Raw genomic sequence first — 143,700 nt, 5'->3', positions numbered from 1 at the left:
CCTGAATCTGAGGAGAACTCCTAAAGAAGCAAGCACAATAATTGATTGGTTCTATTAATATGTCTGGAACTGATTTCCTACACTGACCACAGCTAAATGAATAATGTTCCCAGCAAAGTTTGAAGGTACAGGGTGGGAAAATGTTGTTGCTACAGATGTCCTCTGTGACACTAAATCCTCCTTTTCATCATGCTCCAGTGCTTTTGCATGGAAGCTCTGTATTGCACATGTCCTCACAGCTTTGACCAGCACTCACATATAATTTGCTGCTGATGATGCTAATGGAGCTCATATTCTGCTCATGATGAAAGCTGCATCAACAAGATCACTGCAGGAGCAGGTTTGAAAAGATGCTGCAGAGCTTGAGATAGCTGGTAGGGGAGGCTGGCTGTACAAGCTGGCCACTGCTTCTGACAGCTGACTGCTGCTCCGGGCAGCCGGAAATCAAGGCAGGTTTTGCCCAAGGGTGAGCTGAAGCACTAGGGACCCTTGTGCTCAGCTTTGGGCCAGCCCAGCTGTGATTCCAGGTGCTTTATCTCACAGAAAAGCCACCTGCCAGAAGTGGCCAGGTGACTGCCTTTTTTTCTTTCCTGCGGAGCTCCAAGCAATGATGGTCTTGTGCAGCACTGGCAGCAGTAAAACACACAACTGCTGGATGCCTGCCTCCCTCTTGGTGTCTCCCCTTCCCTGCATCCCAGTCTGAATGGGTCTCTGGGATGGTGAGTGGGACAAACAGGAGAAGCTATCGGTGAAAAATCTATTAAAATGATGTTCCTGATAGTTAGTGCATTTGCATGTGTAATGGCTGAGGTGCTTTCCCCAGATTATGCCATTGCCAGTTTGGGAATGGCCATAAGGCATGTCTGCTCAAAGCTACAGTGAGCAATACTGGAAAGTGCTGGGTGGAGCAGGGAGGGGGACAGCTATTATGTGCACATGGTCATTACACATGTAAACACGATATTAAAAATAGAGCTGGTTGAATACTGCCAAGCATTTCTCTGGCTACCCATTGGAATTAAAGGCAGACGTGGGTTTGGCTGGAATCCCTGCCATTTTGTTCATCATTCCTGTGACCATTTCAGTGTGATAGAAAAATGCCTGCAGAAAATGGATAACAAACTCCTGTGTGTCAGTATTTAAATGAGAAAGTTTTGTTCCATATGGGGTGGGACACTGTTCAACACAGCAGTGGCAGAACAGGATTTCTGAAACTTCCTGCCAAGGATGTGCATCCCTCCCTCGAGAAGCAGAGGCTGCTGAGATGCAGCAAGTGAACACAAATCACACTGGAGAGCACTCAGCAAATAGAGCTCATGGGAGACTCATTCACCCTGGGGGAAGAGCAAAGATCAGCACGGTCACTCCAAAGGAAAGCGATGCCCTGCATTTTCACCCATTGTCACAAGAAGCTCTTCATCGCAGAGATGACATGGAAAAGGTGGGAACCTTTGGACCGAGAATTAGCAAACAGGGACAGAATGTGAAAGAAAATCTGAAGCCAGAGACCCTCAGGCTGAAAGGATGAAATTGATCCTGAATATTCAGAAGAGGTGAAGAGCCAGTAAAATTATTTGAAAGCTTGGAAAAAAAGTCCTTACTCATGAACACTTCAGTCTGTTTAGTTTATGATAAAAAGGAAGATTGAGAGGTGATGTGATCAGAGTGCAAAGATACTTTCCTAGGGAGAAAGCAGTACATACTAAAAAGTAAGCACTACTGTAAGCAATACTGCTTCCTTGTTTCCTTATATTTTCCCATCTGTCTGTCAAGTATTATAGCAGAAAGAAAAAGAAGACAGAGCTGGGACAAACCTTCATAAGTTCAACTTCAATGTTTGACATGCAATTCCAGCCACCATATTTTGCATATAAGCTGCTATATACCAAGTAGGTGCCCTTCAATGCTAAAGAGGGGATTCCATTTTCACCATCCAAAATTTGGAACCAGGTGAGTATCCTGATCACATCCTCTCTTGCCTCCCATGTAAGGAGGGTCTGGACCAAATGTGATGTCTTCCCAGGGTTTGGACATAAGGGAAGGGTCCTGGCACATACCAGATCTCCTCCAGGTCTCCAGCAGACAAACTAAACCCGTGTTGCTCACAGTGCTGGTGGGAAGTACACTCTGGAGTGGTTAATGGGGTCATTCTCAGACTTCTGGAAACTTTAAGTGGTTTTTAAAAGTAATAACCTGTTCCAAGAACTAATTTGCTTTGAAGGAAATTAGAGAGGTAGAAAGAAAAAGCAATACAACCTCCAGCTGTCATCTCTGCTCCTTGTCTCTACCTGAGGGATTAAGCTGTTAAAACCTAATGTTAAACAAATACTTTTCAGGCAAGTGATGGCGAGATAAAAACTTACTTTTTTTTGCTAGAATTGACAAAACCAAAACCAAATCTAAGCCCTCCACACTTGCACACTGATAGAAGAGAAGTAACTTAGTCCTGGCATGAGATATAACCCACAAGGTGTTTCTGTCATTAGAAACACAGGCATCTACGCTGGGAATAACGGTGCGGATTGATAAAGCAGATAGCGGGTCAAATAACGGTGCGGATTGATAAAGCAGATAGCGGGTCAAATAACGGTGCGGATTGATAAAGCAGATAGCGGGTCAAATAACGGTGCGGATTGATAAAGCAGATAGCGGGTCAGCCAGGATGGCAGCGCAGAGGGAGGATGGTTCCCATGGCGATGGAGCACAGCCGCGATGGGCGGCGTGCTGCGGGGGCGGCAGGAGCAGCAGCCGCGCTCCCCGCAGAAGGGGGCAGTTGCTTTGGAGACAGGGGCGTGCTCCGGAAAAAGGGACAGAGACAAAAGGGACTGCAGGACAGCAGCCGTGCCGCGGGCTAGCCAGGAGGTGAGCACATGAGGCGGTAGCAGACGTGATGCTTTTCGGTCATTACAAATTCTCTTTTGTTCTTAAAAACCGCAGCCATGAGCACACGGTCTGGAAACAGCGCACGTCTGGAGGCACAGCATCCAGCTGACAGAGGAGAGAGCAGCGAAGGTGTCTACAAATTAAACAGTAAATAAAAGCACAACTGGTGGGAGGAATAAAAATGACATTTCAGAATGAGTGTGCATCCCTCACTGAAGCCACCACTGCAGCGGATCTGAGCACATGAGCTGATCAAGGCTCCAGGAGCTGCTTCTTGGCCTCCCACACCACCAGGAGAGGCCCACGGGAAGATACCAGCAGGGAGATAGTTGGTGGGATGGTCTCTCTCCTCTTCCCTACAGTCCAAGGCTGGGAAAACACACAATTGATTATTCAATCTAGAGTTTTGCCCTCTAGCCAAAGAGGGTAACTTCACATGGTGGAAATCATTAAAGGTGAACACAATGACATAGCTCATAAAGTGAAGGGGTCTTGCTTGGTGGACAGCACACATACAGGTGACATTTGGGTATGTGGTGGAGCCATCTCTCTTCAAGAGGATGCTCTAGTTTCCCCCCCAGTCTGTCCAAACCTGAAGAGATCCTGCCTTGTCTTTGTTCCTGGCTGGGTTGAGACTAAAGAAGAGACTTTGCCAGGTCCAGACCTGTAAGACACGCCTGAACTGCAGTGTATGGAGACTCACGTTTCTGGATCCTCTTATTAATCTCCGTATGTCCCTTGTGACAGCTTCAGGTGTTATAGTGTCCTCATGGCACTCACACAAAGTGACAACTCTTGCAGTTTGCAGAGGCACGGACATGGACAGGAGTGAGGAAGGAGGGCACCTCTGTGTTGGCATTGCCTGGCTGGCCATGGGTGCTGGGCTCACATCAGCCTGGTGTGAGGGACAGAGCCAGGGGCTGCTCCCTGCCAGCCAGGGTGGAGGACAACCTGAAGGTACCCAAGTGGAGCAGCGAGAGCAGACCCTGAGCTCCCTCCATGCTCCTCAGGGATGCAGGAAGGGAGAGTGGGAGCCGTTCACTGCCCATTCCCGGGCAATGAAGTACTGGCATCCGTCAGCAGTGACAATGCCAACGCTAATCCAAAGCTGCCCCCATTTCACATCAGTATCGTGTTGCACCCTACCACCATTAGCCCCACTGCATGAGTAACCTCAGCTCCTCCTCCCAACCCACAGGCCTGAGCAGCAAGACCAAAGATAAAGGATTATTAGCTACCACAATGGGACCAAAAGAAGTTCTTCATCCATACTGGAACATGGGATGCTGATCATTTATCTACACTAGCCCGTTAGTAGCAGGGCTTTAGGAAGCTGAAAATGGCTTCAAAAAGTAATTATGTTTTGAGAACTACAACCACAAAGTTTATTGTGCTAATGAGAATTTAATTCATATCCTTCCATATATTGACTAATATCATGTATTTTGCAGAGACAATTGATAATTTCTTACTGGAAAAGTAGCTGCTTAATAGAAAAATGCAGATATATATAGATTCTTGATTTAACAAATTTAAACTTCTTCGTAAATTTTTTACCAGTTCCTTGTATATGCAAAGTTATGCTCCCTTTTTTTGCTCCCAGAATCATACCCTTTTGCTGCTTAACACCATTTTTATTGGAAAGGATTTACCAACTGTGCAATAATGAGACTGAAATGGTGTGTTTGGTCCCCTCCCAGAGCTTCTTCCTGCCCCACAAAGGACATGGACTTCAGTGTGCCAGAGTGTCCTCCCTGGCAGGTCCTTGTCCTGAAGAGTTACAAGAAATAAAATCTTTGAGAATGAAGGTAAATCCTAAATATGTCTCCTTTCCCATCATTTCAGCTGCATCAACGTTATTTTGGAGCCATTTTCTCAGCAAAATTCCTCCCAGATGTGTTGTTGAAGATAGTGTATCTCTGTAAAGCTGCTGATGTTTGTTTTTCTCCTTCAGTTACGTTGTGATGGAAGAGGATTTTTAAAGTAGCTAGGCCCTCTGTTTTGACCATTTTCCTCAATTTTTTTTATGTAGCCATTGCGAATGAGCCCTTTCTCCAGCAAATTGTCTCAGGGAGCTGAAATGTAAACACCTGTCTGTGATACAATCCAGGTGAATTTGTTACAGCATTTACAGGGCAACTTCTTTCCCAACCCCAACAAGAAGCTTCCTTGGAAAATAAGCGTCAAATAATATTACTCATGCCCCTAAAGAAGTATTCACGGGGAAATTACAGATAAGTTCAGCGTTATCAACAGTCATGGCTATTAGTCATTAATCTCACTGTTTGTGAGTGAGAGTGACTACTATGTTTCTGCTTTGTGTTTTGTGTTCCCAACCCCTTTCCATTCTCCCTTACAGAAAAGCATGGATTTTTAAACTGAAAATGTGTCTTCGATGTTTCTGACTCTCAAGACTGAAGGTTGTTTTAAACTTCAGTTTAAAATGGAATTTAATGCTGTACAACCCTGCCTAACTCTCATTCCAAGTTACTTAAGCCATCCTTATTGTCATGAGCTACAGGACATGGCTGCAGGTGAAATAATGAGATCAGCCCTGGCTACATGCAATATAAATCCAGAGCTGGCCTTTTCTGGGGGGTAGCACAGCAGTAGCAGCAAATAATTACACCAAAGGAATTCTCAATAAGAAGAGAATAAGAAACAATAAGTTTCAGGGTTCAATAAGAAGCATTAAGTTTCAGGGTTTTACCCAAAGGAAGAGACTTGTCATTGCACTGGAATGGGATTAATTAAAGGCTATTTAAAAACTAATTTTCTCTGAGATTTATGGAAATTATTATCCATCAGGGCAAAATGTGCTTCATGAGCACCATAAACACATGAGCACCATAAACACATGAACACCCTAAACACGTGGTCTCCAGCTGACTTCATGTCAACTGGAGACCATGAGCTATTTGTGGAGGAGTGCAAACACTTGAGACAGTTCCAGGGTGGCAAAAGGTTCCCCACGGGAAAGAAAAAGAGAGATCCTCCTGCTGTGGAGCCCAGATGAACCCTCCTTCTCACTTCCAAGGCTTCCTTGAAAAGCTCCCAGCCACACACTGATGTCCATGCATCCTATTCTGCTCTTCTTCTCTGACATGTAACAGGGACACAGAGTGAAGTGATTGATACAAAGCTCCTTGTTGTGGCCCAGTAACGAGTCTATACTTGTTTAGAGCATGTTTCCACTTAGCTATGCTGAAGTCTTCTAAAAAGTGCACGTGCAGGGAGGTCAGCCTATAAATCCTATGGCAACTCTTTGCACCATGGATGGTTGGCTGAATTCAAATGTGCAAGGCATATACATTGAGAAACGTTATATTCAAATGGAGAAAACTTTCTAGAAATATTATTATTCACCCCCTGCTATCAGATCATAGCAATCCAACAAGACCTGACTGCTTTGAATTATTATTCATGTACCATAGAATATGTATTTTTAAAGTAGCATTATAAATTAATGTTAGCAAAACGTAATTTGTAATTTAAATGTAAATCAAAACTGACTAAGAATATAATTAAGCTTTGAATGCCTAGGTAGTATGTGCAGACTATTTTGTGGCAGGTTTTTTACTACAATTTTAAAGCATATTATTTGCTCTGAATACCTCAATGCATATTATCTGTACATGTGTGCTATAAAAAATGTAAATAGTAATAAGACATTAGGTTACACACTGTAGAAATCTAGATTGATAAGATTGATACATTTCTGTGAAACTGAAAACTGATTCATGCAGAGTTTTAAGGGATTCTTGACCAGTGCACAGAGGCTGACTCAGGCAGGGAATGTTAGGAAGAAACAGTCCCCTTGTAACTGGTGCTTCTGCTGCTTGAATTCAATATTTTAATAGAAGTAAAAACCACAATGTCTTCTATTTTGTCAAACAACAGAGTCACGCACCTCTAAGTAGTACATATACTTATATTAATATTTGCCTCAGTGCAAGGCAATTGTAAGAGTATAGAGAACATATCTATCAGTCTGTCCTCTTACTGAAAGCACTGTGTGGTTGCATTTTGGTACTGGCCAAGCTGGTGTGCAGAGCTGTCACCACTCGCCTGGCCCACTACCCCCCCAGCACAGGTATTTCCCCAATGATGCAAACACCTCTGGGCTGTGCTGTAATGTTGGACCACACATATTAGTGAAATTATCTCAGCTGACAAAAGACACAAACCCACATAACTGCACTAGCAGAGATAACTACCTGTGAGGTTGAAATGTAATTCAGATTTTAAAGTAATAAAAATATTTTCTTACAGAAACAAAGGCTTTGTAGCAATAAGTAATTGCAATTACTTATTGCTTTGTAGCAATAAGTAAGTGCTTGACCAATTCAGGACATTATCTTTAAAACAAAGTTGAAGGTCAGATCAAAATGAAATAAATTAGTTGAAAAAGGGCAGGATATGTCTAATTTTTTTAAAACAGATGAGACTATTTAAAAATGCCTTTCTTGATCTCTGCACTTGGGGCAGCTATCAAATTGCTGCCATTCTCTTCCAGAAGGCAATGGGACCTCTTTGTTTCCTGTTGGCACAAGCACCCAGTAATTGGTGTTCCTGAGGGTGTCCAGTATTGAATCTCAGATGTGCTTCCCCACACTGCCGTGGCATTGCTGTGGAAGGGTCTGGATCCCCAAGAGGCAGTGGCTGTTGGGCTGCTTGCTCCTGAATATCAAAAACATTGATCTCTTCTTGTTCTTCAGTGGCCAACTATACAGATTTTGAAAGGAGAAGAGCACAAAGAGAAGGTGCACAGGAAGGACGGGCAAAGGCTTTGAGGACCAAGTGTAGACTGCATGTGGCAGGTTGATCCCAGCTGGATGCCAGGTGCCCACAAAAGCTGCTCTATCACTGCCCTCCTCAGCTGGGCAGGAGGGCAAAAAGAAAACAAAACTCTCATGAGTCAAGGGAGGAAGAAATCACTTGCTAATGACCGTCATGGGCAAAAGAGACTCCACTTGGGGAAATTAGTTTAATTTACAATCAATCAAATTAGAGTAGAGTAATGAGAAATGAAAACAGGTCCTAAAAAACCTTCCCCTCTGCCCTTCCCTTCTTTCTGGGCTCAACTTTACTCCCTAACTCCCTCCTATCCTTCCCCCAGTGCTGCAGGGGATGGGGAATGGGCCTGCAATTAGTTCATCACACCTTGTCTCTGCTACTCCTTGTTCCTCGGAGGGAGGACTCTTCACTCTTCCCCTGCTCCAGTGTGGGGTCCAACCCTCTCTGACGGGCAGAAGTGAAATTATTACTGACAGCTAAAATTAAGATTTTAATAATTACCTGAGCTCTTCTTCACTTAGACCCAGCAGGAGAACATCCTACGATGTGCACTGTGTCAACCACTTACCTTGAAGTAAATGAAAGCTGAGGCTTTGAAGCATTGGAAAGATGTTCAGTAACTTTCAGCATTAGGCTCAAGAGTGTTTTTTTAGTATGAAGAGTTCAGCAGAAATTTCACCTTGTATGAGATGAGGACAGACAAATAGTATTCAGAGTGTAAATGATGTTTAAGACTGCCAAAATGGTAGAGGGGGCGAAGACAGAAAGGGAACAAAATATTATAGAAGATTAAGAGGTGAATAAAGATGATGGCTTCTCTCTTCCCACACATAGGTACTGATTTCACACCCTTTCAGAGTTTGTATTTGACTGCTCACAGAGCCCTTCAGCATCTCTTTGGTCTGTTCAGTAGAGAAATGGTCCAACCTTTGCACATGGATGAGCCCTGAGTATGGCTCTTGTGTTCTGTAAGGGCTGTCCAGGCACAATTGTGATTGTCTGATCCTTCATGTAAAGAAGGATCATCTCCTGTTCCAAGAAAAATGCCATCTGCTTTGACAATTACAAACCAATTCTTTTGTTAGAAAATTCTGATGCTGCAGGGGTGACCAAAGTTTGAGTGAGGATGTAGAGCCAAGGGACACTGGAGAGATGGTCTCACATGTTGACCACCATTTCTTCTTCCTTGAGCAAGGGTTGTGAGGTGTCTCTAGACCAAGACCCATCTGCCACTTCATGGCAGCTGCTTGTCTTGTCAGATATGCTGGCTGAGCAGCCATCTAACGTCGTCTGCCTCTGTGAGCTGACCTGGTGATTTGGGGTTATGAGCCTCAAACTTTAGTTTCTGCAGTTGCTTCAAGAAAACTTTGCTTGGACTGATGTGGGATTTCCTAAAGACGTCCTCTAAACTCCGTGATTTTGCAGAATCAGTGTCTTGTGGAAAGGTGGGTTAGTTGCAGAGAGAGAAAGAGAGAGAGAGAGAGAGAGTGCGCGAGCGCGTGTGCACGTGTGTGTCTACTCCACGATGCTGCTTAAAACAGTAAAGAAAGTCACCCATTGCCTTCCCTAGCTGATCTAGAAACCTCCATGGACAGACTCCTCCCTGAGAGATGCCTGTCCCAGCTCTATGCTACCCTCCTGAAAAAAAGAGGTTTCCTTTTGTCTAGTTTGAACCTCTCCAATAGTCTGTCTAACAAGGGGACAGCTGCCATGGCTTCAGGAAGATTTAATGCCACTGGCCTCTCTGAGATGGATGCCTGTTGCCTGGTGTGCAACTTGCTTCAGCCATCACTGAGGAAGAGGAGTTCTTAGAATTGCAGAATGGGTTGGGTTTGAAGGGACCTTAAAGATCATCCAGTTCCAACCCCCTTGCCACGGGCAGGGATACCTTCCAGAAGATCAGGTTGCTCAGAGCCCCACCCAGTCTGGCACTGAACACTTCCAGGCATGAGGCATCTACAGCTTCTCTGGGGAACCTGTTGCAGTGCCTCACCATCCTCACAGGGAAGAATTTCCTCCTAATTTGTAACCTAAATCTACACTCTTTCAGTTTAAAGGCATTCCCCCTCATCCTATCACTTCATGCTCTTGTAAACAGTCCCTCTACAGTTTTCTTTAGCCCTCCTTTAGGTAATGGAATGTCACTCTGGAGCCTTCCCTTCCCCTGGCTGGACAGCCCCAGGTCTTTGGACTGTCTTCATATGAGAGGTTCTCTGGCCCTCAGAGTGTCCTTGTGGCCTCCTCTGCACTCCCTCCAACAGGTCAATGTCCCTCTTACGCTGGGGATCCCAGAGCTGGATGAGGTATGCCAGGTGGGGTCCTACAAGAGTGGAGTAGAGGGGGAGAATCACCTCCCTTGACCTGTAGGTTGACCCTCCTGCAAGATAACCCATCTGTGGCCCCTCATCACCTCATCAGGTACAAGGTGTCTTCATCAAATCTGCTGGTTTTAAATTGCTTTCCCATAGGTTTCAGCTCGTTGCAGCACATCTTGTAATTTCTAAGAGGTTGTGGCTTTGTGATCTTCCCTGCTCAGAAAAACTGGTGATTAGTTACATTTCTCCAGATAACTTAGAGTGTAGGTGGATGCTCATCCAAATAGCAGAGGGTATTGAAGAAAGGGTAGCACACTATAAGCCTGATTTTTCTTTTCAGTGAAAATTTTAAAGAAACCTACATAGTACACAGTATCTAAATCTAGAAGAATTTTTGAATGCATAAAGTGTTGTTGTTTATATGCAGGAATGTTTATATGCAAATTTTAAATAATTCATCACCATAACAATCTCATCAGCTTATCTTAAACCCTTAATTTAGGCCTACATGCATTCAAATAGTTTGTTTTCCTGCTCAAACTATCCTCCACACTTTGCTACTCGTAGTCATCTAACAGCCCTGAATTTTTGAACATTAGAGCATTATCTTCCTGCAGGGAGTCAAAATGCTATTGCTGCTTTTCTGTAGCTTCAAGAAACACAGTGACTGAGAGGCACTGGCCACACCACTGACTCTGTCAGGTAACCCAGGCACATCCAGGCATTGGCTGAGATCAGGAAAAAGCTGGCAGCTTTGAGCTAACAGGGCAAGAGCAAGGAGAGGAGAGAAAACCGGAGCACTTCAAATGCTTTTCCAACTAAAACCTCTTCTTTCCCTTGGCTTGTGCTTGATTATTTTGTTTTCCCTTTCTAAGTGTCACTGACTTGAGGAAGATGAGGGAGGGGCAGAAAGAACAAATTATTTTCACTTCAGTGAAACATGTGACGAGAATTTTCCATCTCCATTCAACACCATCACCATGGTGCAGGTCCTTCCACAGCAAAAAAGGGTAGGGGGGTATTCCAAAGGTTTGCTCATACAGCAGACAGTGTCAGAACAAAACACGCCTTCAGTGTACCTCCTGAAACTCTTCTAGAGAAGAATCCAGCCCTGGAAGGGAGAGAGGCAGTGTGCTGTAAGGCAGTCTATTATATCTGTGCTTTATCACAGTCACTTATTTATTTGGAGACAAGCAGAAAGGATTCATCTTAACAAAACAGGCACAAAGCAGGAAGAGGGGAGTAGTTGGGATAAGTAAAATGACACTCAGCAACACCCACATATCTTTTTCTCTCTGATTCTTAAGGAGTTAAACTGTGGATGCACTGAACTATTTTGTGTCTCGAGGGTGAAAGTGCTCTTGTGCACTGGCCCCTTCTCCCAGAACATGGGCTATAGGCTGGAGATCATGGGCATCCTCATACGTGGCGCCTGTGGTTTGCAATGCACCAGCAAATTGGAGTATTTCAATTTTGTTAACTGGTTTCACTTGTGAATAGTATTTTTCTCACTGGCAATGTGGCCTGTCTGACCCATCCAGTCTTTTCAAGTTTGGGCACCACCTGGTGCAGAAACACAAGGAGAAGGAAAAAAGGCTGAATGGACAGGAAAAGCCATTCGCACACAGAGTTTTGGCACAGAAAAACATCTTCACTCAACTACAGCATCTTCCTTCTCTTTATTACCGTGTCATCTTTCACAGCCTTATTTCTGATGAAGTCATGGTTTCTGCTTTTCAGCTGGTCTGAGTTAGCAGCTCCTCAGTGTGGGCAGATGCCCAGCAAAACCCAGCCTTGAACCTATTTCTTTGCTGAAATGTGTTCCAGTCAGACACACCAGGGATGAGAAGGTGGAACAGGGTAACTCTGTTATCTGTGAGAGTTTCCCCGTTTGGGGCCACTCTTCTGGCAAGGAGAAACTGCCCAGAGGGAAAACCAGCCACTGTACTGCTATATCAGTCATCTCTAACTTAGTTATTAAGTGCTAAAAGTGTTCTGATGCAGCAGACGAACACAAACTGAGCCGTTCCACAAGTGAAAGAGAGGAAACAGAGAGGAGGAATCACAAGTAATTAAGAAATACAATTTATCCAAGTGGTGCACGTAACAATCCCATGGAAGGAATGGTTCTCAGCGAGGTCTGAGTGAAGGCAGAGATGCCCCACAGCTCTCTGAAGGACTCTGGCCCTATTGCTCTTAGTCTGCAGTGGGAGAGGATTCATGTGGAGCATCTTGGGATGAGCTCAGTAAGAGTGGGCTGACATCAGATTGGATGCTGTATAAACAAGATCAAAGACATCACAATGTGGGGGATAGAAAATCTTCAAGTTTTGTCTCTGCCAGAATGACATTAGATACAAAATTTATAATAACTTGAGACAATTTGCATTTACTCTGTTTATAACAGTCATAAATAAATTGCTAACAAATATTTGGTTCATAATCATAAATAATAATTCAAAAATACTGACAACAATATTTCACAATGATCACCAATCAGTTAACCTCTTTCATACACCATGTGAAAGAAGACTGAGGTATTCCACAGTGTACATTTTGGGAAACCTTTTTTTGGTCTGTTCTGCTTCATCTCTAAGTGGTGTTAGAAAAATAGTGAAAGGTGAAAATATTGAGGGGGAAGAGAATTTCTGCATCCAGAAAGAGACTGTACTGCTTAGGCTCAGTTTGCCTAAAAGCCAGAAGGAAGAGAGGGAGAGTTAAATGGATTTCAAAATTATGCTGATCAGAGAGAAAGGAAATTGCATGTTGCAATCACTACTGAAGGAGCCAGGTGACTTTAAAACAGACTGAAGCCACCAAACCCATTTTCTGCAAGTTTTATCCATAGTGGTGGTACTTTGTGAGCAAACCCATTTGGTTAATGATAACTGCACTTTTTTTTTTTAATCTCAAAGATGCTGTGAGTATAAGTATATTGAAATTCCAAACCCTGCACTGAGTCCTGAGCCGCTCTGGGATATATCTCTAGTTCATCCAGAGATTAGCACCTATGTGGCCCCACAGACAGCTGGATTAAGACACTAATACAGCTGGAAGTTAAAACGAACAGATTTTGGCTGAAACTTACTACTGTTTTAGCAGCTGCGGCCACAGTACTTATAAAGCCATAAAGCTAATGGAAATATTAAATTCTTAATTATACCTTTTCTTAGAAGTTTGCAAATGGATATTTGATATACAGCAAATCATTAGGGCCCTGAGAAAGGTATTTAAATGGAACATAACACTGAGATGGGCAAAGAACTGTGCTTAGAAGTACACATTGCTCAGGCTCCCTGAGGATGTTCCTGGTTTCTTTTTCCTCTCCAATTGCACAATATTAAATAGTCCCTAATCCTGCTGTGCATACAGTGTGCAATAATATACCTCCCTAACAAGCAGCATTTACAGTGCTTGACATCTTCAAAGGTCTCTACAAACCTTAGCTAATTAATCTGTTTCAACACCCCTGTGGGCAAAGCATAATTATCTGAAGAAGCTGAAACAGAGAGATTGAGTGAGTTCCTGCAGGCCACAGAAAAAGTGAGGGGCAGAGGAGGGCTGGGAGCGCTGCTGCTGGCGCACTCTGACCCCATGCCTCTCCTCCTCACACCCCTACATGCCACAGGCACTCAAATATGTGTAAGGCTGACAAAAAAATAAGCCAAATTCATATTGTTAAGGTTTCTATATAGCATTGATTTGGAACGACCTGCCACTAATGATAGCCTTGTCTCCTGGAAGCAAGGTGACCCTAAAGTCCCCCAAAGTCACCCACTGCAGAAAGTCACATCCCACTGCTCGATACCATCCTTAATATTGCACATGGCAAGCAGGAGATTATGCCTCAGAGTTAAAACCAGACTTAAAATCCAGCATCCTGATTTGGGGTTGGTGCATGAGTTTGCAGCATTAGATGAAGTCTGAGCCTATTTCCATAGCTTGCCAGGGGGAGTTTTGCAGCATCTCTCTTTCTGGAAGCATGTCCATGCCTTTACTGATACAGATCTGTTGTGTTTCTGAGAAGCTGGTGTTTGACGATTTTAGCCCAAATTTTTTGATGAATGTAGATATAAAAATTCAAGATCATATTCTGTAGCACATGCCTTTTTGTTTTGATGAATTTCTTATTTTAGAAGAATAAGATATAAGATTTATTACCCATATGTTTTTAACAGAATGTTTGGAATTTTCCAATCTGAATTATTTTATCCACATTTTCTCTTCATATTTAAGTTTAAATAAATTCTTCAAAGAACTACTTTGCACTGAGATTTTTTCACAGCCATGAATGTGTTTAGAGGGGCATTTCTGAACTGCCTGAAGCAACCCTCCCTTTGTAGAAGGCAGATCTGCCCTGGTGACCTCAGCAATGCAGATGAGATCCACATGTCACAGCTCAAGCATGTTTTCAAGCCCGTGCTTATACATCATCCAGTACCCTGATTTTCAAGAGTGCTTCATGCCTTGCCATCAGAAAGTCAAGGGTGCTCAGCTCCTGCAGCAAATAAGCACAAAACTATACAACAAAAGTGTAATTAGTGAATGAGTCATTAATTCTCATTATCCTGCAGCAGAGTCAGAGCTGTTCCATCAGGGGGGAGCAGGTAGCTCTAACTGACTGTTAGCAATGTTAAACACATCCATCACAGTCACTTCATTCCCTCGGGGGAGCATCAGGGAAAGAAAGACAAGGATGCTGGAGCAGATAAGCACTGTAAGACCCTCACTCTGCAAAGCACTGAAAACGGGCAGGTGGCCATGCTGACCTCAGCAGGCAGGGAAGAAGGCATGGCCTTAGACACTTAGCATCAGCAAAATGCCATTTTATTAAGATAACCAAGCCTAAGAGGAAAAAAAAAAAATCCAAATTTCTTTAACTTATACATGTACAATCCCCTGCTGCCTTTTGGTTGTGAGCGTGGTCCCACACCAGGCCCACAGTGTCATTATCCTGTGGGATTTTATGGAGCTGGTCCTCATCCACCAGGGTGAGGTCAGGGCTAGCCCATGAATGGAACTCTGTGCCAACACCAGAACTTTTGCATATGGTTTCATAATCAGCTCTTTATTAATTCCTTCTTCAAGCTGCCTAGTTTAAAATAAAATGATTTTTTACTTTCCAGCCCAGCACATTGCATATCAGAAGGACAAGGGGTGTTTTTCTGCTAATGCCTGGAACTAAGAGCTGATCCAGCCAACATGCTGGCTCTGGGTATCTGCAAAGGATTCAAAAATATTTAGAAAATATTGTATCAAAATCACTCCTGTTGGTTAGGATATACACTAACTGTGGGAAATCAAATTAATCCCTGAGCTTACTTTGGCCCTGTCAGTGGATTCATTCCCAGAATTACTTTAAACTGTTACCTTTGCTTTCATTTTCTATTTGTAAAAAAAAAGATCAATGGGGGAAAAATGATGCACAGATAAAGCAGACACAGAAGCAGAACTAAGAATAACCCAGTGAACTGCTCTCACTGGACAGTATAAATATTCCTTTCAGGTTAAAAATATTTCTTTGAGGATACAGAGCCCTTAAACACCAGAATAGATTTCGGACAATGACACTTCCTCACAACCAAGGGAGTAACATGTTTTTGCCAGTAAAGGATATGCTCTGCTTTGCAAAGGAAACTCCTGTTGGCTAATTTCACCATGGAAACTCCAGGTCTGACTATAAAAAGACCACCTTATCTCCTGATAAATATCCTTATGCTGGGAATAGCAAAAAACTAAGAGCAACTGCTGTGAACCCCAAGCACAGGGGTGGCAGCCAATGTGGAGCAACCATGGGGACATCCTGGATTAGGCTGGTCTGCCTGCAAACCAGCACTGAGCCCCCAGACGTCTCCAAGTCAGGAATAACCCCAGGCTAAAACCCACCTCAGTGTCCCTGTGCCCAAATCCCCCGTTCCAAAAGCCACCGATGCATTTCCCCTCCACTTCTGGGACAAACATGAATTGGCCAGATCTGGAGAAAGGCCCAGAGTTTTCAGCTTCAAAAGGACCTGTGACCAAGAGGTTTCTCACGTTGCTCCCTTGGACAGTGACTGTCTGAGGCTGCTTTTTGTGGGGTGGTGGCAGAGCAGTTGTGTGAGAGGATGAGCTGTGTGATGGAGGAGCTCTGATTCCCTTGGATCCATTTGCAGGGACTTTGAGGTTGCTGTTTGCCTCTGGCACAGCTGCCTGCTTTGATGCATCTTTAACAGAGACATTTTCAGTTCCCCCAGAGGAGCAAATATAGAATTATATAACATAAAGACTATAATATTAATTATAATATAATAATAACCAATAATAAATACATACATACATACATAAATTATCAAATACACTTGATGATGGTAGTTGAAGAGGACCAGTGTGGCCACTAGAATACTTAGAATGAATCCTTTTACAGATGTAATGGTTTCCAGGTTTAATTATGAGCTCTGCCCTGCTGTCTCTGTCAGACTGAGCACTATTGAGGCACTGTGGGTGACAGACTAATGGCTGAAATGAGTACAGGTTAGGGAAAGGCTGGTGCAAATAATCAGAAAGCAGACAAACTTGTTATAAGAGTAGCCAAAAATAATTTCCTATTTTTTCCTGTGTGATCACAACCACCACAGTGACTTACAGCAACCAGAGGCAGTTTTACACAGGTTTTGTCTTTCTTTTCTGCCAGTAGAGAATTTACATTGCAAATAGCCATGATTTTACTTTCTATTGCACTAGATGCTGCCACGACATCTTTGAATGACCTGAACAGTGCCAGGATGGCCAGCAGGACTACTTGGTCTCCACCACCCCTCAGTGAAAGAAGAGGAAGCATTTAGGAAGAAGGAGGCCTGCAGGCCACAGTACCCTGCCCTATTAAGCAGACAGATATATTGTACCTCTCGTGCTTATATTTCAAAAAATCCAGAAGAAAAGATGCTTTTTTTTTTTTCTCTAATTTAAAAACCCCAAACAATCCCAAACCAAAGAAAAAAAATGATCTGCAAGTGTTCAGGAGTGTTGAAAATTATTTTGGAAAGTGCTTTAGGCTAATTTTGTAAACCACAACAGAGCTATAGTGGTTAGAAACACACTTTCATCTTATTTATTTCTCTCCATCTTTAAATGCTGGGTTTGTTAGGGTAAGTTTCTCTTTCAAATCCGCTCAGCATGACATATACTTTCTTGGTTATGAAGTGTCTGGCCACACAAGTACAGACACAGACATGCCCAATGAGCTTATGAGCTTTCTGTCCCATATTAACATTGTGCCAAATTTGGCTTCACTTTTCCGCCAAGCTTTTCCCTTCCAGTGGTGCAAAATTCAACAGGGCTGATTTTCCCTACACCTGGGACTGAATTTTTCTGTGTGCCTGTAGCAAGACGAGTAAATTCTTGTCAAAATGAGGAGGGATGTGCTGCAGTGTGCTGTATCCAGCACAGAGGCTGCTGGGCAGATGGAGTGATACACCTGTGCTTGGCTGGGCTGAAGATCACATGGGTCATCAGCATCTTTGAAAGCAGGTGAAACCCCACTTCACGCGGCTGTGGGCTCTAATCTCAGCAACCCCCTCTGTTGTGATCACCTCCAATGTCCCCTGTGAGTCCTCCTATGCCAAAGAAGTACAAGCAGGGACTTGTACACCTCTGAGGTCTCAATCATTGCACTTTTTTTGGTGACAGAAAGTGGCCAGCAGGTTTAGAAACCTTTTCCCTCCTCTCCTGATGATCCTCCCGGCTTAGAGAATAGCTGGGAATGTCTAGTGGCTTCTGCCTGCAGCAGAGTGTGCATGCCCCGGGCTGCCTCTGTGCTCGCTGCAGAGATGAGCACCTCCAGAGGGAGCATTCGCCCCATCTTAAAACACCATCCACACTAGGGCAGGAATCTCCGCTCACAATTTTAGCTGGTGGAAAACACGTGAAATGCTCTCACCAGAGCTTATAATTGCCAGTGCTCTGCTTGACTTTTGCATGTCACAGCGTGTAGAACTGGGGGTGAGAAATTGCTTTTTCCATGCTGCCAGAAGGTAAAGCAGTCCAGGAGGGACTGCAGACACCTGGATGCATTTACAGGCGAGTGACAAGAGTCCAGTCCCTGCTCTCCAGTGTCAGATTTCTCACTGTATAACACATGAGGGGAGTTTTGAGCAGTAACCGAGTCCTGAGGCGGAGTGTGAAACACCTGATATTTGGTAGTGTTGAGTAGGTGCTGAAGCACATACAGATTTGAGAAGATTTGCAGGTCCAAGAGGCAAAGGAATCCCTCCACAGGAGTAACAGAGCTGCTCCACAGAATTTCTGGGCATTTTGGGGTGACCTGCAGCTGGATTGCAGATAACCAGAACCCTGAGAGGTACCAGCAGGAGAGCAGAGCAGTTCTGCCATATGTGAAATTAGTTCCTCCTCAGCTGGCAGGAACTTGTTGTGTGTGGTGCTCACTTAGTCCCTCATACCAGTGACACACTGTTATGTTTACAATGATGCTTTACCGTGCTGTAAAACATGAACTTCAGCTTCTCACTTTAGACTGATTTATGTTCCAGGCTTTTTGTACTTTATGGCAAGTACATCAGGAAACTGTGATTCATCATTTTGCTGTTTGATCTCCAGTTGATATAATATCTTATTTTTGTGCCTTTATATATGGGGAAAAAAAGGAATACAAGACTGAGATTGAGTTCTTCTGCAGCAGGGGAGCTGGAATTCTGCAATTGTCTTTGTAGCAAATTTCTTCTGTCAGCAAATTAAATAAAACTAGTGCAAGTGCAGGAGCATTCACTTCAAAAAGAGGAGAAAGTTCAACGTTATGCAGTAAATCATCCTTTGCTTTTAAATAATTGGGATAATAAGTCCAAAAGAACAAAAAAACCCCAAAACTTTTATTGGTTTTCCCAAATTCATAAAGAAATTGTGCTATGCTTTTAAATGTGACAGGGAAAATATGAGATTTTTGGACTGTTTTGTTTCAAAAAAAAGAGGAAGGACTTAATAAAACCTGAAGACCTACAATTTTGGTGATACACAACTAGTTCTACATCACTGAACTCCTTGATTAAACAAGACAGACAGCAGATCCAAATAAAGCCTTTTCCTGTGTGGCATTTATAGCTCTGCTCAGCATTCACTCTTCAGGGATGTCTACAAAATGTGAGACCATGTTACCTTTCAAAAAGGTATGAAACAAATGTGTAAAATCTTCTGGAAGTACATAGGCTAAAACTGAGTAACTGCAACCCTCTAGTGTTCCCCAACTTTGTCCCTTCCCTGTTGTCCATCACTCTTTGTGTCAGGCAAGAAGTTGCCCTGTGGTGGTTTCTCTGTCTGCTTGCTGAAGAATAGAATATTTCTGAATAGAAAAGGCTTGCTGAGATGCAGACCTGGGAATGTCAGATCTCTGGCTGCATTTATTTGCAAAGTAGCTAAAAGCAATGAACAAAGTAGCCAGATTCGGATGAATCCTTCTCCAACCCAACAAGAACTTTCAGGCTGGATCCTGCAGCCCCCATCCAGGGTCCAAAAACGAGAAATCCAAACACAAGATTTCACCAATAGTTTTCTTCTGGGGTAAGAAGTTGACTTCTTTCAAACTGAGGGGGATGGTGGCTGCTAAAGGTCTCATTTTGGACAGAAGTTTTTGGGGAAATGAGAGACAGAGGAGCTGGGCAGGGAGGGCTCAGGGGGTCCTTGATTCCTAGTAGGAAGAGAGAGCATGGAGGAGGGTGATGGGGGAAACAAAGCCCAGGACCCCCAGGGTGAGGGAGAAGGGAGAAGGGAGCAACCAAAACCAAAGATGTCTCCAGGCAGAGAAGAAAGAGGCAGGGCTGCAGGGCTGGGGTCTGCATGGTGAGCTCCAGCTCCCACAGGAGCAAAGGAGGAGTGGGACCTCACGAGGCATCCCTGTCACTCAAAGCTTCTACTGAGAAGGAGCCGGGGGCAGTGGGAGCATCTGGCTTGCTTGCTTGCTTGCTTTCCTTTGGGACCCATCTCTTCCCCTGTAAAAGACAGAGCCACAAGGTGCTTTACTGGGCTCAGTGCCTGCTCAGGAATCCTTGGAACATGAATCTCCTCTTTGTCAGACCACATTTGCTAAGAGACTTCCATGTGAGAGACAGGCACCTGCACAGGGCAGCATCACATCTCTCGTAAGAGCTCTGTGAAACTCCTCGGGAGAAATGCATTACAACATCCCTGGGGTACTGCCACAGAACTAACAGCACCCCCTCCCTTCTTTTTCCCATCATCTGCCCATCCACAAACCTTTCCTGATATTATTAAAAGAAGATAGGTCCTCCTTGGAGTTTCTGATTAGGTTTTATAATTTAATTGAAAGTAATATCCTTCTCCTAATAGAATTTGTAATAACAGCCTTGTCCAAAAATATCAACCCCAAAAATGTTGGGAATTTCTATAAAGGTTCTGAGGCTTCTTCAATTACTTTTTAAAGAAATCCTGAAGTTCTCGTGGAGTGGGCACTTCCAGAGAATTATGGAAAAATAATCACGATCTTGTAACTGAAAGTCAAAAAGCTCATAGATGCTCATGAAATGCCCAGTTCTGCCTCTGCAAATGGTGTGATTTCAGGGAATTTGGGTGGAAGCAGGTAGGATAGTCCTTATAGCAAGGGTGGGGGAGGAAATATGTAACTTTGGAAATTTATCAATTAACTTCCATTTTCACAGAAACTGGTCCTGATCATGTTGATAATCTTTAAATCCCATGCTACTGCATCAGATAATATTGATTTCCCCGCAGATTTGACCACATGTCCACTACACAGACATGTAAATAAATTACAACCTACTTTCCCATCAACTCTGCTTCTACTTAGATTACTTCCTTCTCACCCATGCTGCACACAATAATTTTCAAAACAAAGTGAATAAACTAGCATAAGCATTTAAGTGCATTTCCACTGATTCCCATACTTAAATTAAACATGCAAATGCAAACATTAAAAGGAATGACTTATTCATGTTCTTAGGCAAAGCATACATATTAAATTAATGTATGTGTATCAAAGAAGACACTAAGTGCTGACTCTTGGAAAGCCTGTGTAAAACCGTACTACAGACTGTTCATTTAATATTTTTTATTGCTTAATATGAAACTTAGAAAGACTAACTGTATTGATTCTATCTTAAATATTTGTCAATATTTTCTCATTTAGAGCAACCTCCTCATTTCCAAATATATATTTAATGAAGCATTATTATAGGCAACCATTTTAAGAGTATATTTCACATTAACATCTATACAAGGGAACAACTTTGCTCTAGTAGGTCAGATGGGAAGTTATCAGTAATACAAAGCAGCTAGGTAGGATTGCATGTACAAAGCTTCACCAATACAGAAAAACATATTTTTAAGAATGACAGAGATTGGTTTTAATTTTTTACTCTTTTTTTGAAACTTGTTTTTATTTGTTGCTCTGGGGAAAATTCCATGTACGTGCATTTTTAGATCTCTTTTTATGCCACAAGAGAAGACTGGGAGGGGAAATCATCTAGTGATGTTTTTTGTGAAGCTACTTCTTTTGTCTGCCAAAGAGGTGAAGGCTTAAGTGATCTGCAGTTTAAGTCTCAGAGTTCCTAGTTTCTAGCAAGAAAAAGGTAGTTTCTAGCAAGAAAAGGTGAAAGCTTTTCAAGCTTACAAAACCAACAAACAGCTCAAGGACAGAGCTGGAAAAGATGGTTTTGGCACATTAAATTACTGGAAAGCTTTCACAGGAGGAAAATTGTCTTCAGTGAACTGAACTGCGTTTGTACATGGAGAATTAAAGTGCCAAGGTTGAGGCTGGAACAGACTCAAGTTATCTCACCCAGGTTAATAGGTAGGAAACACAAAATGGAATAAGTGAAGAAGAAGGAAAAAACCAACAGAGCTAAGATAGGAATCTGCAAAGCAAGGAGAAAACTCAAAGCTGTATTCACAAGATGGGTGGCCAGGTAAGCAAAAGGCAGTGGATCAACTTCACTTGCAAGGAAATTGAGAGAAGTTGGGGTGCAAGAGCTGATTGCTTGGACACTGTGCAATGAGCCCATGCAGTGAGGTGCAGGAGCCCAATCTTCTGGTGCAGGACCAGAAACCAGGCATTTACAACATAGTAGGACGTTCCTTCTGGCTGGACTACAGTATTGAGAGCACGGCAGAACTCAGGTAGGGGTGACAGAAAAGCACTGTACATTACTGATGTGGTAGTGTGCAGGAGGAAAAGCATGATATAAGAAAATTAATCAAGGTCAATTGGCTTCTTGAAAAGCACTATAAATCTTCATGTGACTACAGCAGTAGCCCAGATCCACTAAACCCTGTAGATAAAATGTGACTGTGGTTATGGGACAGTGGAATAGTATTAGACAGTCAACAGACTGTGGGAGACCCCTTGCTCCTGGAGATATATCAGAGCAGAATGATATCAATAATAAAACTGAGGCTACAGGTGATGACAGCTCCCTTCTTCCTGATTCTGGACTGCTGGCAGACATTTTTAAAAACATATTTCTTGAGGCAGTGCTAATTCAAACACAGCGAGGATGTTATCGAAGAGGCGGCTGTAGAAAATAGCCCAGATCAAGCAGATCACAGCGCTTTCTGAACGGAAAGATAAAACCCCTCTGCTTTTCTGCCTTCTTGTGCTTGGCTTCTTTTAGTCTCAGAGGAGTGATGGAACTTTGAGACTTGGCTGCGAAGGAGATCCTTGAAGTCAAAGATATACAACTGTGTCTGCATTTTGGGAAGGAGAAAAAACTCATGAAGAACTCCAGACCCAACTGGTGACAATCCAACCAGAAAGGGATATGAGGAGCAGGCAAAGAGCCTACAAGAAATGGGAAAAAAAAAAAAGGGGTTGACTAACATGGAAAATTGTATCTTATAGGTCAGAAAGTGTGGGGAGAAAGTGAGACCTGTCAAAAGCAGGGCCGTGTTACACCTTGCAAAGGAAATTAAAAACACGTTGTAAAATATTCTTTAGTCATATAAACAAATAGAGAGCAAAAAGAGGAATTTGAGGCTGTTAAGCTGTAAAAATTGGGGGTTGGGGTAAAAGATAACCTAAGTATGGGCCAAAAAATGAAATTAAAGCTTTGCTTCTGTTTTTAGTCAGCACAGTGACATGCCAAGATGGTGTGACTTAGGTGAATGAGAGAGCATCTGGAGCAAAAAAAAAATCTAAGGGCTTAATATTTTCAGACAAAGAAATGCCGTCTCTATCCAAAACCCTGTCACAACCAACACAGGAACCTGCCCAAATAAGTAAATTGATATGTTACCTCAGGAAGAGATGTTGGGAGAAAAGCAAGAGTATCTTCTATATTTTACAGAGCATGATAAATTTTGATCTAGCTAAACACCAACTGTTAGTTTGATTTCAACAGCTGGCAGAGATAGACAAAAGCGTATAGTTTAGCACAGCTTAATCCAATGTAGCTCTCTAACCTGCTCTATCTCTAGTAAGCTTAATGGATTCTCAGCAGAGAAAATCCCCAATGTTTTTCTCATCCTAAGTAAAGTATTTCATACGATGTCGCCTTAGAAACAACTAAATGAGGAATATATCAATGGCAGGTGAAGAAATGGCTAATACGGAAATAGGAGCTAAAAAAACTATTGGGGTAGAAGACAACTATTTAGGGTGCTACTAAAAAACTGATCTTGGAATCAACTAGGTTTTTTTGTTAGTGAGCTCAACAAAAACATGACAATGCTAATCACAGTTGTCACTGACAAAGAAGAAGAAGAATCAAAATATAGCTCAGGAAAACCTGAAGGGCTTCCAGGATTATAAGAATAAGTAAATGATGGAGTTTCAAGGACAGAGCCATGCACTAAAATTTTTTCTGTTGTTCTGCTGTAAGCTTGGAATTAATCTATCAGTGGTCAAGAAACTTTAGTGGATTAGCTGACCCCTGGTGCCATTAAGCCAGGTAACTATGGTGAAGAAAAATGTGAACTTGGTGTTTTCAACCTTAAATTTCCCTAATAGCCAGTGACAAGAAATGAGACACCATGACTTCCCATTATAAAATGAGAATGACCTGTATAAGGAACTTACCTTAAACTTAGGTTACAAAGTTTGAATGTCTAAAGTTAGATTAGATTAACATCCCCAAAAATATTTGGCATGAAAGCCCTGCTTCATGCAGTGTTTCATCCTCTGTGGTGTTGCTGACTTTTTCTTGCAGCGATTCATTGGAGGTAAGCAAGGCTGTAAAAGCCAGACACCTGAAGTTTCAATTATTTTTAAAGGATTGAGTGTCTCAACCCTGTCTTTGAAACACTTCTCCTGTCTGCCTTTTGAAACCCGTGGTGGTGGTGGCGGTGGTGGTGGTGGTGAGCTCAGCCTCAGCGAAGTGCTGCTGTGGGTGGGGGCTCTCCTACAGTGACATTCCCTGGGTAAGAGTGATGGATTTGTGCCACGAATGGCAGCTGAATGCTCGGCAGAGACGTGGAGCCACACCACCAAGGCTGGGTCATGTTTTTATGCAGTTGGTGGCCCCTATCCCCATGCAATGGGGCCCACTGGGTGTTGGGAATTCAGTTCAGGTTGCAGGAAAAACTGGGGCACATCTCCCTCCTCTGCCATTAGAAAAGATTCTGGAACTACCAGAGGAAAGGTCTGGGCAGTATAGTATTCATAGAGAACCCCTGCCAAGGGGAGAGAATGATACATCTGACTCCTTCTTATCAGAAGGCTAATTAATTACTTTATTATACTATATTATTCTGTATTACATTACATTATGTTACATTACGTCTAAACTGAATCTGACAAGCACTCCACTCTGCAACAACTGCACAGAATCTCGTGACTGTCAGCCGACAGTCCCGACACAAACACATTCTTGGCGAAACAAAACACCATCACTTTGGGTAAACAATCTCCCTATTGCATTCTACTTTTGCACAAACACAGGCACAGCAAATGATAAGAATTGTTTTTCCTTTTTCTGAGGTTCAGAGAATGTGAAACCCAGAAATATTCTTGGGAAGAATTGTGCCTTGCTTTTCTCCGTGAAATGTGGCTACAGGGCACTACCGCAAAACAAAAGAAATAATTTCCAGGAGAAGGTTTGTGGATGAGGAGGAAACACCAAGGGTCTTCCAGTGGAAAGCGAGCATTTGGGACTGCAAGTCAGTCACAGCTACTAGACTGAGAAGATAGAAAAACTGTTTGGCATATACCACAGAGACTTGGGAATAAAGTCATCCTGCCCCAAATTCCCCTGGCACAGTGCAAATCCCTCCTGAAGATTGTTTTGGGGGAGCTTGGATCTCCACTGCGGTGGTGCGGTTGCTCTTGGAGCACCTGCCCTCGTGATTAGGCGCTAAATTCTGCCTGGAGATCTCTCATCAGGCCAACCACGACCAACAGGGGCAATTAAATGCTGGAGGAAAAGATAAGGATCACTAATCAACTTGCAAATCGTCTAATCAAACCACGCTGTTCACATCCCACTGTTCCAGTGGATTTATAACTATAATTATCCTATTTTAATTTTTTCCCAATCAATTTTACATGAGTATTTATTTTTGTGCACTAAACATATTGTCCTCCATAGACTCAAGGAGTTTTTTATAGTCATGCTTCTTCAACAGCCACCTTGCGTGACAACTCTTAACCTTGATGCATATATAGACAGAGACAAAAAACATTTCTAGGGTATGGCTTGCTGCTAAACTGAAGCATTTTTTGGTGTGTGTGTGTGTATATATATATATGTCTTGCTTACATATATATTTACTTTTCATAAGGGATTTGGGAAAAAAATCAGAATATTAGTAGATAATTTAGCTGCAGTATAAGATATGACAGATTAAAAGATATAAAATATTGCATTAATTTTTTTAGAATGCCTTGATTTTCAGAACATCTAAAACCCTCACATATTCAGTGTTTCAGTTGGATCTTGAGCAGGCCTTCCCTTTTCACATCAGCTAGACCTAATATATTACACATTGCAAGAACAGTGTTAATGAGGAGACTATTACCATATACTTAGGTTACCTAATATTTTATATTTGTAAGGTTTTTAAAAGAACTTTTGGAAGAGCTCTTTATATTTCATGTGGAACATCTCCAACAGCATTGTAGCAGTTATCATGAGGTCTCTCTTAGACCTCTGAAAAATCTCTTTTGACCTGAGAATGTTGAAAAAAATCAAGAACCTTTTTTTGTGTGCCCCAGGGCACAGCCCCTACAAGTCCCAGAGATGCCATTTCAGATAGATCCTGCCAGGTGGGGTAGTTAAAAATGGAGCTCCTTCCTTGTCGTTTCTGCTCTCCAGCTGTGGCAGCATCTTGGATATGCAGAGAAAGTGAGGCAGGTATAGGTTTGGGCCTATGTGTCTGCTAACTGACTCTTATCACAGCGTGGTTTAATGACTTTTGATAGGATCTTGCAGATTACATGAGCTGTTGAATTCTGGCATGAGTTTTCTTAGGTTAGCACTGAAATTCTTGGCAAGAAATTAAGAAGATTCAGTCAAAAATGGGATGGAAGCCAGTGAGTTTGTAAATTATCCTTGTAGGAAAATGTAGTCCTGTCCATTGTACTGAGCCAATGTGCTAAGGACAAAAATAGAATGAAAATTATTTCTATACTTACAGCTTGTCCAAAATAATATTAATGACAGAACATTTATCAGGCTTGCATTGTGTGTAAAGGCATGGAAAATTTTTGGAGCAAAGAAAGGGAACTATTTTCCACAGCTATAAATGAGTCTTCACCTTTACAGTGTACTACTCAACCTGCTCTGACAATTCCCCCATGAAAACCTTTGTAAAAACCTGACGGCCTCAACACCCAGCTAAGGCTTTCTTCATTGCAATAAGGAAAGCAAGGGCCATCACTACAAATATTTGACACTCAGGAAATTACAGAGCTTTAGTAAAAAGAAAATAAATCCCATCTTTGAAATCAAGAAGCTTTTGTGACCATTTGTGTTTCCACATGTGCTGATACTGTACACTGGGCCAAAAACCTCTTTACATCCCCAGTCTTAAAGCTGAAGAGGTAGCTGTAACACATCAAGCACAGCTCCATGTTGCTATTGGAATAAAAGCTTCACCAAGCTGCCAAAAATAAAAATAAAATGAACCCCACTCTAAAATACATTTCTGTATTCCAAACGGTAGTTAGAGATGACAAATAGCTGGCAAAGGCAGCAATTCATTCAATCAATAGATGAACTACACAAATTTCAGCAGAAGCCTGCAGAATGCCATTATGGAAAAATAAAGCACAGTCACTGAGGCACCTCCTGCAGTCAATCATACCACACATTTAAGGCAATTCTGCTCTTCATGGGTTCAGGGAAAGTTGACTAGAAATAAAAAAATGCATGGAAGACATACAAAACAGCAGCCTCTGCAAGCCAGATTTTAGGACTTGACTGAGGGTTAACCCAGATCAGTGCTTATGGAACAGGGCTTCATGGCTGGGCTCCTCTGCTGCAGCTTTACAAGCAGTAAATCCAGAAATACCAAATAAATGTGGAGACTGTGTAGCCCATAGCTCCCTATCTGACTCCCAGCCAGCAGAGTTGCCTGCTCCATGGGATTTACCATGTTTGAATTCAGCTGCCAGAGGAAGCTGAATATATATATGGGAGATGGGAGCAGGTAAGCCTCTCCAGAGAGGTAAGCCTCCCCAGGGACTCTGGGAACCCCCAGGACTGGCTGCCAGGGTGCTGGGCACAGTTGTGCTGGCAGCTAAATCATACCAAGCTGCCAGATGGGTAATGGGATTTTTAAATCTGCTCAAACAGTAACAGAATGTAGTCCGGAATAGATTTTAAAGAAATATTTGTTTCTCTCTCTGGACTCTGCTTAGAAAGGAGTCTTCCAAACTACCTAGTTTGGCAAAGATTTTTTTTTTCCCTAGGAGAATGATCATAGTCCCTCCCTGATGTTTGCCTCAAGAAAACTATGTGTAAACTGGAAACCATCAAAAGTCCTTACACTTCCAATATCATAAAGCAAATCAATGCATTAATAAAAAGTGGAAATCTCAGACTGATAAAAACACTGGGAAGCCAAATATATTAAAGAAGTGGCTGCTTATAGTCCAACATTGAAACAGCAGATACACACCCACAGTATTTAAAATGTGTGACGAATTATCTACTGTCAGTCACTGCAGTACAATCCCGATAAACCAGTGATGTGTTTAATGGACAGTGGTATGAAAGCAATATTGGATTTCAACTAAAGAAAAAACTCAAAATGACAGTAGAGGATTACATTTCCATCGATACTTCATTCATCAGTGATTGGGACAGCTACCTGCACCCCAGTAGGCCCCTGAGCTATTTATATGCCAGAAAGCTGAACCCTTAGAAACACATAATTTGAAACTCCTGTTCCTACAGAAAGGTCTTTGTTAAGGACAAGCTACGAGATTTTCCAGAGCAGGGATGTAATCTGTATGTACACCTCAAGAGAATTCTAAAATGCTTGGTAAAGTGCAAGTAACAAATTATCCGAGTACAACGAGATAAACAGTGTTCTGAAGACAGTGGCATTGCATCAGGTAGGAATTCAGCCCAGTCTTATTATTTAGAGTATGGCAAATAATTGATCACTGTAACCATTTGCTTAGGGGCTCAATTAATAAATATTTATGCAGCTGTTTCTGCTAAATGTGGTTTATCAGTAGAATGTCAGTAGGTATGAATGATGCAATTTAAAATCATTACATATTTAATGGTGTGTTCAAGGATAAATTAACCCGTATAATGCAATATATGTTACTAATGTGATTCGTTGATTTTTTTACTAGGAGGCATCCAGATACATACATTTATTGGAAATGCAAGAATTTGTTTATTTGATAGTTTAACTGACTCAGAATAAAAAGCAGAAGGCTTTGAAGAACACTTTAGTACTTTGTGATCTATTAGGTACACAATTTGACATGAAAAAAGTGTATTTCTAAAAACAATATGCCATAAGCATCATTATTTGCATTGCTTGGAAGTAACACAGTGTCATTTTATACTGAAGAGTGTGTTGGGAGACCTCAACTTGCATCTCTCTTGCCAGATGCAGCTTCCATCTCCAGAAGAGGTTCACTTAGAGAATAACCCCCATGTTACAGCCCCCACAAAGCCCTGGGATCTCTCTGAGGAGGTGACTCTAGCAGAAAGAAGGACATTGCCTTTGCCATTCCCATTGGCTAAGAGGCTGGAAAGGATTTTGGCAAGACCTGGAAAGGAACTGGACTCTGTTTCAAGCAGTCTGGTTCCCTTGCCATCCTTACTACCTGAACCAACCAAAGGCAGCTGTGAAGGGAAGAACTGAAGCTCACCTCCCGATTCAAATCTTGTGCATCTTCTCCAAATGCTGCTTCTGCTCATCGGCCTATATTCCCCTGCTGAATGCTGTAATCTTACCTTAATGACACAGCATGATTTCTTCTACCTAATTCACTCATAATACAAAGGTGCTTGTCTGCAGACTGGATCCAGATGAGGTGACACTGCTCCAAGCAGCAGTAAATGTAGGAGCTGCTGCATGCACATGGCTCAGTCACTCTATCAGTATTTCAGAAGGATGTACATTTCCCCACAGTGCTAAAATGCAAAGGTTCCACTATTGCTAATAGTCCTGGGGCTGCACCTTTTTTCCCAGCATGGAGAGAATAATTTATGCATCTTATACTGTTTGTGGGAGTGAAACTAGAAGTAGGTGCCCACATACAGACACTTCCTCACTGCTCCTCATTCTCTGAATTATTTTTTATTTTTCTTATTTTTTATAAGGCAAGTTCTCTGATATCTACTAAGCTTTTGCTTCAAGTGTCACCAGCCCTCCCACAGCTGTTATTTATTAAGGACACAGAAAACACTGGTTGTATTTACAGCTCTGATGGCCACCAGCCAGCCTTGCAGCTCCGCTCCAGGACTGCGCACAACTGCACAAGTTCTGCAAACCAGGGCTGCATTTGAAAGCTTGAAAACTCCTTTGAACTGTTTGTATTTGTTTCACCATATTTATTGTGTCTAACTTGGCAACCAACCATGTAAATGTGTAGAAGTATTGACTTTATTGGCAGGCAATCTGGCAAACAAGGCAACATAATGATACCAGCCTCGCTGCAATGCAGCAGCCAGACCTAACTTCTGTCACAGCATGGAGAGCTTCCTAGCTGCTTTATTCTTGAGAGACATTGAAAAGTAGTTTAAAAGTGTACACTGTGTATCCATATTGATGCTTTTTAAACTGTAATATGAGAAGAACAACTATCAGTGTAGGGGATGGGAAAGGGGAACAGGGTTTCCCTTGACAGCAGCCAGTGCAGCAAGTGAAGGTGCATCAGCAATACCCTGTGCTGTAGCAAACATCCACAGAATCTTCTAAGGGTGCTTAGAAAAGGAAAAGGGAACTGATATGACAATCTTTTCCACTTTTTCAGACAGGAAACTGCAAACTGTAGTAGTTTTTTGAACTATCGTAGGCCTTACACTATACACATGAATGCACATAATTATGGGAGTATGGGTATACTGTCTCAGTGGCTCCTATCACTTTGGGAGTAAGGCAGATTTGTTTATCACACTGCTCACTTCAGGCATGTAACCCAAATATGATCCAAATTACTGAAATTAGGAGCTTTATTATAGATGTTCCTAATAAGCTGAAATTAGAGGACTGGAATGTACTTCCTGAGTGTGGGTGCTATTGGCACTAAGAGCCTACACAGCAGAAGCCCAAGTACGAGTGAATTTGGATAGAGCTATATCACAGAACAATAGAATGTCCTAAGTTGGAAGGGATCCCCAAGGGCCATTGAAGTCCAGCTCCTGGTCCTGCAAAGGACAAACCCAAGAGTCCACCACATGCCCAAGTGCATTGTCCAAATACTTCTTGAGCTCTGGCAGGCTTGATGTTGTGACCACTTCCTTGGGGAGCCTGTTTCAGTGCCCTACCACCCTCTAGGTGAAGAACCTTCTCCTGATATTTAACCCAAGCCTCCCCTGACACAACTTCATGCTGCTAATCATGTGAGATCCTAAATGCACCGGACACCTCAACACAGCCAGACAGATGTGACAGATGTGACAGATGTGACAGATGTCTCCTGCCTCAGCAGCCTCCATGCCAGAGCACCCACCAGGTCATCCCCAGCACTGGGATACTGGTGGCTGTGCCTTTGCTTCTCAGCCACCAATAGCTTTTCCATTCAGCAGTACCTGAGATTAGATAAGAGATAAGAGTAAGAAGGAAACTGCAAAGGGCTGTCAGCTATTCCCAGAGGGTCCTATAGAAAAAATCCTCAGCTAAGATATTGGCTCCTTCAGGTGCTTCACTTTGTGTGTTTTGGATTAAAAGGCTACTGATAAGACTGACTAGGAGACAAAAGGAGTTAACGCTCCTGAGAAGGGCAGGGAAGGTGAATGGAAAAGAAGACCCAGCTTGTCATATACATTCTGTAAACAACAGTTTCCTGCCTGATTGCTGTGAACTGACCACAGCAACCACATCTCCAATGAACCTCATGCTCTCCGGATGATAAACATCCCAGACAGAAAGAATGTGACATACCCTGAGGTTCAGTGACAATCAAATTGTGATTCATAAATTGAGAGTTTCAAAAAGAAGTATCAAATGTGATTTTTTTCTATAGCTTTCTGCCTCAGAAAAAGACTGAGAAACATATTCTGTCTTTTCTGGTTCTAGTGGGAATGTTCTTCATGACACTATTCTGAGCTAGGCCCAGAGAATGTTTAAGCCATGTGTAAACCCATCCTCAAGGCCTGCTTCTAAATCCAAGACATTCCCTGAATATGATGTTTTAGTGGAGAGCTGTGACAATTGCAGCTACATATTAAATACTGAGATATATAAATACTTGGTTTTACTTCTTTTCAGTCTCCTCACGTGTTACTTTACCTTCCTTAACGATGAAGTCTTTGGAGCCAGGAGTGCACAGCAGCATTTGTATGGAAAGCGCTGGGCAAACCCAGGGAGAAGCAATGTATTGGCGTGCCAGCCTGGCACACGCCAGCAGCATCTCCCCAGACACTGGGGAGTGCTCTGCAGCAGCTGATCAGTACCTGCATGGGACACCCAGAGCAGTGACATCAGGGGGTGCTGTGAAGACCTGGATCATATTTTCCACCTTGTTTTTTTTCATAGCCAGAATGTGTATAAATTTTAGCTGTTCTTTCTCTGGGTGGTTACACCCTATTCAAGGAGTGATGGAGACATAAGGATGGAGAGTTCAAACATGAGTGCAAGTCTCTGATCTGTTTGCCAGGTTGGAAGCTCTGTGCTACCCAGCAGAGAGCACTTTTTCCTTCCCAAGGATAATTCTGGGCTAGACTGTTTTGTTTCCCTGTGTGCTACAGAGCTACTCCGCCATGTATGTTCTCCTGTGTGGGTGGAGATAATCTCTGTGCCATTGCCAGCACATTCTTAACTCTTTTGAAGCTAAGGGTCACATACGAGTACTTTCTGTCATTGTCAGCCTGTGCTTCAAAGTTATTTCAGACTTGCTTTGTGAATGGATTATTTTAACATACTTTACTATATAATTTTGTTGAAAGGACCTTCCTGCAAGTTTAGAAATAACAAAGCAAGCTAGTAAACCATGTGTCATTTTTTTCTCATGGGTTTGAGAATGAATAAGTGCGGAAAGTGGGCAGATTTTCACTTCAGATGTTATTTCTGCACCAGTCTCATGTATTCACCTTGCATATGCAGATCTTTTGTTTGACAGGAAAAAGGTTGCTCTGGGTTGCAGGAGAGAATAAAATATAGACAATTTCTCACAACCCTGGCAAAGTTGGAGGTATCTCAAAGACCATCACCCTGAAATTTCAAAGCTCATGTGCCAGGGAGTATCAGGGAACTATCTAACATTTCTTTGGAGAAGGTGATGTGGATTTTGAAGATGTTTCCAAGACCTTCTTGGGTGTAGATAGGGGAAAACTGGGTAGCCCCACATTTAGAATGTAGTTGCTGATACAGAAGTTCTCATCCTCTGTCTGTTTCCCTTTTCCATTCCCCTTCCATTTCCTTACCCCAGCACTGCCCCGCATACCCAGCCAGCCCCAGGTGTGTTCCTTGGCCTGATCAGGGCCACAAAACTCCAGAGAGGGAGGAAGAGAACACAGGCTCCTTATTCCATCCTGCCAGGTCTGTGTTCTCACCAAAAGACAAGAAGGAAGACAGTTAAGGGTAACCTGAAACAGATGGGCTCTTCTGATTGTGGTCCTCTACCTGGGAGGTTAACCAAGCTATGGCTCAGCAGGACTGACAGCCAGTGCAGCCTCCAGTATCCAGGCCAGCAGCACCACACAGGATGAGCCATCAACTAATACTGTGTGTTTTCACAGGAAACTGAAAAAGATTGAAATGTGTATGAGCTTGGGAAAAACATTTTGACAACTTGACATGTTTACGAATTTGTGCCAGACAACTATTTCACTGTGGATTAAAAAAAAAACCAAAAAAAACCAAACATTTCCCACAAAAGCTTTTCTTACCTTTTTTTGTTTTTTTGTCACCATTTCCATTGTCCGACAGAAGAAAATTTATGAAAAGGCAAAAAACATTTCCCTGTCACCATCCCCCAATATATTTTTTCAAACCTTTATGTATCTACTTTGGCCTTATCTCTCCTTCCCCCATTTTCCTGCCTCTCGAGACAGAAATGCTGATCAGATGGGGTTTCCCTTCCAGACTGAGCCTTGTAGGACTTCTCCCATTTCAAAGATCAGCTCTAGTCCCAGCTAAATGCTATGAGCTACAGGGAAAAAAAACCCAACCAGCTAACAAATGTTGGCGAGACCACAAAATACAGATTGTGTCTGTAGGAGGAATATATTCCCATGCTGGGGAAATACTGAATTTTCACAACATTGAACCAGATAATCTGGAGGAGGATGGAATTTTTTTCCCTAGCACTCCCTTATACAAATAAACACCGCAGAGAAAACAAACTTGTTTAGGTGAGAGAGGGTTGAATTAAACAGCGGTATCCATTTGTGGTCACCTAAAGCTGCTTCTATGCAGATTGCTTATCTGTGTTTACTGCTCTAAATTGCCTAAATGGTGTGAGCAATTCTGGGGATGGGTGGATGTTGTTTATGCAGTTGTTTAAGTTTGTTTGCCCTTGTCTTATGGACAGGGATAGACGAAAATAAGATTCCTGGTCTGACATTGAGATCTCCTTTTTCTTACTTTCTGATGATTGTGAATGATTCTTAGAGTACATTAGAATTTTAAAATCAGTAAATTATCCCTTCCCCATCTTGTGTATATTCTTGAATTAGCATGTAGTGCCTTATATGTGTGGCTAAAAAGTAGAAATAGAATAAAGATGGTGAAGGCACCAGTAATTTGGGCACGTGGCCTTTTTATCACACATTATACTCATGTGAGAAAGCAAACATCTCTTTAGCATTGAAAAAAAAAATCCCTGAGTAAAATCAAGACCCAAATCCCTACTCCATGAGGCCACATGACTCCCCACACTGCCTTCAGACTGTGATCAGACCACTAAGCAAAGGTGACTTTACTACACAGAAATGTGCTGGATTGTCCTCTGGGCAAGGGTGGGATTCCAGAGCACTCCCTATATTGGGGATTTGCATCCCACCTTCCTGTTTTCAAAGTATCTTCTGAGTAAAAATCATTTAAAGAGGTGCTTTAGGTAGGCAGCAAGGATGGGGAGAGAATTACTATTTTTTTTTAAGCTGTATAGCCAAAGTAAAACATTTCCTGTGTGCAGACTGAACCAAGAAGGGGAGGCTGTAAGGAAATTATTACTTAAAAGTTCTTTACCTGCCAGGAACAGAAAAGCAGGTATAAATAAATAAAAAATAAATAAGTAAACAAAACACAAAGACATGACAGGGAGCAAAATCCCTGATGCAATAGTAAGCTATCGCTCCAGAACAACGTGCCCCGGGATTATGCGCTGATCTGACTAAGACAACTCGTGGTGTGCAGATCTACAGATCCATCTGCAAGTGGTGACAGTGATACTTCTGTTTCCCAAGGGTGAGCTAAGGCTAAATGCAATCTTCTGGGATAATTGCTGCTGTATGCATTCATACACCTAACCTGGGTCAGTGTCCAAGTGGACATGATCAAAAATCCACTGAAATGGGTGAGAAAATTTCCACTGTCTTTTAACAAGTTTTGTGGGGGATCTTGAAGCTTATACTGTAATGAAGAGCCAAACAGCTTTATGAATAAAACCAGAAAAACAACCACTGCAGGAATACAATCAGTACTTTTAATGGCATTGAAAGGCCACCAGATGGACAACTTTCAATCATAATTAAATTACTGTCCTCAAGTAAAAACAACACTGTTAAAAAACCATTAAGTTTTAAGATGAAACATAAAAAGCTGAAAATAACATGACTCATCCCTAGCTTTCTTCTTATTGCACAAAAGCTTTTACAATTTGGCTTCAGCACTTTTCTCCTAATTATAATGCATGATCCCTCTGTCACTGTGAAATGCACCCGCTTAAGCTAAAAATTTCCTAGAACTGTACTGATAAAACAGGGCTGAAACACAATTTGCAGTACTCTAACAGGTCCTCACAGAGTCTCAGGTGCATCCTGACTTTTTGCACTTTGATGTCCCCATCATATAATTAATAATTAAGACAAAGATGTGCCGAAACAGGTTTAGATTAGAAATTAGGAAGAAATTCTTTCCTGTGAGGGTGTTGAGACACTGGAACAGGTTGCCCAGAGAGCCTGTGGATGCTGCATCACTAAAAGTGTTCAAGGCCAGGTTGGATGGGGCTCTGAGCAAACTGACTTAGTGAAAGGTGTCCCTGCCCATGGCAGGGGGTCGGAACTGGATGGCCTTTAAAGTCTGTTCCAACCCAAACCATTCTGTGATTCTGTAATGATTCTATGATTCATCATTGAAGGAGCAAAGCTTTCCTCTGTGACCTTTCTGTGTATCTACAGAAAAAAAAAAGTTCTTTAAAGTATATTATGTAGTGGTGAGACAAAGAAAAAGAACCATCACAGTTCTGTCCCTTAGTCATTAAGGTCTATTTAGTAACACCACCACGACAAATACCCCAATGCACCGGTGAGCTCAAAACAGCACTGAGCCTTGCTGAGGCACAATGTGTTCTAGGTCCCATAGCATGCTGTAACTTACAGACTTAATCAAGTTTTCAATAGGGATGGTGACCTTTTCTTTCTTCAGAAAGAAACAGACAGAAAAATAGATGGTGAGAAATAAAGGGCAAAAACCATTGGGGAAATGAGATTGTAAATCAAAGCATAGCTATGCCTCAACTTGACTATATTTTCATTTTTATTAATAGCACCCACTACTATGTTTTATAGCCTACCCTTTAAAAACAGTTCAGGAATTGCAGGGGGTCCTATAAATTTAATTTCAATTTTTTTTTAATATTGTAGTTAGAACAGAAAATTTATCTTTCTAAACTCTGCTCTTGAACTCCACAAACCTGCATATGTATTTACAATAAAAACTATCATAAGAGCTGTGTATTGTGGGTGGGGAATAGAAATTGAGAAACAATATTCTATTCTTTATTTTAAGGGTGTATTAAATACTATTCTTGGTTTAATTTTCTTCACAGAAAATTCACTTTGCCAGAACCATGTCTAGTTTAGAACAGCATTTATCAAACATCCTTTGTAACCTTGAACGTGCATGTCGGTTTTGAAGAGTACAGCACCCTGGCTAGGGTGATCCTACTGGTTCTTCTGGATTCTCCTGAATGCTGCTATGTTCCCTTCTTGACAGGGACAACTTGAAAAGTGCAGTCTTAAGACCAAAACTTGGGAACATTCTGAAAATAGAGGGTTGCATTCTACTTATTTCTATTTCTTCTAGATTTGGCTCCCCTTCACCTCTACTTATTATAATGTGGAATCATCTATCATAGTTTTTTTTGAACAAACACTGAAAATCTGCTCCTGGTGCTCCGTGCATCCATATACCATGGCCTCTTGGAAGGATGATGGAATGAAGTATGACAGGAAAAGTTGCAGACTTTTTTTGAGATTTCCATAGTTTTGAAACCACAAGTTGTTGACTCCTTGCCATAGCCTTGTGGTGTCTTTTTATGAATTTTCTCCTACTACCACATGTCATCTTATAAGTGGTTACATTTAAATTACTGGGGGAAAAATTAATCCTGTCTGAAGCAACCATTAATGATGCCCATAGATATCTCCTGTTTACCAAAACAACATTTGAACAAAGGGGAAAAGTGAACTCTATTAAGCATAAAGGATACGCTAGGTTTGTCTGTTAAGACTTGGTCTAAAAAGAATGACCTCTCAGGTTGCTTTCACATTCCACTTGCTTTGTACCATGCTTTGGGATCTTAGTGACTGTCTGGCTGACAGACTTTGAAAATAGTATCTGTTCTGAAATTTAACTTAACTTCAAGCTCTGCTTGTGTGTAACTAATTTTAAAAGCTTCTGGAACCTAAAATTCGCTCAGCAGAAAATGGGTAAAGCATGTAGGACAGTTGTATCATTATTCAATAACCAGACTGATTATCAGTGGACTACCAACCATTTGCCTCAGCACTGGCTTCTCTAGCACCTGGAGAATGACCTGAGCATCAGAGTCCTGTTTTGTTTTGGGTGGTTTGGTTTTTTTTGTTTGTTTGTTTTTGTTATTGTTTTGTTTTTAGTTTCTTCATATGCTTAAGGTCTACTGCTCAGAGAGACTTTTAAAAATTTGTCCTTACATAAAATACATTTTTAAGTTATCACCTAATGTGCTGAGGATAAAGTTGGTGCTGCATAAAGGTGTTGGAAAAGACCAAGAAAATTTGAAAAAAAGCAAATACCTTTTTCTTTGGCAAGATCATGTGCTGGTGTTCACATATCAGTACTGACAAGCAGCTCAGAGTCCATCATGAGAAGTGATGGGAAAGAAACGGTAAATGAAACATTTCACAGTCCCTGCAGCAGCCTCAGAGACTGAGAAGTAAAGACAGCTCTTTACTTCTGTGAAGAAACAAGTCTCACATGAGTTATCCCATTTTTGCTACTTCTCTGGTTATGGAGTATTTGAGCTCTGGCAATCCTAATTCTCTATGTTAATAAATGATTGCAGAAGAAAATAAACCTGTGACAGAAATCTACACATAACGATTCCAAAACTTACCAGCATTTTTGAGGGCTTAATTAATTATGTGGTGAAAAATGCCCTGTGAGCAACATCCCCCACACACCAAGGCTGTGTAGGTCATAGTGAGTACCTTACTTTGCTTCCCTGATTCTGCTACTTTCTGCATTTTTCTGACAGTTTCACATCCTACCTGCCACTGCCCACAAATACATTTCTTTGTCACTCAGTCAGCAGAGGAGTTCTATGATGCACTGTGCACTGAATATGCACAGACATGTGCATGGTGCATGTTCCCCAGACTGACAATCTCCAGCTTCACACTGGATCTGAATTTCTAGCAGGAGTAGCTGTTCCCAGCCATGTTATTTGGAACCCCTTTGTGAATCCCAGCTCCACAAGGTGGCTCTCGATTCCTTTAAAAGCACCACTGCTTCTGTAGATTAAATAGATCCCAGAATGATCTTGAGAACTATCATCATGGCTCTGTGGACACACAATGCCAAAGTGGAAGCCAAGATCCCCTCTAGTATGTGGCATATTTTTCTTTCAGTAAAGCTGAAGTATTAAAATTTGAAGGAAGGTTTCATATCAATTGCTCAATAAAGTCTGAAAAACAAGAAAATAAAGGCATTATAGATGCCTTTGTGAAATGGGACATTGAAATGCTCACTGCCTGCTCTGTTGCTGTGTGGCTTCTCTCCTACAAGTGTCCTTCTCCCCCTCCATACCTCTGCAGGATCAGGTTAACATAGTCACCAGGTACTGAAGGGTGCATCCTCTGAGAGCATGGACAGCAGGATGGCAGTGTAGTGCTCCTCAGGAAAGACATCTTGCCCTTGAAGGCCAGGCTCACTAGGAGGTATTTACTTGACTCTGGCCAGGACTTCAGCATCCCAGGCAGACCTCCCAAATCCCTCTGTGGCTGGCCATGCTCTAGCATGGCCTCCCTGAGTTTTGCCTGCTAGAGCACCTCATCTGAATGTGAGGTCCTGCCCTGAGGTGTGTGTCTCCAAACCCCCGGGCTGGGTGACCACACAGCCGATCACCAGCTCTCTGTGGCAGGGAGAGCCACAGCTGAAACTGGGGCGGGACTGTGGCACCACAGTGCAGCTCTGAGATGGGCTGGGCTGCAGCACACGTGCAAAGCCAAGGCTGATGGTGTGAACCCCAAACTTAGTGCCTAAGACTGGATCAGTTTGCTCTCCCTCTTGGGTCCAATACTGCTGCTTTTGGTAATCAAGAATTGAAATTCCTGTAGCTTACATCCTAGGAAAATGCTAAGAAAACCTGAGTAAACTTTGGGAAAAAAAGAGTATTTGCTTTCTGGTGGTTTGTATGTTTGAGATCATATTTTCAGGTTTTCCACAACAGGGATAGAAATTTATTTAACTAATAAAATTTGAAATCTGAAGCTGTATAACAAACAGTATCACAAAGCAATGCTGGGTGTGTCTGAGCTGTAACGTTAAATTCCTTCTTCTTGTCGCTTCCTTCAAAGCTGTGCTGAGCTCAGCCCCTCCCTGGTTATCCTTCCCTGCCGAGTGTGCTGTCACCCCCACGCCTTGCTGCTGTTCCCACCTTTGTCCTTGCACAACTTGCTGCACCTTTGCCTCCACTGTTGGCCCAGCTTCTCCCCCAACCCCTTCTACAGAGTGGTCTCCAAAGATCAGTTAGAGTGAAGCCATCTGCTTCTTGTTCTCCTAATTTCTCTTTTGTTTTCTGTCTGCCTTTAAACATATGTTCTTCCACGGAGAGATGGTGCAAAGATGAAATTTTGCGTGTTAATAACTGCGTGCATTTTCTATAAACTTGAATCTGGTAGATCTGCTCTGTGTTCATGTGCACAGTCTTTGGAGCAGCTGAGGGTGCTGTTCTGCTCTAACTCTTTGTAGTAGGTGTCTGTCAATGGGTAAAGACTCTGGGGAGAATCTCTGCTACAGAAGTTTGTATCCTGGAGCCAGCACAATTTCGTGAACAATAACCCAAAGGACAGGCCAAGGGACATGTCTTTCAGTCCTATATATATTTTTTATATTTTCACATGCAGAAAGTCTGCAGTCAAGAACCAGAAATGTGATATCAGCAATGGAACTCAGCTCATTAAAAATTCAAATCAATGGAAACAACAGGACGTGTTATTTATCTAAGCCTTGAATCAATCTGACTACTATGCATAATGATCTTAATTAGAAAAGTGAGCCGAAGCAGGAAGACAGTCTGTCTCCTGGCTTTGAAATTATCATACCCCTATCAGTATGCTTGGGTAACTTGTAATTAGGGACAAAGGTTACACATAATTTTATATGCTGAAAAACCGGTTTTATACATGTCAATTCAAAAAAATATTTAAGAAATAGTTATAAGACTTGGTAACCCTATTATACTTTGATTTTTTTTCTACCAGATTAGTAGTCTGCACTAATTAATTGATGGACTTCAGAAATACCAATAGAAACTTTGCATTTATAGGGAGCCTGGACACTGATAACTAACTAGCAATATCAGCATCAGTCTTGTAGAAGTTCCTTTCCAAAATTTGGTACCTTTTCACATCTGTTTCACCTGCATGGAAAATGCAGCTCAGAGAAGCAGTGTGGGCTGTCCAGTAGTGGAGAGTAAGGGCTTTCCTGTTCAAAAACTTTACTGGCATGTTGCACCAGTATGGCCACAATTACACCTACGCTGCTCCTTGTGCAGTCCCCCACATCTTTCTTCTTTTCTTGCTTATCTTCAACTACTGCTGTTAAATATGAAGTGATCAGGTTTTGACAAAATGGCAGTCCTGTGATTCCTTTAATATTTTATGGACCAACTGTAATTAGAAAGCAGAAGACCTAACTCGGAGGTCCTGCCTCATCAAAGCAGTCAGTTCCACACTTTATTTAAACAAATTCTTCAGTTTAGTTAGATCCACTGGGCAGGCCCACTGCCCGCTCACAGCATTGAGTCACACATGAGCACTGCTCTCAGCAGGAGCAGTGCCTTATCTTCTGCGTTGGAACACACCTCTTCCTCTCTTATCACAGGTACAGATGTGATTTTTTTTTCAAGGTAGTATTTAATCTTAGAAATACATTAGAAAAAGATCAAACCCTCTCTGTCACACAAAATGGCCTTGCTTTCCCAGAACATTATTTCCACAAACAAAAAATATGGAAATTAAAAACACAAGTAGGATCTGTTTCATCAAAGTATTAGCTACATTTCTGTGAGGTTGACAATCACCTTTTTAACATGGCAGGAATTACATGCGTAATTCTCTTTAATGGGTGTTACAAATGTTCAGCCCACACTGAAAAAAGATCACAGTTGGTATGAGTAATAACTTTTTTCTTAAACATAAACAGTTCCCCTCTAGCTCTGTACATATCCTCCAACATCAATGTAACCACAGCTGTCAAGGTAGCCTCACCTCTTTCTATGTATATTTTAATTTTAATTTTTTCCCATGCTTTTGCTTAGTGGACTCTTTTTTTTTTTTTCTTTCTTTCTTTTTTTTTTTTTTTTCTAAAGGGCCTAAACCTGTTCTCCAATTTTGTGGGCAAATTCACTGCAATAACAGATCTTGGTGTTTAGACATCCTTAAACATTATTATTAGCATGCAAGAAATTAGAGACCTACATCAAGATCTGGAGGTTTGGGTGTTGTTTTTTAATTGAAAGTGGATTTCAGATTGTAGTTTCCCTCATTCAAGGATCTCCAAACACTCTTACATAGTTAAATGAGGTTTTGTGGCCTTCTTTACAGGCTGCAGCAGCCCTCTTCCCACAGCTTTGGCACAGCCTTGGTGGTCACCAGCTGGGGCCACCGAGGCGATGTGAGGATGAGGATGCAGGAGCTCTGTGGAGAGGACAGCGATGGGCTGAGGCTCAGAGGGCATACATAGTCTTAATCTTAAGCTGAACATGTAGTCATAGTCCTAAAATGTGCCAGGGGAGGTTTAGGTTGGACATCAGGAAGAATTTATTCACGGAAGTGGTGATTAGGCTTTGGAACGGGCTGCTCGGGGATGCAGCAGTGTCACCACCCCTGGAGGTCTCTGAGGAAGGACTGGACGTGGCACTGAGTGCCATGGCCTAGCTGACATGGTGGTGGACTCGATGATCTCAGGAGGACTTTTCCAGCCCAACTGATTCTGTGATGAAAAGTACCCTCCAGTCCTTGGGACACCCTGTATCTCCTTGAAGCTGCCATGTCCCCTCCACGGCTGAAGCACAGAACTCCTAGAATCATAGGATATTAAAAGGTGGGAAGGGATCCCCCGATCACCGAGCCCCAGTCCCCCCGGCCATGGGCAGAGACACCTCCCACCAGACCAGGTTGCCCAGAGCCCTCTTTGATGCCCTAAGTTTTAGCTTTCATATTTTCCAGATTCTGTACTGCATCAGTGTGTAACTCTGAGCTTCATATAAAATGTCGACAAGTTGTCCTCATAGTCAGACAAAACAATCCTTTTCCAGCATGAGAACCAAGGACACAGTTGCAGCTTTGGGCCCAGAAAGTGTAAAAAAGAGAGAATTGAGGAGAGCAAACTGGGAGGATGGGACTTCATAACCGGAAGCTGTACTTGACAATTAACCCCAATATGTAAATGGACCAAAATTTGTAAAAGTGTGAAAACTCATGACTCGGAGTCCATCTGGGGTCCAGCTTGGGTGGGTCAGGCTCTTGTACTGTCCAGGGTGTATCCTTCGAAGGCCTTTTAATAAATCCCTACTTTATTCCTTTAACAGAGCCTCTGTTCGGGGAGCCTCTCAAGGCATCAATCCAAGCCGGCCTTGAACACTTCCAAAGCTGCGGCACCTACAGCCTCCCTGAACAACCTGCCGCAGTGTCTCACCACCCTCACAGGAAACCATTTCTTCCTCCTATCTGATGTCTAGCACCGGGACCTCTGTCCCCTCAGTGAAACACGCAATGACCCCTTGGAGCGCCCGTGTCCCCCGGGCGCCACGCTGCGCCCCCGCGGCGGCCCGGAACGCAATCGCCGGGGCCGCGGTTTCCAGGCGGGCCGCGGTGCCGCCCGGCGCGGTTGCCATGGTGCGTCCCCGGCGCGGCCGCCATGGACGAGGAGGACACGGTGGGGCCTGCGGGGCTCGCTGGGCCGGGGCCGCTTCCCCGCCAGGCGAGCAGCGGCTGCGGGCGGCGGGGGGAGAGGGGGAGGCGCCGGCGGGCGCTGCCTGCCCCGGCCCGGTCCTGCCCTGCCCACACCGGGGCCCGGAGGCAGCGGGCGAGGCCGTGCCCGGCCCCTCGGCGTTGGCCGGCGCTCGGTCCCGACCGGGGATGTGCCGCCCCTCCCGGGCCCGGCGGAGCTGCCTCTCCCCAGCACGCGTGTGGGCGTTTCTGGAACCGCTGGGTTTTAATCTGTCGGTTTCCCTCTTCTCTCTCCCTCTCCGGTTTCTCCGGGAAGCAGCGGCTCGTGCGGGCTTTTTCTCACCGCGTGTGTTTCTTTGCAGTTCTATAAATTTATTTTTCTTTTCGCCTCCCACTCGAGTTCGTTTCTCCTTTTTAAATTCTGATGGGTGGCTTTATTTAAAGCCCCGCCACGTGTGTGCGAGGCGTGGGTCACATTCCTCTTGTTCTGACGCTCGCACACGCGGGAGCTGGCGCTTTACAGCTACAATTGCGTGTCCAGAGGTACCTGCGGCTGATGGCAATTGCGATGATCACTTGCTACCAGCCAGAGCGAGCACAAAGGGTGTAAATCCTCTCCTCTATAAATAATCTAAAATAATAAGCTGTGCAGTAGCCTAGCAATAATGCCATTTGTTTTACTTAAGCAATTGTGAAAGTCTTCTGGCTTTTCTGTCTTTCAGAGAGATTTTAACGAGCGCTGTGCTCAGTGTTCAGAAGTGAACTGGGGTCTCACTGATGGAGGCAGATTTTATTGTAGATCTTGCCACAACGTTACTGAGGTAAAAAGATGAGTTACTGCCTTGGAAAAGGTTTATTCTGATCGCTTCTTGGCTTTATGTAATAAAATTACAGATTTTTCTTCTCGGCATTGAGGGCATTTCCTTTTTCATACTTCAGCTGACACTATTTAAAACTAATGTTCCTTGAGATCACAACATTTAGAATGAACCACCTTGGCCTGCTGTGTTGCTGTAGCTGTGGTGTCAGTGTGCTCTCTAGGTGCCTTAGAAGCATTGTCTGGGTGTTCCTGCCTTTTGTACAGTCCAAATTTAGGCAAACCCTGATGCATGTCACCTATGTGTCCATGATAGCAATTGTCTATTTTTGAAATTTCTGAGTCAAAAGTTCAGACTGCCTTGTCTTCTGTTTAGAAAATTTGAGTGAATTTCTCCATTATGTTTTATGATGGGGCAATCTGTGCAAGTTAGACCTGGCTCTTTTTCTTTCTAAGATGTATTCCTGTTTTGCAGAGAACTAGAGAAGTTGTAAACACTGATTTTATTACTAATTCAAGAGTCCAAACAATCTCCAAAGGTTTAAAAAAGCAGGAAAAAAACGGTATGTATGAGTTTCTCCCTGTATTTTGTGAAAGGGTGGCTGTTCAGCCATTCTTCACCTAGGCCATTATGTCTTTGGTGGAGAACAAAAGCAGATAGGCAAGAAAGACTGTAGGAGTGGGAGCAAAATGCACCTCCCTGATGCTGTCACAATCTTCAGAGATCTCATTTGCTGACTTCCTGAGCCACAGATGACCTCTGGTGGGCCCAGGGGTGGGGGTTTTTGATTGAATGGAGCTATGTGCTACTGCTGCTTTGACTTCTGGAAGCAAATACTCACTGAAGGTACTGGAGGCATGCATTCAGATGTGGTGATCCTTTGTTCCTTCCCTGTGATGGCTGTCACAAAACCAGAGAGGTTGTTTGTCTTGGCAGGCGAGATGCGATGGTGGTCCAGCTCCTGGTGTCAGTGTGGCCTGTGTGACAGGCACTTGGCCCTGCAGCTTGTGCACAAACTGCACGGAGGAGGTGTCATGCAGTTCCAGTAGCTGAACCGGTGCTGCATCTTTCATCCAGAGTCACTCTTTTACTTGTAATGTCATGAATATTCAGAAGAACAGTGGTCCTTACATAGGAGGATCTGGGCCATAAAGATGTAGTGGTAAAGCTGCTGCTAGAGCTGTGCGTATATTCTTCGTTGGCTGGATACATCTCTTACTTTTGTGGCCACTTTCAGAAAACAAAGTTGCATTAAAATGCCAAATAAAGTGAGGGGGTATCTTTCTCTCTGATGTGCTCATCTACCTTTGCTCTGCTGCAGAGGCAGTGGATTGCTGCATTGCTTCAAAAAGAGCAATTGTGTGGAAGTGAAGGGAGGTGTGAAAAGGACCCCTCCACTTTTCCTTATCCTGTATTGCTTCTAAAGTCTGGACCACTCATGCTTTTAATTTATGCTGTTGAGAAGGTCATTAGCTAGCCCCAGGCTACTTAAGAAAGAAATCCTTATCTTCACAGTGCAGTCATGTTACACTGTATTCCATGGATGTAGAGGAGTAAGCTGTGTCTGTAGCTCACTGTCTAGCAGCTAAGAGCAGCATCATTAAAGCAGGGCAGAAGCTTTGGGCAGATAATGTCCAAGATGGTGAGAATCAAGGTGTGTTTTGGAACAAAAGTAGTGAAGAACAGGTGTGGAGGGAATGAAAAGGGAGTTGAAAATTTCTAAAACCAAAAGCCTGTGGAAAAGATTAGTAGTGAATGTAGAGAGGTAAGGGCAAAAAGTAATTGTAGTGCAGCCTGAAGAAATAGTGAGTAGATTGGAGCAGGCCCACTCCCTATGAAATTCGTGTGGTGGTAGGATTTGCTAGAAGTTGGGATATTCTTTTATTTAAACATGTATGATTCTGTGGGAGGGAATGGTAAAGCTCCAAAGTGGTATTGGTTGTTTTTTTGCCTGACTCACTACTGTAATGTTCCAGTTTTCTGTGTCGGGGTGGAAAAGGAATGTTCATATTTCATTTTTAATGGCAGGTTCTCAGTTATTTTTAAACTAGTAATTTAACAATGCTCCACTCAATTACAAATGCCACACTAGACATTATAATGAATTATATTATTCTTGGGAAATGTGTGAAGTTCTTGTTCAGTAACTTTTCTTCTCGTTTAAGGCCGTGAATAAATGGAAGTTAATGGAGTGTTCAGTGTTGCTGGTTTATGCACTAGGGTCTGAAATTATTAAATAGAGATATGGGGATAAGTGTGCATAAGGAGAAAGAAACCCAAAACAGTATAAACAAACATAGCCCCCTTTTTTTTTCCTCAGATGGGGGCTGTGAATGGTATATTTGTGAAGGCTTTCAGCTTGTACTCAAGAAACAAGTGGAAGCTCTAGAAGCATTAGGAGTATGTCCACAAATGAAGGTATGTAGATGTCAGTGTGAGTTGTACACTCTTGTGTGTGTGTGTGTTACAGAAAGTGGGATTTTAAAAGATTTTCATTTTTCAAGTGAATCACTCAAGTGCCTGTTTAAAATCATTGCGCATATGAAACAAAAATTTGTTTCTCTGGTAATTTTAAAACATATTTTATAAATCACAGTTAATAAAATTGGAGATGAAATATTATTCAGATTCCTGAGTTAGAAATTACACTCTGTTCTCTCAGCAATTAATGATCTTGTAAACATTGTACCATTTACTATCCATTTGTGTTTATCAGGATGAAATTCTGTGCAATTTTTGGAGGCGTTACCTTCAGAAGACCAAACAGGCATATTGCAAGAGACCAGCTGGGGAAACTGTCAAAGCATTATCAGTAAGTGAAAGCTCAAATCCCATGAGATGTTTCGTATCTTTTCAAAAGCAACAACAGAAATCTTCTTTGTTTAGGCAACATACCTTGGTGGCAATAATGTCACCTCAGTATGAAGGAGATCATATAAACAGGCTTGCACATGTCCATTTTATTGGGTTTTGGAGTTTTGAGTCTATTTCAAGACATTAATATTTCTGTGACTATTTGAAACTGCTTATTTAAAAGCTTTGCTTTGTCTTGACATAGACAATCAGCAAATACAAATGACAATGCAAAATGTATCATCAGCTACCATCCTTTCCTGCCTGCTCTCTTGAAATTACTCATTTGATCAGGCTTTGATTCTGTGTGTTGCCAACTTTCTGGTCATTGTTGCAGATTAAAATGTAGTCACTAGAAGTTTTTTGATCTTGAGAAATCCTTGAAAAATACTTCCTTTTCTTTTTTTTTTTTTTTTTTTTTTTTCCACTTACTGGTGATTCCTGGAGTAAAAATGTGAACAGTTTGGGTTTTAACTTTTGCTGTTAATTTTGCATCTGTCATGCTTTATGTGGTTTGTTGAGATCACAATAGTAACTAAGAGTAGCTAATACAAACATTTATTGACAAACCCCAGGTATGTGAGAGCAGTACTGATGTGGACAGTGATCCAGAGAGACCCAGCCTTCTGCACTTGCTGTCTCTCTCTGAAAGTGAGGGGGATCTGCTGACCGACTGCAGCTTTGCCTCATCAGTGAGCAGGGTCTCAGGTAGGAGCAGTGAGCTGAACTTTCTGAAAACCAGTTTTTCTGTAGTTTTTGAATATAAATAGGTTTAAAGTGTATTTGTGTACAGTGAATTGGAGGAACTGGTTGGAAGTTGTAAAGTTTTCAGTCTTGTGTGACGCTGTACTACTTTATATTCTACCAGAAATAGATGACTTCCTCCTCCAACCCCCACCCAAGGAGATGAAAGTTGAACAGGACCTGGAAATACAGTGGGAAATGCAGGAGGAAGTTCTGGTTTATAGCAAGTTTGCTCCATGCCTCCTGTTTGGAGTAGGAAAAAAATTGCTGTTATATCTGCCAAGCTAGATGTTCACAAACACAGCAGCTTTGAAGAATAAGCACGTATTTAACCAATAGCAGAGCTGTTTGTCATGACTTTGATGTTAAAAACCATCTGTTTGTTCTTTAAGGGATGCATTTTTTTTTCATCCCATAGATATATTTAGCTTTTAATTTTTTTTTCTTTACATTATTTTGGTCTTTATTTTTTGTCACCACAGTCTTTTTACTGCTTTCCCAATGACCCTTTCTATGAAAAATCATATTTTACCATTCCATCAGTTTCTCTTTTCTGCTCACAATAGCAGCAGGAAAATACCTACAGAATGCTGAACTTCTTCATTAAAATGTCGTAGAGATTGGAGTGTGAGGTTCTGCTGGGCAAGTGTAACACAAGACAGTGCTGCAATGCCTGATACTGGAAATTCATTGCAAGGCACACTTTAAAGCTTTTGGTTGTGTTTTAAACTTTTCTTTCTTGCTTTATTCTTTGCTTACTTTTTCCTTCTTTATCTGTCTTCGTGTTTCTTATTCCCTGTTATGTAGTATCCTTATGGCATGTTTCTGTTCTTCTGTGATATTGCCTCTCTACCCTCAGAAGAATGCAATCTTGTTTTTTCAAGCTTTTCTCTTTATTTTGTGAAGTCCAGTAGTGGTAATAGAGTGAGAAATTTGATCAGCAGCAATTAGAAAACTCCAGACAGAATTGGGAGTGGAGGGGGGGGGGGAAAGGTATAAAAATAGTGATGCAAATTTTTTTAAATATTATGCTAGAACCTTTCATCCTTATATATTAAAATGACAACATTTTGAGGTAAAGAGTCACTGTCTGTTTGTGCATGTAGAATCTTGGGTGTTACACAAATATAATACAAAAAGGAAAGAATTGAGTGAAGAGTTTCTAGTGAAAGTATTCCCTTGAATTTTCTTCCCCTTTTCAATGTCTAGGGTAACTCCTTTCTTCCTTGGTACTTGTGCCTTTTATAGGTCTGCTGCTTAAAGTTTTAGAACAGCAAGGTAGTCCTAAGTAGGCCATAATTTATTGTCTTGGTTAGTTGTTTCAGAGATTGAATTCAGCTTCCAGTAGTCATCAATTTCACTAAAATCACTTGAAATGAGTTAAGAGTTCAGTGATACTTAAAGTAAATGTCAGTGAAATCAGACAAACATAGAAATAGTTTTGTCTGTTGAAATTTAACATAAGTAAGTGTGTTCTACTCTATTGTAAACTCTTGTGAAGATTCATAAGTATTTTCTTTGGGGTCGTTTCTGCTGAGCTGTTACTGCTGCAGACTAAAAATCTCAACACCCTTCTTTCCCGAAGAGGCTTGTCCAGATGGCATTTGGTTTTTTGGTTTGGTTTTTTTGGGGTTTTTTTGTTATTTTCGTGTAGGGTTAATAGCAAATTCCGCTGAGTATAGCACTGAGATATTGCTAGAGAAGCCTATAAAACTCTTAAATTATTAGCTGCGTGTAACTGTGTGTTGTCATGTCATGCATAAGCTGGAAGAAATAAAAGGAAATTGTGTGCCATCATTAAGGCCACAAATATAATGAGGATTATTTTAAATAAATTGAGTTGAATGTGAAATTAACAATGAAGCTTCAGTCACGAAGCTGCCTTTAAGCGCAAGTATCCATGTGAAAGGTGAAGCAGTTGACTCCAGGGATTAAACCGATGTTCCCGTGTTCCTGTCTTTGTTCCCTGCCGCACCTGTGCGTGCTGGGACACTCTGCTCTGCACCAGGCGTTCGGGCTGGTCTGAGAGCCTGTGCCGTGCCTGTGCCGGGGCCTGTGCCGGGGCCTGTGCCGGGGCCTGTGCCGGGGCCTGTGCCGTGGCTGTGCCGGGGCCTGTGCCGTGGCTGTGCCGGGGCCTGTGCCGGGGCCTGTGCCGGGGCTGTGCCGGGCCTGTGCCGTGCCTGTGCCGGGCCTGTGCCGTGCCTGTGCCGGGCCTGTGCCGGGCCTGTGCCGTGCCTGTGCCGTGCCTGTGCCGGGGCTTTGCCGTGCCTGTGCCGTGCCTGTGCCGTGCCTGTGCCGTGCCTGTGCCGTGCCCGCCCCGCCGGCTCCGGGGCCGGTAGGTGGCACCGCAGCCCGGCCTTGGAACGCGCTGTGCGCGGTGTCCCCGTCCTGCGGGCACGGTGGACCTGCCCCGCTGACCCTGCCACCTCGCAGGTGTGGCTGTCGCCCGCCCGCGGAGCTGCCAGGCTCTCGGAGGGTCCAGGTTGTTTCCAGCGGGCTCTTTGCCCGGGCCCTGCAGCTCCCAGCTGGGGAGCTGTGGATCCGGCTCTCGCCGTTCCTGTCTGAACGGGTGAACAGTTTGTGGGGAAGTGAAGTGAGGAAAAATCTCTGCAGAGTCAATGCTGACATTTGTGCCGGTGTGCTTTAAATGCATTTTCCTTCATCCTGGCTGGGTCATGATGTAGGGAAGAGAGGCTTACAGATTTTTTTTTAAATTTATTTTTTTTATCCTCTTTTCCTGAACTCACAGGTTTCACTGTTGAAAAAGTTCCAAACTCATAAATCACTCTACTAAACAAATTTTTCTCTTTTCTCTGTTCCTCTTAGTTTTTAGTGATTCACCTGAGTAGGAAGTAGAGAGGTTTGGATGTTAATTTATTTGGGTGTTTTTTCCCACCCTCTTCACCATTTCCTACATTCTTGTTCTAAAGTTATTTCTTTGACATAGAATTTAAATACATTTCTTAAAAGAATACATTTGTTTCCACAGTTAGAGATTATAGGACAGATGGATTCAGGGCAGACTTTTAACATCGGTAACATTTCTGCAATGTAAATGATTTTTTCATTGAAGTCCTGCCTGTGTTGAAGTTTAAAACTGTGTTTTAATCCCAAACTCAGAAGCATTGATCAAATTTTCCCTTGTTTCCTCACCGTTCCCTTATATCTCAAATGGAAAACAGTATTTCCAGCTGATAAGTACTAATAGTTATATGTTACGTAGGAGTTAATGTCCTAGTCAAGTGTAATAGCACTTTGTGAAACAGGTTCTCTTCTCATATTGTGGTAGATTAATAAATTGGGGTTAAACTGTTTCACAGAAAAGCACACAAACAAGCAAAAAATTCAAGGTAATGATTTCAAAATGTTACTAGTTGCTGAACAAGTCTTGTATGTTCCTTTATCTTGATTTTTTTACGCATGGTTCATGTGTCTCAATTGCTTTTTTTCTTTTCTTTTACCAAAACCCAAGAAAGCACCTCTGTGTACTCTGGATCAGTAGATGGCAGCTTGTATTTAATGAAGAACCAAAAGGAGAAACTGAGGATGACAATGCCAATGACACTTTCATTTTGTTACTTGGCATTACTCTGGGTGAGAGAACCAATTACATTGTCCGAGCTCTTAAGGTATGAATAGTCTCTAGTGAAGAATTATAAATAATAGTATTTTTTTCAAAAGTAGATCTGTACTATTGCCCTCATATGAATTTGCTCAGTAACAGTGAGAAGTTCTTTGTATTTACTTGTCATGTCTTTCCTTTGTCACAACCATTTGTGCAGCTGCTGTTGGAGGACATTCTCTGTTGATTGCAGTGAATTTCAAAGACCTGTAAGGAAGAAGGTTTTGAAGTTAGAGAAGTTTTTTATCCTTCTCCTTCAAAAATTCTTAAGACTTGCTGGAGGTGTGTATGGCCACACTTCTGTGATATTTGCTGTTGTCAGCATGTCAGAATGAAATGAGTAAACATTCTCCAGGACTTACATCAGTGTCATCATGCAAACAATACCAGCAGTGTACAGTGATCTGAAATGCAGCAAAGTAACTTCATGCAATGGAGTTGAAATTAATATAAGAAGATCATTTTGTCTTAATATCTTTGTATCTGTAATTATCAGAGTTCAGAATAATACCTTTTAATATGGTAGAAATAAATTGTTCTAATAATAGGGTTTGATGCTAAATGGAGACTGTCAGGCTACTGCTGACAATGCAGCTCCCTTCTCTCCCCTACAACGAGGCCATGAACACTTTCCTTTTGGACTTTACTTCAGGAATGAAAAGTAATTGATCAACTCTTCTTGTTGGCAATAAATATTTTAAATCAGGCCGGAATAAGTTCAGGAATTCCTAGATTTTCCTTGGAAAACCTTTTGTATTCTGATGCCCAACAACTGTTGAAATACTGGGTATTTCTAACCAGATGATGAAAAAATATTACTTGGCCAAAATATAAGGAATAGAAATACTCAAGTAAATACATTGGCAAATCAAATTGAAAACTCAGAAAAAGGAAGGGAAAAACTGATTCAGAATTCAGTGCTTTATTTTTTATTTTTCAAATGTGTAACCTGTGAGTTAAAAGGCAAGGCAGTGGGTACATTGTCCCCTACCTGTGGTGCTTACAACTGGTGTAGCTGCTGAAAGTGTGATGAATGCAAGGGCCTTTTTCCCCCAGAGCCTGATGTTCCATCTTAGCCTCTCTCCCCTGGTGTGCCAGGTTCCACCTGCACTTTTCTAGCTTTGTACAAGCTTTCCAAGAGGGATGGATATTCAGGGATCTTTTTTGCAAGTACTTTCCAAAAGAGGAGTTTTTTATGTCTTGAAGTACAGTAGTTACTACTAGATAATCAATTGCTATGCAGAACAATTTAACCCTTTGATTTTACTTTAGGGGTGGCTGTTGCCTTCATTGATCAGAATTGCACAAACCATTGCATATTTGCGTAACTGGATGTGCTATTGCATAGAAGATGCTTGTAAAATTTTCAGTAAAATGCTATAATAGTCAGAATTCAAACTAATACCCTGCAATACAGTAGAGTAGAGTAGATTAAGAAATAGTAGAACTCAAAAGTAGTGTTCATTAACAAGATTTTTACTGGCTACATTCTTCCTTAGGAAATTCTGTACGAGTCAGAACTACCGTAACATATTCTGTAGTTTTGTGAATGATTAGCAAATGGATAATGTAAAACCTGTCTGATAGTGTTTGATTATGGCAAAAATCCAGGTAGTAAATTACAATTTCTAGGACAGAGCAACTGGTTCACACTGAAGAATTATTAGTTACCCCATTCTGTTTGGAGAGAAAAATTAATAATTAAATATTTATTCTTTGGTTATTGTATCTTGGAAACTGTCTCTGGAAGCTCAGAGATATTGTTGGCTCATACCAGGCAAAGACATGTTCATATGTTTCTGTCTTGGAACAATGGTGTGGTTGGAAGAAAACCCAACCAAACAACAACTGTTGAAGTCAGCTGTCAAGAGGGAAGATAGATAGTTTTGTTTGCATATGAATGGTAAATTATTGTATTTGGCACTTTAAAAATTGGAGACTGCGGGAAAGATCCTGGAAAAAGAACCTGGAGATTATCCTTTGGACTAATATCTTTAAGAGATGAGCACAATTGAATGGATTCAGAGAAAACATGAAAGCAGTAAAAAGGTTGGAAAAAGATTTTAAAAAAATCAAGCAGTAAATATAGCACAGAAAGGCATAATCTAAAACTAATAATTGGAAATTGAAATAAGATCATTTGAATGAGAAGATACAATGTAATTAGATACAATTTATGTGTGTAAGACTGTGTAAATCACAATGATACAGTAACTTTAAATGCACTGAACATATGAACTGGATTAAGTACAGAAAGTGAAGTTTAAAAGAATGTTATTTGTATTGCAAAGTTTTACCATGATATGATAGTTATATAAGACTGTTATTATGTTATCATGCTTCCCTCCCTACCCTTAAGGTCTTTGCCTTTCAACAAGTTTGATGAACAAGTAGAAAGAATTTTAAATTGCATGAACTACCATAAAATACTTGTTTTCTGACTTCTGAATATTTAAGTTTAAAAAATCAGACAATGTTCACATTTTTGCATGCATTAAGATACAAAATAACGACAGACTGAAGATGAAAACTATGCAGAGAAAGCATTAGGTATTCAGCATTACCTTTTAAGTCTTTGTAGGCAAATTGTTTTATTTAAACCAGATGAATTAGAGTTCTTTTTAAAGTTCTGCCTTGTTTTTTCCTCAGTTTGGTTTTCTCTGTACCCTGAAGTCAGCTGACTACCACTCCTCCCTTGTGATACATGCTTAGGCACTACGGTCGGGCAATCTGCCAGCTTTTAAAGGATTTACAACACCAAAAATATACTCCTCCTTGCTACTTGACACACTTAGCAGAAAAACACTACAATTACCTCCTCTGACAGGAACATTTTGGTTTAAAAATAACACTTTCAACATCATTCTACTCATGTCTGTGCTACATATTAAATCCTTTTCCATTGTGAATAGTCTTACAATATTCCATATGATGTATATTATTCATCTAAATAATAGAATAGTTGGGTTTTGGAAAAAGTTTCAAGATGCTAGACTTCTGGGATTCTGAGAAATAATGCCTTTCAAATGAGGTTATACCTAGTTGTGCTGGCAACACTAAACTTATAATCAGTTTGTGGCATTACTGTGGCTTTAACAAATGCATCACTTCCTTCTAGCATGCTGAGGACCTAGGATTTTTTTCATACTTGGGCCTTATTAATGTATGTTGCTGCTGTAATTAAAAGAACATGGACTGTGTACTGCATCTGCCCGTCAAGTTTTCAAGCACCTCCCTGATGGAACATAGTCCTTCAGGTGTTTTGGCCATCTGTCTGTTAAATGAAAGGTTTGGAGGAACAGCTGACAAAAGAAACTGTTCTGAAGTGCTATTCCAAATCTGGATTTCTGGATTAAGTGTTAAAATTTGAATCATCAGCACATTCTATTCACAACAGGGTATTTGTGCTGTATTTTTATAGTGTAAAAAACTTTTTACCTGAGAGGAATGAGCATTGGTTTTTTTTTTCTGGAGACAATAATTTTAAGCTAGACAAGATACCATTTTAAACAGTTGCAGTGCTTTGATTTGGTACAGCCAAGTTAGTGAAAACCTTTTTAAAAAAAAAAAAAAGTTTTGGTGGACACTGCTTGTCTCTTGCAGTGTAAGGATGTGGTTCCAGCATCAGTTTAAGTTGCTCCCAATTTTTGTTGCTATGGTCTTGCATAAACATTCCTGTTCTTTCTCTTGCCATGGATACTAGCATTCATCCCGTTTATGGTTTATTAGGTAAAAGAAGTAGATCTATAGAAGATAAATTTTGTAAAAGAAAGGTTCACTGCACATTTCAGTACAGGTTAGTGTGCTTCACTGCTGTCCCTTTCTGCCTTGTGCTGGCAGTAATGCTCCTACAGTCACCTGAGTCTGTTGGAGTGAAACCCTGAAGAGACTAATTCCAAGTCTGATCCTCTGGGAAGTCACACAAGTGCTTTTGTCAGCAGGGAGGAGTGTGCGGCAGGGGACTGAAGGAGGGTGGGATTTCCCATTTCAGAGGCAGCAAGCTGTGATGGTGGTTTGGCTACCTCACCACTCTGCCACACCCGAAACAAGGTCCTGAGTCTGTCCTCTTCCAGCTGCTGCTCTGCTGGCTCAGGCGTTTGCTGCTCTCAGAGTCCTGGTTCCAGGCCTTCAGATCTGACAGCTAATGGTGTGATTGTGCCTTAACGTGTGTCAGCCAAAGCTTATCATCAGCTGAGCCAGTAATGCATCACTGTTGCTGAAAGGGGAAGGTCCTGCTTCCCTTTTTTCTCTACTCCTGTGTGATGCATCCCTGTGTGATGCATCCCTTTCCCTCTGGCAACTGTTCCCCTTGCAGAGCCACCTGTGAGCCTCTTCACAGTTTGTTAGATGATGAAAGCAACCTTGCTGGCAATAGGGTAACAGGTGGTTTTCTGCTGCTGTTGTGATTTAGGTTTTGGGGAGAGATGAGCAACAGCAGCTCATGGCTGGTTCACGAGGAGGGAGGTCCTGCTAGTTATGTTTTTAGCTTTTAGTTTGTGTCAATCAACTTTGTGAAACCATACCTGAAGCTAATGTTTCTCAGTGTAGTGGATGGCTAAAAGGAGCTCAGGAACAGATGTGCCAGCTGCTCAGCAGGTCAGGCAGGGTGGCAAGGACCAGCAATGGGAGCTGCTTTAGAGGGCAGCCTCGCGGGAGCCCAGTGCACATCTCCACTCAGGGTGGGGAAATGCTGGCTCTGCGGGTTGAGGAAAGCTACTGAAATTTCATTAGCAAAATGATCATTACACAATTTGATTAGAAAGAACTGTGCTCCACCTGTTACATCTTTACTTAAAAGACTAATAAGCAGAGCTTTGGAACAAAGGCTGTTGGCAATATGATTTTTCATATTGCTGTTATTTTTCAGGAATCATTATAAATTATTCTAACTGAGACAGTTTCAATTATGAAATGCACTTTTTATTTTAATCCTGAGTTTAACTATTTTTTTTCAATTAAACTGAACACTCAGGTAAGACTGCTTAAAGAAAAGTAGATTGTAACTGTACACTTTGCAGTAACTAGCTTTTAAACAGAATGTTAGTCAACTGCAGTTGATATGCACTATATAATATGGGACAAATAGTGATGAGGCACAGAACAGGGAGATAGCAGGTGAGCTTGTGAATTGCTGTAGGCTCAGAAGGGACGTTAAATATATGTAGATCAAGAAGTTACTAATCTATGTAGCAGGATCAGAGAGATAACACTCATCAGCAGGGGAGAAAATTGTTTTCAGTCCTGATAGTAGAGTCTTCTGTTTGTAATGCTAACTTATTCGGGTTTAATGTACTCTTTTAACAAAATTGGTTTGGAGAAGAGGAGACAGGAAGGCATTTCTAGCTTAGTCCTCTGGGAGACTACCTGTTTGCCTTAGTGTGGAATGGGTGTGTTGCCTTGTGAGGATGTGTGCTTGTTCAATTCTTGCTTGTCCTATTGTGGGTGTCTGCTGATGTGCTGGATAGAGGAGGGGTGTGATGTAGTGGTGGCTTTTTATTGGTATCTGTTGTTAAGTCTCATCTTTTACGTGTGTGTGTGTGTGTGTGTTCAAGCAAAATATCAAATAATACTGTCAACCACTTACCAAAACCAGTTTTTAACAACAAAGATGCATTACTTGTGTGCAAATAAGAATTAAACAATTTTTATTTATTAGTATACAAAACAATTTCTATTCATCCCTCAGTAAAACTGTTTTTGAAAAGTATCATCATAGAAATGTAAGTAATGTGGCTTCAGTTCTGTGTATCCGCCCTTCATTCTGGGATTTTCTTCCCTATCACATTACCTGATTCAAACTCCTCCAGCAGAAAGTTTGTGTTTTAAAAGCAAAATTTACTTAAAGCTTTAGAATTTTGAAAAAAAAAAAAAAAATCATGCCATTCAAAGGAGGTTTAAAGCCATTCGAGAAATGCAGTAGTTGAAGAATGTGCAGAACAAACTCCATGTAAGCTTGTTGATTGTATGCTTACTGCCATAATGTTATCATTTGTCAGTCCCATCTAAGCTTCAACTTAAAAGCCTGTTAAATGATTGAACTGGTTTTTGTTCTGTGGAGCGTTTCCAGTGTGTAACTTCAGGTTGAATTGCTTAGGTAGCATAATACTGATGTTGTTTCAAATCAGAAGTTGATTTGTATATCAATTTTATAATAAACATATGAATTTGTTATATATTATATTGATTTGGTCTTTATTTTTTTAATGCAGGTTTGTTGTTGAAGGGCATATTCCATATATGAATGTTTTCCAGCATTTTCCGGAGAAAATGAAGTTATGTGGACTTGATCTTAAGATCTTTTGTGTAGAGGTAATTTTTTTCTTAAAGGAAAAGTTAAAAAAAAAACAACCAAAACCTAGTTATTTAGTGGTATTTTAATTATTTTGGTCACTGTACTAATAAATTGATTAAATCTATTGTTATGTAATAGGGTTCATGTTTCACAGTATTGGAGCCTGGCAGAAACTAGTGCACTCTGTGACTTGGAGTGCTTTAATCTTTAACCAGTCTTATTAAACTGATTACTTAAGTTAGAATGAAATCAATAAGTACTTGTGGAGAAAAGGGTATTCAGAACTGCTCTCAAAACACTCAGAAATAGGGTTTAGCTTCAAGTGTAAGGGCCATATAATATCCCTTTTGGTGCTTATTTGAAATATATCTTGAATTTTTTTGTAATTCCATATTCTTTTAATAAAATATTATTTAGATTGCTATCCCTTGTTCTGTTCCTTGCTGTACTGATGAAATGTATCAAACCTAAAATCTAGATAAGGGGATACAGCTCTTCTAGGAACTGAATAGTAATGGACAGTTTTGAGTGAAATTTAATTTCCCTTATTTAAGATTCTTATGTGTTGTGATAACAATTGTCTAATGACATTTCTGTTGCAGATAAAAATTTATTACGGATTTTTGACGTGTGCAAATAAAACCTTAGCTTTTAAGAGCAGAAAGCAGCAATTCTGCTAAGCCCTCACTGATGATGTTGCAAGTAACATTAACATTCTCCAATATGTAGCTTATATTCAGCAGGTCATGAGTTGTTCAGGGGTTGTGCCTTCAGAAGTTTTAGCATTTTTGGTTTTATGTTACTGCTTTCCTGTCTGGATAAGTGAGAATTATGACCTCAACTACTAAAAATCAGGAGATAAATTTAATATAAAAGCTTTTGATTTCTTTGTCTTAGCTATTTCCTTAACAGAAAAGATGTTAGGTTGAAATATGAGTATAAACTTGGTTTTAAGTCTTTGTCCTTCTTTGCCTCCATCTTCTGCATGAATTTTTGTTTTGTGAATTGGAATTGTAAAACTTGTAAAGTGGGAGAACTAGTTTACTGAGAGGAGATGAGTTTCCTTTGGAGGATCCTACTGTTTCCTTTTGGGATAGGGCTGCTCCGTTCACTTCCAAAGCATAAGTAGATATGCACACTAACCAAGTAATCTCTTAACCGTGTTTTCACTGAGATATATAGGTACAGTTCTGTAAGCTTACTGTACCATTTGTTTTCCAGCCACTCCATTATTATTGTGGCTTCCTCTTTTTAGAAATATCTGTTCTTTACTCCACCTTCAATGTTACTTTAGTAAGGCATCCTCAGTTGCATTTAGTTTTAATGTTTTTTTACTACATCATGAGGCTGATAATTGCAAAATCTTTACTAGCTCTTTCCTACATCTCATGTTTCTCACTGCAGCACTGAGATTACCAATGCCTTAACTGTGTCTAGTTTTGGCATCTGAGTTTTGAGAAATTCGAAAGATGAGGTTATTGTCCTGGAGCAGGAAATGAGGTTGTGTAATACCCCATTCTGAAAATACAGCTTACTATCTTTCCTGCTTTGCTCTGTATTGAATATTTTGTAGACAATTATCTTAAAAACCTTTATGATATTATGGCTGTTATAACCAGGCATGTAAGTTGCTCTAATGCCATTATTTGTTATACTTCAAGTCTGGTGAATATAAGCTGCAAACATGTTCCAAAAGATTGATAACTGACAAGACTATTCCATATGTCTCCTTTCAAATTTTGAACAGATTTTTAGTGCATTTAGTTGTGTCCTATGCATCCCAAATTTGAATGAAGAAGTAATTTTGTTAAAGTAACCTGAAGGATTTGAAATCATACTAAATATCACTTTATCAGTTAAGTGCAGATGAAGCCTAACTTGATGAGGCTCATCTTGTATGTAAGTATTATCAGTGGCTTAAAGACTTTTTTTAGTAACCATTTCCCACATACCCAAAATATGCTGAATTTGTACAAGGTTGAAGTTGTTACAGGTGTTAAAAAAGTAAATGCAACATTATTATGAAGTGAGTCATCTACTTTCTGTGTAGTGGCATGTGAACATGTACCTGTGCAAAGGGTTTTTTATGACTTGTCACTTAGTAGTAGTTTTCCATGTGCAAGGAATGGGAGTAGTTTCAGGCTTTCCATCTGTGATAAACTTCTGTGTTGTGTAGTTTAGGAATGGAGTCTGTATCACTGACACTTTTTCCCTGTGTTGCACACTATTTAGCAGTTAGAGGTGATTGCAGTATGTGCTGTACAAGGAGAGGCTGAGAGCTGGGGGTTTATCACTGAGGAGGGAAGGCTGGGGGCGAAGTCAGTAATGTGTATAAATGTCTGTCAGGGAGGAGTGAGGATGGCATTGGGCTTCCTTCTTGGTGGTGTGCAGTGGAAGGACAGCAGACAACTGAAATACAGGGCACAAACTGAAAAACAGGAAATTCCATTTGAATATTAAACTTTTTCACTGCGTAAGGGTGATCAAGTGCTGCAACAGGCAACCCTGGACCACTGTGGAGTCCCTGTCTTGTGAGGTACACAAAACCTGATGGGACACGGTCCTGAGCAGCTTGTTGTAGTTGATCCTGCTTCAGCAGAAGTGTTGGACTCCATGTATGATCTCCAGAGGTCCCTTCCAACCTCAAGCATGCCTTGTATTCTCTTCCACCTTTTCAGTATAGGTGGCAGATAGGCCCTTCATATTTTGGTAGTGGAACAGCTAACAGGAAGGACAATTCTTCGTTCTGCTAAAACTGAACTTTTTTTAAAATACCTGCCACAAAGGTATGGTTGTATCTGTATTTGTCCAGAGGTCTGGGAGCTTTGGGCATGACTGTCTCATAAAGAGAAAAGGAGCCTCCAGCTCTCTGTATTATCTTTAATCATGATGTATAATTGTTAGACAGGTGCCAGGGCCTAGCTGGAGATAAGTACTACTAGAAATATTCTCTGAAGGATAAAAGTACTTTATAGAAGATCTTTAAGAAAAATGAGTTGTTTATCTTCCATATGTATTTATCGTTCCATTGCTCCAAGTCAGTTTTCTAAGCTTTTACTTAGTTAGTCATCTTATTTATCCCTTTCTCTATTAAATCGTGTATATTAGAAATTAGCCCTTGGAAAATAGGTTTTACCTAAAGGTACAGTGGAAGGGTTAAACAGCAGCAGCAGCAGCAAGATGCTCCTGTTTTTTTCAGAAGTTCTAACTTCCCAGTACAAGGAAGGAAAAGCAAACTTTCCTTTTTCTAAAACTAGTATTCTTATTCCATTTTATTAAATTTTTTTATGTATGAAGGAAGAATAATATATATAAGTTTTTTGTTTTGTTCTGTGCAGGAGGTCAAGAGTTTTTTTCCTTGTATTTGCACAATTGTTTAACTACAGTAAATCTCTGCTCATCCTAAGGCTTGTGCCAGTAGCCACAGTAGGTTGTGCCAGCCAGTACATCTTTGATAAGTGTAGTCATTTTTTCTCCTTTAGGTGGAAGTCACCTTTGTTCCCTTTTTAATGCACATAGGATATCTAGGATTTTAGGATATCTACTTCTTTTAAAGCCCATTAGTGTAGGAGTTAAAATATATTTGTAAATTATTAGTAGCATATATAAAGTTCACTGGATAATTTGTTTTCAGGTTGTATTATTTTATTGGTATAATCTGTCCTCCAGCTGCACACAAATTCCCTCTTATATCTCTGCATGAAGTAGGGATACATCTTTAAGATACACATCCTCCACTTTGCTTTTAGGGATTTATCTTTGTCCTTATACAAAATTGATTGAACCATCCCTTTTGCCTCAAACTGTCAACAGCTTGTCTTTGCCATAGGTCTGTCTCGCCATGCATTTTTGACTTGGGACTGTATACCCAATTATCTGTCAAGTATTATTTTCTTGGGCTTAAAAGTTGATTGTGCTTTGCTGCCTCAAATTTACCTTTAGCTTTCATTACTTTTATAGAACACACTATTTTTCTGTCTATTTTACCTTTAATACGTTGTAAGTGGATTTTTTTTAATGTCCAAAAGTAATGCTTCACTTTGATTCTCACATTCTTCATGCACGTACAAATTTAAATATATGTTTATATATAGGTAAGCAGGTCATTCCCATGGATGTTGGGCAACATGATTTACTAAAGTACTGAAGATAACAACCATGTCACTTTGGAGTATGTGCTGTGTGCAGCAGGATAGGTGTAGTCTCATAAGCATCTTTCAGATCCTGTTGTGCTAAAGAGCTTTGGAAATGATTGTGTCTGGATGCACAAGTATCTGGACTTGGCAAGGAGCATGATGTGTGACCTCAGAGAAGTTCCCTTTTCTCAATCTCTTCTCCAAATTTAAAAGAAAACTTTAGGAAGAAACGAGTTAAGAATCTCTTTTTTTTCCCCCAGGGATGGGGGGCCTGGAGAAAGTCGAGCTTGGTAGGTTAGCTGAATTCTGTTCAGACCTGTCTACCACTTAAAAATACTTCATTTTTTGTTCTGCAATTCAATTCCATCCTCTCTTTTTTCATGTTTGTTTGTTTGTTTTTTTGTTTTTCATAATCCATAGTATTGCTGCCTATAACAAGGAAAGTACTTATTTAAAAAGATTTGACCTTGCCACCATGATAAAATTACCATCTATACTACTTTTTGATTGTCCTAGTATAACTTTTTTTTTGTTTCTTTTTACACATCCAACTTCCAGCTTAGATTAACAGAAGCACTGTTTAGTTTGAATTCTGCTCTAATTTGACTATTTTGACATCCATCCCTGGGTGTCTTGATTCTTAAATTACTCCTAGTGTTACTCCTCAGAATTTTCCATGATACAGAAACACTTTCAAACATCCAGCTGAGAATGGTGTTAGCATTCTTCCTTACCTTTGTCTGTGGAAAATTCTTGAATGCACTGTTGTGGACAAGAGAGATGAATTGTGAAACTCAATATCACATGTCAAAATTTTTTCCCTTTTATCCCACCTAACTGGAAAGCTTATTGTTCTTACCTTCTTGCTGATAAGTTTTTTCTTTCAGGTTTAATGGCTTATCATTCTACATTAAAATTATGTTTCTTTTCTGTGTTGGATTAGGCCAGTAGCTCTGAGCAGCTCAGTTGTGTTCAGTTAAATAAGGACTTTTAATTAATGCTCCATTATGAACTAATGTTGGCTTTGATAGAAAATTGAACAGTTTGAAAACAAATGTTTGCTGCTCTATAATTCATCCAAGGCTTTCCTTTCCCTAAAGCTGTCCTATGATAGGTGTTGAAGTAGATGCTATAATGTATTTATAAAGTAGACTGGAAATCTTCAGCTCTTTTGAGAATATGTCAGTTGAGCGTGAAGTTTTTTATTCTTTATGATGCTTTTGCTTTATTTTATTTGTGTTGAAGGAGTACATATCTTGCTCTTATGCATTAACACACTCAGCCTCCCTAGCTTGCATTACTAAATTTCTATCCCCTTTTATTTAGGAGTGAAAGGTTTCTTTGAAAAATTTGAGAGATGATCATTCTTCTCTATTCTGCCTGGAAACTTTCCAACTCTTTTGTTTCTTCTTTTACAGTATTCTATAGTTTGAATTTTCTTTTTGTTCTTCTCTTCCATTTTTTAGAATGTTGCTTGGTTTTATTCTTGGCAGCACTTTGGTATCCATGTTTCTCTAGCACTAATCCTTCTGTCACCCATCTTTCTGTGTCAGCTTCAATCTCACTTCTGATGATGATGAGAGATCTGATTTCTGAGATTAATTTGCCAGGCTGCTCCTTTGCTAGCAAATCAAGCGTGCTTCTGTTTTGCAGCTTTGTTCTTCATGATGCTCTTTCCTGCAGAGCAGCTCTCAAGTTTTGATTAAAGTATGAGTTACATTCTTCCAGTGAGACTTAGTGGTAATTTTGATTTGGTTCTCCTTTACTGTTAAAAGGGAAAAAGCTTTTTCAGATCAGCTTCTTATGGGAGTTGGAGCTTCAGTCCACTCTCTCCTCTCTTCTCCTGACCTTACAAAGGTTGCTTGACTGACAGGATATTTTTAGCTTCTGTTTTTCCCATTGCCATATTATTAATTTGTTCAGGATCCATGCCAAGCTAATCATTCTACAGTTCCTGAATCTCCCCTTTTACATTTTTTTAAATACTGCATATTAAAGTGGAGAGCCCTTTGATGTTTAGAATTTCTTAAGATTATTTAAAAAACAACATTTGTGTTTCAGAGAACTCCTCAGTTATTTCCTTGAAGCTTCTTGTGTGTAAATTATCTGGGTCTCTCCTTTGTAAAATACTCCATTTTATCAGATAGTGGTTTACTTTTTTGCAGACATAATTTTTCTCTTCCTTACATGTGATTTTAATACAATGGATTCATATTCTTTTTCCAGTTATAGCATAGTCTTGCTTTTCTTCCTATTTCATGACTTACCTGTGCCATTGCAATTCAAGACTTTTGGGTTGTTTGGGTTTTAAGTTTCCCTGCTGCTTACAACTTAGCCACCTTTACATTGTGCTTTATTGCAGAATATCTATAGTTTCTTGTCTATTTTTTTTTCCATCTAGAGGATTGTCTCTGAGCACTGCAGTCAAATGTCCCCCCGTGCTTCAAAAGGAGCATCTTTTTTTGGTGGTTTTCCCTTTATCCAATTATCCCACAATAGAAAGAGGAATAAGGCAGATCTGCCTGGGAATGTAGTGACCTGCCAGGACTGTATTTGGAAAGGTCTGCTTGAGAACAAATTTTAAACTCAGGACTTGTATCCTTGTCTAGTACTACCCAGTGTGGGACTTGTCTTCCACATTATAAATGACATGTCATGTTAATCATTTATGTTACAATATGATTATATGTTCCAGAGTTTTACTATTGCAGATAGATTAGAGATATGGAACCTCACATTTATATCCTTTCTCTCATTCTCTTCATTACAGGCAATATTACAATCAGAATATGGTTGTTAATACTTGTACCATATAAACACTCTGTGCCTTGGAACCGTCCGACAACTCGGTAGCTCAGTAAAACTGCTTTGAATTACATGGGGATGTGCCACAGAAATGTATGTGAATCAATTCAGCTTTGTTCAAGCATAGTAAAAGCCATTTTGTTTTGTAAATTTAGCTGAAAAGTTTAAGTAATTTAAGACGCCTCCTGATTTTGATTTCCCTGTGAATGTTGGGGGCAGAAGAACTGTCAGGTAGCCTGGAGGAAAAGATAAAAATGGAGAGTTTCTCATGGATTAAGGAAAGACAGTTGCTCTGCGATTTCACAGTTACCTGTCGTGTACAGCCGAAAGCAGGAATTGGTTAGTCCTTAGCTTTCGAGCATAATGGCTCAATTTTAGAAAGAATTTGGCATTCAATCCTCAGTAATTTCTAATGATTTTGACCAGCTTGTTATAAAGTGTGAGGGGGTTCGTGTAAAATGTGCTGCTGGGATTGGTTGAATAATTTATCTATCTTCTGACCAGAAGTAGCATCAGTATTATGGGTTTATTGAAAACTAATTATTTGAATTTACAGTACCTAATAACGCAAGGGAACTATCACTCCTGTATCTAAGTGTATTGCTTGGCTTATTCACATTGGAAACACTTGTTTGCATTTTGGTTTAGATACATTGAGCTGCTTTTGTTTTGTTTTTTGCAGTGAGAAGCATATCACAGATATTTTACTGTGTTTGAAGTGTATAAACTTAGATAGGATCTTCCTGGGAAGCTTTGGAAAGTAGCTGCTCTCACTTACTGAGAGTATTTTCATTAGGTCACATAAATGTAGATAGCAAGGAAGGATAGAGATTAGCAGAGGGACTGCTATTGTTATTAGAGTGCTGATACTTCTCTCCTTTTGCCTACACTCAGCTCTTCTGGAGGTCTGTGCAAGCTTGCAAAGCTTGAAAACAAAGCCTAAGGACTTTTTCGTTATTCTTTTCAAACTGAAAGAATTAATAATCTTCTCACATAATAAAAGATCGCTGGTGACCCTCATTGCACCACAGGGAAGAACGAGTTCTGTCCTTGAACCATAAAGTGCTCCGGGTAAAGCACAGGGGATGGTGTTACTTAGGAATATCTGTAGAGTATTCTGCTCATAGGTCGTGCCATAAATTCATATGAAACTGTAATACTGACCACTGAAGATCCTTGGAAATCTCACTATGACTGTTTTTAGCATCACTAAAAATATAGGTACTTGTCTTGCCCTTCAGGCCAATGTGTCCCTTCAGTTTTCTCCTGTAATTCCTTGATTTGTACCCTGGATTGGATGGAATGTGGCTGAGTGCTTTCATACAGCAAATGATAGTTAATTCTTTGTGAATGTTTTATATCAAAGATGCTATTTATGGTACTGTAATTTCATCAACTTAAAAGCAAAGGATTAGAATTTGCTTCATTACAGAGTTTGAGTATGTGAATAGAAGTTCATAAACTTGAGAGTATTTCTTAAGTGCTGGTGTTTCTTTAGTTGAGGGTGTGGATTTAGTCTTCTAATTATAGTACTCTTCTAGGAGGGACAGGTGAAGTGAATCACTGTTCTAACGCTTTATGTTTCTTGTCCCACTGTCTAAGGAGTGAAATTCTCTGTATACTTTTGTATTGTGAATATTGTGTGAGGTCATAGCACTGAAATTGTTATTGTGGAAGTTATTTATGTTTGGTGACTGTTTTAGCGTTGCTAATTTGGTAGATGATAACAATGCTATGCTAGTAACATGTTAAATAATTTTCTAGTCTGAAGAAGATTTTTTAAATAAAATGGTCTGCTGACCATTTTTGATGAAGAAACCATGTAGGAAAAAGTAAAGTGCGTATTGTTGATATATGCAAAGATTACTTACACAGGCAGAAGGAATTTTTAAAGAATTTTTTTTTTTTAAATTCCAGTGTAAACAAAGGTATACCTGCATGTTCCTTAGTTTTCATCATTCTATTCCGTCTTTGTTTTTTTCACTTTCCCTCTCTTTTTTTTCCTTAATAAAATTCTGAATTCTTTGTGAGCAGTTTGGAATAAGTCAAACATTTCCCTTGTTGCATCTACTGAGATATGTAATCTTGGAGCTTCATAGTTATGAGAATAGAGATGGAGAGATACTGCTTGAAATTTCTCAGACTTCAGTCTTGTCCAACAGTTAACATGAATATCTTTATTCTAGGTGGAGAAAATAGTATTAAGTAAAGAAAAATTGGTTTGCAGTGTTCTCTGAAAGCTGGTGTTGTTATCAATGCTGCTGTGTTCACATACCAGCCTTAGTTTAAATACCTGTGTGATCTTGATAGAGGTGTCTGTAATCCCTGTACGATGCAGTTTTCGAACACGCAGTTGTTTTAGACCAGCTACATTGGAGTTATTTTCTAATAACTCCTGACATCTAATAAAGCATGGAGATGAAAAAATATTTATGTCAATATATGACTCTATAATGTACTGTATCTTAAATACTACATGGAGATTTGATTGAGTGTTTTGCTTTTCTTACCTTTCCTTTTGTTGCAGAAGAACTGAGAGGTACAGAGTCACAATAAGGATTATCAAACAGGGACAATTTTCTTACAAGAAACAATTAATATTATCTACTTATCTTTCAACCTAAAGAAGAGGTGACTAAGAGGAAGATGTGGTGATAGTTTGTAGAACATGTTCAGGAGGAAATTATTCAATGTCTCTTCCAATTCAAGGACTGGGAGGTGTCAGCAGAGGTTGCTGGTTTACAGGTTCAGAATCAAACAGCAGGAGATGTGGCTTCATACGTTTTGTGGGTAGCTGGTGAAACTCCTTGCCTTAAATGATGCTCTGGATGTTAAAAGGGCCAGATGCTGACTGTACAAATGTCATGGAGGAATAGAGATCTGGAACAAAAGAATAGGGAGATCTCACTGCTGAGTCAGCCACAGGAGGTATGAAGCTGGACAGATGTTTGGTAGTGTTGTGGCTTGCTTGGTTCTTAAATTTCTCCCTGCACATTTTGCTGGCTTGCTTCTGGGTGCAAGGCTAAATAGATTATTTTGATTGATGTGGTACAGTCACTTTTTTTTTTTGTTCTGGGGTTTCAGTTAGGCTTTCAGTTTGTGGGTTTTGTGTTCTGGGGAGACTTTTTTAAAGATCATAAAACTTCATTTTTCATTAACTAGTTATCTTAGAACAACTCTTTTAAAGTCATAGTTCAAGCCTTTAAGTTAAGTGAACTAAATATGGTCTGATGAAGTTTCACATTTCTCAGAGTGTTTCTTATTCAACTTGAAAAATTTTGAATAATGATTAAATGGTAAAAGTATACAAAATCATTGGACAAAAGGGGTATGTCCTACACCAAAGAATTCTAAGCAATAAATATTATACGTTTTTCTTAAACAAAACTTTGCTATTTGAAAAATAGCTTGTATTTTTCTAGTGACCTTTTGGTTTGTTTTGATGGAGAAACTAAAAAGGAATTGCTTGTTTAATAACTCACAATGTAAAATTCCTTACTGTTGAGTAGTAGTGATGATCCCAATGCCAGGAGGAAGCAGGAACACTTGCAAGAAGCCTGGCCTAGAAATGTAGCAAGAAGAGAAACATGAAAAGCCATGTAAGAATAAATAAATTCTAGGTCATGGGGGAGCTCCTGGGCTGACAGGGACTGCAGCTCAAGGGGTTTTGCACTTTACCCTTAATATTTTTGAACAGTCTTCAGTTCTGTGCAGTCCTCTTTTGGCCCTAACAGTAAGTACAGGTCTTGTTTTGTGAACAGATTAAGTTAATACTCTATCTTTTTTTCATTTTTTGAATGCTGATTAAAGTTTTACGATTGAGCATATGAAATTTAGGAATTGCTGAAGAGAACATGCATTTAGCTAAGACTCTGTAAGTGCTCTAGGGTGTAGTCATTACAATTTCATCTCATATTGTTTCTAAACCGAGATAGTGTCTTAGCATGCAGGAAGTAGGGACCTGCTCTGAATCTTTTCCTTTTCCTCATTTAATATGGAGTTCAAGCCTGCATTAGCACAAGCCATGTGAAACCAGTTCAGTTGCAGAAAATTTGGTCCTTTCTCCTTTGATGCTGGTCATTCCCCTTGGTCACAAGACTGCTGCTCCTGCTGGGCTGAGCTCTCAGGGCTGGTGTTGTGCTGCTCTGTCCCAAGGTGGAAAACTGGGACAAAGACACCTGCCTGAGGGACTGGGGTGGGTTTGTGCCACAGTCATGAAGAAACCTGAAGATTTTCTAAATGCTGTGAAATGGTGCCTGTATTTTTTTTCCACACTGGCTTTTTGAAAGGATTTTGTATCCCTTAATAATCTGCTACTGGCTAAAGCACATGTCTTCAAGTCATCACACAGCTCTTAGGAAACTGCTGACATATGGATTGTCTAACACTGTTCAGTTTTGGTGGATTGCACATATATATTTTTGTTTGGGTCTGATTCAGACAGAGTAATTCCTGACTAAATCTGTTCATGAACTCATAAATGCAGGTCAAAATATTTGCTGTTTTCTCTTGGAGAGTTTGGATTGGAATGTTGACAGCTTTCTGCTTCCCTGGAAAGCTTATCCATCAGACTGGCTTTCAGACATGCTCCTCTGTTTGCTGAAGTCTTCTTCCCAAAATATTCCAGGTCTAATGTATAAGAGCCTCTTTTCCTGACTGAAATTTAAATTGCCTTAATTGCCAATTTTTTTTTTATTTCTTGTTTTCAGTGGCAACTATTTAAAAAATTCAAATTCAGACAGAAGGTGGTTATTCTTGTTTATTAAAAAAATAATTTGAGAAGGCTAAAATTCTATCTATACAAAGTCTGCTAATCAACTCTGCTGCATTTACTTTCCCAAGACAAGGAGGGATTCCTGCTTTGGTCTGCTGGTGTTTTGAGATACCTTGTAATCTTAAGGGTTTTTGGGGTGGGTGTGTGTCTATCAGAGGAGCTTTTTTTCTCTGCCTAACTCTGTATTTTTGTGCATTTTAGCAGGTGCATGCAGTACTTGTTCAGGGTAGAAAGTAGTGCGGAATGAAAAGAAGCAAGGGTGAGGCTTTTATTTGAAAGAAAAAAGCTGAAGAGGAAGTTCACTGCTGAAAGGGTTATTGTAATCAAGTTTATCATGAGAGCTTGCTGTTGTGTAACAGAAACTCCAGCTTGTCCATACCTGTCTTTAAGCATTACTTAATGAAGAAAGAAAACAAACCTACCGAAGTATTTATGAAATTCAATAAAATTTGTTTCCAAACTCTTGGATTTTAATACATTATGACAGTTCAGTTCCTTACTGGAATCCTCTGTGTGTTTTTAGAAAGATAATATTTTTTAGAAAACTGATATTTGACAGAGTTTGCTTGTGAGCATGAACAAGGTAATGCTCAAGCATGTGTCTCTCGTGGTTTAATAATATTGAAACTCATTTATTCAAAAACCACTTTAACCAGGAATCATGTAATGAAAAATTTGTCTTCCTCTGAAAGTAGCCCATTAAAAAGACTGTTAGGCACCCAAATTTTTTAATTTTTTTTCCCTAGTAAAGGAGTACATCTGTATTGGACATTCAGTTGGCTTTTTTCTTTGTATGTAGGTTGCTGGCTCATCCTCATGCCATCAGTAAAGACTGCCTGGATCAGTTTAATGCAGTCTAATACCCCAGCACCTATTTTTTTTCCTCTCAAAAGGCATAAGCTTTGTTTATTGAGTCATTTTCTAAAATTAATCTTTTTGCTATATAAAGGCCCTTCTCACTTGTTCTACAGCAATGACCAGGAGTAATTTAGGATTTTAGGATGTAGTAGTTGTTGCAGCTCAAACAATTATTAAAAGGAGAGAGGAAGTGAGAGCCTGCCAGTGTGATTTCTGTGATTTTCAAATGATATCTTTTTTCTTCCCTTCTGCCCAATTGTTACCTGACAGATAACTTGGGCAACCTGTCTGCCTGTCTCTCAGGTGGACAAATTGATTTCCTTTTAGTTCTTCCTTCTGCCTGATAGCAGGCTTGTAAAGGAGCAGCTTTACTTGTGTGCTTGGTCTCTTCCTCTTTTCTAATGGAAGAAGTTTCACGAGATGCATGTTTCTTTGCAGTTACCTAAATGGAGTTATAGCAGTTTCACCTGTCTTCTTCTTGTCATTTGGTTCCCTTTTAATAATTCCAGGCACGCCCTCTCACTGTTACATCAGCATCTGTGTGTGATTCATGGATATCAGGGTTTGGAGAAACCTATCCATTCATTTAAATACTATCCACTCATTTAAATGATATCCACTCATTTTAAATACTAATTTGGGTGTAAATTTCACAGTTAATACAGTCCACGTAAAAATGAGTACACCGAGTCAGACGTGGGGCTCATGGAGTCTGTTCTCCTGTTTCAGATGTGACTGAGGAAAGGAGGCAGGAGCAGGGTTCGGGGGTTCCTCCCTGTCCACTTTCACCCTCACCAGCAAATCACAAGCCTAGGGAGTTTCTATACAGCAGTGGTGGCAGTGCTGACAATGCCATGGAATCTCAAGATGGTTTGGGTTTGGGTTGGAAGGGATTTTTAAAAAGAGTCTCTTCAAACATTGCCTATGTCTTTTCTGTATACCTTTTGCTCTGACAAAGAAGGCTTTCCTGAAGATTGCTCAGAATCTAACCATGTTACAAAGTTGCCTACATTAAGTTTTTTCCAGCTAGGTTAAACGGCAAAAAAAGTTTCAGTATTTTGTTGTTTTTTGGTTTTTGTTTTTTTTAAGTTTGTATTCATCACAATACACCATGTTAAAGTACCTTTAATTTGTGTTTGATGGCCATTACATTCATTTGTGGCTGTTCAGGTGTGATGGTGGTTGTGCCTGAGAGGTAGACAGAGGTCAAGCAAGGGGGAAAACCAATGTTGTTTAAAAATGAACTGGCAGTATTTGTTGCTGTAGGTTTATATGGGAATTAGCTAGATTAGAATTACTGTAAGAATATACAAAAAACATGAAAAAAATCATTAGTGGCTGTGTTAATGATCTAGTGTGTAATGACTGGTCCACAAGCTAATTTCATTCAGTTTTAAATACTAATTTGAGTGTAAATTTCACAGTTAATACAGTTATTGTCTCTACTGTCAAGTCTTTTGTGCAATCTGCATGCGCTGTGGCTGCTGTCATCCCACATCAGGCTCATGCTGCAGATGACCAGATATATCTGAACCAGTTGAGCAGCAGAAGCAAAGTAAGGTGAGCCAGGTGCCATAGAGAACTTGACTGCTCTGCTCATTATTGGTACCTGATTTTACCTTATGTAAATGTAAAGCCAGCTTAGGTTCCTGGGAATGTGTGTTTCAATCCTGGCAGCATTCAAAGATCTTTACATGCACTAGGGCAGCCTTTTGTTTTATTATTTTTACAATAAATATATATTATTTTATGGGCATGCCCTGCTTTACACAAGGTTTGAAGCAGAATTCTGGATTGTGTTGCAAAAACCCATTCCTCAACCCTCATAACTTGTTTTCCAAACCTACAAGTTAAATGGCTTTATTAAGCCATTTCCTGGTAAGTTTAGCACACTCTTTTTCAAACTCGGTCTAAGTTGAATTTGTCATCTTGAAAATGATGAAGCCTTGAATATCCAACTCTAAACATTAGAAGATTCCCTAAGATTTACAAAAAGCTGCTAATGAAAAAAATGAGTCAGACCTTATTAGGTTCCAGTATTAAATAGTCATTAAAGAAATCCCTTGGGAAAAATGTCCATTGTGGAATACAAGCAGCACAAAGTAGGTAGAACTTGAGAGAATGTGCAGGCATGGGGAAAAAAGGGTCCCAGGATGGAAATGCACAGGTAGAAGAATAGGGAAGGGAATTGTGCTGCAAAAAAAGTACTGAACAGGAAAGAAAGATGGAAGGGAAAAATATAAAATTAAGAATTTAGAATAACTGTATAATTATTTATTTTCAGAAATAATAGAACATTATCATTATAACATAAGCTGAGTTGTGAATATTGTGAATATGTAAGTAATGGGATATTGTCCTGACAAGGGTGAAGGAAATGGCTTACACAGTGATCCAAGAAGAGAGTCATACCACATTTAAAACAAGAAACTATGGAGCCTGCAAATTGTTCTAGAAAGCCAGCCAGTGTATACTGTTTCTGCTTGTTGATCAGCAATATTCTGATATTGTCCAAACAAGTAGGAGAGGCTGCAATCTTGGCTTACTCAAAACAATTACCTGTTACTTGATCTGATTATCATGCTAATAGTTTGGCTTCTCTGCTCCTGAAAATCAGGTTGTTGTTTTCTAATACAGGTGAAAAACGCCATGTAACTCTGAAAGACAAAGACAACTGATTTAAATAGTTTAATGAATATTTATAATTATGAAAATATTGTTATAGACACTTTTCCACCGACTCAACAGTGTGTATTTTGTTCTCCTGTGCTCAGGGGAAAGTACTCTCAAGTAGTACTAATCTTCTATACTGCTTTCTGGAGTGACCTTATTTGTCATGTGTGGGAATAAGAGACAAAGATTTTAAAAACAAAGCTTAAGAAAAGGTCTTGGCAACCTCTGTAGCCCATCTGGACAAGTTACAGACTCTGTCAGCATTGTTGATCAGTCTTGAAGGAATCCCAGCTTGCGAAACACCTGAAAAGGCTAGCAGGTGGAATAGCTTTAAAAGGGATTTTTGTCAGTCTTCCTGGAATTATTAGGTGCCCTTAAGGGTTTGTAACTTGAGTTTTATATGTGGTTTTTATTGTGTTTCCCAGGTTCCCAAAACAAGGTGAGAGCTTAGTAACTTCATGTGGTGATGGACAGGGGAGTTGTCCTAATATATAGCACAGAAATACATCTTGAATTTTTTAATTTATGATTGGATAAGTGAAAGTTATACTTGGAGGGTGTGTAGCATATGATCTAACCCTGTCCTCTATTGTCCGAATACTCCTCCCTTGGGGTTTAATCATGGGTTGCTGGAGGCAGAGTTTTTTAACTGAAGGAAGGAGGCCCTGGCTCTGGGTCTTGCTTTCCTAGTGGATTTGCTGGTTGGCTTCCAGGGCAACTTGTTTTATCAGGGATTTTTTGGGGTGGTTTTGTTTTTGGTTGTTTTTTGGGGTTTTTTTCCCCAACATACATAGCTGGGTAGAAGGTGGCAACTTTTATTTATTTTGAGGCTGCTTGTTTGCTGCATCTTTACTTCATATTGTTAGACTTTGGATAGCTCTGTTGGTGATAGTTTAATGCTTGAGAACGGGAATGCTTCCAATTACTAAGTTCCCAGTGTCTTAATTTATTTTCACCTGTGATATATTATTAAGAAGCTACTAATTCAACTGCTTTTCATTAGGGGAAAGCATATTTCCTTGCTATCTAATTATGAATAGTATTCATGTAATGTTCTTATTTGAATTATGTGGGACTTTAATTTTTCTCGCAGTACACTCAAGAGAAGTTACATATGATTCAGGTTTTGTTCCAAGATGGGTTTGGTATTCAATTTAGCACTGCTTTTTAGAAGGAATGGGAAGTACTGTAAGCCTGGTCTTCTGCAGAGCTCTGGTATTGCGAGTTTTTCTTGTTTCTCAAGGTAGTCCTGGAGCAGTCTAAGCCAATTTCAACACTGTTTAGAAACTATAATGAACATTATACAACTTCCTAACTGTTACAAAAAGTTACATGTGTAATAGTAGGTGACAGCAGAATTATTTATTTGCCTTATCATGTGTTCATGCAAGTCTGAACTGCAGTCTGAGGGGAGATTATTTTAAAAAGACAGTGTAATGTTGGTAATCACTCAAAACAAAATTTGAGCATTGGCTACAGAGCTTATATTTAAATAGATGAAGGCAAATTATTGAATAAAACTATATTAGGTCACATCATGTCTTGTTGTAAACACAGTTACTCTGTTTGTAATCTGAACCAAAAAAAGAGCAGAAGCCTGCATTCACTGTTGTTCAGAAAAGTTTTGAAGCTGTGCACAAAGTGTAAAGCCCTGCTAAGTTTAAAGGACGGTTCCATATGTACAAATTGACTTTATAATATAGGAATACATGATGAAGTGCTCTGCTGAATTGGAAAAATCCCTGGCTAAGGCAGAAAAATCATTGCTTTTTATTCATTTAAAATGGTAAAGTAGCCTGGACAACTGAAACTATTGCTTTTAGAGGTGAATTCAAGTAATCATTTTAACTACAGAAAATTAAGAATATTTAATGAAACAGCTCAGGTATTGTGAAATGAGGGTCAAACCTTAGATCCGTACTTACGCAAACTTCAGGTCCTGCTGAGTTCATTATGAATAAACATGACAAAATCTTTCTGTAAGTTATATTCTCCTATAGCAGCAAACCTCGAAACAAATTGTGAGAACTTTCTCATGCAGCCAATGGTTTCAAAAAGAGAATTTCAGATTTATAGTCACTAATAAATATGCAAATATGGATTTATTTTTTTAACTAAATAACATGAAAGATTCTGTGTAAGGGTTCTAGGGAATGTGGCCCTGGTGCTGAAAGGGAATATGGTCACAAAGACCAAGGAGAAGGCTTAAGTGATGATTGGGGTTTTTTTGCCTCAGTTTTTAAGCAATTTAGGGAATATGTGAATGAAGTGGACATATGAAGGTTCATGGGCTATGATGAGATGCTGCACAAGCGTTGAGGCAGCTGGCTGGTGTCACTGCAAGGTCACTGTCACTAAGTTTTGAGCAGTTCTGGTGGCTGCACAAGTCCTCAAGGGAGGCAGGGCATCCTTCCTCTCTACTTGGCACTGGCGAGATGCATCAGGAGTGCTGGGTGCTGTTCTGGGCTACCCAGTACAAGGGAGACATGAATGCAGTGGAGTGAGTCCAGTGAAGGGCTGTGGAGATGGCGGAGTGGGGCCTGACAAATGAGAGGAGCTGAGAGTGCTGTGACTGTTCATCCTGGAGCTGGAGGATATTCAGGGCAGGTATGATGTGGTACCTGCAGGAGGCTGCAAAGGAGGAAAACCAGATCCTCCTAAGTGGTACCCAGTGACCAGATGAGAAGAAATGGGCACAAATTGAAATGCAAGAAATTCCATTTAAGCATAAGGGAAAACAAAATCTTTTTTCCTTTCTACATTGGAGTTGGTGAAACACTGGAGCAGATTTCCCACAACCCTTGGAAGCTGCCATCTGTGGAGATGTTCAGTATCTGACTGGATGTGGTCCTGGGCAGCCTGATTGAGCTGACCTAAGCAGGGGCTTGGACCCAGTGGTCTCAAGCAGTCCCTGCCAGCCTCCACCTTCTGTGCTTCTCTGACCTCTTAGCTATTTAGATAGTTCACCCTCAATTGCATCTCTATTGTTTTTTTCCCAAAGCTCTCAGTTTTGGAGCATCTGGATGCATAATGAGCATTTCACAAGAAAGGTGGTGGGAGATGTGAAGCAACTTTCTGTTTGTTCCTTATGTATTTCCTGGTATTTAAAGCTAGCAGTTTCTCTTTGCAGTCCTGCAGTCTGGCTCCATTCTGGCACATGTGTTTAGTCATAGTGTGCTAAAAGAATTTGTATAAATAATTCTGTATTAAAAAATTCAGAATTTAACATCAATAATTTTAAATAGTTAACAAATACGGTAATAGAGCAAATGTATAACTCCTCTAATCCTGTCTTTCAGTCGTGGCCTGTATATGAAGAAGTATTCAACAAAATGCATGAGCTTGCAGCATTTTTAGACCTGCCTCGTTTTCCAGATATAACAGAAAGCTGCTTTCTTCATCCAGACATGCTGTGCATGAAGTACTTGATGGAAGCTAATTTACCTGGTAAATATTTTCCCTAGCCTGAACTGATAAAATTTTTCTGTGGTTTATTAAACTCTAGCAAAAAGGCTTAAATTGCTACTTCAAAAATGCCTGTTCTTTTCCTTCTAATTTATTCCCATTTCTGTTTGAACTGAAAGATATTCTTTCTATAGAAAGCACCTTCCTCAAACATTTAGAGTATGTGTTATGGGCCCAGATATGCAGGGGCACTCTGATGTTGGCTCTGTAAGGCTGTGGAGTGGATACTTCATTTTAAATCTTTCAGTATTCATGTGAACTAAGAGGCACCTGTTGAGTTAATGTGAGATATTAACTCTAGCTAAATGATTAATGTAGTTGGGACCTGATTGCTTAGCTCTGAAATTCTGATAGGTAATAACAGCTGTATATTCTTTAACAAAGAGTGTATTTTGTGTATTATGTAATATTGTATATTACTATTTATTTTAATATTAATTGATGGTGTGTGACAGATCAGCTTCTGTCTCACTTGATTTATATTTTAGTTCTGAAATCATATATAGCATAAGTATTGACTTTTTTTGTCTATCCTACAATGAAGTCTTGAACATTGACTTGGCAAAGAAAGACCAGTATGTCCTAGTATGTGAACTCTTGCTAGGTTATCATATTTGCTGTCAAATACCATGTGACTGAAGATGAGTTACACAGACAAGTGGCCTGTAAATTTTTGTTCTCAAAACATTCCAACAGTTCATAGTAGGGGAGGGAGTTATTGTATTATTTTGCAGTTAGTTACAATGAATAAAAGTGGTTGGTTTTTCTATTTAGTCACAATTGAATGAAGAGAAGATAACCAACAGGTTTAGGGATTTAAAATTCTGGAGTAGTAATTCTGATTTTGTAGTTTTATGCCAGTGTTGTGATCCCATAGAGGATTACATTATTTTACAGATTATGAAGTATCAATTGAATCAAAAAAAGGCTGCAAATTTGTCATTTTCAGATCTTTTACAGAGAAATGCAAAGCTAAGTACTCTTTGAAAATTACTGCAGAACAGGAATATATTGTCCTTTTCCGTGCAACTAAGATTTTTATCATGTATAGGCATTTTTTTAAAAATTGAAAAGGGCTGCTGCTGTTGCCAAACAACTCCTAAAAAAAGGCAATGAATTGGGAGCGTTAAAGGACACTAAATAACAACTAAGCGTCTGTTTTATGTATCTGAAACAAAACTAAGTATGCTTCTAGTATTTATAAGAAAATTTAGTTTACACATTTTTTTAACTTTTACTGTTATGTGCGAGAGGATTGAAAACGAGTTCCTTCTGAGCTCTTTGTAAGCAGCAAGAGGGTATAAATACAGCTGGATTAAGGTTGTACTTAGTCATACATTGCTAACCTTTGTGGAATCTGATGGTGATGTAATCAACTCCTGTATTTCTTGCTGAACAGGAAAGGTGAGAAATTTGGGGGATTTGTATCTGTGAAAAATAAGCAGAGTAATAAGAGCCTGTATAGATAGCCTGCTGTGGATCTTGTGGAGCTGCAGCTGGCAGAGCCTGCGCGTGAAGAGCTCAGCAGCTTCTGCTGGGGAGCAGCCAGTGCTGCCCTGCCACCACCAAGCTGCTCTCCATGCCCAACCAGCTTCTTTACAGCCAGCCCTGCTCCCTCTCTGTGCAGGGCTGATTCCTGCCATGGGGGTTCAGTTACCGTGCAGGAAAAAAGTTTGTGACAAGTTTTTTGCTTTTGAGGATTTTTTGAAAATATATTTATCTGGATTTGCAATAGGCTTTCCTGCAAGAATATTCAGGATGATCTCACTACATTATTCAAGTAACATCAAAGCACTATTAAATATGTGATGTATTTATTCTCCATATGAATATATAATAAGTCACAAGTGTTTTCCATGTAAGCACAGTGAACGTTGCTTAGTATTTTTAAAAGTATCCAAAAATACTCCTCAGCCTGAAAAATACACCTGTCAAATGGCCCTAAAAGACCTAAGTGGTGTTTTCCTCAATCCCAACATATTTGCACTGTAAAAATATTTCTAGCTTGTCTTAACATTTTATATTTTTATTTATGTTAATCAGATGAATTGCATAATTGGACTTGTCGAGTGGTGAAAAAGATTGGTATTGGAGAAGTGGATTTCCTGACTCTAATGCCTGGAAATAAGTCAACAAGAAAAGTGAAATATGATGTTCTTGCTGCAGCAGTTATTGTAGTTGTGCTCAAATTATTGTTTTTACTAGATGATCGCTATGAATGGTAAGTGTACAGACAAATCTGTAGCAACCCTCAAATTTCAAATAGTGCAAATGCTTGTCTCCAATCGTTCTTTCTTTAGAGTTAAATGTATACTACTGGAATTTCATTAAGTTCAGTAGCTTAAACCATACACTTGAAGGCATTTTAGACATGAAATATTAGTTACTTTTAAGATTTGTTGGGTTTTATCTGATACTTGGAATAAAATTGGCATGTCATTTTTGTCCGTTGTATTTGAACTTCATGTGAAAAGTGCAGTATTTGGATCTACAAAACAGCCTGATTTCTGAAATTTTTTTACAGGTTACTTTCACAGTTTGCTGAAGAAAGAAATAAAAATAACACAGAAGGTATATAAATACTCAAGTAGAAGCGTTGTTACGATTTTGTAAATGAAACAGTTTTGCAATCAGGGTTAGAAAGACTTTTCTTATTGATCATGAAAATGTGTTTTTGTCATCCATTAAGGGCAAATTTTATTCAGAGAAAAGAGTAGATCCTGTTCATATAAAATGGCCTCAGTGTACCTGCACAATTCTTGTTGTTTGGGGTAGGGGAGTTTGGTACACATTTTGCTGGGCGCCTCTCTACTTCTGCTTGGGCATGTTTGCCTCTTGGTTTAGAGTTTTATGTGTGGTAGGTGGAGATGAATGGATATGCCGTGAAAAGGGAGCACACTTTGATCGTAAATAGCAGATACTTACTAGGGGCATCAAACCACATTTATGATAAAATCCAAACTTGTTTAGTCTTGTTAAATAAAATGTCTTAGTGTGTAACATATTTCAGATGTAATCGAGTTTCTTAGTCCAAATAATCCTGAGAGAGTGTGGAAAAGCTAGCAGCAATTAAGATGGAAAAGATAATGGTGTGAACATGGTTCTTTGAGGGCAGAAAGACCAAATTAAAGATTAGAAATCTTCAGGAAGATGTTCCATGGCCCGATCCAAATCACAGTTGAAGATAAGATCCAAGATGTGTTGCAGTGGTGATCTGTTAGGCCTTTTATCCAGTTTTGGGTCATTTTGACCCTTCTGATTCTTTGTTTAAAATTTAGGTCCATAATAAAATTATGGTGTTAGTCGTGTGTGAGCTCAATTACTGCTGTAACTAGAGACAGTCATCCCTGTTAACTAAAACTGGTAATTTTCACATTCAGGTGAAAATGGTGGATTTATGGTGGATTTTTTATTTTCTTTTTTACTTCCCTTGAAAACTTGAAGTACATGATAGTGACAGGAGTGGGGAGTTGTGCAACTGCTTAACAAGCTGAGGCTCATTAATGTCTTAATGGGGTTTCTCCCTTATTAACAAGTCTCATTGCCCTTGGGAATTAACAGCTCATTCTTTGCCCACTTTTTTACTTTAAAATCTGCTGGTGCAAATGATCCATGTGCTCTGTTTTGTTGTCCCTATGCTTAAGATGTCGGGGTGATGGTGAGCAGCTGCACAGAGGAGCTGATGTGAGAATTTCTGTTAGATGACTGATCAGTGCCAGAGCTCAAAACTGCCTCTGGCATTTTCCCAAAGTTAGAGTGCTTAAATGAATAATGGTTAATACTGAGTTTTAAAGATTCAATTTATGTTGACTCCATTCTCAACTTAACTATCCATTCTCTAGTCAATTTTTTTTAATTAAAAATAATAATTCAGCTCCTACATTTCTTCAAATCACACTGGAAGCAGTACAATGGATAGTTATAGTTACCTACTGTGTTTGTTCTCTAAACTGCACACATCCACAATACGGGTTTTGTTCCAATAAAAGGTGACTGAGATGTATATAGATGTATACGTATGTGTATATCAGAGCTGTGTATTTTCCAGTCAGCTCAGCTACATGCATGTCAGACCAGCAGTACTAGCCAGATAAAGGGTTCTTGCAGTGTAGCATCCTGTCTCTGACAATGGCTTTACATGTGACAGATGCTTAATAATTCATATAAAGTTTAACACAAATTTCTACCACCTCCCACACTGCTCTCCCAGCAATTTAGGAGTATTTACTTAAATACTTAAATTACTCGGGGTTTAAGGAACTGATAAAAGAAGTTGTATCCAGACCTTTGAATTTCAAGGACTGCAGAGGGGTCTTTGTTCCTTTCATGTGTTTCTTGCTTTTTGAGGCCATCTATGTTTTTAGAATCTAGACGTTCTGAGGCAGGATAACACAAACAGCAGAAATGCAAATAACACAAAAGGTATAGAAGTTTGATTGTAAGAACAGTGTATTCATCTTCAGGAGAGCTTGAGCAGCTGGCTGGCAAAGCTGAGCATGACGCAAGCATCGCACGCAGTGCAGCTCGGGCCATGGGGAAATGCAAAGTCTGGTTAATTCACAATGCAGATATTCCACCCACGGGGAATAAGAGTTGATTATTTTTAAATATATAAATCTACGCCATATTTCTGTTTGGAATTCTTATCATTACTGTAGTTGGTCTGCTTCAGTCTTGTGCCTCTTTGGAGGATCAGTGATAAAGGTGCTGCTAAATGTCCTATGTCTTCATGTTTTTGCATGCACTGGTAAATGCTTGTTCACATATCAACAAGTGAAATTCCTGTGCTCCAAACTGTGAGAGGCTGATATGAAGTGAAGACCATTGTCTAGTTTGTCTTTCCAACCTTGTAAGATTTCATAAGTAATGGGATAGACAGTGGGGAGCTGATGAAACTGTGTGAAATTTTCCATCTGATCTTCTTTAGGTTTTATTTGTTTAAACTTAAGCTTGATGCATAGTTTCAGTAATCCCTTGAAATCAACTTTGAAACAGTTGAAGGCCACTCCACACAGTGGAGAACTAGTTGATTTGGTAGAGAGGAGGTAGTTTCTAGGCTTATCTTTCCAGAAAAGAGGGAAAAGGTTTGACTTGTGCTAAATCAATGAAATCTAAGATACGGGGCTTCTTTGCACTTCCTATGCCATGCTGTTCTTTCACTCCATTTCTGCGTTTCTCTTTCTTACAGAATTATTAGATCAAGTGTGTTGTCTTTAAGCACATAGCACTTGGGGTAGTTTGGATACAGGTGCAAGATGCAGGGTCTAACTGCTTGGAGACTTTCTCTGTCATTTCTTTCATTTCTTCCCAAACTAAAGTGTGTATGTTTTATTCAGGGGGCCCATATTTTGAGTTCAAGAAATGGTATGAGGTGGTAAAACATTCCTTGGATGTGGAGCAAAAGAAACTGGATGAAGAAAAAGCCAAGTAAGAGATTTATAAGTACTTCTTTATTAAGGTAGACAGTTCTGCATGAACTCCTGATCCCTACAGAAATAAAAAAAAAAAGTTAGAAATTTGTTCCACATATCCATTCACCAAGCTTGAGTGAATAGAATGACTAAATCGCTGTCTTAATTTTCTGTTTATACTCAGAAGCTTTATCCAGGTTATTTTTTAAATGCTCACTTAGTGTGAAAAATAGCTTATACAGCTGAACAATTAACTGATTACAGTAGATCTAGGCTAACATGCCTTGGTTTGCCTGCTCAGAAAAAGATTTCCTTTATATGTTGCAGGGGCAGTGGCTTTTAATAGCACTAAACATTAGATTATTTTGATTTTAATTTAAAACTTTAGCAGTATTTGTAATAAGTTATTATTCATTTATTCATTTGGTCCAGCTAACAATTCTTATGTCTCTTGTAGGTATCTTTGGAGATGTGAAAAGCCATTGTTTTATTCAGTCAAGAATAAATGTAAAGTTCTAAAGAGAAGACGTGAGTAAACTTTGCTTCTTCCCAGCAACACAGAAATCTGCTCCAACTTTTCCCATCATAGATCTTCAGCTGTGACTGATAACATTTACATCTTAAAATATTTTGTCTCCTCTCTTTCATCTCTGGGTACAATTAATGTAGTACTGCTTTACAACCTGTGGCTGGAATTTTTCAAACATGCACAGCTGAAACTGCCTTTGCCAGTCTTCCCAACAACCTACTGAGCCATGTCTCAGAATGAGTGCTCTTGTCCTCATCTTCTCCAGTTTGCCTTTATATCGCTGTCCTTGGGAGTTGTTGGTCTGCCATAGCTTTCCTGTCTGTTTCCTCCTTTAGTTTCTTGAGTACTTTGGTATGAATATCCCAGTATGTCCTTTAGTAGATCATGCACGTCCTTCTTCTCTCCCACTCCTTCTTGCAATCCTCTACAGAAAGCAAGGAAGGCTTTATTTGTGTAGCCAGCTACATGTGGTCAGAATGCAGGTACAGCTGCTGAATTTTAGTAGCTCTGGAAGTACTTGTGAGAAGTTTCTGGGGTTTGTGTTGATGTAAAAGAAAAGAAACAAAACCACAAAACCCCAGTTGTCTGCAGAAATAAGGAAAACCAGAATTTTATTCAGCCAAATTAGATCTGGAATTCTTCATTCTACATTTTATGTTATCCAGAAAGCAGCATGCATTTGGAGAGAGATATTAAGTATGGCAAGTGGTATGTTTCCTTTTATATCTTTTCAGTTCCTGGAAGCGACTGGTTCAGGGACTTCTAAACAAGTTGTATAATCCTATTTGGTTTGAATTACACATGTTGGATTTCTCCTTCAAGAATGCAGTGGGGTTCTTTTTTAAGTACTTAGTCTTCAAAATCCTGTTGGGGTGATCCTGCAGTCAAGTAATGTTCCATGGAAAACCATGTATAGATGTATTCATTTCAAGCTGATTATTTACTCAGATGTCCTTTAATTCCTGCATTTATAGGAAAAGAGATTCCTCTTCTGGCTCCGCTTCTCTTGGAGCTAGAAGTGGACCACTTAGATTACAGAGCTTTATCATAATGTTGTCAGCAGGAATATCACATAATTGCAACTGGGCAGGATTGATCTCAAAACAAATGTACCATAATAGAGACAGTGCTCTAGAACAATTATGTGCCAGGTACAGATTTTCAGAAATCTTCCTAAACCTTTGATTTTGATCATAGATTTTAGTGTCATCTTGAAAGATAAACTTCCCAGTCCTTGGATTATTTTAGGAGGTTTTTTCCTGTGTTTTTTTTTTTTTTTCAATACATGAATGAGTTTATTTAAACAGAGCTCGTAAAACGAAGTTAAAGCTTTTAACCTGCTTTTTATCCTGGAGAAACAAGGCATAGGCAGTCATACAATGTGTGCTGATCTATCATGATACCCTCTTTCCCTTCTCGGCCTCAGTAACCTAGGAAAGCGTGTCGTTCATCTACTAGCAGCAGGCAAACATGGAATGGGGTTTTTTTGTTGTTGGGGTTTTTTACCAGTTGAAATTTGCAACATGAAAAGCTTAACCTTCAATCCATATGTGTATGAATGTGCTTTCTATCAGCATAAAAATCCCAGCAGTATCAAATGGATTTTACAGGTTTTACTTGCAGCAATGTTTTAGAGCGCCCGACTACTAATATCATTAGGTATAAAAGACATGGCATTTTGAATTATGTTTCAAAATGTTTCACTAAAACCTGTAAAGAAGGTGGCAGAGATAACCTAGAGACATCCGGGATTTCTCAGTCTTTCATGCAGAAGTTTTAAAAAAGAAAAAAGTTAAACAGCACAAATACCCCATTTTCTTCTTGTATTAATCACCTCTAAACGGTGTTCTGGTACTTAGTACTTTTGCATTTGTTTCTTTTGTTTCTCTTTGCATAGAAATGGTTGTGAACTTACAGAATCAGTTTGGCAAGCTGTCTGGTTCAGTGCAACGTGCTGAAAAGCCAAATCCTTCAAGTTTTCAGTTAAGTTGGTCTGAAGAAAACACAGATGGGAGTTGTTTTCACGGGCATAGCCTGAAGGGAATTTTGCAAGAAAAATGTGGTTTACTGAGAGCCATGAACCCTGACTATTGGCTGTGTACAGTTAAACTATGCAATGAGAAGTAAGTATTCACATTTTTGCTAAATACATTTTGGAAAGTTCTCCTGAAAGTAAAGTCCTGTACATATATTTTTGCAAATGACAAATACAGGGTGTGTGCGCAGCTATGTGCTCACACACAGTTACAGTAATTTCTAAAAGGGGTGTGTGAGGAATGGATAGTCTTGGACTGTGAGTAGACAAACTGTAACATGGAGAGTGATCAAAGTGAGCTTTTGAGAAGAGAGGAGATGAGACAAAATCAACAACTAGAGTCACATGGCAAGAGTAGCAGCTAGGTGCAAATACTCACTTTGTTTCTTTGCAGTGTTTTATAAAAATATTTGTAATGCAACTCTCCAGAGAATGGAAAAACAGTCCCATTCCTCTCCTCCCTGGCCTCTAAAGAAGCACAGAAAAATAATTTTCAAAATCACTATACTGATTTTTGATGGCCTTAATCACAGTGACTTCTGGATCATATACCAAACTTTGGTTATTCTGTTGGTTGTATTATGAAACCCTAATCCAGAAGAAGAATGTCCTGGTGAATGTCAGTGAAGATCAACTCTGTAGCTGGCTTGGTGTCTCCTGAATTTCTCGTGTATGCTATTCAAAAGTGGTTTTTTATGAAAGGAGGTTTGGTTACATTCATGTGAAATGAGATTTCATTTGTCTGTTGAGTAACATGTGAAATTTTTATCTGGCATATAATTTGAAATGGTATTCAGAGATCAATAGCCCCTAGTCTTAGCGATACGGTCCTGATTTTAAAGCATTACATTCCCTTTGAAAATAGCTGGGTTTTACGAGTGTGCTGTCTTTTCTGTCCTTTGGTGCATTTATTTGCTTATCTTTATTTTCCTTTTCACGTTACTTCTCACATACCCACAGTGACATAAATGGGTTGGAATAATGTAAGCACAGTGTTACATTACAAGAGGTTTGGTTATATGGATTCATTCTTTTGTCTGAATAAGAACTTTTTTTTTTTTTAAAGGGAGTAGAGGTAATAATCCTTTTACCACAGATTTGCGTAAATCTTATGTACACATTGAATGAGTGGATATTTCGGTGTATGTTTGTGTGAATAATCTTCCATGCAAAGTCTGTTTTTAAACCTACATTTTCATATGTAATATATTAAAATGTTAATGGCAAACTGTCATAGCCTTCATGAAACAAGATTTGAATTTAAATTCTTACCGGTTAAATTTCCCATTATATCATTTGCAATGCAAGTAGTTAAGTATACATCTGACACTTACTTAACATTGGAAAACAACATCTACTCCCTCAGATATGAGGGTTTATCCTCTGTGTATGTAGAATAGAACTAAAAAAAAAAACTTACAAATTCTCTTCACCTAAAAATCAGCATGGCCTAACAGGACTGCTATAATGCTTTATTCCTGGGACTAAAGTATGATTACAGTGTCAGCAAAGCTGAGATCAGTCAAATGATTGGTGAAATGCTTTTACATTTTAAAACTTTGTTTTAAACTGGATTCTAAACTGATTTGCTATTCTATTTATTATTTTCTATTATTCTATTTATTATATTCTATCTAAACTATTTGCTATTACACCTAAGTCTTCAGGTGACAGGAGTTGTACTCAATGTTCATAAAGATCTTTTCCAGGCTAAAGGACTGTATAATTCTATATGTGATGAGGTACTACAGTGTATGAAAAATGTTGTAATGGTTTTGGGGGGTGTGAGGTAGGGCAGAGGATGGGATGTATGTCATGAGAGACCCAGTTCCAGGTTTCCAGTACTTTGGGAGGCTTTGAACAGACTGTGCTCCCTGAAGTGCAGCTTGCCTGCACTCAGGACAGGTCTGGCTGTTCCTCCAGTTTGAGCTAAAATGTAAATGTTTGCTGGGCCAGAGGGAGCGAGCAAATGACTTTATAGTCTAGTAATTAGCACACTTACCTGTAAATTGGGACAGACAGATCCCAGTCGTTGTTCTAGTGAATATTTAAGACAGCTGCTCTGAATCAGACACAGGGAACGTTTTAAACTGCTTCTCCACATCCCAAGGCAATACCTAGTAAGTTAAAAGATGTATAGGGTTTATAGGTGAAAATAGCACCTGAACCCCCATATTTAGTGTTTTTATTTAAAAATTGAATGTTTGTAGTATTTTAAACTAAATTTGAGCTTTATCCAGTTTGGTGTTTTTCCAACCTAAGTTGGTGAACTTGATGTTTACAGAGCTATCTCTGCAGCTTTTCCTCTGTGTCATCTTTTGTTCGGTCTGACACTTGTTACCAGCAAGTCTGGTCTGCTATTTTCATTATATACTGCATCAATAAAATCACCTCATCATTTTCATTAACATTTTGACCACAAAAGCTACAAAATAATGAAGCAGAAGGCTGCTACAGCACTAATTACTTTTTGTTGAACTCATCAGTGTTTGCTCCAGTGTTCCCTATGTTACTCTTTTACTCCATTGACTTAATTTAGCTTTTCTCTCTTGTTTCTAGACATGTAATTTGTATTTAGCACACAAAGGCAATGGACAATAAATGAATGGCTTATTATCCCATGACATAGTGTCAGGAAGATGAGAGGGGTATCCTATGGAGAGAGAAGAACTGAGTAAAGAGCCTAAGGTGTCTGAATTGGATAGTCTTAGAAATGTTAAAGATAGGGTGAGGTAGTCATTCTAATACTTTACTACATTTGCTAAAAGCTGGAAGAACACACAATGATTCCGTTTAGTCCTGAAAGGCAAGAAATGTATGCTTTACCTGGCTGAGTAAGATCCTGATTCATAGTGCAAGAAGCTATAGTGGCTTTTTCTTAGTGTGTTTGCACCAGCTCTGAGGATATCTTGGTTCAGTCCTATACTTCATGGTTTTGCAGGAGTGGATCACTTCACAGGAATCAACACTGTAAACTAGAATGGTGATTTGTGCTGTTGGTAAAGTGTAAAGTTTGTCTCCAATTACAGTTTAATATATAAATGCTAGCTAAATACTAAATGTGCTTGTAATTTAGGGCTTTTATTTTCTCCCCATTTCTTTTCAGATTGTGTGGTCATCTGGCTCATTACAGAGAAGTGGAGTTTCCCCAGAGTTACCATTTTGTACTAGGGTTGTTCTCTTTTCTTCTGAGGATTCAACCCTCTTATATCCATGATGAGGTGTGTATGATAGAACACAAACTTTTTAATAAAAAACTCTGTAAAAAACTAAAATACAACACAGTGCTAAGGAAGTAAAAAAGGCCTAAAACCTCCAGTATTAAACCCATGCAAATTAGTTGGTTGGATCCCAAACCATGGTATTACATCTAAACTTACACTGATTCTTTTGTCTCATGGACATTTTTTGTAAAGATAGTAGTGCTGAGATCTACTACTGTACTTCAGTTTTTATGTCATTTTATCTATAATTTAAGTCACTGATATTGGGAAAGAAAACTGCCAAGGAAACTGTTAATGACCATTTATTTCATTAATTTACATCAGAGCCAACAGGAGGCTGTGAAATTACCATTTTTTGGGGCATTATTGTACAAATTTTGAGTGTACATGACATTAGCACCTAATTACATTGTGATTAAAATACCTATTTTTTTATCTACCATTGTATGACAGTAAATATATTTCTAGAAAATAATGTTTATTTTGTTTTTCAATGCTATGTTGACAAATAAAAGAAGCAGTTGGTTAAACAAATAAAAGAAGCAGTTGGTTAATGGTGTCATTGCAGTGAGTTTTTTCTTTATTATTTCTAAGCAGCATTCCAGTTGTTATGGAACAACTCTGGCACTGTTTTCTACATTTCCTTGCATATTGTGTATTTCCCAGTCTCGTGTTGTGCCTGAGACTCTCATTTAGGTTAACACCTTTCAGGTCCAAGTTCCACTTCAGGCTTCACAGATTTTGCAGATACTTTTGTACCTAGTATAAAATCTGATCCTATTTCTTGTGCAGCGGTAACTGCCAGGTCCTCCTGTCATTTTTCTTTTGCAAGGATACTTGTTAAAGCCTTGAAATTCTTCTGACCACTTTATAATGCAGCATCTTCAGCAGCTTGTGCCCTAGCCATTCCACCAGTTTCTCATGCTGGATCTTATTTATGCACCATGTTTTTATACTGTCCCAGATGACATGTAAATGAAGTTGGGTGCTGCCACTACATGAAAGACACCGTAACAATATACATACATATGTTGAACCTAGGTGCTGTGTAGATACCCAGGTGAATAATGCTGCTTTCAGCTGAATGAAATTAAATCATTTCCAGCCATCAGTACAGAGTACAGAACGTACCAAATCTGTTTGATCAAAACCAACAGCTATTTCTAAGCATTATTATAACTAAGAAAAATGGTGCCTGCAGACTTGACAAAGAGTAATGACTTCCTCCCTGAGCAAGGGCTTCAGTGAGATGTAATCTGGGAGGGTGATCGATTCAGTGAGTAGATTGTGAAGGATTTAAACCATGAAGTTATTTTAAAATTGGGAACATGTGAATGATAGGAGAGGTGATGTGCCCTGCCTGTCTGGAGCAAGCGATGAAGTGGTATTTCACATACAAGCAGGGCAGACAGGACTATTAAAAGTAAGTTTTAATAGTTACATGGAAATACTGGCAAACCAGGAGGCTTTGCTGGCTCAGTAGAGGCAGGAGACAATATGGTGTCCTGATTTGGGGTGGCACAAAAGACACAGTTTGGGTGAAAGTTTTTTCTTTTTCAGGTAATTAGTTATTGCAGCACGGGATTTAAAGCAATGGTCCTGTAAAGTGACTAACAGGCAGATGAGAAGGCATAGTTTTAGCCATACAGCACTGAACTGTGCTTGATGTGGGAAGAGGAAAGAGACTGAATTATGACTTGGTTGTATGTGTTAAGAGATTTCGTAAGTGGGCACAGGGTAGTATGTCTAAATCTATTGCCGTGCTGTGCTAGATACCTCAGACTTCTGGCGAGGTGTGTCTGAACTGATGTTTACATTAGTGGACTTGGAACATACCAGTTTAAATCTCCTCTTGTGTCTGGTGTTTGTGTTTTAAAATTAGCCATTACCTATTATGTTTGACCTCACCTGAGTGAATTACTAATATTTGTAGGTATTTGGTGAAGTTAGTGTTTGTACTTTTCTAGATGAGTATTTGTATCAGTTAAAAATCTACAGAAGTGTAATACACATTGTCACTCTTTTCAGCAGTGCTGGCTCAAATGACTGAAAGCATCTCATTCTTTTTACTGTAATACCTGTTAAAGTTTTGAATTAACTATCTAAAAGACACCTCAGTATACATAAAGGATTAATTTAATTCAGAAGTCTTTATTTGAAGGACTTACGTACTTAATTATAGGTAGAGCTTTCTTCTAAAACTACTGTAGCAGTAAAATCTGAGCTTCACAAATTAAAAATACTGTGCTCATTGTTACAAACGCAAGAAAGCTCCCTTAGATGTTAGACTAAATTAAGGCTGTACTTTAATAAACTGGCATAAAGCTTGCAGTTAATCATCAAGAGCCCTGTGCCTTCTGGACACATAGGCTAAGAGTCAGACTTAAAATAAAGGGTGTGCCCCAAAAATGCTTTTTGTTCGTTCTATGCAGTTTAATCAATCAACACTTGTGTTGGAGTAATGGTGTTTAAGAAGCTGACGAGCCCCAGGAGTGCCTTATCCTCAGTGAAGAGTAGCTGAGCTCCCCGGGCCAGCTGCTCCCGGCGCTGTTGGTACCAGCCGCAGGCGGGGCCGAGCAGACGGCTGCGGGCGTAGCCGAAGGGCAGGGTGTCTGCGCAGCCCAGCACTTCCAGTCTCCTCCTCTCTCGCCTTGGAAATTACAGCTCCTTTCTGTAACTAGTTGCTGAAAGTGTCCAGGTAAAGCTCAGATACTTTTTTTGTACTTAATCCCATGTAAATTTTGAGTAAAAGAGGCTCCCCTTGTTTAGTTTCTTACTCTAAAATTTGGATGACAGTTCTTAAGTGTATAGATAAAGGCAAGTGGGGGTTTTAGAATAAACTTTTTAAGCAGTATATACTGAGAAGAATTAATTAATTATTAACTTAGACAATAGCAAATCAGTTATTCTAAGATCTTTATGTGCCTTCTAAAGTGAATTTTCACTTTTACTTACTTTATGTGTTAGAAAAAAAAAGGTGTGTTTAAATGGGCAAAAGTAACTTGGCTTTATGAGTTCTCCTAAATGCAAGCTTTCTGTTGTTTCGCTGGAGAAATACAACAGATGTTTCATTTTCTTGTGAGAGGCACAGCCTTCAGCAGAATTGGTATTTTACCCTTACTAGTTTTTCACTATATCAGTGTGTCTGTATTCTCAGTATTAACTTAATCTCAGTCAAATACATTTTTCTTTTCAAAATTTTGCTGTTGTCCAGACATGAAGGGGAGGTGTTTGACTTACACAGTGTGAAGGGCTTGCACCTGATTTAATCAGAGAATGAGAATCAGCAAAGCCCAATGCCTGTGAGCAATGCTAGTCTAATTTATTCGCCATAGTGTATTGCATGGGCTCCACTGCAATTTCATCTTTTCTAACCCATTTTTAGCACAATCCCTAAAACAATAATGTGTACACGATTTAAGAAAATTTAATACAGTATTGCAGGCAAGGCAATGAGTATCTTGCTTTCTGATAACGTCTTGGAAGTCTCAAAAGTCCCTTCCTCAAATGGCTTTTCTCCTGTTTTGGACAAATAAGACTTCTGCTTGTTCTGAGTAAAAAATTCAGGATATTGTAATAAGTTGTCAAGAGGATAGTCTTGCAGGGCTGGGAGCAAAAGAGCCAGGACTCACAGGGCCTTGAGGACAGGTAAAGTCTGGATATGTTAAATTCCCAAAGGTGTCGGCCCCCTAGATCATCTGTTCTTTCCCCATGTCAGGTTAAGTTTTATTCTTCACAGGTGGAGAAAATTCAGGATGACTCTGTGTAATGAATCTTCTATTTTGATCCAAAATGGAATGGGCTTCCCAGCACATATGGTTGTGGATACTTCCTGGCTGAGCATGTTCATGTGTGGGTTGGTCACAGCAGTGTCTCTCGCTGCATTTGTCCTTGTGTGCTAAATGCAGGATGCTTTCCAGCATCTCCTCCACAATTACTGGTCCTGTAGCTCCTTATGTGTGAAGCTTTTTGTTCCTGGCTAGGTTAGATGAGGGAGAGCATAAAGGGGATGCCAGGATGTGGAAGCAGGCATAGGTGAAAGATCTTTCACTGCTCCTTTTGCTAGGATGCTGCTGAAATGATGAACAAGAGTAAGGATTACCAGAACAGGAGATGGAAGCTGGTGTCCTCACGTGAGGTTACTGCTGCCCTTGTACAACTGCTCATGGCAGCATTTCTAGAGCCAGAACACGCCTCCCCCGCCCTCAGCATCTACATTCTGCCTCCAGCAGTACATCAGGTGGTTTTGGAAGAAAATACAAGCACTTTCCTCTGGTAATCTCATACGGCTGCTCTCTGTTGTAGAAGTACTCTGTGTCAGCTCACAGACCATCCCATTGTCCCAGCAGTGGCTTTGCTCACCAGCTGCAGACCCTGCCGTAGCTTTGTGACAATGCCACCAAGCATGTTCAGTGCCTGTGCTGCGATCTTGGGGTGCTTCTGTCGTGCTGTGTTGATATAAAATTGTGGCAAACCATTGTTTCCTGAACTGAGACCCGGAGTGTTCGTAACTCCTAACTGGGCAGCTGCATGGCTTCTGTGCTGCGGAGCAAAGTGGGTTGGGCAGGGAACAGTGGGCAGCAAAGGAGCTGCACCCGCTGTCCTCTCACAGCACCAGTGTGGGTCCGTGTGGCAGGACCCGGGGACGCAGCACTCAGCCCCAGAGGAAGCACAAAGTCGACCAAAGGTGCTAAGTGCTCAGTGAAACCGCATGACGTGCTAAAGATTTTATCCTCAATACAATTTTCGGTTTTAGGCTGAGTTTTTGTAATATATAGGCTGCTGCAAAATTGGTGAATTTATATTGTAGTAAATTCAGTGTTCTCAGTCTGGCTGATGGAACTGCATCTCTTGACCCTGAGTAGTTTGTAACTAATTTTAACAATGTTTACATTATCTTTAGGGACAAATACAGAATCAAAAGGGGAATCTTTAAGGAATGTTTTCAAGATTGCATATAGGGATATGACTGAAGGGGAAAGCAAACTGTTTCTTTGTTCCATATTCCACACATTGTGCTTTCATTTATTCTCTACCTTTTTTCTGTCTCTTTCTTACAAGGCATTTCCAGCTTCCTTTCGCCTCAGTTTCCACTGAGTTTGTGGAAACTCTCTTTTCTTTTTTTTTGCCTTTTTTTTTTTTGCCTTTTTTTTTGTTTCGTTTTGTTTTGTTTTTGTTTTTAATCCCATTGATGACTTCAGGCTTATTCTGCAAGGCTCAGTGATCAGCTTTGGGCTCACTTTTCCAGGTCTGTCCTTAGCAACTACAGGCCTGTTGGCAGAGAAGGAAACCTTGCCTGGTGTGCTGGGTAATGGAAAGCATAGGAGCTTCCCTGCTCTTTACATCCAGCTCTGCAGCCCAGCTATTGTATCTTAGGGTTTCAGATTAAGCAAAAAGTATCTTGTTTTGACTCCCTGCTGTGTTTTGTGAAATCAAAAGTACTGCCACAAACCTGATGCAACTTGTTTGTTTATTACACAGGTGTGAATGACCAGAGCATGTAGATGATAATTATCAGGTATGAGATTTTAAACCCATATTTGTTAGGTAAGTCATAACAGTAGCTAATTCTTGTCCAGAATAAACCCCAGTTTCTCTACACAGCAGTGTCCAAAGACAGACTGGGAAGAGGGGACAGTGAAGGGACAGTGAAGCATGAAGGGACAGTGCTCAGCCTGATGGCTGCCAGTGATGCGTGAGTGTGGTGGGGTTCCTTCCATGTTTTGAGTGGGATTCATTTAAAGGAAACAAATGTGTGAAGAGGGGAAGGAGAATGCTGAAGGAAGGACTGAGGCAGAGGGGAAGGTTAAGGGAAGGGCATGAGAGGTGGAGGAGAGCAGTGAATTTGAGGTGAAAGGGTTGAGAGAAGGAAGAAGTGTGAGGGAAGGCCAGTCAGCACAGGGCAAGGGAAGTCCTGCCAGAGCACTGCCCCGCCAGGCTGGCATGGCTTTGTGCCCCAGCCAAAGCTCTGCTAAATCCCTTTGTGCTTCTTGCCTGATTTTACTCGGTGGTGATGCAACCCAGTTAGTGACATCACATAAATACACCTACAAGTGGTGTTGCAGAGTCTAGATTGTGACCGGCAGATTAGTCAGTGGTGTCACAATCCGGTGTTTATATCATTGTCTCCTGAATGGGGAAGCGATTGCTATGGTGATAACCAAGTTTTCATCAGTGGATCGGGCTGTTAAGAAAAGGCATCCCTTTTGCAGAGACAAACAGCTTTGAGTTATTTGGAATAAAATCATGGTAAACTCAAGTTAAGTAGAAATATCAAGTGTTGGCACATCACTAAGATTTTAGCTGTTGGGGTGCAATATAAACATGTGACTGAACTCCAGCACGTCCTGCATCTGGGTCACCTAGGGCTACAGGGCAGTATTATATTTTATTGTTAATGAAAAGTGTGCCCCTGTGCCAAAAAGCAGCCGTTGTGTCTGCGCATCCCAGAATTCTATGAACAGAAGAAGAAGGGAGCATGAGGAGTGAATGGCACCCAAGAAAGTCAGCAGTCCTTCCCAGTACTTGCGATTTTGAGCTGGTTTTGTAATTTGTATCGGAAACAAAGCAAGTTATACTTGTTTGGAAAAATGTAACTTTCCAACCTCTTAATCAGATGACAGTATTTTTTTCATATGTGAGATCAGATAAGAAATTTCTTCTATGTAATCTTGAATTAGATTTTAGAGATGGGTTCAAAATATAGAATACTTTTTATTGCATGTCATAAAGAACAATTTACATCAGTTCATTTCACTTTATAGAGCAAGATCCTACTTCAGTATTGGTGTTTATCTTTTGCTATCCTAATGGCAGTGTTTGCAGATCCAAACAAAGCATTTTGTTTTTAGAACACTAACTGTAATCCAGTCAGAGAATATTAAGCAACTTCCAGGATTAGACCCTTAGTTAAAGTTTGTCTTCAGTTTCATATTTCCTTCAGTTGACTGTTTGAATTGTTCTTCTATAATTTTGCATTGGAGTATATCCTGTACAAATAGGGAAGAGATTTTGACCTAGAAGGAGAGACCTCTTATTAGTGAGCATACTTTTAAATTACAGTAGCTATCTGAAGCATCTTGACACATGATAGATAGCGCTGTTGCTATATGGGTTTGATTCAACTTGTTACTTAGACAAGCAACCTCCCACCCCTATTTCTCAAGGAGAAACTCAAGATCTTTCTGATTTAACTTCATGCATGCCAGTTTGGGTAAATCAGCTGTTTGTGATGCTGTTGGTGGTGTTACACTGGAGAACTTTGATGCAGTTTCAGCACTGACCACACTGTAAGTGTCCCTTGCTCCCCAAACCAGGGGTCATCTGAGAGGCAACGAATAACACATGGATCTGCTGCCCTTTAGCAGCTGGTGCAGTGCTTGTGCAAATTCACAGCATCAATTAGGTTGGAAAAGATATCTGAGATAATCGAGTCCAAACGATGACCAAACACCATCCTGTCAGCTAGACCAGAGCACTGAGTGCCACATCCTGTCTTTCTTTAAAAGCTGCCAGGACAAGGAGGCCACCACCTCCCGGGGCACCCCATCTCAATGTCTAATCGCTCCTTCTGCAAAGAAATTCCTCCTAATATCCAATGTAAACCTTCCGTGGCACAGCTTAAGACTGCAGTAAAGATTATTCATATGATTGTGGCGAGTTTCGATTTTCATAAAAGTGCGTGTAGTACGTGAAAAAGAAATAAAATTACGTGGGACGGGAGAGAGGGAGAAGGGAATCCCATTATTAGCGCGGGAAGGACACCAGGCTGCTCCCGGCCTGTCCTCTCGCTCGGGGCTCTGTCCCGGGCTCTGTCCCTCCGCCGCCCCGGCCCGCGGAGCCCTCACGCCGCCGGCCCCGCCCCCGAGCGAGCCCGACCAATGGGGGCGCGGCGGCCCCGCCCCGCGGGCCGCGGCAGCCAATGGGAGGCGCGGCGCGGCGCGCGTCCACCTGCGGCTGCGGGAGCACCTGAGCGGGCGAGAGGAGCCGACAAAACCCGTCGGAGCGGCGGGTGCGCGGCGCTGCTCCTCCCGACCCGCCCGGCCAGTCCTGCCGCCCGTGCCTCCGCCAGACATGACACAGGACTACGACAAGTGAGTGAGCCGGGCGGGGGAAGAAGTACCGCGTCCGGTCCGACCGGTGCCGCCGCCCCGCCGGGGGGCTGCGGCGAGAGGGGCTCGCCGCCCGGGGGCCGGGCCGGAGAAGCCGCTCTGGCGGGGTCCGCCCCCCTCGCTCCTCTCTCTCGGGGGAGTACCCGGAGGCTGCGGCGGGGCGGCGCGGAACGGCGGCGGGAGCGGGGGCTGAGCCTCGGGGGGGAGCCGGCGGCGCGGCGGGGCGACCCCGGCGGCCACCCCGCCCCGCGGGGCGAGCGCCGGGGCCGGGCCGGCTTTGAAACCCGACACCCGCAGCGGGGCGTGGGGCCGCCCCCCGCCCCGCCGGGCCGCGCCTTAAATGCGGGCGGCGGCGGCGGCGGCCGCGCCGTCGGGAGGAGCTGCCGGGCCGAGGGAGCCGGGCTGAGCCCCCGCGCCGCTGCCCGGCGGCCGCAGCGGCCCCCATGGATTTCTACGAGGCGCATCCCTCCGGCAAGGTGGACTTCGGCAGGTAAGGGCGGCTCCCGGCCAGCTCGGCTGCGGCGACCCCGGAGTAGCTGAAGTTGGGTCCTGAAAGAGTTAAAGTGAGCTCGAGGTGTGTGTATTCTGTAACTTCGTGGTGTTGAATACGAGACGTCGCCTTCAAGCGGATCCCAGGCTGTGTTGAAGGACTCGAGTCTGTTGCTGCACTTGTCACCGTGTCCATCTGCTGACAGTGGCTGTGGACACCCAAGTGCCAGAAAACGGGGTGGCTCTGAAGTGCTTTGCTTTCAAGAACCGATTTTAAAATTTCTGTACTTTGAATGGTTGGTGACTCAAATGCATTCCTTTCCCAGGGAACGTGTAGGATTTTAAACTCAACTTTTTGTTTCAACATGCTACTTTCTAGGAAGAGGACTCCAGTGCAGCAGCTCACTGAACTCATGTCTCTGACTAGGATGTTTCATAGGTGTTTTTATTTCCAGTGACACTTATTAGATAAGGTCGTAGCAATTTGGGTACGTGCACTTTGCTTTTCTGGCGCGCAGATGCCAGTGACAGAAATCCTCGGTAGTGCCTCAGCGTTAGAGGTGTGCCCTGTGCAGGAGCAGGCACAGCATGGCTGCGCAGCTCTGGATGTCACAGGGTAAGTTGCAGGGTGAGGGACAGGACGGCTGGTCCTGGATCAGTGAAGGAAGGAGGAATAGTTTCTGTGGTCTGAACACAGAACATCCCAGGCTGGGGAAGCCTCACGGGCAAAGAGTCTCTGTTTTTTGTAGTATTTCTCTGCTTGCACTGTGGTCAAGTGTAAAGTATAATTGGGTAATTATTAGAACTGCTGTATGAAGCTTCAATTTTCTGCCTCTGCTGGACTTCTACTACTGTGGGAGCAGATCAGCATGCCAGTTATCTTCTGAAACTTAGGGAAAAAGTTGTGTTTGCCTTCTCTTATCAATATGTTCTCATTTTCTTGAAAGAAGCTGTGGTTCTCCTGAAGTAGGGAGTTCCTGCCAGACACTGTGCTTTTCTCGATAATTTTGCAGATAACTTTTTCTGTGCTTTTTTAGGTGGGTGGGTTACCTTTAGGGCAATGTGCATTGAATTTCGGTGTTTTGATGACAAAAAAATCACACTAAAATACTTAGGCCTTGCATTCGCTAGGCTTCTGGTTAGTTGAGCTTTTGTTCTCAGCATTTTTGGTTTTCTGATGATTCTCCCTTCTCATGTGAGTATCCTGTTGCTGGAGGGAATCAACGTCGTGGTCTTGTGAGTTCAGCAAGGCTGACTTAGCCCTTCAGCTTGGTGGGGATGGATCAAGGGAATTGCACCCAGGTTGCTTCAGTTGCCTTTTTCTCTGTGAGTTTTCCCTTTTGCTATGGATATTTGAGGATTCCTTTATCCTGTTGTATAAGAAAAGGAGCTTGTACCATGTTCCTAAAGAAAATTCTGCTTTGTCTTCTGTGGGTCATCTCCCTTTGATGGAAAATCGCTGTCCTCTGCGTTCGGGTGTCTGTGTCAGTGTGTACACAAATACGTATGAAGACCTAAAGAAAGGGCTTGGTTCAAGAACTTGTCTCTTTTGTCATTTTTGTTTGCTCTTCTTTCAGCTACATAATACTGATTTATAGCCACAAAGTGCTCTTACAAGTCCTGGAAACTCCCACTTGCTGTCAGTGCCTTCAGCGCAGCCAAGCTGTCCGATGGCAGCTCGGCAGGGTGACTTGTGTAACTGATAAAGCGTCGAATGCTTAATTTGCTTTGCAATCTTTTTGGTAGAAGGTGGTGATAAATGTAGGATACTGCTAAGCTGATTATAGTGATTAGAGTATTTCACAACTTTCTATTTCACAACTTTTTGTATTTGTGGTATATTTCAGTCTCTGAATCTGGGTAAATAGATGAAAAGAAGGATTCCCTCCTAGGAAAAGGATGTGAAGGTGGTAGGGGTTTTTTTTTTTGTGGGGTTAGTTGTTTTTAAATAACTACTTTTCTATTTTAACTCTGGCCAATTCCCTGAAAATGTCAAGTTTGGGATTATTAAGGAAAGTAAGAAAACCCTCCCCTTCTCCCTCCCCTCATCATGGAGTAAACTAATGTTAAACTCGCACTGGAAAGAAAACTGAATGGGTTTAAAAGTCAGATTTAAAAATTAGCTTGAGCTGACTTAAAAGATGAAGCATATGTTTTACTAATGGAACCTAAAAAATATTGTCTAGGCTGGCAGGACAGCATTTTCTACACATCTTGCTTTTGTCTGTGGACAGAATGTCCAAGTCATTTTGGAGTTTGTTGGTTCCTAGCAATCTCCAAATGTTCAGAATAAATACAATTTTTTATATATATACTGTAGCACAAAGGGAATAACTCATCTTTTTCCTTTTTCTTCACTTATCTGAGTGTGTTTCAAACTAGTGTGTTGGATTATTTCAACAGCAACCAGGCAGTAAGTTGTTTTTTTTTTTTCCCCCTTGTCAGAAAAAAGCATGGCCAAATTGATTTGCACTCCCCTTAACCAATTTTCCTATGTCAACTGTAACTTATCAGTAGCTTCTGATAGGTGGTGGTTTTAGATTTATTCTGAGAGTGAAGGCACTTGAAACCACTGGAGAAAAGAGATGTTTCATTAATGCACATTTTCTAGTTCCACTTGGGAACTGGAGCAGGTTGTAGCTTGGAAATTTTACATGGGATGTGCTGGAGGCTTGGTAGGTTGTTGGCCAGAAAGTGTGTAGCTCTTTCTGGGTTGGATTCAGGGCATGAGCAGGTCAGTTGTGCTCCTACGTGGCTTTGTCTTTTTGTAGAGGCTGGTGTAATCCATCTGAGTTTGGTCAAATTAATCCTGATTTACTCTGAGCATGAGTGAGATCAGAATTAAGTTGCTGGGCTTTTTGTGTTGACTAATCCTTGCAGTACACTGAATCAGAATATGAACCCCATGAAACTGGGGCAGCTAATTTTGAAGAACTTTTGGAATGATTCTCATGTGTTCTAACAGGTGGCTTTTTTTTATTTCTTTTTTTTTTTTCTATGATTCAAGTAAAAGACCCGTGTTGGTTCTTCAGAATGACTCTCTCTACTCTCAGAGACGTCCTTACACCAATGAAGATGAGGCCTGGAAAACTTTTCTTGAAAATCCCCTCACAGCAGCTACCAAAGCTATGATGAGCATCAATGGGGATGAAGACAGTGCGGCTGCCCTCGGACTGCTCTATGATTATTACAAGGTAGATTGCCCTGGGTTCGCTCTGGGAGCCAGCAGAGCTCGTGTTCCACCTGTGGAAAAGGTGTTGTTTGCTAGAGGATTTTACAGAAGCTGTGAACAGATCACAAGGACTTTAAACAGCGTGGGTTTTTAATTGAAAAGAACCTATGTCTCTCTTTCTGAAAATTTGTTTGATTTTTAGCTCTGTAAAATAAGATCCCCTAGATCTTGGTGTAAAAGTTAAGTAGCACTTCACTACTTTTCAACTTGAGTAGCACTTTTGCTGTTGACCCCAGGTTCTGCGAGAGGCAATGCGTTATAGAAACAGTCATTAAGAGTGACACTTTAGGACCATATCCTGTCTGAATATAAATGTACATGGAGAAAGAAACTCCTTTTACTCACATGATCCCTATTCTGGTGGACCTTTGACTTTTGCTGGGGCTTTGTTGTGTTACTTTAGGCTCAGCTGATACTAAGATACAGTTACAGGTTTTTGGTGGTATGTGGGGCTGAAGTGTCCACCTGAAAGAGTTGCTGTCTGCATCCCTGTAACCCTCAGTGAGCTTCAACTGCTGTAATCTGTTAATCCCTTGATAGCAGCGATTGTCTTCCCCGGTGTTCATGGTCTTCTCGGAGGCCTGTGCCTTCCTAGATGCTCGCAGCTGAACTGAGCAGTCAGAGAACATTCTGCTCTGCATGGGGTGCATTTTGCTGAGTTTTGTTTCCTGAATATCGAAAGTATAAGCTGTGGAGTTATCTCTAGCCAGGTCAGTGGAGACCAGCAGGCATTTCCAGGCAGGGAGGGGTCCTGCTTGTGTTGAGACGCCTGTGTTATGGTGGCCTGGCTCACCGGGTGGAGATGCCTGTTTTTTCTTTGCTGAGCATGCAGTAAGGCCAGGAGGCTGACTTGGCTCTCCTGCCTGGCACTTTGTCTTGTGTCTTTTAAGAGTAATGAGTGCAGTTGCCAGCCTCAGTTATGTTCTTCAAGCACTGGAAGAGATTGCCTGGTGCAGACAAAACCCTTGTCTGCCCTTTTAAGAGTTGAATATGTCTTACATACTGAAATATTCTTGTAATGCTTAATATGGAGATTAACACTTCACACACACATGACAAAATGCCACAGACTCACTGATGTGGATGTTATTCAGCTAGTTTTGTGAGAAAACTGCCTTTCTGCTTTGTGCTTGTGCTTACTATGCTTTTGGAAAAAAAAAACCCAAACAACAACATGCTTTCATGAGAACAATTTTAATCCACAAGATCAATTTTGATTTCTAAACCTGTAGATTACAAAAAGAATGTTGATGTTGATCCGTCATGCTTGGCAAAGCAGAAGGGATTTGCTGTACATTAATGCCTAATTCAGGGTTTCCTCTTATGTTTGGGTATCAGTGGGTGTACAGAAAAAATTGGTCGAAGAACAGGTAGGCTGCACACTCAGGTAAAGCAGAATGGCTGGAGGTTGAAAGATTTATTGAGGGCTGTTATGGAGTAATGTTATAGAGGGATGACGTTGAGGCATTTCTCACACGCCCCCTCTGCATATTTAAGGCAGCTGATGAGATCACCTTCCTATAAAAAAACAAAACCGTAAAACCAAAAAACTTTTATTTCCTTCCATTTACCTACTGAGTTTGCTCAACTGTGGTTAATAAGGCCTTATAGGAAACAAATTTTGGATAAAAATTCTTTCAGGAGTATTGGCCAATGCAGCTTGGAAAACTCTTCTTTTTTGGTGGCTAGTTAGTGTTGGCCTCCCAGCAGTCTCCATCTAGAGGTTCTCCAAATTTTGCCGGTTACTGTGGGAAATCAAACAGTTCTGGTGTTTCTGGGGATTCCAGGTTATGTGTAAGAATGAGGACATAGTTTTCAGTTGGGGCTGTGTAGAGAAGAATGCTGTTGGTGCTGGTGTGCCCTCAGCCTTCGCCTTTGCACTGAAGTGGTTCCCCACCCTGGACGCAGGCTGGCAGATAGAGGCAGGATCTGAACAGGCTTTGGTGAAGGAGAGTGGTGGGAGTTCACTCCTCTGTACATACACCAGAAGATGTTTGCTTTGCTCATTCAGGAGGCATGATGAGGGTGACAAAAGTCCTAGGCCTTACGTGTGGGTTGGTAGGAGAGCTTGTGTGGACTTGCAGTGTGGCTGAGGGGACCTGAGCACCACAGGCTTGTGCCAGCAGCTGCAAGAGCTGTTTGGGCTGCTGGTTTTGTGCTCCATGCAAGGAACTGAGCCACCACAGCTCCAAGAGTTCACCTTCTCCTGTGTGCCTTGGCCTTGCAGTGCAGCCAGGAAAATGGCACGTGTGTGGGCAAGGTGACTTGTTTGATTGATGTTGTGTTTTCAGGGCAAATCATGTCTGTGGCATAAAATACAAAAAGCAATACTGAGCTGTCTTAAATCCAGAATGCTGGTTGCATTTTGTTTATGAAAGGTTTAATATAGTTTTGGCCAGTGTGTTTTGTGTGGCCATGCACAAATATGAGCTGTAGTATCTCAATATGTTTATTGGACATGGTGCTCCCCAAATTCCCTGATCAGAGGAGAAAGGAGAGCCTCAACTGGTCTTAGAGGGAATGGCCTAGAGAGCACGTGTCCTTGGGGAAGTGGCTGTAGAACAGCATCCTTTCACAAGCTTTGAGCTCATCCAGCAAGCTGAACTCTGCCAGCCTGCAGAGGAGAGAACCTGCACTGCCAGCAAACCTTGGGGAATCCCTTGGTCCTGCTCACACAGGTGACTGAGTTGGCTACATAGAGATCCATGGGGCATCTCCTGGGCTTGGCCTGGCATCCAAAGCAAGGCTTCCTTAATTTGACCAAATTTTAAGGAGCTAATTTTTTTGTATGGGAGGAAGAATTGCATTATAGTATGTCTTAAATTTCTCAGGTTCCAAGGGAGAGGAGATCTTCAACAGCCAAGCCTGAGGTAGAACATCCTGAACAAGACCATAGTAAAAGGTATTATTTTTTATTACTGCTTCTCTGTTTCCTCCCTTCCCTCCTCGACCATCAAAGCTGCTGAAGGAAAGTAACTTGCTGCACTGTGGTGATGAGCTGGAAGAGAGAAATTGTTAGCTTTTACTCTGTGCCTCAGATTCCTGTGTCGCCCCAGGAACTGGATGGGGATTGAACCATGGTGTGGAGAACTGAGGCTCAAACTGCTGCTCAATGCCATCTATCTGCTTTTGGTGTGCTGATGTCATATAGTCAGCCTAGCAAAAGCTGCTCTCTGACATTAGGTGCCCTGGTAGCAGAGGCATCCCCCGAAGCTGCAGTCACTGGTGACACTTTTCATTTTTCATGCAGCTACTTCAGTTGCTCTCTGCTGATTTTTGTTCTCAGGTACCAGCAGCATTGCTGTCATGCATGGGCCAGTTGGGAAGCTCTTCAAAGTGATGTTGATTTGGTTTTGTATTGTCTGGGGACTTCCTTTGTATCCTCTGGAACTTGTATCTCACTTCCCCTCCCTGCCTTCCCTCTCTTGTGCCTCCCAAGCAGATTATACTGATTAGGTGAATATAACAAATGGGAGGTTCACTCAAGTCAGTTTCCACTCCTACCATCCTCTTCCTTTGGACAGACTAGAATGCTTTAAGGACCTGAGGTGAGGCTTTGTGGTCTGGCTGAGCTGATTGAGTGACTTGTTGTTGAGAAGAGCAGGCTGGTTCCCAGCCATGTGTTCCCACTGCTCCTCTTGAACCAGATTGGGTCTCACACTGATCCGTCACCAAACAGGAAAAGAAAAGGTGGCTAGTTTTCTGCCAGCCAGGCAAGCTGAAGTGGCTCACCAAGGAGGCAGGGGAATGTCTGAATTGGTGTAAAGGAGGGGGCAGGACCACTTGGTGGGGAGGGAGAAAGAGAGGGCAGGCTGACTTAGTGATTACTAGCTATGAGGTCAGCTCAGCCACAGATCTCAGTGTTGTCCTGGCAGAAATGAGTGTGGTGGGGTGGAGAGTGGCAAGTTATGCAAACCACTCCCAGGAGTCTTGGTGCGGATTTTCTGGGGGGTTGTGCATGAAACAAGGGGTGTAATTTCCCTATTAGTGCTTCCCGGGTGGTGCACAGTCCTGGGGCAGAGGAGCAGCAACCTTGCTGTCAGTCCTTCTCCCTCTGCCAAAGAGCAGCTTTGTGGAGCCTGTGTGTGCCAGTGTGTGGTGGGAAGTGTTTAGTTTTGGTCTGCTCTTTTCCAGGCAGTGAGGATCTGGGCTGTGAACCCTCACCCTTTGCTCCAGGGTAATTACGCTCCAAGGTGGGATGATTAACAGTGGGAGAGGAGTTATGGGGTTTTTTTAATGAGTTTCTCAGCTTTTCAAGTTAGGATTGAGCTGTTGTGCACAAGCAGGAGAGTTTGTGTCAGCTGTCCTTGTCTGAAAGGTTGAAAAGCTTTTCTAGCTCTTGTTTAATGAGAAAATAAGCTGTATAATTTATGCCTGATTTCTTTTTGCCCTTTTAAGGAACAGCATCCCAAACGTGACAGAACAGTCGCTCATTTCTGCTGGAGAAAACAGGGTCCAGGTTCTGAAAAATGTGCCTTTCAATATTGTACTTCCACACACCCCCCAGATGGGCATGGACAAGCGAGGCCACCTCACGACCCCTGACACGACGGTCACCGTTTCGATTGCCACGATGCCCACGCATTCCATCAAAACGGAGACGCAGCCCCACGGCTTTGCCGTGGGCATCCCACCGAGCGTGTACCACCCCGAGCCGCCCGAGCGCGTGGTGGTCTTCGACAGGAACCTCAATCCCGACCAGTTCAACTCCAACACCCAGCCTCAGAACTCCCAGAGGCGAACACCAGACTCCACCTTCTCGGAGACTTTTAAGGAGGGTGTGCAAGAGGTACCGGGAGAGGCAGCTGCTCTGTGTGTGTGTGTGTGTGTCTTGATTTCGATGGAGAGATCCAGTTACATGAGCCAGAAATCTGTCCAGTGGCTTAGAAATAGAAGGCTTTCCCAGAAAAGTGCATAATTAGAACTTAGTAAATAAAACCTTCACAACATGAAATCATTATCAAAAGTGAATGACTAATCTGACAGAGGCTTTGGCTTGCAGAGTGTGGAAATAGTTATCTCGATCCGTAGAGCCAGGTTTTGCAAGAGTTCGGCACTCTGTGGTGCCTTTGCAGGTACCAAAGTGAAGTGACTGTATGTAAGTTTCCTTACTGCCAGTTTCTAGGTGTGGTGTGTGTCCATAGAAAACAGTTGGATTATGTAGGGCCCTTGAGTGAGAAAATCTGTGGGTTTTGTTTTATGATACCAACTGAAAATAGCAGTGTAACCATCTTTTGATTTTTAAGCCAAACCATAAGGAGCTGTGTAGCTATGCCCTTTGAGATTTGGGAAAGCATTAAAATTTTGCCTTAAGCTGACTTGGAAGGCTTATGAGATGTTGTGCTTAGTTGACACCCAAAATTTTGGATTAAAACGCTGTTCAGGTGTCCTGTTTGTTAAATAAAAAACAAAAATCATGTGTTATCTGGTGAACAATTTGCCTGGCAGAAGTTCTGTGGTAAGGAGTATCTATTTAATGTTGACTTTTCTTTTTGCTGCAGTGTTAATTGTTGTTTTGTCTACTCCAGGTTTTCTTTCCTACTGAACTGAACCTCCGAATGGCCAACATGAATTCAGAAGATTATGTTTTTGACAGCATTTCTGGGTAATGATTTAAGGCTTTCATTTGCCCATATCCTCCTATTCTCTTAGTTGTCCATGGGCAAGCAGTACAACTAATGCCAATTTGCACCGAGTCACAGTTGGATTTTGAAGGGCCCTCTGGATCTCAGACCCACAATTATGTCTGCTTATTTGAATTTTACAGTTGAAAATTGTAGCTGTAAAGATACAACTGTATCTTTAAAGAAAACAAATACTTTAAGGAAAACTACCTGGAGGACTGGAAATACCACCCATCTTCAGTTATGGTCCTTGCACCAAATCTGTATCCCACGGGAAGGGGCAGTACTGTCTGGGAATGGTCTGGGAGTTTGCTTCCAACTGTGCCCCCCTCCCTGGTGTGCTTGTCTTGCTCTCAATCTGCTGGAAATCTACAGCAAAAACAGGAGAAATAAAACTCAACTGAACTCCAGAGGAGGGGAGCAACTTGTTTGATAGTTGCAGTTGAGCAAGAGGGCAATGGCCACTGAGTAGTTTATTAGCTTGTGAATTTAATTAAATTGCTAATAGATACTTTTCTGTTGGTTGAGGGCAGCTTGCTGCTCTCAGCCTGAATAGGGACCTTCCAGTCTTGCCTGCTGATGTGTCTTAGGATTTAGCTTGCCAAGAACTTCTCTTAAATGTTCATTCATGAAGGAAATGGTTGAAAAAGGGGCTCATCCTGTTTTCCAACTTCTTTGCCTGTTGATGGCTTAATGAGTCAGCTAACGACTTTGGAATTTCTCCAAATTAAATGTGGAACGTTTAATCAGCTTTCCAGGAAAATGCCTTAGCAATCACTACCCTCTTCACTCTATAGGAATAACTTTGAATACACTCTGGAAGCCTCCAAGTCCCTCCGACAGAAGCCTGGGGACAGCACAATGACTTACCTGAATAAAGGTCAATTCTACCCAATCACGCTGAAAGAAGTCAGCAGCACTGAAGGAATCCATCACCCCATCAGTAAAGTCCGAGTGAGTGGCAGCACTTGTGGTTTCTTGGGAAGGAGGGTGTGCACGATGGTAACCTTAAAGTGCAGCAATCTAGACCAGAGCATCAGCACAAAGGCCAGCTTAGCTGTGCTCTTACGTCAGTGTTCGTTCCTTTGCTGTCCACCTACTGCCAGGCCAACCCATCCTGGCTCAGACTGTTAAGAAGTGGTGTCAGCACTTGTGTAAAGGTGATGCAACAGCTGGAATGAGATCCTTGAATTCTAGTTGGTAGAGCAGTTCTGCTCATCTCTGTTTATGACCCAGAAAGTGCTGTTGTCTGCCTTCCTGTTTGGCCATGGTGTGCCAGGTATACTGTAGTGCCTCAAGTGGAAAAGCCTAAAGCTCCAAATCAAATGTACTCTCTGACCTTTTCTCTATTTCTCTTTCATGTTTTTGTTTGGTTTTTTTTTTTTAATCTTTCCCTCTCTCCTTTCAGAGTGTCATTATGGTTGTGTTTGCTGAGGACAAAACAAGGGAAGATCAGCTCAGGCACTGGAAATACTGGCACTCAAGACAGCACACAGCCAAACAAAGATGCATTGACATAGGTAAGGAACACTCTCGTTGTTGATGTCAAACTTAAGACCTAATTCCTTGGCAAGGTTCCGTTTTCTGCTAAGCTTTGTTATTTTAAGGAACTTCTGGATCCCTCTCTCTGCCCTCCATAGCTTTGCTGAAAGCCTAGAGATGGTTTGGGATTGGAGCTAATGCTGTAGTTTTTAGAACTCATTAGAGAAGCTGATTTTTTTGAGCAGTTCGATTGGTGGGGTTTAGGGTTTTGTATTGGGAAATCCAACAGTCCCCTCCAGACAACAGGTTTTCTTAGAATATCCTGGTGCTTGTACCTAAGTCACAGCTTGTAGTCCCAGTGGCTGTCCTAAATATTGTGTTTCTTCAAAGGACAAGATCCTTGTAGAAATACCTCAAGACTAATGATCCTCCTTCCCACAGCTTTGCTCACAACTCGTCTTTAATACATGTAAAAAAAGAAAACACTGCAAATTTCCACTTGCCTCCAGACAAGGCTGGGGCTGGCTGGGTTCCAGCCTTCTCTGGCTGAAGGCTGGGCTGTACTCCTCGTCCCTTCCTTCTGTGAATCAAAGCAGGGATTAATCACTTGGCACTTAAAGCAGACGCGCATGCAAATCCTTGTTTGTTATTGAAGGAGTTTTATTGAGAGCTTATGTCCTTGCCATACCAGGGTAGAGTTTCCCGCACATAGCACAGAACACCTCATATTTGGGATTTGCCTTTGTCACTGGAGTTTCTAGTTGAGAATTTTTCCAAGTCCCATTTTGCTCCTTCCTCCTGTTTGTTGAGGGCTTCTTGTGTGTGAGAACCATTTCCAGCATCTTTAAAGATCCATTCCTAAGGTACAGTTCAGCTTTTTTTTTTGCCCCCAAGGGGCTGCTGAAGAGTTACAGGTTTCTGGCTGCTTCATGTGATTAAGGACTCGGGTAATATCTCTTCTTCCTCTCCCTCATGAACCCTTCTGTCTAACAGCTGACTACAAGGAGAGCTTCAACACCATCAGCAACATCGAGGAGATCGCATACAATGCCATATCCTTCACCTGGGACATCAACGAGGAAGCAAAGGTATGTGACCACGATTGTATTTCCTGTCCTTTTAGCAGATTCAGGGGCTGGGGGAAGGGAAGGGTGTGTGGCCTACCTGGTGATTAGCGTGTAACAAGTTTGTTTACGCTCTTACATTAGGCAAAACCTTCTGGCTATTTCTTAAGAGGGTTTGCATGTGCAACTGGGAGAGCTTTGCAACTGCTTTAGGGTTCTTGGCAGGAGCGCCTGCCTGAGAGACAAGTACTGACAGAAGGAAGCACGGAGCGCTTCCCGAGCAGATGAGGTGGCGCGAGAGGTGTGAGGGAGCGTAGCCGGGCTTGGCACCGAGCGCGGCCTCCCGGGAGAGGCGGGGGAGCTGCAGGGGAGCTGAGGCTCCAGCCGTGGGCTTGCCTTCCACCAAACAGGGAGCAGCTGCGGCCTCTGAGCTCCCAAAGCACGCCTTGCTTAAACCGCAGATCCCAACACCCAGTGACCTATTTCAAACTAGAACAGCCTCCTGGTGAACTCTGGTTTGATCTTTCCTCAGAACTGCGGGTGCTTTTGTAGGTTTGTAGGTACAGGAAGCTTCCCTAGCTAGTAGCTAACTGCAGGTGTTTGAGCCACTTTGGCTTCTGGAAAAGGCTTGTGTATCTTCCAGGTTCAAGGAAGCAGGTCAAAGCGTGGAGCCAACTCCGTTCTAAAGGCATTTCTCACTGGTTAGTTGCTGGAGTCAAAGTGAAGGAATTTTCTTTTTGAGAATTTCATTACTGCTTGGGTTTTCTTTAAAAATTGGGAATGGTTTCAGTTCATTTTTGGAGACTGGCTGTTTCCTTGGCAGTACTAGTAAGTGGTACTAGCAAGCAATACCAGTAGTCACCAGCATCATGGGGAAAAACACTGATGGCTCAGAGTGCCATGTCTAGGGAGAGTCTGGCTTGGGGGAACCTGGGAACTCTCAGCAAAGTACACAGCTTCTTCTCTGGAGCTGTGTGTGCTCCTGCTCTGCAGGAGGAGCAAGGGCTGCTGTCACTGCGCAGAGCTTGCTGTCACCCCAAACTGCTCGCTGTCCTGCACAAGGGCTGTGGAGAAAACGTTGTATGGGGACTGCTGTTAGGTTTCAGCTCTCTGGGGGAAGTTTGGGATGCTTAGCAGACAGCAGTGAGGAGCTGTGTGTGTGCCGCTGCTGAAAGTGCTGCTTTGCAATGTGTGGGACATTACTTTTGAGGCTGGTGTTGGGTGCCCGGATTCCCTTTTCACCAGATTTGGCTGCAGTCAGGTTGAGAGGGTTGGCAGGGAGGGCCTTATCTGCTGGAGGATGCGAAAAGGCTGACATGATTTCTAAAACATAAAGCACCTCACTTTGTGAACAACCAGAAGAGCTTTCAAAAGGAGTCAGCAAGTATTATCCTGCTGCCATAGCCAGTCAAACATTTAACGTAGTCGGTGTCTACGAGGTATGCAAAGGCTTAGGATTTGCACACAGGGGTGGATCATGCAGACAGAACAATGCAAGTCCTCAAGGAGCTGGAAGCACTTTCTGCATCTGCCTCTCTGCTGGCTGAGCCACTCTGCAGCAGCAGGGATGGATGGGCCATTAACTCAGGAGCAGGGCTCACAGCTGGTGCTGAGAACTTTGTGGCTGCCCCAAGGAAAGCCATCCCTTCCTACCAGGTGGCTCTTGCCAAGTTACTCTACAGGCCCCTGAATCAATAGTTTGTCTATCATGAAATTGCCAATAGCATCTTGAAAAGATCTAAGGACCCTCATGGTGATATTTCACCTCAGGGCTGAACTTCATGGGATGAAGTGTGGGGAGCTGTGAGAAAGACTTTTTTAGCTACAGAGGCAAATTTGCCTCCAGATTCACAGTCTTTGTGTGTGAGAGTCTTGGTTTACATGAACTTTCAGAGGGGACTGTTGATACCACATGCGCAAGCCTTGACTCTTAGGATCAGAATCATATTAAGAAAAAATTACCCTTGATTTCAGTATTTCAAGAATTGTCATTTTTAGCAAGGGCTCCATGTGCTTAAATATCTGTTTAACTTCATTTTTTCCCTGAGTGGATGTGTTTTTTCAGTGACTGAATTTCTCACCATAAGAACTGCAGTTCTTTCTCTACTTCTGTGATCTTATCAGGAGATGTCTGAGCCAATTTCAACAATTTTTATTGCATGGTTCATTTACCTTGTATGCTCTTGCTCTCTCTTTTCCTTTCCCTCCCTTCCCCCCAACCCCTAACAGCAGTCTTAAAGTATATGAAGAAAGCAAGGAATAGATAGAGCTCAGTTTCTGATGTTACAGAAATTCCTTCACAGTAATAAATACAGTGTTTATATTTAATAACAGCAGAAGTGCTGCATAGACAGTATGTTTAAGCAGCCAGCAAGCCTTGATCATTAGAAATTTGCTTCCTGAGCCCTGGAGTTACCTGGACCAGAGCCAGGTGATTCTTCTGGGCTTGCTGCTTCTCCCGTTTCCCTCTTGCTTTTGCTTCCAGTTTGCTGTGGAAATGATTTGATCCTGTGCAGCCATGCCAAATGGGAGGTGATGAGGCTCTGTGTCTGGGCTTTCTGATGTAGTTACTCATTTGGACACGCAAGGTGTGTGTCAGATTTAAGGCAGAAATAGCATATTATCACAAGGAGTTGCCCTTAGCAGCTCTGGGACCATGTACTTACCTCCTTGTGGGATGTACAGGAATATTGCACCTCTGCCACTGTGTCTGTTCAGGAGAGTGTCACCTGCCTGAGAGTGCTTTGCCAGTGCCCTTGGGGCCACTAAGGGGGTTTAGTAAACTGCACCTTTCTGGTGAAGAAACACTCTTTTCATGCAAGTCACATGCTCCTTCAGTAGAAAGGAAAATTGTGTGGATTTCACAGCTGTGGATTTGTGGGATGGAAAAAGGATGTTTGAGATGCCCTCAGTAAGAAGTATTTCCCGTTTCCCCATTGCATTGTGCTGGGAGAGAGGAGAGCAAGGCCAGGGCTCTGGTCACTGGACACGTTGGACAGGCCTGGCTCTGCACGGCTGGAATTGTCCCACAGCCGCCTGCATTGCTGTGCTGTTCGTGAGCCCTTGGGTGTAGAAACCAGGGGTATTTCATGCATGACAGACACTGCCCACTCTGGGACCAGATCATGTCCACGGATTTCAGAGCAAACGTGCTTCTCTCTGGCAGCTCCTCTCTGCCCTCTTCTGTTGTTTTGGGACATCACAGGAGCTGCTGGAAGCAGCTGCTTCACAGCAGAGGCTGGTTTAAGTATTCCGTGACCTTTGCAAGAGTGTGTTCAAGCTGGAAAAGGACCCAGGATCCAAAGCCTCCTTGCTCTGAGACAGTGAAGGAAACGAGGGGTGGGGAGGAAGGCCAGACTTCGAAAGAGGCAACCTGCCCTGAAGTGGTATTGTCGGGATTTGAAGGATAGTGAGATCAGGATTAGAAAGATTGTCAGGAGACACTGCAGAGTGGGGAAGCAGTCATTCAGGTGGGCTTTCAGATGTCTGTATTAGAGGTGAGGTCTGATCCCATCACCTGCCAGAGCAGGGCAAGGGAATAGTTGAATGGGGAGACAGTCATTGTGAGCAGAAAAGGGAAGAGGGTGGACTAGAAAATTAGTTGATGAACTGGTGGGTTGTTGAATGGGGTATTTAAGAAAGCCAGTGTAGCTACTCAATCAGGAGCCATCCTGCTGGAGTGGAAGCATGATCCAGTGAGTCTGATGAGCTGTGTAGCTGAGTTACCCTGAGGCTCGTGGAGACTTCAAACAGTTTCCCACCCCATGATGGATGTCTGCCGTGGGCAGACAGTCAAGGTGGGGTTCTTCTCCTGCAAAGAAGCTTTTAGATGTCTGAACACAAGCTCGTCATCTTTTGTGTCTATGACTTCATTAGGGACAGGGTGTCTAGAGCTGGGACGCAGCTTTCTCTAGAGGTATCTGCCTCTTCTTGTTGACACAATAGGCTTGGCTGTCTTTGAAATGTAGGGATGTTAGAAGTAGGGATTAGGAATCCTTGCAGCCCTTTTTGTCTTTGTCCCCCATATCAGTCAGAATAAATGGTTGTAGTTTCAGGTCGTGAGTTTTTGAGGCTAGGATCTATCTCTTCCCAGGTCTGTACAACATGCCAGGCTCTCCTTTTCTTGCTTGGAACCCAATAAAGGTCTTGTAATGAAGATTGCCACTATGTGTGCAGTTAAATGCACATTTCATACTGCTCTTCCTAATGTTGGCTGTTGTCCTGTTATCTCTGCTATGTTACCCGTTAGACTGTGAAGCAAATTCTGTCCCTTAACTCTGGCCTGGGGACATGGCCTGCTCTCAGGTCAGTGGCAGTTGAACAATCTGGACAGATTGGTTTCCCCAGGGTTAACTGGCTTTGCTGGATCCTGCTTTGCTCAAATCCTGTCTGAGCTCTTGCCCTGTGGAGTAGGAGGGTTGGGGCCTCTTGTCTGAACAGGGTGAATTGTTGTCTGCACAGTGACTGCAAGAGCCTCCCTGCCTGTTTCTGTAGCTCTGACAGGGCAGGGATCCTGCCCTTGTGCTGGGCACCCCTTCTGTGCTTCCCAGTGGGCCCCTTCTGAAAAGCAGCACTGCTTCCAGCAGCTCCCAGAGAAGGGCCCCCGTGGAGGTCTGTGGTCTGGCTTGCTATAGGCTGGGTAATGGGACTGTAGCCAAAAATGATGTCACTGCACATTAAGGGTTCTATTGTCCTCCTACTCCTTCTCTCCCAAAAAAAAAAAAAAAAAGGTCATTGTTAGCCAGGTGCTGTGTGAAAAAACTCTTTCTACTAAAAGGGAATACATGGACAGAGTGTAACAAGCATTTTGAGCTCAAGAATATCATGACAGAGCTTTTTGCTGCCTTTCACCAAAGGGAAGATGCTGTAGTGTCTCTTAATTGATGCCCTGACTGACAGAGCAATTAAACAGTACTTTTTTATTACTCTTTTTTTTTGTCCAAGAAGAGTGGAATGGTCCTAATATGATGGTAATTTGCATCTAATTTGGGACAGCCTTTTGAAATAGAAAATCAGGCAATAAGGGTGGTCTTCTTGGCAGATCCTCCCATGTGTTGGCAAGATTATTTTGTTTAGAGGAGTTCAGTTTTTGGAGAGGGTGGATCTCTTGCTACAACTTGAAGTGAGGCTGGGTGGTACACTACTGATTTATTTTAAGAGCTTATTCTAAAATAATCCTCCCTTGGTGTTCACTATGGGAAGAATTTAAACTTTTTTGATTGATGAATATTGCATCCATTTATATGGATGCCATTGTAATGAAGCAGCAGTCATATGCCTCATTAAAGAAGGTGTTGCCACCTTCAGCAGCATTGAGGAGGTACAGGTTTGACTAGTTGGAAATGAAACTATGAAATGTGATGAGTCAAACATACTTAAAGGAAAGAGATTGGTGTGAAGCCAAGGCTGCAGACCACAAATACTTTGAGGCAGGTACACACAGCCTTTGGAGAAGTGACATAGGAAAGTCATAGCAAGTATTGCTTACCTGCCTCTTAACACTGACCTCTCCCTACTCCGTCTTGGGTTTTCTGGAAAACAAGCATATGCCACCCTTGATTTTCAGCATTGCCAACTAGAAGCAAGTTTTCAACCCAGTATTTTATCTGAACTTCGTGTCCCAAGCCTCTGCCATTGCCTGGCCTTCCAAGTAGGAGCTCACAGGGTGTTTCCCAAAGCTGAAAGGAAAATCTCTTGACATTAGCTTTTCTATAGAGAAAAGTAGGAGATGATTTTTTGTTTTTCTTTTCCCTTTTCTCTATTACTTTTTTGTCTGATGGCAACTCTTTCTTTTCAGCCATCTTTTGTGCCTTTATAGACTGAATTCTCTGTTTTGTTGTTGTGTTTCAGCTTTTGTCATTGTTTTTGGAGACTTGTGTTCTCGATGTGGGTGGGTGCGTTAGGGTTTTTTGGTGGGGTTTTTTTGGTTGTTTATTTGTTGTTTGGGGGTTTTTTTCTACACGTTTCACTGTTTTTGCCAAACTGCTGTTTTTACTTTCTTTCCAACCAACCTAACAAACCTGGCCTAGCAGCTTTATCTTATCAAAGCATGGGGTGGGAGGAAGCATCAGTAGGACTGGGAACCATTATCCCTATGTTTCCCAGGTGTTGTGAGCAGAGACATTCCTATATTTCCTTGCCTCGGAACAGGTTGGAATAACAATCAGCATTGCTCTTTGTGAGCAGGAATATGTATTTTCCTTTCATTACCATTCCTTTTTGTTTTGTTGGTGGAGTAAACTTGCTAGGAGGATGTTCTTTATCTGGAGGTGGATCGTATTTCCCACTTGTCATTCCTTGACTCGGTGTGGGACCCATGATGGCCTCTGTGTAAGTCACCCAAATTGGGATTGGTAGGTTTGAATGCAAACTCACTCTCCTGGGCTGCAAGCAGGATGGTGCTGGGTCTGCCTGAGTGGAGCCGGAGCGGATGCAGCCCTATCACCCATCTGCCAGACAAGCCTTTTTTGGAGCATCCGATCCCAAAGGCAGGAGGCGGCTCAGGAGCCCACAGGTGCATGAATTGCCCAATTTTTTTATCTCTTTCCTGGCTCATCTCCTGCTGATGCAAAACCTGTGGTGCGTGTGGGAGGTGAAGAAACGAATGTGAGAGCAGTAAGATTAGCCACCTCTCAGGTGATCTGACCAAAGTGTGGGTTTGGGGTTTTTTTTCTTTTAAATACAGAAGAGTCTTCCCAGCGTTGCTTTCTTAGGACATGCCTTCGTGGATGTGTGCAGGCAGACCTGTGCTTGCCCTGCCTGCACTCGAAGCTGCTTGGCTCTCACCCAGAGCCAATCCTGGAAGCCACGTAGCTCCACTGGCACAAGGTAGTGCCCAGGTTGACAGCTCTGCCTCTCAGAAGGGCTTGGAACTCTGCTGGTGTACTTCATAAGGCTTTTGGACAGGAGATGTTTTGCATCCAACCAGCTTGCGGCATAGAGGAAACATATGGGGACAAATCTTTAGAAAATACTCTGGGTTTTTTTTCTCTTTGCTGTTTCTATTTGTCCAAGCCTTTAGAGAAATCATATGATTTCAGCTATCAGCATTGAAATTACAAACTTTGAGCTTCTGGTTAATTTTTCTTTATGGGAGGAGGATACACTGCCTCTGTGTCAGGAAAATGATCTCTAGATCCACTGGAATCCCTTTGCCTACTGTATTTTGGGCATAACATTGAAACTATTTAGCCAAGGCCAAGAAAAGCAGCTGCATTCCCTGGAAAGAAGCTCATTGCAGTTTAACTTGCCTCTGATTGTCGTGTTGTAGGCTGCAAACTCTGTATTCTGTACAAACACAGTCATCCAAGATCAAAAACATCCTGACAATTTTAAGGTGAATATAACATAGCCTGGAATGTCTCCTATGAAGACAGGCTGAAGAGTTGGGGTTGTACAGCCTGAAGAAGAGATGGCTGAAAGGACCTTAGAACACCTGCCAGTACCAAAAGGAGGCCTAAAAGAGTGCTGGAGGGGGACTTTTTACAGGGGCTTACAGTGATACAGAGCAAGGGTGAATGGCTTCAAACTGACAGATTCAGATTAGGTATTAGGAGGAAATTCTTCACTGTGAGGGGTGCTAAGTCACTACAACAGGCTGCCCAGAGAAGCTATGGATGCCTCGTTCCTGGAAGTGTTTTAGGGCCAGGTTGGATGGGATTTTGAGCCTTCTGGTCAGGTGAAATGTGTCTCTGCCCATAACATGGGAGGTTGGAGTAAACAATCTTAAACGTCCCTTCCAAGCCAAACTGTTCTGTGGTTAAAATGAGAGGCTTTTGTGTATTAGTGTGAGAACAGAGCTAAGGTTTTTACCTGAATTCTCAATAGAGAAAGAAATATCTAGTGGACTTGGATTGTTGAGTAATGTCTTCATCCTTTGGACACAGAAATATAAAGAATCATAAATAGGAGGAGATAATACCATGTACCTATCTTCTCTTGAAACGAAATAAATGTGGAGCAAGGTGATCAGCCTGGAAAAGTCCCAAGTCTGCCTGTGTAGGTCCTTATCCAGAAGGATGTACAGGACTTTGCAGGATAGTGTGACCCATGCCTGTGTTTGCTCTGACTGGTCAGAGTTCGTGGTGTGCTTACACAAGTTGCTCCCCATTGCCTGTGGCAGCCCCGTCTGCCATGGGTGAGAACCTGCACTGCTCCTTTCCAGCTGGGCAGATGAGCCTGCACAAGGTGACATTTCATCTAAAGCTGCTGCATATGTAGCCTTTGGACTCATCAGAATTGCTAGTGCTTTTTGTGTGACAGAAGAAGAGTACGGCGTCCAAGATAAACTGAGGAGAAGAGATCTGGGTATGCAAGCCTTCATTTAAAGAAGGCATCTTTCATCTCGCTGACAGAGAGGTTCCTGCAGCACTTTGATTGCCCTTTAATTATGTGTGTTTTTCCTGGTTTGTTTGAAAGGCAGATCTTGTTAAAAAAAGGTGCTGTGTGGAAAGAACTTGGCTGTCTCTGCTGCCCTTCCTTGAGGGCACACGGCAGAGCTGTCAGATTAATTTTTTTCCTGCATTATTAAAATGGAAGATTGTTTCTCGTGGATTTGAATGTAGGCACGGTGTGTTCCTCCCACCTTAGGTGAGGAGGGGCAGGAGGGGTCGGATGGTTAAAGCAGACAGAGAAGTCATGAGGTCTGACTTCTTCCCACGCTAACTTCCAGCATGATCCCAGAGGAGGTGCTTTAATCCTTCTCCCTGCAGTCTTTTGTTGTGTGCAGCTGGGCTGCCCCAAAGCCTGCAGGAAACCCAGCATGGTGCTGGGGAAAGGAGGCTCTAGAGCGCTGGGGTGAATGCCAGGTGTGGGAGGTTAGCAGCTTGTAGCAGCTCAGAGTTTTCATGCTGTTTGATTTTATCTGATATGCCACCATTGTGAAGCCATTTGCCTCAGTGAGTATCTCAGCTTTTTTTAAAAAGCATGGAAAAAAATCAACAATAAAATAAAGGGAATAAAGCCTGCCTTGGGTTAGAGAGAAAAGCCTGGCTATGTGATAGCCTAGATATATGTAGTCAAATATAGACTAGAGGCTCAACTGCCAAGCAAGCAAAATAACTCAAGAACAGGTTTCTAATCCCTTTACAAATCTCAGTTTTAAAGAAAATCTGCGTAACTTTTGAGGGCTTGACTCATGTGTGTAAGTGCCCAGGCTTGACAGTGCTCTATTTTTAAGTGCTGTCTTTATGTTGAATCTTGGGAGGTGAGATGAAAATGTTTTTTTTAAAAGTAACAACAAATCTTAATATAGCTGAGAATGCGGAACTGCCCTTAGAAAAATAGGTTGGACACATGAAAAGGAATCTTGCTCAGCAGGCTGAAGACGCAGAGCAACTTCTGCGGTTACGTTTTTCTTTCTTCTGGCAATTTTGGGGTGGGGATATAGCTGATGCAGTCACTTGGCCTTACATTTCATTTCTAATGTAAGTCAAATATTCCTGTACATTAAGAACCTGGCTAAAACTGTCTTAGCCCAAACTGGAAAAGCTGTTTGCTAAAATTCTGTTTTGTGAAGCTTGAGGCAACCTGGAGTTGCTCAAAAATAGGAGTTACAGGGTGGGTAGGGAGGAGTAGATGCTCCTTTTGAGCTGAAATGGTTTAGTACAAACGGGAGAAGACAGGCTGGCTCTCTGTTGCTTCAGAGACATGATTAGGTTTTAGTTGTCTTCTCCTGCCTAGAGTCCTGAAGATTTAAATGGCATGAAAATGAAGTCAGCTGCTTAAAGCCAAAGCTAATCAAATGAGGAGACTCTAAAGTAGGAGGATAATCTTTGACATCTGACAGGCAGTCCTAAATTCCCATGGGATACCTGTGCAGCTCTGCTGTAGTAACATGTGTTTGTTGTGCTGAGACCAACTCTTCCACCTTCGGCCCAGTGGGCTTTGTGTGGCTGGTAAGCCATAAAAACTGAAAACATGAAGTCTCAGAAGAGAAGTGACACCATGTGCTAGAGAGCTGCTGATGCTGCACACTGAGTCTTCTGGTGTCCAGTGGTGTGAAACTCATTTGTGGGATTTCACAGAAATTTCAAGACAGCGGTGGACCTGCTGATGTGGCTGCTTGGGCATGTTTTTCTTAAAGATTGTAGTCATTTTTTCATACAGAAATGAGTTGAGTGAATATTCAGTATAGGTAAATTTAAAATTTAAATTTAAAATGTAAAAATATGCAAACACCAGAGTTGAGGGTCTTTTAAAAAACAAAACCCCTGCTCAGGGAATGCAATTATTCAGGGTGTGCATACATCTGATTACCAAACTCCCAAACTGGTGAGAGCAGCTCTTCAAACTCCTTGAAGCTTTCCCCCGGGCTGTACTAGCACTGCAGGCAAAATGTCCTTGTAAAGGCAAAGGTAGCAAGAAGGGAAGCGGGGTGGATAAAAGCGGGCATCGCCATCCTTTGGGTTAGTCTGGGGAAGACTGCAAACAGCTTACTTTAAAATCATTTTCCTGACTGCAGTTTGTGATGTATTTAATGCTGTCACAAAAAGCTGTCTTGGAACAGCGTGGGTTTGGGATGCTGAGGCAGAGGCTGGAGGGTGAGCAGGCATTGAGCACTAGCTCACCTGTCATCCTGCACATGTTCCTGGCTTCAGTCCTGGCAGTGGTGTGGGTCAGGGGCTGGGGCTCTGCTGACGTGCTGTGCTGGCCTGGGTTGGGTGGTGTTTCACTCATTCCATGTCCCTTGGCACAGCAGGCCTTGGTGAGGACATGGGAATTGGGATCTCTGGGATGGTGTGTGCGCAGGAGGGAATATGGGGGCGGCTTGCTGAGCAACTGCACTGCCCTCTCGGGGCCCAGGGGCTGCAGGAAGCACCACGTGAATCCCCAATACTCAGGTTACTATGAGAGAAGTCCCTCACCTGCACTATTTTTCCTTCCTGTCTCAGCTTTTTATACAGCTATATTATACACGGCAGGGAAAAATCAGTGGTTATAAACTATCAGCAGATCAGGGTGTTGCATTTCCATCTCCCATCACTGTTAAAACTGGTAAGGGATGTTGCAGAACCCGTGCGAAGAGGACGTCGATAGGCAGCCCTTAGCAAAGCCAAAGCCTGTGTGAGCCTCTGCAGCTCCGGGAGGTGGCACCAGCTCGCTGCTCTAGTGGCGCTGGTGGAAGCACCACGTAAGGGAGCTGGGATGCTGCTCCTGCAAAATCTCTGGGAAGGTGCTTCTGGCTCCCAAGGCTTTGATTATTTTTTTTAAGCAGTGAATTCCCAACCTTTATTCTTCAGGCAGAGGAGAGAAGCCGTTGCAGGTCTTGGTGGCTCGTAAATTCCTGGTAATTAATCCTTACAGCTTCTGAGATGTGCCAGTAATGGGCATTGTGTCTGTAGAAAAGCCTGGCACACTGCAAGCCCATTATCTAGATACAAAGTACTCTGGTCGATCTGCTCATATCCACTTAAGGATATTTCTTTGTTCTGTTAAGCAGCATTGGACTTGTTCTCTGGTTGTGTGTGATTTGTGTTATTGAGAGGGTTTTTTGGTTGTTTTTTCAAGCAGTTATGAAAATGAAACCAGATATGTTCCAACATGCAATTAATTTTCCCTGTAATTAATGTTTTTGTAAGAATAATGGAAATGTTTCTCTTACCCTTTCCAACTGAATGTTAACAGGGTATTGAAGGTCTTACTAAGGAATATTCAAAGTAGTGTTCAACTTAGTGTAAAGCCCAGAAACCTTCACTGGAATAATGGTGCTATTTCTGTGTTTAAAGATTACATATTGCCTAATATTTTTTAAAAGCTTTTAATAGCTTTTTGAAAAAAGCCTCAACCAAGTACTTTCAAGCATAAGCTGTACTCATGTCAAACTCCTGGAAAGATTTAACTTACCCAGAGTAACATGAATTTTTTGGAACATGGTTGTGTTCTTACCAAGATGCTAATAAACGCTGAGCAGTGAGGATTGATTGTAGGAGCATCCCTTTTGCTAAAAGTTTGATGGTGACATTTGAAAGTTCTTGGGTGGAAAGATGGGTGGAGTCTTCCTAAAGTTTGGGGGGTCTGTTGAAATCTGTTTTGGACAAAGTGGCTTTGTCCCCTCCAGCGGCTTTTGTAAAGACTTAAGAATGTTATGTTGCTTCTTGGGGATTTTACCTGGTGTCTCAGAAGAAAGAAGGTGCTCCTTGTAGTGGCAGGGGCCAGCATTTGGGCCTCAGCACTCCCCGAGTATCCCTCGCTTAGTGGTCAGCCAGGAGTCCGTGTGTCACTGCTGACAGCTGCTGCTTTCCTCTTCTGCAGGTTTTCATTTCTGTGAACTGCCTCAGCACAGATTTTTCCTCTCAGAAGGGAGTTAAAGGCCTGCCCCTGAATCTTCAGATTGACACTTACAGCTACAATAACAGGAGTAACAAACCTGTGCACAGAGCCTACTGCCAAATTAAAGTCTTCTGCGACAAGGTAAGGTTGAATCAATGTGCCAGTGTCTGTTTTGGAATGGCTGCTCCACAGCTTAGCAGCTTTTTTTTTCCCCCCCACTAATTGTGTCACTTTCTATTTTGACTCACTGAAAAGTCCTGTCTGTGTTTAAAAAATTTCAACCCCTTCTACTTGGCTCATACATGTTATGATGACCTCAATTAAATTTGCTGCTCTCAGAATGCTGGAGTGCTAACTGATCCTGAGCATTGACTTTGGAGAAAGGTCAGTCAGTGGCATACTGACACTGGGAAGAGCCTTCAGCAGGAGAAATCATTGCCATTGACTGGAGCCAAGTGCAGGCTTGTCTTTTTGCCCAAGTTCTGTTTTGTTGGTCCTTTTAATTTCTTCACATTTTCATACTGCATTTGTTAGAAAAACCCCAAACCAATAACTTGCAGAGCTTGTGAACAAAAGGTGTACCACTGTGAGATACAGCAGCATAAAAAAGCCTATTTACAAGCCGGATGGGTGCTGTAATTTGACTGCTCTGCCTGATGAATTTAGCACACAGAATTAATGTCTATCCCAAAACCAGTATTCAACAAAAGCTGTAAAAGAAGCAGCAGAAGCTGAGCTGAAAGCAGCTGTAAAAGCTTAACTGAGTTTGCAAAAAAGGCAATTTCCCAATTTTCATAACCTATTCCTGCCTCAGCAGTCTTTTGAAGGTCCAAAGCAAGTCATGTATAATGTTACTATTTCCAGAGTGACCAAGATTCTAGGCCATGATAAATGCTTCCTGGACTTCCCCAGTCGTTTTGATTGCTGTGAACCATGTTGACTTCCTATTTTGCTGATAGCCTGCTTGATTTGGGCCTCTTATTCTTTGCATCCAGACTCCATCTTCATAGAGCAGATTCTTCCAGGTGATAGCTCAAATGCCTCTCTGTGCAGCTGCAGGGCTGAGGCAGGTCTGTAATCCCCCTCTCTGGTCCTGTGCTGGCTTTGCCAGTCTACTGTGTGGTCTTGCCTGGTGTTCCCTAGCACAGTGACACAAAGATTCATCTCATGCATCATTGTTCTGTCTCCACTTACCTCCCAAAATATACAGTGTCTGCTGTAGCATCCCATTAACTCACCCTGCTGGATTCTGCTGTCCATCTGGAGGCTTTTAAATGGGTCCCTCTGCATTCCTCACAGCTGGGAGAGCTCCTGTAGCTGCTCCTGTTGTGATACTTTCTGCAGAGAATTTACAGGGGCTTAGCAAAGGCTCTTCAGAGCCATCTTAAAGACTTGCCAGTAAGCCTAAGAGGCTTGGGTCTCATGAGATTTCTTCAGGCCTTTATTTTTCCTTCTTTTTATGTTTTCTTTTTCCTTTTTCAAGATGAGAGTGAAGCAACTGTATAATCTAATGTTTTTTCACCACAGTAATCTGGGAGTCCTGTGTGCTATCAACCTTTTTTCTCTACAATACAGAGAGGACAGACTTTTTACAGGGTAGGGGGGGATCTTTTACTCCTAAATTGTCTAATCAATTACTGACACAATGCTAAAATGACTGACAGGCTTGTGCCACTGCTAATAAGACAAATTGGTTGACAAAAAGGCAGGTGTGTAGCCAGCATATGGACTCCAATGGCTTCCTTCAAGCTATGGCAGAAATTTCAGCAATATAGTAATGCCAATGCATCTTTTATTTCCCTTTGGGACTTTGACTTCCTCTCCTGATTTATTCCTCCAGATACTTAACAAATTTTACCTGAATTAAAAGAGAAGAAGAAAGGAAGGAGAAATGTGAATCAAAATCAGAACAGGATAATAAAATACAAAATTGAATCTTAAAGTACATTCCTTTTACCCTTCCTTTCTTTTCAGGCTCAACTTCACTCCCTTGTTCCCTGCACTGCTGCAGGGGAATGGGGGCTGTGGTCAGTTCTTCACACATCTCTGATGCTCCTTCCTCCTCAGGGGGAGGACTCCTCACTCTTCCCTCGCTTCAGCATGGGGTGCCTCCCATGGGAGACAGTTTCCACAAACTTCTCCAACACGAGCCCTTCCCACAGGCTACAGTTCTTCACAAACAGCTTCAGCACGGGTCCCTTCCATGGGGTGCAGTTCTTCAGGAACAGGCTGCTCCTGTGTTGGTGTCCCACAGGGCCACAAGTTCTGCCTGCAAACCTGCTCCAGCTTGGGCTCCTTTCTCCATGAGGCCACAGGTCCTGCCAGAACCCTGCTCCAGCACAGACTTCCCACGGAATCACAGCCTCCTTTGGGTATCCACCTGCTCTGGTTTGGAGTCCTGCAGAGGCTGCAGGTGGATCTCTGCTCCCCCATGAAACCCCCATGGGCTGCAGGGGCACAGCTCCCTCACCATGGGCTGCACCATGGACTGCAGGGCAATCTCTGCTCCAGTGCCTGGCTTCCCCCTTCTGCACTGACCTTGGGATCTGTAGAGCTGTTTCTTTCACATATTCTCACTTTGCTCCTGGCTGTTGCTGCAGAACACTTTTTCTCTTTCTTGAATACATAAGCCCAGAGGCATTACATCCATTGCTGACGGGCCTTGACCATCTTAAGCTGACTGGCATTGGCTCTGTTGGGCATGAGGGAAGCTGCTTTTTGGAATAAACATCCCCTCAGAGAGTCCATACCTGTAGCCCCTGCATGCTGTCCTATCATACACAAACCCCATGTACTCATGGACCCCAATGCTGGCTGCTTGCTTCAGGCTCCTGAAAGAGCATTGGCATTTCAGAAGAAGCACCTATTTTCTGCCCTGTATCGAGCTGTATGTAATCAGCCAGCTGCTTTTGGATGTTTGTAGGACCATTGCTACTATAACATCCACACCTGTTACAGCCCTGAATGTGTTTGTCCTCACGTGACCACTCTCACCTGTAGAAGTTCTGTTACCCATGTTTTCTTCATGGAGGGCCAAGTCTGTAGTGTGGAGCTCTGTAGGAAAAAACACAAACCAGCAGGAAATGATGAAGTTGTGGCCACCTAACACAGATGACTGCTCTATTCCTTTGTCAAGGCTGTGCTTGCAGCACCTGGGATGTTTGCTTTTCATCTACTCCTGTGTGGTTCCAGGACAGTATGGGTATAATGGTGTCATCCTGTAGAATGTTATGGCATAAGCTTCCTTCAGGCTTGGCCCAGCAATATTTGGGCTGAGCAGGGATGAGGCTGACCTGTCCCAGAGAAAGACCTCCTCTATTCTGAATGGTACCTCAGCTATGCATCTACATGAGGAGAATTAAAAGCAAGGTTTCTCTGACTAGAGCTCGTGTTGCCCTCTGGGATCTGCTGTTACTCTGGTAGTGCTGGGCAGTGCTGTGGAAGGCTTTCATGGGATGGTAGGAACAAGTAAGTGAGATGCTGTTGGAAGGAAAGAGTCCGAGACTGTGGGGCGCTGATGTGAATGGGCAGCAGCATGGAGCTGCTCTTTCAGTTACGTGATCACAGAATGGTTTGGGTTGCAAAGCACCTTTAAAGGTCATCTAATCTAGATCTCTGCCATGGTCAGGGATACATTCCATTAGGCCAGCTTACTCAAAGCCCCATCCAACCTGGCCTTGAACACTTCCAGGGATGGGGCATCCACAGCTTCTCTGGCCAACCTGTTCCAATGCCTTTCTACCCTCATCAGAAAAAAATCTTCTTACGTCCAGTATAAAACTGTCCTCTTTCAGTTTGAAACCACTGCTCCCTGAGCTCTGCTGGCAGGGCAGAAAAGCCTGTTATCAAGACATAACTTTTTTTTTGTTTAATGTGGGTTTTGAGACATATTTACCTGGGCCTCAGTAGCCTACATCAAGTTGACTTTCAAGCAGGGATTGGGAGGGCAGAGGTTTTCTCAAAATCTGTGCTCTTAATGAATCAGCATGTTCTCCACAAGGAAGCAGATGCTGTTCTGTAGCACAGTGTTTGAGTAGCACAACTTTATTATTTCCACATGAAAGGTAAAAATCCGATGTGGAACCTAATCTAATCTTCCTGCTGTCAAGCTGAGATGTTGTGACTGCGCTGGACATAGAGGGGTTCAGGTCCAGCTGCGCTGAGGTTTAGGTGGGATGTCTTCACTGTAGTGGGCTATATCAGCTTTACTGGGTCAAGCAAAGCTGGCAATGCCTGTGTCTTCCTGTGTAATTTTTTCACTTTTTCACTGCAGCTGCCTGAAGCTGCTTTTTTCCCCGCTCGTTGTGTGGAAGAAAAGATGATACGTGTTAATGTGTATCAAATATCTTGGCTAATTTTCCTTTGTATTGCTGGTGCAGATAAGCCCGGTGCTACCAGCAGGCATAGGCAGCCTGGCATCTACAGAGCATTGATTTACTGGGAAGTGAGGAGGACTGTTCCCCTTCTCCCATGCACCGTTAGGAAGCTATTCCCACCCCACGGCCACAGGAGTTTTGACACCTCATTTGCTGTAACTAATCAAGTCTTCCTCCAGTACCAGCAAGGATTGGGTGTGTTTTGGCAGCTTTGAAGGAGAGGGAATGAGAAATCCTGGCTTGGTGAGGCCAGGTAACTATTACCTTTTGCCCTGCTTTGCAGGAGGGCATTGGGAGACAGGCAGAACTTGTGTATACCAGTTTTGCTGACCTGGTGGTAGCACAAGGACTGAGTGTTGGGGATCTCCTGTGGGCTTATCACTTCATGCAGCTGGCAATGTGACATCCCTGACTTAACCCACAGTCACATGTGAGGTCTGGGCAGAGCTGGAGGAATGAACACTATTCCAAAACTTCTTTCTTCCTTTTCTTTCTTCATCCTATCTGTCTGCACCTTGCAGAAAACATGGCAATATGGCACTGTCCCCTCTGCTGCTTGGTTTGGAAGGCCAGGAACAGTGCAGGCATGAACCCAGTTAGGCACTCTGGATTCCACCATGGCCTGGCCCTGATAAAAAGAGATGAAATAATCCCTGCTTTAAAGCAGTGCATGTCTTCAGCTTGAGCTTAGTGAAGGCTGGTGCAGCTGCTGCAGGCTCTGTGTGAAATGTGCAGGGGGTATCTTGCACTTGGTGATCCAAATGTGGTGTGACTTTAATGACAATCAAGGGATCACCCAAACTGGGGGAACCTGCAGTTGTTTTTATTGTTTTAAACACTTCAACTATACTTTTATCTAACGCTTTATACAATCCTTATAGATGCGGGTATCTTTTGTTACCATATCTCAATCTGACTTGAAAGAAAAGCAAGTGTTTGCATCTTGGATATGGTTGTTGGATTTCATTAGATGATAGGACTCAAAAGGAAGCAGATCTCAAAGTTAACACACTCTGGCAAACCTGCAGCTCGGGTACTGTGGAACTGACCTCCACAAACATAGCTCTGGAAGAATTGGTGTTCCTGCCTCTGCAGCTGAATAAACCTCAAAAAATTAAAAATACCTTCTCTTTCTCTCTCTCCCCCCGTCTTCTTCTTCACTCCCCCATTGCTTCCCTTTAATCTCTTGTCTGACAGGGAGCAGAGAGGAAGATCAGGGATGAAGAGCGAAAGCAAAGCAAAAGAAAAGGCAAGTGCACTGATCCCAGCTCTCAGCTGAATGCCTGTAAGTAGAACTTATTCCATCAGTATTTTAAATGTTGGACTTAATTTTGGCTACAAATAGCTTGTGCAGTAGAACTCTCAAGTCAATTTTATCCTCTGTGGACCACTGCTTGTTTTAAGCGGTTCCTTATGGAACAGTCATTATGTTTTGCAACACACTGGGTCATTTAGGGTTTCATTCTGTATAGATCTTTCTGTCCAAGACATGGTCCTGCTGTGTATTCAGTCAGGATGGGTTGTAGCAGTTGAAGTGGTGAGGTGAGGTGGGATTTTTGGGCTGGAGCCCCTCCCAATCCAAGTGGCAGTGAGACTGATCAGCTCCAAATATTTTCAGCTTGATCGTAAACTTAGCTTTTTACTTACATTAAAAATGTTTTTGCAATTTGTCAGCAAGGCCGTGGCAGCCTTGAGGCTGAGCCTCCAGCCTCTCAGCCCTATGCTCACTCTTCTAGAGCAAAGTGGTCCTTAGCAAGTAATTTCAAAGTTTCTGCATGTGTGAAGTGTGTGGAGACCTCAGCACCATAGTAGGTAAAGGATGAGGAGTTTCTTCCTGCTGAGCATCTTCCTTTAGCTGCTGCAGATGACAGATCCTGTGTTTGGATGGCTGATTATTCAGCAGCAGAGCTGCTTAGAGGAAGATCTGTCTCCCTGTTCCTCGTTGGCACGGGGCAGGCGCGTGCTCTCGCTTGCTGTGCTGTTAACAGCCCGACTGGTTCAGCCAGCACGCACCTCTCAGCTCGCCGGGCAGGATTTTCCTGACGCAGCAGGAACAGGCTGCTGGAGCAGCTTCAGAAGATAGTGCTGAAGGGAACCCATTTGCTCAAGGGAAGTTGTGGAAAGGGCTGGGTTTTTGGTTTCTTTCGAGGTACATCACAAGAGGCAGGTTTAGCACACTGTTAGCGTTTCACAAACGCAGCAGCCCCAGCGGCTCCCAAAAGATTTCTGAGTGCAGCCCTTTGCATCATGGCTGGAAAGGCAAGGCAGGATCAGTATGCATTTCCCAGGATCTTATGATTTGACAAAAGCTGCTTTCCAATGTTAATTTTCCAGGCTTGGACTTAGCCCTATGTGATCCTTATTTTCCTGGAAAGTATGATCTTTGGCTTTTAAGTTCTTATGGGAAGTTTTTGATTCCTTGAAGCTGTTACACTTGAAGCTGGTTTTGATTCCATGAGCTGTTATGCTCACCTCCAGGATCACAAATGCCATGTATACATGAACTGTTCAACAGCAGAAGCAGTTGGTGGCTTTTGGGCAAAGTTACTTCTATAGAAATTGAGCAATCTTAAAAAAAAAAAAATCTGTTTTGCAAGTAGAAAATAGTGTATTTTCTACTGAGGACATGAGAAATGGTTTTGTTTGAAAAATATTTATTTTGATTGCACTTGGTTTGACCTCAGATGGATATGTTTCCACCTGGTAAAATAAAGTCTTCAGCTGTGACAGTTTGATATGAATGTGTCTGAAATGTGGTTTAAGGCACCTTCTGCCTCAATTTCTCCTCAGAGGGTCTTTGTGGATGAAGTCTGCCCTCTTGGTGGGTTGTGTCGCATCAGGTGGTACACTGTGAGAGCCCAAGGGCTCTGTGAGAGATGGATCTTGGGGGAATGGACTAGGGGCTGACACCCTGAGGTGACTATGATGAACATTGGGAGGAACTAGAATGTGAAACTTGGAAGTGTGGAATCAAAATGTAACTTTAAATGTAACAACTTGCACAAACCAGTATTTGTACTACCTCTGTAGTATAGTGCTACTGTGGTGCTGTCTCTTTAAGATGCTCCCAACTGGGGACACACAAGTTGTCCCTTTGTCTTCTTTGTATTCTCCTGGCCTAGGAACACCAGCAAGCTTTTGAGGGACTGGAGAGGGAGAAGATGGGGCAGGGACTGATTTTTGCCGTCTGTTTGGATGGCTGACTTGGTACATGGAAGACCTCGGTTCCTGTCTTGGGCTGATGCCACATTATTGTCCATCCTAATTAATACCTAAACAAAGTCGAGCCGCTCAGTTGGAGAGGTGGAGAAAGCTTTGACTGCTCTGTGGAACAAGCACTCAGGGCCCAGGCCCTCAACTGAGAGGGAGACAACCCAAGCTCAAACTCCTTTACCACAGGAGCTTTTTGCTGTGACCCTGACTGCAGAATACCTTTGTTCAAAAGTGTATGTACCTTTTAAATGATGTAGGGCCCCATCAGGGCCTTCAGTATCCTCGATCCCGATCTTTGTTTCCACAGTTTCTGATGTCAAAGTGCCCATGCTTCCCTCACACAAACGTACCGACATCACCATCTTCAAGCCCTTCATGGACCTCGACACTCAGCCTGTCCTGTTCATCCCTGATGTTCACTTTGCTAACCTGCAGCGTGGGGCTCACGTGAGTAAAGCTCATGGGTGTGGGGATGAAGAGGCTCTGAGATGTTTTTGCAAAAGGCCTGGCATGCTGTGTGTGTGTACGTACATATGAAATGTCAGACTGCATCAGTGCTGTAATCAAATACAGACTGAGTCTCATGTGGGCAAGAAATGTTGCTCCGAGATACATTGGCTGAAGTTAACTGGGGGTCTTTGACCATCAAATTATTTTCCTATCAAATCCAGTTTCTGGCAACCTGAAAGGATTTTTCCATTGCATGAAGTGCAGGGTGGTTTTTTCTTGTAGCATCCCTTGGGATCCTGGTGTGCTGTTGTGCAGCACAGACTCCTCCAGATGCCTGCTGCAGGGTGAAAATCTACCCTGTGGAACTGGCATGTGTGTCAGCTCTGTGATCCACTGCCAGAGTGCCCTGCCTCAGTGTTCCTGGGAAGTTCCAGCTTGCAAGAAACAAGAAGGGAAAAAATTAAGTGTGCAACCAGGTTTCAAAATCTGGAACTTTGCTGTTCCAGGAGTTCTGCCAAGCTCTAACATAATCTAAACCTTACTTTTTAAGAGCATTGCCTGAGCTCCTAGCAAAGGATGGAGAATAAACTTGTATCCATAAGGCTGACATTCATGCATGTATTTCTACAAAGGCCCTAGTGCTGGGTTTTGTCAGAGTATTCTACACCAGTCCAGGAAGGAAGCTGGTTAGCTTCTTTTTGTTCCTGTCTCTCACTTGAGATCCTTTATTGCTTTTTATGAGAAAAGGTAAAGAAGATGTTTACTGGCTTTTGGAGCCCAAGAGTCATTTGACTTAGCATTGAAACGTTATAAGAGAAAATTAGTTCTAGTTCTGGATGAAATATTCACAAAATCTCCCCTTTGTTTTTAAAGGTCCTTCCTGTTGCTTCAGAAGAACTAGAGGGTGAAAGGTAAGAGCTGCCCTTCAACCTCCTGACTCCTTGCCCTCAAACAGAGGGATAAGTCCCTGTATTTGTACCACTGCTAACTTTTTGCCCTGTCAATGACAGCTCCAACCTGAAGAGAGGAGCTTATATTGGTGAAGAGGACTTTATTGCTACTCCAAATAAGATGGCCAGAATAGAAGAGCCAAAACGAGGTATTTTCTTCTTTCAGAGACTGAATTTTTGGAGTATTTATACATCATGATAGGTAGAGCCTTCTGAGGTTCAAGAATTTTTTAATTCATATTGACGTATACTTCAGACTGATTTTTCTGGCTTTGAGTAGTGACAGTTCATGTATCAAGATATGGTTCAGCTCTGCAAATATTTTATATTGTTAGATTTTCTGGGGGTTTATGCCAACTCAAACAGTAATGGGGTGTGAACCTATAAGGAAAGAGTCAAGATAAGGTGAGCCAGTATCATTACCAGTATCAAGCCAGTATGATTACCAGTATCCCTAATGGACTGGGGCAGAGAATTCATCATGTAATCTGCTACAAAATACTTGGGAAATCTCCTCCAGGACTTCAAGCAATGAACACCAGGAACTGGTTCTGGGTATAAAACTGTTGCATCTTTCATGGTGCCAGGAAATTGGATGATCACCTCTGAAAGCCAAGCTAAGAGAATATTCAGCTGATTTTTAACTGAGTTTCATTCTTGGCAATTTCATGTTGCTGTGGTGTTGTGGAAGGAGATGAGAGGTCCCTTTGGGGTGTTGGAGGTTGTGTACCTGATTGATGGTAGTTCTGTTTGGAAGGACCACAGCAAAGCTCAAAGTATTAAACCTCTGAAGAAAGCAAATGCTAAGTCAAGCAAGTCTGACCATAATGGGGCTGCGCTTCTGCAGTCTGGATGAACTAGTAAGGAAGGATGAATTTTATTGAAGGAAATCAGGCTTCTTGTTTTTTCATGTTGCTGCATGCCATAAAACAAGCCCCATGAGATTCTCTCTCCTTTGGCTGACTGTCATCTGACCTGTGCTGTAACTGAGACTATGTGTCCTGTCTTCCTTTCTCAAATCTACAGTCCTCCCTTTTTAAAACTGCCTTTAACAGGCAAATTGGGAAATTCATCGAGGTGCTGCGCTGTCCTGAGTTCACCTTGTTCCATTAGAAATGCCAGTAATTGTTCCATGTTGCAGGTGTGTCAAAGCTGTGCCTGATGAACCCTTGCAAACAATCCAGGCTGCAATACCTGGTCATTAGAAGATAGATTAAAGACAGCAAAGCTGTTAAAGTCCAAGCTTTCTTGCTCTCCTGGCTAATTCCTCAGCCTTAATGCAGTTTTTAATGAGGCTGATGTTACATGCAATGAGTCTGTGCTAGCCTGAGGACGCTGGGGATGCTCTCCTAATTGGGGTTCTTGCTCTTTCATTCCCCTCCTAGAGGAGACCAAGCCTGCATTGTATGTCAGCTCTGCTGGTAAGAGTTTTTACTGAAACACAGCAAGGGGCAGGGAGAAAGATGAGACAGCATAGGAAGAGCACAGAACTGTACAAATAAATTATTTAAAAATTAGGAGGTGGCCAGGATGGCTTCACCTGCTGTGATAGCATCTGTCAAATTATGTGATTGTGGAAAGTCTTACGGCAAATGACTGAGATATGGAGGAGTCTCAAAGATTTGTGTTTTGTGTTCCTCCTTTATTTGTTTCAAATATGACCTTTTTTCTAATAATAGAATAAAGAAAATGTGGAGGTATTTTGACAATAAAGATGCTTGAGCATACAGTGGGTTTATGTGCAAGAAGTAAGTTTTGAGCTAACCCAGCAGTGTGTGTTTGTGCTACAGGCTTAAATGTATATTGAATGTATGTATGTCTGTTTCTTCATAAGGTCCTCAGTGGATGTCCCTGTGTGCTTAGCCACTGTGGGATACAGATTTTTCCCGAGGAGCAATTGCACAGTTAATTCCTCTCCAAATTGCTTTCCAGTGTTGCTGTATGTGCGAAAAGAGTCAGAGGAAGTCTTTGATGCACTTATGTTGAAGACACCATCTCTGAAAGGCCTCATGGAAGCGGTAAGTAATGAGGTTGGTTTGTAGAAGAAGCCCTGGCTACCCAGTCCTTACACACTGTCCAGTCACAGGAGTCAGACTTGCAGTCACAGCTTGTGTCCACACATTTCTGCTCTTCTGGATAAGAAGAATAAGGAAGATTTCCTTTCAATAACATGCAAATAATGCTTTAATTTATTGTTAAGGGAATTCAGGAAGCTTGTCTTTTAAGTACCTTACCCCACAGGATGTAAGAAGCCTTTCTGAAGATCCAGGTCTGTCAAACTTGATGATTGAATGTTCCTCTTACCAGAGATGGTACTTTTGCTAGGAGATGGAGTGATTTTCAGAGTGTATCCAGTGGCTTGGGTTTGTTTCAGCCTTTCCAAACCATGTTTGGGGCCCTCCACTGCCCTTTCACAAGCTGGTAATGCAGAGCTGCAAGTCCCAGCTTCTGTGTGTTGCTGAACACTTTTTATATATCTGTGCACACATGTGTGAAATTGCTCTCTGCTGCTTGACTTCCAAAATAGCCTTCCACTCTCCCTGCTGCTGCAGAGCAAGGGAAGTGCAGAGCTTAAGTCCAAGGAATGGTGTGAAATTTGGCATGAGCTCAGAACTGACATTTGTCTGTCTCTTTCTGTGACTAATGCCTCTGCTCAGGGAACAGGGGCTTTGGGGATGTGCAGACAGGTCTGGCCATTAACTTTTGGTTGTAGAGATAGTTCTGTAACCAGAATCTTTGTCTTCCTGGCTGTGAGGCTTTGCCAGCTGGAGGGTGGGGGCTAATGGAGAGAAGGATTGAAGGCTGTGAAGTCCTCCCTTACCCCATGGTCCTGAAGTGAAGCTGCACCTCTGTTGTTTCACTTGGATTTCTTAAGGCATGGAACCAAGTGCTCACAGCTGTAGCTTGGGGGAAACTCCCTGTACATTTCCATGTCAAAGCAGTGTCTTGGTTTGGTACTTACTGTGGTGGGATAGAGCAGTTTGCCAGAGTAAACCAGGCTTAGGTTACTGACCTCACGACTTTCTGAAGGTTGTGCAGTGAAGTGCCATGGTCAGTGGCTGTGGCTCCACACTGATGTCACCCTGCTGGGGAAGGAGAATGTTTCTCATCACCTCATGCCCTTAGCAGCAGAGGTCCTCTCTCTGGTGCTATTTTCTTCTTTCAGCCACTGTCATGACTAGTTTTCACTTGATCCCTCTTGCACTAAATTTAAAAATGGTTTTTAGTATACTAAGAGAACAGAGAGCCAAGAGAGCCTGAGAGTCAGGGTGTGGAGTGGGCTTTAAGTGGGTGGGCTTTTGAGTATAGGGGCAGGAGGTTGCTGTATGAGAAGTAAGAAGTAAGGTTCAAACATGGTTACATTTTTTGCACAGAAGTTAGCTAAATGCAGAGAAGGGGTTCTGATCTGTGGACTGACGCTATAGTTTGGGATTTAGTGTTGCCTTATAGGGCAGAGCAGTTGTCCTCATTTGCAGGCTTTTTGTTGTGATTGTTCCTTTCTGTAAAATAGGAAGCGAAAGACAATGACAGCAGTCTTCTTGCTTCACCAATCATTGCTTTCTTTTGTTCTAGATATCTGACAAGTATGATGTTCCTTTTGATAAAATAGGAAAAATCTTCAAAAAATGTAAAAAAGGGTGAGTATGTACCTGTGCAGTAACTGCTTAAGAATAGGAACACCTTTTTCAAACCTGTGGGCAGATCTGCTGTATAATTCCTCCATGCACTGCAGATATGTGAATGCCATTTGCTGTTATGTGCGTGTGCACACAAGTACACGCATTTCAGTATCATCCCCAGAGCTGAAGACTATAGGAAGGGTCCTATAGAAATATGTAGTCTGGCTTCCTGGGTAAAATACAAGTCATTGAACCTCTCTGAGCTAATTGTTATTTGAACTAGAGTTGATCACGTCAGAGGAAGAAGAGTTCAGTTTGTTAAAAGACTCCCAATGATGAAGAACCTCTTTCAACCCATGTTAAATTGTTCCAGTGGTGATTTGGCTTACTATATTTGCATTTGTCTACAATTACTGAACCCTGGTTGTATTTTTGTGGGCTAAATTGAAGAGAACTTAGTTGTGAAGTGTCTGTTTCTCCCAGAGGCCATACTTAATCTTTTTGTTTTGCAACATAAGTAATTGAGTTTCTGAACATTGTCTGCTTTTGTTTTATCTTTTAATTTCTCAGTAATTTTCTTGGATTGTCTGTAAGTGGTTGTCAGTTTGTTGTCTCAGCCCCTTCTCCTTCTAGCCAGAAAATTACACCCTTCCAGGGTTGTGCTTTCATAGCAGAATTACCCTACCAGAACAGCTGCAAAAAGCTTAAAATTGTGATATCTTAACCACTGCTAAGCACAGCTTTGTGTGTGTGTGTGCACACAAACACACAGGTATTGACCTTTCTGGCAAATGAAAGAAGTGGCCAAGCATGGGTGGTTTCTTCCCTGCAAGCTCTGGAGGGTTTTGTGCTGATAGTTTATAACTGACAAGCAAACCCATTCAGAGCCCCAGGTGCCTGCAGCTTCAGAAGGATTCTGCTGGTTCCAAGATCTCTCTCCCTCCCTGGTCCAGGAGCCACATTTAATCCTTCCATTCACATCCTGAGAAGTGTGTCTGCCAGCCTTGATGGCAGGGTTGGGTCAGAACAGCCAGATCTGCTCTGGGAAGCAATGAGTCAGAGAGAGATGAGCAGGATCTTGTGTTACCCTTAGATAGTCCAGGCTTTTTTAGGTTTGAGAGTGCCTTTGGAATTTAGAACCGTAAAATACCTGATCTGTTTTGTTTTTCCAGAATTCTGGTCAACATGGACGATAACATTGTGAAACACTATTCTAATGAAGATACCTTCCAGCTGCAGATTGAAGAGGTTGGAGGATCTTACAAGCTGACTTTGACTGAGATCTAAGATCACAGATCACTGTGGATTTTAAACAAAGGTCTCAAGTGAACATTTTCCCATAATTCAGTATGTTGGGCAAAACACTAATCACCTCCAGAAGAAAGCCAGATGTTTGATTTGTTCTGGGGAGCAGAGCAGTGGTTTTGCTTAATACATTTGCGTTTGTGTTCTTGCTCATGATCTTATTTGCACTTGAAATGGGCAAGCAAGGATTGGAAATTAAGTGGAGAGCATGTATATATTTTTACTAGTGTATAAACCACTAGTAGCTATGGGAGGGGAAATCTCCAGTAAGGTGGCCTTTTAGACTGGTGATGTCTTATTTATCTTTTTAGTAACCATGTTTGAGCCTGTTATCAGCTAATACCATTTTACTGGACTGTTTTCTGCTAGGGAGAGCTGCAAATCCACTAATTGATATTAGTAGGAGTTGCATGCAGGTTGGAGAAAAGTCTATAATGTTTACTTGTGACCAGGGCAGACTGTTGAAATCACTTGTGTCATTTGGGGGGAATGTAAAACTGCCTTGCTTATGAAGAACTCGCCTTAGTAACTGTGTGAACTCTCATCAGATGAAGCTATATTGTATATAAGTGCAATATATTTTTGAAGGTTTGTAAATGTGTACATATAAGCAATATATAATATATATAAAATATGGTGTTCTGTATATACCGTGAATATATGCAATGAAGCCCATCTAAAAGGATGCCATATACAGAGAAAACATATTTAACATAGATATTTAAAAATGGACAAACCCTTATCATGCACCAAAGGTGAGCACACGTTTGTACATTCATAGAAGGCACAAGAGACCTGCTTGTTAAACATGGATCTTCCTATGTAGAAGGAAAAAGATACCAGCTCTCTCCTAAATCCTCATGCACAGGCAGGTGATGGAAGTCCTGGTTTCTGTCATGAACTGCCACTAAGTCCTGAAACAGCTGGGTACTGCTGTCCTGGGAGGCGATTTGGGCCAAGTCTGAGAGCTGGTTCACAGGAGGAGCTGGACAGATGCAGTTCTCTTGAAGTCTCGTGTTTGGGGGTCAGGAAGAAGGTCTTCTCAAGGGTGGATTTTTTTCTGTAGCAGTGTACTTTAGACTCAGCTGGATGCTCCCTGCACCAGCAGCTCAGGCTGGATGAACCCATGGGCTAGAGGAGCCACCTTGCAAGGCCTAGGATGTCAACAGCTGGAAATGCACAGGCAAGGCTTTTGAGAGAGGAAGGTGCCAAAATGGCTCAGCAGGCCAAGTGTTAGCGGGGAGTAGGGCCTCCAAGTGGGTTATGCATTCTTGGTGTCTGTACATGCCATGGACCTGCTGCTGAGCTGGAGAGACCCAGTGGGCACAGCAGGCATCCTGAGCCCCAGCTGGGAGTGCCAGACACCTCCAAACAGTACTGCCCTGTGCTATTTACTCATTTGTGTGTGTGTGCTTATGAAGGAAAGGCACTCTGGTTAATAGCAAGTGAAAGAGGAGCACTTAAAGGGCAGCACTAAGGCAAAAACCTCGGTTACGTAGTGAGCAGATGAACATGAGTGCCAGGTCCGGTGTCAGAGCTTTAGTTAGGGATCTGGGTATTGAAAGAGGTTTGTAACATTTTCAGACAGTACAAAGCTGCACATACCTCACCTAGGACATGAAGGTCAACCTGGAAAGACTGGATAAATAGTCCTGAAAAGTAGCATATGATTTTACTTAATAATTAATGATTCTACTTAATGGTTAACAAATTGTAACCTACTATTGTTTAGCTCTGTCATGGTGTTGTTTGGAAGAGGAAGGCAAATGCCACGTTGAGTTGATCAACAGGAGCATGACCTGAAGAGAGAAAATTTCTTCCATGCAAGACATAGGAGACCTCCCCCCTTTGGCTCTGCTTGGCACCGCCAAGGTCTCCACTGGAGCACGGACCACGCGGTCCTTCGGCCAAAGCTCATGGCTTCTGAGGAGGAAGGCCTGCGTGATCTGGCTGGTGAGGGGTCATGTTCAGATGGGATTATTGACCCATGGACATGTCCTCCCTCTCCATGGCAAGCACAGGGAGTAGTGGATGTAAATCACTGGATTTCAGGCTGGGTGTTGAGGCAGTTTTCTCTAGTGAGAAGAGCAGGTTGCCCATAGAGGCAGTGGTTTGGCATCAAAGGTCTTCAGAGCCAGGCTGAGCAAAGGTATCTTTGGACTGTCACAGGTGTAATTGATTCTCCCTTGGTGGTGAGTCCAGGTGACGACTTGAATTCCCTCCCCACATTCTTTTTTAATGATTTATATAAAGTACAGTATTTTGGAATTTGTATTTCGATCAATCCTGAGCTGGTTCATTCCATTCCCCCCTCTATTCCCCCCTCCTTCCTTCTCCTCTTTTGTTGATGGACCCCAGCAGAGGGTTGGTGATGCTCTGGGCACTGCATCCTCCCCTCGAGCAAACTCACACAGATGCATCTGTGACTGGGGGCATGTTGTCAGAACACGTGGGCTGGAGGCTGAAGCGGAGAGGCTGATGTGCAGCACGATGCTGAACATGGCCCACAGCTGCCAGCCTGTACAGGAATGCCCCTCCAGCAGAGCAGCCACGGGACTCGTGCCCAGCCAGCACCAGCCTCCTGCTTGGGCTTCCCTTCAGCAGTCACGGGAATCGTTCTACTATGGCAAGGGAATTTTTTTAAAAAACCTGATATATAGAATACATATATATATTTACACATTTTTATTGAAAGTGGAAGTTTTATTACGGAAACTTGGTCTAGGGTCAGGGAAGTAGATTTAGAATCTCCATAGAGGTAAGATTGACATGAATGTTATTTCTTTTTACTGCTTAATGAAGTATGTGAACTAAATCTGACGATTGTTTTCCACTATAAGATATTCTGGGACACGGGTCTTATAACAGTAGCAGCAATGTCATGTATGTTTTATGAAACTGATTTTTTTTTTGTTTTGCCTGCTGTTTTTTAATTGAAAATGTATTTTAAACCAAGCTATTAAATTTTATATGTTCATTTCTAATGAGGAGTCTTCTATATAAGAAATGCATCTGCTCTTATCCCTTCAATTTTCCTCTGACACGGAATCTATGAAAGCCTGGTGATTGTTTCCTCACTTCTCCTTACAAAAGAAAATAATCCCAGTGCCAGCCTTGCTGTTGTTATTCCCACAGAAGAAATGGCAGCTCCATTCTCACTCCCTGCTTTATTCCAGCTGACCTTGTTCAGTTCAGTGTGTGGGGAAGCTGCAGCATTTGCTTCCACAGGACCTTTTCCTTGGGCAGGAGAGCAGAACATCCATGGGTAAGTTCAGGTGTGTAGGGGGACCACTAGTGAAGCTGCCAGCATTGACTTGCCCAAGCTGAAAACAAAATTCACGCTAACAGCTCCAGGATAATCCTAGTGCCATGGTATCTGGAGTGGTGTTCACCTCCTCTTTTTCACTCTCAGAAAATGTCTCAACAAGCTTTTGCTGTAGCTGGCTCCCAGCCCCTGCAGCAGTTGCTGTCCTGGAGCGGCTCCTGTGCCGGCATCTTCCCAGCCACTGGGCTTGTGTCAACATGCTGGGGCTGGGTGGGGAGCAGCGTGGGTGGCAGAAGATTTCTGAGCTAGGAAAAGGCCAGGAAAACTACTTATTTCCTTATTCATTTGTAGGTCTTGTGCAGGCTCTGCTCACAGGGTTTGTCCCAGATGCAGGAAGATGCTGCAGTGTGTCATGACTGGGGATGCACCAGTGCTGGGGGGTGCCCTGTGTCATCTCCACCTGAGTCTATGCTTGCTGGAAGACTGGGCCGGGTTGTGTCCCCATACCACACAGCTGATGTGTGGCCATCTCACAGCAAACCTCAGCATGATACAGGATCTGCACCAGTGCTGACTGAGAAACAGCTGCTCCCCCTCTTCCCTGGCCTTGTGGTACCACCATTTTCCTCAGCCTTCACATGGTGTGTGTGGATGTCTGTGCCAGCACTCCCTCCTCCTCCTGACACCCTTCAGCCCTTTTCTATTCAAGTGAGTTTAGAGGAAGTGAAGGTGAACCTCTAAAGATGCAGCCCTGAGTTCCCAAGGTAGGGAGCCTTACATGGAACTCAGTGCTTCTTCCTGGGGCATGACTTGGGGCTCTGATAGTGAAAACATTTAGTTAGGCTTTTAAGATCTGACCTCTTTTTGTATGGGAAAGCTGAATTCTGCATCAGTCTCCAGCTTCTTGATGGAACTTTGTCAAACTAGGGTTTGTAAGAGCACCAAGCTTTGATGCTCCTCAATTTGGTTTGTATTTTAGATCACTGGACCCATTATTGCAATTGAATTATTAAATATTAGGCAATATTTAGATTGATCTAATATATGAGTTCTCAGAACTTGTTTAGCTGCTTGTCCTTGGCCTATCCTTCCATACCGCTGGAAACATTTGCATAGTTCACAATGCTGCAGAAGGAATATTTGGCTTTTTTCCCCCCTTGGCTAGTGTCAGTAGCTGTGCGGTTGGGGTGGTTGTGGGGTTTTTGGCACATCCCGCAGGTTCTTATTCCTGCAGGGCAGTGCTGCCCTGCCCCATCCGTCCGTGTGCCCGTGCAAGCAGCTCTGGATGGCTGGTGTGCCCTCTGGCCCAAGCAGGATTTATTCTGTCATGGCCACCCTGCAGGCTGCAGATGCATGTGCCAATAGCAGCCGGTGCCCAGTGTCAACAGCACTGAATTTGTGTGTTCCTGCTGCAGAACTGGTCACCTCAGGTGGCATCCCGAGCCTAGAGCTGGCCTGCAGGTCACTCACCACCACTGCAGTTTGGGAAGCATGCGACAGGCAGAGGAAAGCCTGGCTGCAGCTCTGATGAGTGGAACACAGAGGAAAAGTGTTTGGGTGTCTTGGGGATTTGATAGCTGGAGGAGAGAGAGCCCTGGGCTCAGGGATTCCAGCAGTGAGGGATGGTGGAGCATCCTGTGCCGGTGGCTGCTGCCACCAGGCTGAAAAAGACAGTGGGAACTGGAGTGAAATTCAGAGAGGGTGAAGTGGCATGGGGAAAAGCAAATGGAGTCCTGTGGTTCCTCAGCACCAGAGAAATCAAGTCCCTCGATTCCTCAGTGTCCAGCAGGAGAGGAGGGCTAGATGGAGCCTCAGCCAGGCAGTGCTGGCCCTGCCAACCTGTTGAATCTGTTCTTCCAACTTCTGAGCTTGCTGGTTTGGGTTGAGTAGGGCGCTGTCCTGCTGCCACTGCCCAGGAGTTTGGATTGAGCCAACCTGCTTGCTCCAGCCATCAGAACATGCCCAGACAGAGCCCAGTCCTGGCCTGGAGAGGCAGGCCTGGAGCAGCTGCTGTCTGCAGGGACCACTGGGAGCGATGCTGAGCCCTGCTCAGGGGGTGACAGCTGTCTGGGATAAGGGAGTGCAGGGATTGGCACTGGCTCTGCCAGACAGTGGTGCCAGTGGCATAAGGAGGGGTTGTTGCCAGTGCTTGGTTTGATGATGCTTGTAACCTTGTCATGATAAGGCTTCCTTGATTTTTTTCCTAAATAATTACATGAGCTATTAATAAGTAAATAAAGGAAAAGTGATCACACAGTGGTCAGCTTTGCAGGTCATGCTTCCACAGCTTCTTCTCACTTGAAATGCTTTGAGCCTGTCAGCCAGTGCTCACCAGGCATTTTTGGGGAGCAGCAGTGCTGGGTCCCCCATCTTGTGGGTATCCTAAAGGGCCCTAAGCCAGCCCCTGCCCTCCCACTTGCCTCTGCTTTAAAAAGAGCCCAGGCTGCTGGCAAAGAGGCTGGTGGAGGCTTACTGTCTGCAAAGCCTCAGGTCAGGGCAATGCCTGAGACAAAAGGAGGCAGTTATAAGATCAGCGATGGCAAGCTAGAAAATAAATCCATCGCTGCCTGAATCACCCCCTGCTGTGCTACATGGCTGTCCCCAAATGAGCTGGTACCTCGTGGCAGTCCTGTCCAGAGCTTTGCCTGTGAGTCACCCCCGGGCCAGCCTCTGTGGGGCTGCTGCAATGCCTTGGGCTGCCCAGCCTTGGGAGGGGTGAGGGTTTTGGTGAGAGAAGGGCCCAAATCCACCTCATCTCTGTAGAGGCACAGCTTGTCCCTGCTCCTCTGTACGTGCTGCAGGACAAGAGACCACAATGCTGCCCCATTAATGGCCAGCAACACCCCCAAGACCCCATTCTGACTTCCACTGGTTTTTTCCAAGGAAAATTTTGAGCCCTCCTCCAGGGCTGAAAATAAAATTTGAAAGATACCTCAAAAAAAAGAAAAATTATGATTTTCACCCTAAATCACTCTCCTTCATGCTTTTTTTCTTCTTTAGGTCCATCTTTCAGCTCCTAGGTGTTGGGGGTTAATGATGCTCTTCAACACCATCAAATTGTGCAATATTTAATTTCTTGGAGGAATTTCCCCCCATCATCCTGCTTTGAAAACGCTCTCTCTCTGATCCTCAAGGTTTTTTTCACGGTGCATTGCATCTACCCATTACCCTGCTGTTATTTTGCTCTAAAGGTACATCTTGAGGCTTTTATGAACCATATTTGAGCTCCCTGACGACAGCACTCGGGCAGATGTAATCCAGTGTGACAGAGCGTGTGAATGCCATAAAGTGCAGGGATAGCAGGGGGAAATGTGGCCAGCAGGGACCTGGCTGGCCACAGCAGCACTGGGATTTCATGCCCTGATGAAGGGAGGAGGAGGACTTGACCTGAGCTGGGGCAAAAAGTAAGCTGCGAGGCAGGCAAATCTGTGTTTGGCACTGAATGGAAGCCCACACCGCCAGGCTAAGGTACTCAGGCAGGGTATTCACAGCTCGGCTTATGTGGGTCAGTCACTCACGAGGAATGGAGGGGTGGTGCTTGTGGAGCACAAGGAGCTGGAGCTACGGCCAGGGCTCAGCTTGACTGTAAGGCTGGAAGTTACCGGGTATGTAGGGAAGGTTTTGGGGTAAAAGCAATGTTTCTCTCCAGTCCGGGGCCTTTCCCATCCAGCAGAACTGTGAACTGTGAGTGTTCAGCCTCAGACTGCCCTTCACAGGTCACTGCATGGTTGGGGTTGAATGTCTGGGGGCACCTGGTCCCACTCCTGTGCTCAAGCAGGGCCACCCCCAGTCAGCTGCCCAGCACCCTGTCCAGGGGGCTTTTCAATATCCCCAGGGACAGAGACTCCACAGCCTTTCTGGGCAACCCATTACTGGATCACCCTCACAGTGAAGGATTTCCTGATGTTCTGAAACTCCTCCTGTGTTTGGGATTGCACCTTTTGTCTCATGCTGGCTCTCCTGGAGGAAATGATACCAGGAGATCAGAGATGAAGTGGTGATTTGGGACTGCTTCAGGTGAGCTGCAGCCATGGGGAAGAGAAGTGCAGCAGCCCAGAGTGGGGTGTGCAGCTGGGGGCATCCCTGGACAACATCCACCCCTTGGAAAAGCACTGCAAGACGTGGTGCCGGCTCAGTTCTCTGCTCTGCTGGCACTGTGGAAGGATGCCCAAGGGGAAAGAAACTGGAGTTTGCACTGGAGTGCAAACAGTGTTGCCTGCACTCAGGAAGGAAGAATAGCACAGCTACACACCAGAGCAGCTGTAGCACAGAATTGGAACCTGAGTTTATTTCACATTAGTCATCTTGCTGCACGTCTTAACATCCTGAAGCAGTGCAGTAGTGAAGGGGAAGTGCACACCCAAGGCTGATGTAAGGATTTACCCATGTTGGGAAAAAAAGGGACTCCTTGTCCTTTTTAAGTAAATAGTGTAAAACTAAGTGGGAAAGTGCTTTTGAAGGGAGGTATTAGGATCTCCACTGTGCAAAGGGAGTTGCACAGGTGAGCACTAGTTATCAAGCTGGCTGGATACTTGATCCAAACAACAGGCAGGGTCTGTCTGCAGCTGAGAGAGTGAATGGAGCTGACTGAGTCATGTATGACTAGCAATGCTGCCAAGCAGATATCACAACAACAGGAATTGCAGTTTCCCAGCTCCTCAGCTGGGGCAGGGATGGGATGTGGCCATTGCTGGGGTGAGATACGTCCCTTTAGACATTAGAGCAGGGATTTAAACTATTAAATAGCTCAATTGCCACTGACCTTTCCCCCCAAAACAGCTTGGAAGGTGGCTTTTTAATTTATTAAACTATTAATGGAAAATGTATTTTTCAGCAGTAAAACCCTATACTTGACTGTGTCCTTCAATATATAGTTACTTCAGCATTTTATGTAGGAGGTTGCTCAGGGCATAAAATCGTTGATGGCACAGTTTGAGTGCAAGCACTGGCAGGGGGAATTACCCTTACAAGCAATCTCCTCTGTTCATGCCCTCCTTTGCTTTGGCTGTCATTTACCAGGGACGTGTCCTTGTCCCTGGATTTGGTGTCTGTCCTGCCAGCTGCAGCTTTTCTCTGGCCCTCCAGCACTTGGCATTGTGACACCTAATGAGACAAACTGGAGAGGGAAACAGAAACCTTGTCACCCATGAGGGAGCAGGGGCTGGCTCAGCTGGAGACAAGGGGTCTGTAAGAGCACAGCTCTTCTGCCCGCTGGGAGTGCTTGGGGAGGCAAAGGAAGGTGTCAGGTGAGCAGGATGCAGACCCTGCAACCAGCAGCAGAGATGGGAGTGGGCACAGCGCAGCCCAAGGGAACTGGAAGAAGGTGATGGTGTATCCAGAGTGGTTGGTGAGAAGTTTATTTATAAACCTGCTGATGGGTTAGCAACCACATCCCCACCACCACCCAGAGCCCTCCCGGGGGCTTGGCACCATTCTGTACTTGTTGCTGCACAACACTTGGTTGCCCGTGGACAATGTCCCAGGGGAGAGGCCAGTGTTGGTACTGGGGGGCCATTGCCAATGCCAGGCCACTGCTGCCCCTGTGCTACCAATCCTCCCACTAGGAATGATGCCCAGTGGTCCAGAAGTCAGCCTCTGGTCACACAGGATGCCTTCCAGCACCTGAGTGCTGCTTGAAAACACTGCAGGGCTGTTAAGACAACTCAGGATGAAACACGTGTTTGCATACAGGCTTGATACCTGCCCCAGCACGTCCTGAGATGACCAACAGAGGGGAACATCCATCAGCACTGCTAATGCTTTACTATACTGTGTGTCAGAAAATATGTGTAGGCTAAGCTAACAGTAATGCTGAGGTCAAGGGAACAGTGAAAACAATGAAGACATCCTCTTAAGCAATAAGAACAATTAAATAAATAAATACAATGTAATTTTAATTTTTGCTGGTTTTTGAATCCATCTCCTGGTGCCACTAAAAAAAGAACAGGGCACAAATAGCAGCAGCAGTAGAAAAACCAGATGGTGCACTCAAGCGAGCAGATGGTGCACTAGTATGTCACACTTATCACTGTCACTTACTTTTTTATTTCTATTACAGCGGACCTGTGGACAGTCCACACCTGTAATCAACATTTGTGGATTGGATTATTTTAGTTCAGTAAACACTTTATTTCACATACAACAAATCTATTTGAGAGGTGATTTCTCCCTGTACTGCCAGGGCTCACAGTCTTTGATGCAGTTAATATTTTTTTTAGTGTAGAAACATATTTTTGGGAGTGAAGAAAAAAAAAAAAAGGCAGCGTGTGTTTACTCTATCAGCACACTGGGTCTAAAATAGAGCGGGAAACAGTTCTTGTGGCTCTTCTCTTCAAGCCTCTCCTTTTGTTGGAACCGGGCTATGTTTCCTTACGCTGTGCTGGCTGCTTCCCCACTCCTTGGACGCTTTCCCATGCACCAGAAGCTCAATCTGCTTCTGAAAGCCAATACGAAAGATGCAGGCGAGGAAGACTTTGGCTTTTGACTCAAACCGGCCGGGGCCAGCAGGTGGGGGCCGCGGTTGTGTCGCGGCTCGGGGCACGGGCGGCTGTCGCAGGCTGTCCCTGCGGGCAGACACGTCGGCGGGGATTGCTGCGCCACCCGACAGCCGCGGCACGCACGAGATGTCCCCGCGGCAGCTGGCCCGCGCGCCGGGGACAGTGTGGGGACACGGCACGTCGGCAGCGCCCCCGGCTCTGGCTCGCCGCCCCGCGCTGCCCCCCGCGCTGGCAGCGCGTCCCTGTCCCTGCAGCCCGAGCCGGGGACCCGCGCCCTCCAGGGCCAGGGACAGCTCCCCAAAACGCCCCTCACACACACCCCGTGTCGCCTGGGCC

At 42.3% G+C, this 143,700-nt stretch overlaps 2 protein-coding genes across 5 annotated transcripts; both read left to right on the top strand.

Annotated features, from left to right (window-relative positions):
* The first annotated feature begins 43,099 nt into the window (after positions 1–43,099).
* TAF1B (TATA-box binding protein associated factor, RNA polymerase I subunit B) lies at positions 43,100–87,994 on the top strand. Its single transcript, XM_038132049.1, has 15 exons — positions 43,100–43,163; positions 43,900–43,998; positions 44,470–44,557; positions 46,316–46,413; positions 46,712–46,807; positions 47,424–47,556; positions 51,065–51,221; positions 57,424–57,523; positions 76,052–76,199; positions 78,261–78,438; positions 78,742–78,788; positions 81,554–81,644; positions 82,086–82,156; positions 84,055–84,280; positions 87,299–87,994. The coding sequence occupies exons 1-15, from the start codon at positions 43,146–43,148 to the stop codon at positions 87,489–87,491; spliced, it is 1,743 nt and encodes a 580-aa protein (XP_037987977.1). The 5' UTR covers positions 43,100–43,145; the 3' UTR covers positions 87,492–87,994.
* A 1,359-nt stretch (positions 87,995–89,353) lies between these two features.
* Positions 89,354–136,561, top strand: GRHL1 (grainyhead like transcription factor 1). 4 transcript variants are annotated; one of them, XM_038132046.1, is made up of 17 exons: positions 95,549–96,017; positions 99,024–99,210; positions 102,080–102,150; positions 103,647–104,037; positions 104,777–104,853; positions 105,670–105,826; positions 106,281–106,392; positions 107,348–107,442; positions 119,671–119,829; positions 125,262–125,349; positions 127,585–127,724; positions 128,601–128,638; positions 128,738–128,826; positions 130,610–130,695; positions 132,251–132,315; positions 133,470–133,615; positions 135,335–136,561. In XM_038132046.1, exons 1-16 carry the CDS (start codon positions 95,971–95,973, stop codon positions 133,582–133,584), a joined length of 1,917 nt encoding a protein of 638 aa, XP_037987974.1. In that variant the 5' UTR covers positions 95,549–95,970; the 3' UTR covers positions 133,585–133,615; positions 135,335–136,561. The 4 variants fall into 4 exon arrangements, with proteins under 4 accessions (XP_037987976.1, XP_037987975.1, XP_037987974.1 ...); XM_038132048.1 differs by lacking the exons at positions 95,549–96,017; positions 135,335–136,561 and adding an exon at positions 89,354–90,114 and having other exon boundaries at positions 133,470–133,629; XM_038132047.1 differs by lacking the exons at positions 95,549–96,017; positions 135,335–136,561 and adding an exon at positions 94,693–95,509 and having other exon boundaries at positions 133,470–133,629.
* The last annotated feature ends 7,139 nt before the right edge of the window (positions 136,562–143,700 follow it).

The sequence above is a fragment of the Motacilla alba genome, chromosome 3 (assembly GCF_015832195.1).
Source record: "Motacilla alba alba isolate MOTALB_02 chromosome 3, Motacilla_alba_V1.0_pri, whole genome shotgun sequence".
Taxonomy (NCBI): domain Eukaryota; kingdom Metazoa; phylum Chordata; class Aves; order Passeriformes; family Motacillidae; genus Motacilla; species Motacilla alba.
The sequence above is the reverse complement of the archived record's forward strand: the minus strand, read 5'-3'. Positions and strand labels throughout refer to the sequence as shown.

Coding starts and splice junctions, on each gene's coding strand:
- TAF1B (XM_038132049.1), top strand. Junction 57,524..76,051: donor TTAAGATCTTTTGTGTAGAG/GTAATTTTTTTC, acceptor CCTGTCTTTCAG/TCGTGGCCTGTATATGAAGA. Junction 76,200..78,260: donor GATGGAAGCTAATTTACCTG/GTAAATATTTTC, acceptor TATGTTAATCAG/ATGAATTGCATAATTGGACT.
- GRHL1 (XM_038132046.1), top strand. CDS start 95,971: ATGGATTTCTACGAGGCGCATCCCTCCGGCAAGGTGGACTTCGGCAG. Junction 105,827..106,280: donor ACCCCATCAGTAAAGTCCGA/GTGAGTGGCAGC, acceptor CTCTCCTTTCAG/AGTGTCATTATGGTTGTGTT. Junction 127,725..128,600: donor ACCTGCAGCGTGGGGCTCAC/GTGAGTAAAGCT, acceptor TTGTTTTTAAAG/GTCCTTCCTGTTGCTTCAGA.